The sequence below is a fragment of the Natator depressus genome, chromosome 19, assembly GCF_965152275.1.
Source record: "Natator depressus isolate rNatDep1 chromosome 19, rNatDep2.hap1, whole genome shotgun sequence".
Lineage (NCBI taxonomy): Eukaryota > Metazoa > Chordata > Testudines > Cheloniidae > Natator > Natator depressus.
This window is the reverse complement of record NC_134252.1, coordinates 8,900,084-9,044,262: the sequence shown is the minus strand read 5'-3', so window position 1 is coordinate 9,044,262 and position 144,179 is coordinate 8,900,084. Positions and strand designations below refer to the sequence as shown.

General features: G+C 42.4%; 5 protein-coding genes across 8 annotated transcripts; 2 read left to right on the top strand and 3 right to left on the bottom strand.

Moving 5' to 3' along the window:
- Nucleotides 1-29,822: 29,822 nt before the first annotated feature.
- MACO1 (macoilin 1) lies at nt 29,823-82,282 on the bottom strand. Its single transcript, XM_074934357.1, has 11 exons — nt 82,129-82,282; nt 66,282-66,423; nt 64,086-64,212; nt 61,632-61,755; nt 58,135-58,313; nt 54,537-55,035; nt 39,784-39,942; nt 38,466-38,648; nt 34,986-35,106; nt 32,599-32,773; nt 29,823-31,221 (listed from the first exon to the last, which is right to left on the bottom strand). The coding sequence occupies exons 1-11, from the start codon at nt 82,206-82,208 to the stop codon at nt 31,019-31,021; spliced, it is 1,992 nt and encodes a 663-aa protein (XP_074790458.1). The 5' UTR covers nt 82,209-82,282; the 3' UTR covers nt 29,823-31,018.
- A 126-nt stretch (nt 82,283-82,408) lies between these two features.
- RHCE (Rh blood group CcEe antigens) lies at nt 82,409-104,956 on the top strand. 4 transcript variants are annotated; one of them, XM_074934321.1, is made up of 12 exons: nt 82,409-82,497; nt 84,277-84,379; nt 87,719-87,758; nt 90,336-90,522; nt 94,251-94,401; nt 95,494-95,641; nt 100,372-100,538; nt 100,890-101,027; nt 101,248-101,378; nt 102,241-102,320; nt 104,150-104,223; nt 104,778-104,956. In XM_074934321.1, exons 1-12 carry the CDS (start codon nt 82,424-82,426, stop codon nt 104,802-104,804), a joined length of 1,320 nt encoding a protein of 439 aa, XP_074790422.1. In that variant the 5' UTR covers nt 82,409-82,423; the 3' UTR covers nt 104,805-104,956. The 4 variants fall into 4 exon arrangements, with proteins under 4 accessions (XP_074790422.1, XP_074790421.1, XP_074790423.1 ...); XM_074934320.1 differs by lacking the exon at nt 82,409-82,497 and adding an exon at nt 83,411-83,751; XM_074934322.1 differs by lacking the exon at nt 82,409-82,497 and having other exon boundaries at nt 85,897-87,758.
- A 5,121-nt stretch (nt 104,957-110,077) lies between these two features.
- TMEM50A (transmembrane protein 50A) lies at nt 110,078-118,109 on the bottom strand. Its single transcript, XM_074934324.1, has 7 exons — nt 117,789-118,109; nt 116,390-116,501; nt 115,459-115,571; nt 114,628-114,695; nt 113,514-113,606; nt 111,515-111,575; nt 110,078-110,676 (listed from the first exon to the last, which is right to left on the bottom strand). Exons 2-7 carry the CDS (start codon nt 116,480-116,482, stop codon nt 110,631-110,633), a joined length of 474 nt encoding a protein of 157 aa, XP_074790425.1. The 5' UTR covers nt 116,483-116,501; nt 117,789-118,109; the 3' UTR covers nt 110,078-110,630.
- Nucleotides 118,110-118,262: 153 nt separating this feature from the next.
- Nucleotides 118,263-125,359, top strand: RSRP1 (arginine and serine rich protein 1). Its single transcript, XM_074934319.1, is given in 8 exon segments — nt 118,263-118,595; nt 119,294-119,355; nt 121,005-121,604; nt 121,984-122,138; nt 123,370-123,453; nt 124,044-124,081; nt 124,083-124,110; nt 124,112-125,359. Coding segments are annotated over 8 exon segments (1,158 nt in total). The 5' UTR covers nt 118,263-118,506; the 3' UTR covers nt 124,214-125,359.
- A 2,195-nt stretch (nt 125,360-127,554) lies between these two features.
- SYF2 (SYF2 pre-mRNA splicing factor) lies at nt 127,555-132,217 on the bottom strand. Its single transcript, XM_074934187.1, has 7 exons — nt 132,105-132,217; nt 131,648-131,758; nt 130,527-130,652; nt 129,951-130,068; nt 129,716-129,806; nt 129,254-129,352; nt 127,555-128,017 (listed from the first exon to the last, which is right to left on the bottom strand). The coding sequence occupies exons 1-7, from the start codon at nt 132,138-132,140 to the stop codon at nt 127,852-127,854; spliced, it is 747 nt and encodes a 248-aa protein (XP_074790288.1). The 5' UTR covers nt 132,141-132,217; the 3' UTR covers nt 127,555-127,851.
- Nucleotides 132,218-144,179: the final 11,962 nt, after the last annotated feature.

Here is a 144,179-nt window from a genome sequence, read left to right as displayed (position 1 = left end):
CCTGATGACGATCCAGTGGATTATGACTCAGGAAATCAGGTGACTATTTAAATGCTCAACAAACCAGGCAATGCCCAGAGCCAAATCTGAAATCGACAGGTACAAATTTCACACCATTTCAGCACCAGGATGATTGCCCTGTGCAAAATATCATTTGTGTCTGAAAAGGCAGCAGTTAAACCCCTAAGCACCTGGCTCGGGGGTGCTCACGTACGATGCATACACAAAACCGAATGCTTGTCCAGGGACAGTCTGGCTGGGAGGAATTAAATGCTCAAAAAAAAAAAAAAAAAAAGGCAGTCTGCAAATTTACGCCTTCAGTTTGACAGTCTCCTTGAGAATGTGGCTTTCATGGTTTCTGCGAGGTAAGTTCGGCTCTTTTTACAGTGGCTGATCTATGATTAGGTCCCTACCAAATTCACGGCTGTCAAAAATGCGTCACAGACCGTGAAATCTGGTCTTTTACCCTCTACTTTTACCCTCACTGATTTTACAGATTTCACAGGAGAAACCAGCATTCCTCAAAAGGGGGGTCCTGCCTCAAAAGAAGGTTGTGGGCGGATGGGTCGGAAGATTATCGAAGGAGTCTCGCGGTATTGCCACCCTTACTTGTGCGCTGCCTTCAGAGCTGGGTCAGGACTCCTACAGTTACCACCATGAAATTTCAGAAGTAAATATCTGAAATCATGAAATGTATGATTTTTTTAAATCCTTTGACCATGAAATTGACCAAAATGGACCATGAATTTGGTAGGGCCCTATTAATAATTATTTTTATTACCGTAGCCCCTAACACCCCTCGTCATGGACCAGGACCACACTGCGCTAGGTGCTGTACAAACACAGAACAAAAAGACAGCCCCTGCCCCCAAGAATTTACAGTCAAGCTTGGGGAAAATGCTACAAAACAACAACTTGCCTTGTAACCAACCGGGAAGTCCTTGTTTCTCCTGCATTTAGACGGGGGCGGAGTTTCTGGTGTCCTACTCTGCAGCCTTAAATTGAGGGCTCATGCTGGGAATCATCAATACAACTCTCACTGGGAGGCCATTCACTGTGAAAGAGAAGGCAGCATTTGGCTATTGCGTTCGATTGTTAACTGAGCTAATCACTGGAGCTTTCCTATAAGATCTGCAGCAGAGCCCGGAGCAGAGGTGTATGCTACCTTGTGGGTGGTTTGCTTCATGTCTTACAGCAAAATGGTTCTGAAGAGGGCCCTGCTGTGAGGAAACAGTTTCATTTCAGAAGCTCTTCCAGATCTTGCATCTTTCCAGTACTTTGCTACACTCTCTGTCTGTCACCAGTTCAAATCATAGAATCATAGAATATCAGGGTTGGAAGGGACCTCAGGAGGTCATCTAGTCCAACCCCCTGCTCAAAGCAGGACCAATCCCCAATTAAATCATCCCAGCCAGGCGTTTGTCAAGCCTGACCTTAAAAACTTCTAAGGAAGGAGATTCTACCACCTCCCTAGGTAACGCATTCCAGTGTTTCACCACCCTCCTAGTGAAAAAGTTTTTCCTAATATCCAACCTAAACCTCCCCCACTGCAACTTGAGACCATTACTCCTTGTCCTGTCATCTTCTACCACTGAGAATAGTCTAGAACCATCCTCTTTGGAACCACCTCTCAGGTAGCTGAAAGCAGCTATCAAATCCCCCCTCATTCTTCTCTTCTGCAGACTAAACAATCCCAGTTCCCTCAGCCTCTCCTCATAAGTCATGTGTTCCAGACCCCTAATAATTTTTGTTGCCCTTCGCTGGACTCTCTCCAATTTTTCCACATCCTTCTTGTAGTGTGGGGCCCAAAACTGGACACAGTACTCCAGATGAGGCCTCACCAATGTCGAATAGAGGGGAACGATCACGTCCCTCGATCTGCTGGCTATGCCCCTACTTATACATCCCAAAATGCCACTGGCCTTCTTGGCAACAAGGGCACACTGTTGACTCGTATCCAGCTTCTTGTCCACTGTCACCCCTAGGTCCTTTTCTGCAGAACTGCTGCCGAGCCATTCAGTCCCTAGTCTGTAACGGTGCATTGGATTCTTCCGTCCTAAGTGCAGGACCCTGCACTTATCCTTGTTGAACCTCATCAGATTTCTTTTGGCCCAATCCTCCAATTTGTCTAGGTCCCTCTGTATCCTAACCCTACCTGCCACCGTATCTACCACTCCTCCTAGTTTAGTATCATCCGCAAATTTGCTGAGAGTGCAATCCACACCATCCTCCAGATCATTTATGAAGATATTGAACAAAACCGGCCCCAGGACCGACCCTTGGGGCACTCCACTTGATACCGGCTGCCAACTAGACATGGAGCCATTGATCACTACCTGTTGAGCCCGACAATCTAGCCAACTTTCTACCCACCTTATAGTGCATTCATCCAGCCCATACTTCTTTAACTTGCTGACACGAATACTGTGGGAGACCGTGTCAAAAGCTTTGCTAAAGTCAAGAAACAATACATCCATTGCAAAAAAGCAAATCTGGCCTGGGTCCAAAAGTGACAGTTGTTTGAGGCCTTGGGTCAAGTGAGCGTGGTGGGTCTCACACCACAGCCCAGAAATCACCTCTGTAATGGGGCCTGCCTGTCCCTCTTGTTGGCAGTCCCATCAGAGAGGCCAAGGCCTGAATGGGCCATGAAGGCCAGCCTCCCCTCTCCCTCCAGGGCAGGGCGGAAGGACGTTGGGCCTGGTCTACATTAACCACCGGAGGGGAGCTCTTTCCTTGTGGCAGTTCTGTCAGTGGTAGCAGCCGTGGGTGGCATAGCACAGATAAGGCTCAGGCATTTGCTCAGAATAGGACCAGATGTCACAGTGGTAAATATGCCTGTGCCCCCATCTCCTCTCCCTGCAGTGCTACCAACCGGTGGAGCTGCCCCAGTGATAGCGCTGCATTGGGAGGTTTCCAGCAAAGGCCTGGAGGGAAAACACCTGTGGGCCGCTGCGATGCCTTTTCTGTGCACAGAGTGCTCCGGTCTCCAGAGCTGCCAGTCAGGCACCTTCCCCCAGCACTGAGTTAAAACAAAACCAGGCTCCCTCCTCGTCCCCGCAACTGAGCGGCACTTCCTTTGCCCATGGCCCAACACGCTGGCCCAGCACAGAGTGGGGGCCCAACGTCCTGCATCGGGACAGCAGAGAACGGCAGCGCTAACCATCACTGCAGGCCCAAACCCTCTGTCATTTCCGAAGGTGCCTCTTTGGCTGGACGGGGGTGGGAAATTAGGCAGCTCAGCAATAGCGAGACCTCTGCGTGTCGTCCACCCCCACCCCCAGCCTACCTGCCTTCCTTTGCTCCTGGGCAAATCCATCTTCTGGGGAGAGCGTAGGCCTGGAGAAGGGTCAATTAATCGAGGTGAGTAAAGCAAAAGCTTTGAAATACATTGGCCTGGGTGTTTTAATTTAATGGGCAAGGAAATCCAGCAGCTGGGAAGAGGCCCCGGAAAACCAAGGAGGGACCAAGGCATGACAAAGTTGCAGAGCGCCCTGCTGCTTTCCACGCAGGCCCAGACGGATTAGCCCCAGTCTACAAGCTCTTTACAGTCAGTAAGATCACTGGCATCAATTCCCTAATTGCAGCTTTGCACGTAACCCAGGCTATGGGCAACACGGTGCCCGGTGCTCTCCAGGGGGTGATGGCTCAGACCCAGCCCCAGACGCAAGAGAATACGCGGCTTCTTTCCCCAAATGGTTTATTTCTGACTCTGTGTGTGGTTTGCGTTCACCTGTTGTTCCGGCCAGACCTGGACCAGGCTGAAGATGTTGGGATCTGATCCTGAGTGGTGCTGAGTGCCTCTCTGCCCCAGCGTCAATGGGGACTTGGGGGTGTTCAGCACCCTGCTTAGCAATTTCAGACCAGTTTCTTGTCTAGACGGATTTTCAGGCTTTCCTTTCAAGATGCATTAATAGCGGCAATGCACTTGGCGGGCTCCTTTCGTCAGCAGAAACGGGCGCCAACCACCCCATCTAAACCCAAGCGGCTTGTCCAAGGTCATGCAACATGTCAGCAGCAGATTGGGGAGCAGGACCGAGGTCTCCTGACCACTGTTCTCCTTCTCTAGTCACTGGCCATCTGTTCCTTCCCGTCTGTGGGCCTTTGCACTTGTGTAGCATCCACCCTGGTGCAAACGTCTGTGTAGAGAAATGTCGTGCTCTCTATCAGCACCACAAGAATCTCTCACAAGCAGCCTCCGTCAGCTATAGCGCCGGTCCACTAGGTTGTCATTCTAGTCTTCTTAGAAGACCCGTAGCCGCGTTGGGAGGGACACTGGCTCAGTAAAGTCAGAAGAGGAATCCATGGTTCCAGAGGAAAGACAAGTTATTCCACACCGCCAAAAAAATCGAGGAGAATCTAAAGAATTTCTAGACTTGCAAGGAGGAAAAACAAAAATCCAGGGGAATGAGGGTGAGGTTACAAAGCAATCTCAGAAAAAGGAGATGTTCGAAGGGTCTGAAAATAAGAGATTGCACCATGAGTTAACTCCCTTTTCGTCTTCTAAGTAATGCAGCTCAGATAGCCTAAGAATGGCCTGTGGTGCCTGCAGGCCTAAGCAATCCTCCTTTATTTGGAAACATGACAGCTTGTGACTTTCGCTACAAACAAAAGTATGGCAGCAGTTGATGGAAATCCCAACTGGGGAGAAGATTTTTTTTTTTTCCCACTGAGGCATTTGCTATGTGCTCTCGGCATTAATCTCAGAAGAACTGGCAGTGAGACAAGAGGAGAGGTTATACAGTGGTGCACTGACACATCTACCACTTGCTGCTTCCCATCAGTCCGGCTCCACTTCTCTGCTGTGCAACGTTTCATCTGCAAATCTTCTGAGATCACTGCCAAAAAATGGGTTTCAGAATAGCAGCCGTGTTAGTCTGTATTCGCAAAAAGAAAAGGAGGACGTGTGGCACCTTAGAGACTAACCAATTTATTTGAGCCAAAAAATGGAAACCCAGAATCCATGGCCAAGAGGAAATTGACTGTGTGTGAGAGCATGCTCCATGTCCAACTGCAGACGAGGGCTGCTCTGGGCTGTCAAGGTTTCCTCCCCACTTTGGAAGACACACATTTCTGAGCTTCGTGGAGGAAATGGGGCAAGGGGTGTTGATATCTGCCAGGTGCCAGTCTCCCATTGAGAAGTCCCTTAAACTCCTATCTATGCCTCAGAAAATCTCCCTCTTAATTAATTTTAATTAATATTTCTGGCAGCCCTTTCTCGAAGACGATTGTGAGGTTGCAGCCTTCAGCCCCCGAATGGGAGACGTTGGGTTCTGAGATCCCAGCTGTTCTTCATCAGTTTGGAGCCTCAGGCCCCAGCTTTGCAGTTGCAACCATGGTCTGAGCTACCTTCAGCAGCAAGGCCAGGGAGAAACATGGTTCTCTGGGCCCTACCTTCCTGCAAAGGCGCCGAGTCAATGGGACCTTGAAGTTAATGGGCGTTGAGGGTTTTGACACCTCCCAGGAGGAGGCCCAGAGGGTACATAAACCATCTTCGGGGCTCACTGAATTATCCTCAATAGGCAGGAGGCTGTGAACCCTTGGTGGCCTATCAATCTGGAACCATTTATATTATTATTTGTATTACTTTACAGAGCCCCAGACCATGCCAGGCAATTCACAGAGCAAACAGTGGGATGCGAGCTCTGCCCCAAGAATCTCCCAACCTAATTTTAGAGTTGATATGATGTGTGTGGTTAGCAAACTGTAAAGGAAGGTACAGGTGAAGATGAATGAGGTGATAACAAGTCTGCATGCTTGCTTTGCTGAGGCAAGTGCATGTGCTGATGGTTCAGTTATCCTGTACTGTTAATATTGACTCAATTCTAATGAGCAACGAGGCAGAAGTGAGTTGTAAGGAAGGGATTTGGGTGGGGAAAGGGTGAGGCAAATCGCACATTTCACCCAGAAAGATCCCACAGCACCTCAGGAAATCACTTCACCCCAGCACTGAAATGCAGCTGCCTCTAGGGTGGAACATGGCAGTCATTTGAGAATGAACAGCAACGGCAGATGACAACTCGGGAAGGACGTGAAAGAGACTGCTCTATTCCATTTGAAACGGCAGGGGGAATTTGGGCAAGCAGAATGTAATTAGCTGGGGCTGGAATTTAGTCACAGTTCTGGGATTAACACCACTGCGCCATGGAATCTTTAAGACGGCGACTGGTTGACCTTTCATCCAGCATGCGGCATTTTCAGCCGTACAGGTACTCTAACGGACACCGTGCTGGGGTCAAGAATCAAACCTGGATCTCCTCCTTGGTCATAAAGAACCATGGGACCAGCGGTCCACAGTCGAGTGAAAAGAAATGAAGGGTTAAAGTTTGTTCTGCCATATGTCACACCCCGTGCACTTTGCTCATTGCAATACCTTCAGCGTCTACTTCCCTGCAAACTTAGTCACTAACACATTCAGTTTGTAAAATGTGGCTTCCTGACCGGAGAGATGACATTACCCATAAAACAGCTCAAATTGTCCCTTGGATTTAAATACAGCCTGCTGCATAAACCATCTTTTATGAATTTCACTTAAGGCTGACAAGCGTCCCTCCCCCTGTTCCCCCCACATCCCTTTAATAACATCAACGATCTGCACAAAGCCCTTAACTGCTCTCCTTCGGGAAGCAAATAGCCTTAAGTGCACTTTTGTCATTATTAGTTCTCACCAAGCAGTTTAATAGGGGATTGTACTACCGAGTTCTCAGGCTCTTGATACGTCCTGATCGTTTTTGGAAAGCGTCTCGGGGTTCTGTTTCCAACAGGTTTGGTGGAGGGGCACCAACACAGGAGACTTGTCCTTCAGATAGTGCTTGGGGCATCAGAGAGGACAATGACCTTTTCATTCCACCCCAATGTCAACCTATGGTGAAATCCTTGCAGCAGCTGGGACAGAAATCAGCAAGTCGAGCTTTATCATGGGGAATTGAAGAAGAGCTCAGTGTAAGCTCAAGAGCTTGATTCTCTCACCAACAGAAGTTGGTCCAATAAAAAAATGTTACCTCACCCAGCTTGTCAGGGTGACCATAGACATTTATAACATAGAAGAGTCAGCAGTGGAAGCTTCTCGCCTCCCACACACGGGGACTCAACCTTGGAACTGCCCCTGGAGAATTGAGGGTGGGCAGGGAAGGGGGTTTACAGTCTAGGCAGAAACACCTCCCCCTACACACAGCTGAGCCCAAAACAAACCAGAACCCAGCCATTCGGAGCCATTGGTTACATCAGTGGGTGCCAACCTCTTGCATCGAGTCATCAAAATACCTTGCACTGGTAATTATCCCAGTTCAGCTGGCGTCGTGCTCTTTATGACGGGGCACATTCAGTGACTTCTACCAGGGAAGATGCAGAGTGTAGAAGAGACCCGTGCAAAGTTTTGCAATGTGTTGGGTAATCATTTGTAGAAACTGTAATAACGCTAATGGCGTACAATGCCCGTCTCCAAATGGCGATCATCCCAAAGTGATTTACATTCAGGCGGATGAGCCGTAGAGAAATGGCTTCTCCCTGCCACAGAGATCCAACGACTCTGGTAGCTGTTTAGGACAGGAGGGGAAGAAGCTGACCGGAGCAATTTGAAACGGCAGGAGGAATTAAGGGAGACAAAATACAGTTACCCAAATTGGGGCCTGGACACCTTTAACAGCCAGCTCGTACAGAAAGAGCTTTGGCCTGGGACTCAGGAGACCCGGGTTACTTTTCTGGCTGTGCCTCTGGCCTGCTGGATGACCTTGGGCATGTCATTTCACAGCTCTGTGTCTCAGTTTCCCCGTCTGTAAAATGCAGATAATGCTATTTTGCAGCGCACTCTGAGGTCTACCGATGAAAAGCTTTCTGTAAGGGCTCGGTATTAGTAAGTCATCATACATAACATCGTTTAACTCATCTCCCCCAGAAGACTTTACATTACCTCCAGTTGCACAGCACCATGCCGGGACATCGGTTTGGAACCAACTCAAAGGCAAAATGTGCGGCTAGTGCCTTGAGGGGGGAAGGCGGCTCCTTTGGGAGTCTCCCTTCCAAGTACAGACCCAGCCTCGCCTTGCGAGAGCTGACTTGAGCACAGCCTCAGCCGTACTGCCAGCAACAATAACTGCCGAGTTTATCGGCCAGTCGGGGCCTTGCACCCGCTCACGGCCAGCTCCGCAAACTTTCCCATCACCTGGCCGCTCAGCGGAAGTTGGGTCTCACCAGTTGTTGCCGTGTGACGGGAGGAGATGATGGAAGGGGCAGGGAGCTTTTTTTTTTTTTTAAACACTCAAAACTCTTGGAGTTTTTACAAACCTCATTATTTTAAAATTCCATCAAAAGCCGTAGCAGGCACTGCGTTCCTCCTGCTGCTCAGTTAAAAGGTTCCCAGCTTGGCATTAGCTGCGAGAAGTTGTTTTATCAGAAAAATTTTGCAGCTGTAGAACAAGTGCTTTCCTCTGAATGCCCCTGGGCTCTCAGCCAGACAGCCGGGAGCTTCGTCAGCGGGTGGCCATCTGTGCCCTCCCCCCGCCCCCGAGCATTAATATTTCCGGCAGCCCTTTCTCGAAGACGATCGTGAGGTTGCAGCCTTCAGCCCCCGAATGGGAGAAGTTGGGTTCTGAGATCCCAGCTGTGCTTCACCAGTTTGGAGCCTCAGGCCCCAGCTTTGCAGTTGCAACCACGGTCTGAGCTACCTTCGGCAGCAAGGCCAGGGAGAAACGTGGTTCTCTGGGCCCTACCTTCCTGCAAAGGTGCCGAGTCAATGGGACCTTGAAGTCAATGGGCGCTGAGGGTTTTGACACCTCCCAGGAGGAGGCCCAGAGGATACATACACTGCAGCTGGGTGGTGTGATTCCCAGCACAGGTAGACAGTTTCACCCTAGCTCAGCTGGAGTCAGGGCACTGCAAAGAGCAGTGTGGCTGCTATGGCCTGGGTGATGGCTTGGGCTAGCCAGCCCAATCCAAGCCCCCCTCACCCTCCCGGTTCTGAGCTTGGGTGGCTAGTTGGAGCAGCTGCCAGCATTACAACTTCCATGCTGCTATTTTTAGCATGCTCGTTAGTGTGAGTCTGTCTACCCGACCTGGGAATCCCACCTCCCAGCTGCATTGTAGATGTACCCAGAGTGACAGCCTGATTCGGTTTGATTGTTTTTTGTTCACTGCCAGAAGCCCACCTGGCAACTGTGCAGGGAGGAGGGATCTCTCCCCTGGAGGGAGGGAATTGGCTGGATGCTGGGTGCCAAGTATAGCTGTTAATTGGATACAGAGCATGACCCTACGAAGCTTTGAGGAGGGTAGCGGGTCAAGGTGATTTTGAGGTCTCGAGGGGATGAAAAGAGAGCCGAGCTGCAGGGGGAACGAAGGCAGATCCTTCTGGAATGGGAAAGGACTGGTGGAAGGGAGCCATGCCAGAGTTCAGACAGCTCTTTCCAGAGGGAGGCGACCCTTTTAAACTATGAGACCTCTGGCTATTCTCCCAGAGTCATAGAAGAACGATTCCATCAATATCTCCCGCCTCGTGCTCACTCTCCTCACCAGTGTCCTAGATGAGTGTGTTAGCCTGGCACAGATCGGACAAATCAGGGGTTACTGAACTGCTAGACACAGGCAATGCAGTTTCAACATCCTGCCCACCAGTCACTGCTGGAAATGAAATACATTCACAATGAGAGGCCAGCGTGCTACGTCAGAGCTTTCTGCTTTTCGGATGGGGCTGCAGCTCTGTAGGAGGAGCAGGCCAGCCAATCAGTTGTCTGTTCTCATCCCCTTTTTAGGTAGAATTTTAATCTCTCTGTAGGTCTTCTCTGCTTTAGCCAATGTCAATCGGCGCCTCTCCAGTTTAAATTAGCACCCCCTGTTGATCACTCGGGAGGTGCAGATTCAACACATCAGGAGCAAGAGACAGACAGATGGAGGCTAGCACCAGCTGCAGTGGCAAAATGGACAGACGGATGCTTTTAATAACTGCAAATGCTATTCTCGGTGCTGATGAGGTAGCGGTGAGAATAAGATAGAAAAGGAGTTAAAATGAAGCAGTGAGACCACTTACCTCCCATCTATGCCTGCCTGCTGCCCCCTCGCTCTGATCACACTATTAACGCATAGCCGTATCACTCTAACGGGAAGAATTGCTTGATTTAACAGCTGGACTGTTACAGCACTGCTTGGTGGTTGCTCCCATTACGAGTCAGTTAATTGCCAAGGGTTTAAACCTGGTGAAACAACAGCCAGCTCAGACTCGATGGGCCTGCTAAAAACAGAGTATATTAGTTATGCTATTGGTGACCTCAGTAAAAAAAAAAAAAAAAAAAAAAAACTTAATGGCTCACATGGCATTTTAGAATAGCTCGAATAGAGAGAAGGTGAATTTTGCAAATGCAAAATCTTATTCCTGGGTTGGTATGTTCCTAGTCTTGTAAAAATCTGTATATCAAATTTGTAGCCATTTTGACAGATGGGGAAACTGAGGTATAGAGAGATGATGTAACTTTTTCAAGTTCACCCAGCTTGTGCAGGGCAGAACAGAATCAAGCTGATTGTTAAACATTTATATTACGGTAGCAACTAATCAGGATTAGGGCCCCATTGTGTTGGGTGCTGTACGGACAGAGAGAGACAGTCTCTGCATAGCAGGCTGACTATCTGAAAGCATCTCCAGCCTCTAGCTCCTAGACCATGACCCCGCCAATATATGTAAACCTAGTTGTGTTGTCTATTATTCCTTAAGGTTCCATCCAAAGCCCACTCAAATCAGTGGAAGAGATTGGATGGACAGGGCCTCAGGTCTCAGGAAAGGAGCTCTTCAATTTGCATTGAAAAGAGTAAGTCCAGCGCTCCATTTCCACCACACCCTGCTCACTGCAGAACCAGCCGTAAGGGCTTGTCTTCACAAGGGGAAAAAAGGGATGTTTAACATGCATTAACTAAAGGATGTTAAATCCTGGTGTAGACAGGGCAAGTTGCAGTGGGTTCCCCCTGGGATTTGCCCGGACCAGCTAACGTGTTAAAATGACGAGTTGCCTGTTTGAACGTTAGTTAATGTGTCTGGCCCAGGACTCCCCAAGATGGACTTGGCTGAAAGTCACTGATTTGTGTGATAGCAAGCTCTGTTCTACACTGTGTTCCTGTCAACTAATAAACCTTTGTTCTACATGCTGCCTGAGTCACTGCTGAGTGCAAGAGATGGGGTGCAGGGCCCTCTGACTTTCCCAGGAGCCCCACCTGGGCAGACTCACTGCAGGAAGCACACCCTGTGGAAGGGGATGCTAAATGCTCTGAGGTCAGACCCAGGAAGGTGGAAGCTGTGTAAGCTTCTTGCCCTGGAGACAGTCTGCTCAGAGAGAGGAGGCTCCCCCAGAGTCCTGCCTGGCTTCGTAGGGAGTCGTTCCAGAGCCCGGTAACTCCGTGACAACAAGCTTTTTCATATTTGCATTCACTAGGTCAGCACTGTCTATTCTTAAAACTACCACTTACCTCATTTCCTCTCTCTCACCTGAGCCTTATTATATTCATCCCTCTAGCCAACCTGAGCTGTTGCTTCCTCTCTTCCTACTCTAACCCTTTTCGGGCGGGGACCTGCCCTCCTAGCACACCCGGAGCCCCCAGGGATCAGGAGCTGGGTTATGGGATTTGGGATCTGCTGCCCCACAGATCCAGCAGTTGTAATACCCTGCCCAGAGGCACAGCAGTTGATAGGCTGGAGGGAAGGCTGCATGGTAGCTCTGGTCCCTTTCCCCAGCTTCATGTGTCAGTTTCATCCCCGCCTCACTGGTCTCCCACCCCCTGCCTGGCCCCTTAGTGTGGGTTTCACCCAGGTGGCTGCAGAATGCAGCCCCAGAGGGCAGGGATCATTTGATTGACTTTACAGCGGTAATTTGCACGTGGAACATTTAACGCCTCTTAAAGACGAGGAGACAGTGTCACTGCCTGGGCTTCCATAGCAACCCCCTTTGGGATACGTTTCTCAGGGCTGTTTCATAATAATACAGCACGTCCATTCACAGGACCCACGTTGGGCGTGCGTGGAGCAGCCACGCCGGGGATTTACCTGGGTCACATGAAATAGTCACGCTAATGAATTAGCGAGCAAGAACTTTTGGGTGGGTTCTGGCAGCTGTGACATGGCGGGGACACAGCATGGGACAGGCCCATCCTAGCAGCCCAGCTGTCCCCAGGGTTCGTCACATAGCCATTGACGCAAACTGGGTGCATGGGTGCGACCCTATTTTATAACCGGGATTGGCAGTGGAACCCGGCAAAGCAACAAAAGCCCCACCCATGCAGGTGAGGGAGGGGGGCCGCAGAACCCAGAAATCAATCAATTACAGGGGAACAAAAGATGCAGAAACAGAGATGGGGGTGCAGGTCACAGGGATGAAACAGGGGACGCACAGCCCAGGAGATGGAATGCTGCGTTTTGCTGGTAAGCATTGAAGCGTGAGAAGAAACTGGTGTCTCCACAACCCATTCATTACCGCGCCTCTCAGCTTGGACTGCCTGCAAAGGGGCCAACGAGCATGCAATAGGTATGGATGTCAGTGGGAACAGGCTAGGAACGTGACCGTTTCTAGAGGTGGGAGAATAATATGAAACAGATTTATAAAACAACCTCCCCCCCCCAAAAAAAAAATCACAAAAACAAACCCCCATTTTTTCAATGGCAGATGGTATGTGCCTGGTTCCTGACTGGATGAGTAACTCTTAGAAGCAGGTGTCCCGATTGCAAATTCAAATAATGATTTGTGTGGAATATTCAGCTACTCAGGAACTGTACCCAATGTGCCTCTGGACTGATGCTGCATTATATGAAAAAAATATCCTTATGGACAAACTCTGCCTTCATATAGTCCTATTCAGGCTGGAATTTGGTCTATAATGATTAGGAAGAAGCATCAGAGAGATGACAAACTTCTTGTCAGTACTAGCCCCCTTATCTTAAAATGGGCCATTTGACTTTCAGCCGGGAACTCCTACTCAGAGGTCAGCAAAATTTGAACTTCGCTAGGAGTAGAGGATGTTTGTCGTTCACAGGATTGGGCCCTACAGTAATTGTTTGTAACATCGGCCAGAAAGAAGCTGTCATGTTAGTCTCCAAATGGGGATATGAGAGCATAACCATCACACTCAGGATCAGATTCCGAAACTGTTGTCTAGGGACAACAGATTTATTCTATATCCATTGCTTTGTTTTGGTCTAAGGCAGGACACAGAGAGTAACCTGCAAATCCGACCACCCACAGTCCCTTCCCCACCACCAGAGTCCGTCAGGGCCCAATGTTCAACTTCTCCTGGGCAAAGTGGATCAAAGTACCAGCTGCCTTCTAGCTGCAATTGCAATGATAAAGGCAAAGCTATAAGAAGAGCCTGCAGCCATACCACCTCGGGCTGTGATCCACTCAACTTTCATATGCTAAACAGGTTTCAGAGTAGCAGCCGTGTTAGTCTGTATTTGCAAAAAGAAAAGGAGAACTTGTGACACCTTAGAGACTAACCAATTTATTTGAGCATAAGCTTTCGTGAGCTACAGCTCACTTCTGGTTAGTCTCTAAGGTGCCACAAGGACTCCTTTTCTATATGCTAAACAGGAGCAGGCTTAGTCAATACCTGGATGGGAGACCACAGAGGAAAACCCGGATGCTGCAGGTTGCGGTGTTAAGAGAACGTAGAGGTGGTGCTTTGCCTTCTGAGCCATGGCCCCAGAGTCGGGCAAGGGGCATTGGCCTTTCAGAGGAGACAAAACCCAAGGATTAAACCCATTCCAGTCATTGACAATCCCATGGCACTTCTCACAAGAGAAGTGCGAGCCGCAGTCCCCTAGCCAAATTCCAATGTGGGTAATTATGTTCTGCCAACCTTGATTCCCCTGCTGTGTCAATTGGATACGGCCTTCAGAGGCAATTCTCTGCCTAGACATTTTTCTGGCCTTTTTTTCCCTGCTGACTAAACTCAGAAAAGAAAGCTGGCTATGAAGAATGGCTCAGGATAAGGCTGAAAGGCCCCAGAAAAAGGAACCCTTCAGAAATAAACTCCAGCGGGAGGGAGCGCAGTCTTGCGACTGAAGCACTCCAACGGGAGGCAGGAGTTCTGGGTTCTGTTTTGAGCTGTATCCCAGACTGAGTCACCTTGGGTAAGCCACTGTGGCTCTTTGTGACTCATTTCCCCATGTGTGAAGGATTGTGTGTTTATTTTATATTGTCTTTAGCATCTCCAGGCTGGCTCCCGTTGTGCTAGGCGCTGTATGAACCCATTACAAATGGTAAAGAGCGTATCATCCAAGATATTGACCTACTGCACGGAGTGTTGTAAAGTCCATTGAGATCCACAAAGGACAGGCCTCTCTGCAGCGCAAAGAATTACTGATGTGCAAGCCAAGAGCTCTGCCTCCCCCTTCCTGACCTTGCTGCCTCACGCCGAGTGAAATGGTTGAGTTCAGGCTGCTGCATGATCAATGGCCAACGTAAATTAGATCAGAGAGAGGGGGAGAAAGAGACAAGAACCTGGAGCTGTGCCTCAGTAGTAATTTAAAGAGGGCTGATAGAGGCTAAAATCAAACCTAAGGAATGGAAGGGCCGGGCGTTATACTTGCTCCCAAGCTCATGGTATTTACAGCTATGAAAAAGAAACCCACTCCCCTCCAGCTCATGGAGGCAACTGATTTTCCAGTGCCTGGATAATGCCATTGCAACGGAACCATTCCCACATGCCTATGAATTATAGCAAGAAGAGTGCAGATAAATCTCAACCGGGCTGCTTTAACTGTGTGTATTTTTAATTAAAAACTGCCACGACTTCCATTTATGGTGTGCGCAAGATCTCGCCACGGGGAGCATGCCTTTTGAGCTACTCCACCCCACTGCCATGACCTTGCACACGCAGTGTGTGCAAGGGTCACACTATGGGGGAGGAGGCAGGGCGCACTTTAAAACGGTGTGGTCCCTGTGTAATACCGGGCAACGCCACACGTGATTTTGTCTCAGTACTGGACAGGGGACAAGCCATAGAAAAACAGGACTGTCTGGCTTAAAACCAGATGAGTGGCCTACATCCATTCTAGCTGCCAGAATCCATCTGGAAGTTTCTATTTAACTAAGACAGGGGCCTGTGCACCTTGGATTCTATGTGATTAATTCTTTGCTGGCTAGGTTAAAGTCATGGAATGAGGAGGCCAAGTCAGAAGGAGTTAGAGCTGCCTGGTAGAGCCTTCTTATGAACAGCCAAAAGGTTAAACGAAGAGATCCCCAAAGGTTTTCCAACAATTTCACTTGCAATCCATCAAGGGCAGAAGCGTTCCTCGGCTGAAAGGAGTTTTCATTCTTTCCCTGCTGAATGATCTCTCCCGGATTGATGCAGCTTCTTCTAATGTCACATGTCAAAGGAGATGCATCAGGCAGCTTCATCTGCTGTCTCCTGGGGTGCACCGTTTCCATACTGAGAGCTTGGGAGAACCTTATTGGTTTTGATTGGTGGGATAACAGCATCACCGTGCTTTTAGTGGAAGACTTCCCTCGTTGTCAGCAAAGCTGTCCCTTGTGCCCCTTTCTGATTCAGGCTCATACACAGATTATCCTGCTTAGGGCGAGAAAAGGATCAAAGCACTGAGTTCCTCCATGATGATTATTCATATTGCGATAGTGCCTAGGAGACCCGTTGTGCAAGGCGCTGTACAAAGACAGACAGCTCCTCCCCCAAAAAGCTTCCAATCTTATTTCATAATGATTATTTGCATTCCTCCGGCACCTCTCCTCCTATGCTCTCAATGTGCATTACAAGCGTTGGTGGGTTAAACCTCAAACCACCTGTGTCTCTCACATTTTACATCCGGGGATATTGAGGCAGAGAGAGGCGAAGAGAACTGCCCAAAGTAACAGAAAATCTGTGCTCATGTGGAGACTTCTGGCTCCCAGGACAACAGCACCAGCAACACGGTAGAAAGCAGAGGTCCATAGCGCCGTGACCACACTCTACGGCTTTATTCTGGGCATCAGAGCGCCTTGGATTTATTACTGAGTTGGTGCAGCCAGGTGAATCATGGGTGACTTCCGCCAGTACTTGACTGAGCAGCGTCCTCACCCGGCTTCACAGCTCGATGTGCAGGAGGCAACATAACTCAAAAGGTGCCGGCTGGCAGTGACCAGCGATGACGTCAGTGCTCTCGAGGCCAGATCTCACTAGCCTCCCGGGCTAGCGCGTTAAACCGCAAGACCAACCTTTCCACTGTAGGCAGTCATTCTCCGCAGCGTGGGTCATTCTTGCCCAGGAAAATGGAAACTTCAGTTGCTGAAATTTAGACCCTCTCCTTTGAATTCTTCCAGTGGGAGCAAAGTTTGTCCTTTATGGAAGTGGTTAAGCCTTCCCTACCTCCCCCATAACCCAGATATCCAGGCCTCAATTCGGAGGGCCCTTGCCATGCCACTCCTAGACAACATAGCTCCTCTAGGAGCTGAGCAACCTGTGGCTTCCCTGATCACAACTCTCTAGGGTCAGGTGACGGGTTTTTTGGACGATGGAGAGGGAATTTGTTGATCTGCCTTAAATTTAGGCTGCTGATCCTGGTGCCTTTGCGGCTGGGGAGATGAGCAGAATCTGGTAATGCCCAGCTGGTCCCCTTCTGGAGCTGGAACCCCATTTTCAGGTCCCCTTTTACCCAGAGCTGTGGCAAAGATCAGCATCTGGGCTGGTACATGCCCTTTTCCTTTCAGAAGCAGCTTCTCCCATCCCTTTACTGACAGCTCATTGCCAGCACACTCTCACCTCTTGAAGTCCATTCTATTATTAGACTTCCTCTCGCAAAACACACTAGCTTCATCCCTCAGCTAAAATCAACATAATTTGGGCTTGCAAGAGTTTGTAACATCATTAACACCTAAAACCAAGCAGTGAAATGCAACTCTCTGCTCTACTGTGATGAATCAGGGAGTTAAACAGCTGTTGTTGGGAGCAGGGGACCACCACCAGAACTTGGAAGCTTTAGAATAAAGCCTTTCCTGAAAGGACCTCAGAATGCTTTCCCCGCAGTCCCATATTACCACCCACCGTTTACACAGCAGACCGTTAAAGCAGGGGAAGTTAAGTGACTTGCCGGAAGCCAGGCAGTGAGTGAGTGGCAGAGGCAGGAATAGAACCCAGGTGACCATCCACCTTGCTCTATCTGCTGGGGGCACCAGGTTTTGTCGCAAGAAAATCAAAACCTTGAGCTAGCTTCTTGCTAGGTCTAAAGGCCCTTTCAATTCACCTTCAATAAAAGAAAACAGTCAAAGAAGAGTTTAAGATATTGAAGTACTATCATGAACTGACGGCCATTCTGTATTTGCAACCTGCCCTTCACAGACGGAATCAGACCAGCTTAACTACATGTTATCAGCCCCATAATGTTAACAGAGGAGATTCTCCTTTAGCTGAAGTGACAGGCACCTGGACTTTTGGAGGAGGACTCCTGCTGTTGCCAAGATGTTCTGAGTGGCCACAGCATGCAGCATGGTGACAAACATCAAATTCCTAGGTGGGCAGATGTCGGCGTAGGTTTTTATACCATAAGCATCACCATAGCAGAGGAGGGCCTGGATTTGTTACAACATCTAGAGAAAATTGCAAGGCATTTCGGAGCTTTGGCTGTTTCCGCACAGATCCTGGCTGCGAAACGCGACATCTGCTTGTGTCTTCTTCACTTCTGCAGCGTGTTAAACTGAGGTCTTTGGAAGTTGCCTGCTTCGCAGCCATTCGGGGACACGTCTGCAGCCGCCCTGAGCTTGCAGTTCATGTCCAGGTAGGAGTGCAGAATGAGGCTGCCACTGCTGCAGGAGGTACATAAGCGGATGTAATTGCTCCCACCTAATTAAAAGGGTGACCTTTCTAGTTGCCGCTGGCTTGTGGCAAAACAGCTCTCTTTCGGAGAGATCATTGTTTCGGAAGGTGGACGATACTCAGGAGACCGGGGAACCCTGTGAGAGGAGCCAGCAGTCGGCAGGAGAAGAAGAAGAAGAAGACGACGACTGTGCTCTCACAGAAACAGGTTTTCTACTCAAGCTTGCAAATGGACCTTCTCCAACCAAACATTAACTTTGCAGCAACACAATCCTGAGGGAGCATTTGCAGCCTTTAATAATTGACGCTTTTATTAATCCACAAGCTCCATTTCCAATCACAAGTCTCTCAAATTAATTTCATTGCCATTTCTGCTCCGTCGGGGAGAAGCCATTTCAAGATGGAGAAGGTAAGGGGGGGGCAGCGACAGCCCACTGCGTTTCCTAAAGGGACTGGATTCGCTCCTAGAAGTGTAATTGTGTAGCTCATTAACTGAGCCGCCAAACATAAGGGCAGGGATTTCTGAAGCAGAAACTCTGAGAGAAAGGAGCACTGGTAGCCCTGCCAGTCAAAATCCAGATCAAAACAGGCCACAAACTTTCAGAGATCCGAAGCTTCATCAGTCGCTTATTATCAGCAAAAGAAAGGGAGACAGAGGGGGACATCAGCACCTGGGGGACTAATGAGCTCCTCTAGGAAGAAGGGTAGAGTCTTTTTTTACAGAGCAAACAGAGTGGAGAGAGAAAAACCCAAATGTATTCTGTTCACGTGTGGCACAGGTAATTCCTACCTGCAGGGTGGCAGATAGCCTGAACTAAGCAAGAAAAGGATTTCACTACTTAGATTGCAAGTGTTTCCAAGCAGGGACTTTTTTGTTCTGTGTTCGTGCAGCGCCTGGCACGACGGGGTCCTGGTCCGTGACGAGGGGTTCTAAGGGCAGCTGCAATACAAATGTAAAAGCAGTTTAATGAGCTTGTAGAGAGGGAATCACTTAGCCCTCCCTTCTTGGAGCTGAGATTGGGCAACAAATCTCCACCAGTCATCCCTGCGCTAGACCCCTTCTTCACCTCCCTAGGGTAGCCCATAAAAGGCCCCTTCTTCTCCCACTAAGACAGACCAGCAGCAGGGACAAGTCACCTTCCCCTGGCCCATGGCAACAGGGCCACTAGCAGCTCCTCCAGGATCACAGTCGGGTGCACAACAGTAGTTGCCAGAGGGTGGCCAATAACCGAGGCGAAGGGAGACGCAGCTGGCTGCGGCCCACCCCAGTGACGTCCGCAGAACCTGCCTTCTCTGAACAGCTGCTGCACCTTTCGCAGTGGGCTTGGGAGCAGGCAAGACAAGCAAGGACCACGCAGAACGCAGCGATGCTCATCTTCCCTGCCTACGGTTCTGACCTCACTGCACCACCCTGCTCTTCTTGAACCCCTCCACTGGCTCCCTGTTCTCTACTGCATCAGGCCCAACCTCCTTGACTCCCCCCACGCCCCCCGGAACTTCAAAATTCTGTCCCTCCCCACTTATCTACCCTTGTCTTTTATTATCACCCCCTCTTCCTGTCCAAGGAGCTTGGCTGCCCCATCACCCACTTCCACTTGACTCTTCTATGTTGCCCCCTGCATGTGGAACATGCTGCTTGAACTGATCTGTAAGGCCGCTCGCCCCCGGCTCACCTTTTCCACGATGCCCACAAAAAATTGGGGAGTAGGTGGAGGGGCCTTGTTCTCTGAAGTGGAAACCCATGGAGTGGGGAAGCCATCTGCTGAAAATTCTCCCTCTCATTTCCTGCTGCTGTCAGGCAGAGCTGAGGTGTGTTTAACAACAAATCAAAAAAAAAAAAAAAATAAATGGTGACTATAAAAACCGGGCACTATTCAATGTATCCACTTTCCCCACCTTGTCACCTAAAGATATGTCAACACAGCAGTCAACCAGAGGTCTGACTGCAGCACCTGTAGACACAACAAGCTCAGAGCTAGATTGGCTAATCAAATAACCATAGCAGGGACAGCCCGGGCTAGCCCCTCCAGTGGATACCCAAAGGTCTTCTGCAGCCCTCGCTGCCATGGCTTCACTGCTATTGTTAACAGAGCCAGCTAGATCAAAGGTTTCAGAGTAGCAGCCGTGTTAGTCTGTATTCGCAAAAAGAAAAGGAGTACTTGTGGCACCTTAGAGACTAAAATTTATTTGAGCATAAGCTTTCTGAGCTACAGCTCACTTCATCGGCTATGTAGACTCCCTCCTCAGGCCCTACGCTACCAGCACTCCCAGCTATCTTCAAGACACCCCTGACTTCCTGAGGAAACTACAATCCATGAAGTGAGCTGTAGCTCACGAAAGCTTATGCTCAAATAAATTTGTTAGTCTCTAAGGTGCCACAAGTCCTCCTTTTCATTTTGCGAATACAGACTAACACGGCTGCTACTCTGAAACCTACAGTCAATCGGTGATCTTCCTGAAAACACCATCCTGGCCACTATGGATGTAGAAGCCCTCTACGCCAACATTCCACACAAAGATGGACTACAAGACGTCAGGAACAGTATCCCCGATAATGTCACGGCAAACCTGGTGGCTGAACTTTGTCCTCACCCATAACTATTTCACATTTGGGGACAATGCATACCTTCAAATCAGCGGCACTGCTATGGGTACCCGTATGGCCCCACAGTATGCCAACGTTTTTATGGCTGACTTAGAACAACGCTTCCTCAGCTCTCGTCCCCTAATGCCCCTACTCTACTTGTGCTACATTGATGACATCTTTATCATCTGGACCCATGGAAAAGAAGCCCTTGAGGAATTCCACCATGATTTCAACAATTTCCATCCCACCATCAACCTCAGCCTGGATCAGTCCACACAAGAGATCCACTTCCTGGACACTATGGTGCTAATAAGCGATGGTCACATAAACACCACCCTATACGGGAAACCTACTGACCGCTATTCCTACCTACGTGCCTCCAGCTTTCATCCAGACCACACCACAAGATCCGTTGTCTACAGCCAAGCTCTACGATACAACCGCATTTGCTCCAACCCCTCAGACAGGGGCAAACACCTATAAGATCTCTATCAAACATTCTTACAACTACAATACCCACCTGCTGAAGTGAAGAAACAGATTGAAAGAGCCAGAAGAGTACCCAGAAGTCACCTACTACAGGACAGGCCCAACAAAGAAAACAACAGAACGCCACTAGCCATCACCTTCAGTCCCCAACTAAAACCCCTCCAACGCATCATCAAGGATCTACAACCTATCCTGAAGGACGACCCATCACTCTCACAGACCTTGGGAGACAGGCCAGTCCTTGCTTACAGACAGCCCCCCAACCTGAAGCAAATACTCACCAGCAACCACACACCACACAACAGAACCACTAACCCAGGAACCTTTCCTTGCAACAAAGCCCATTGCCAAATGTGTCCACATATCTATTCAGGGGACACCATCATAGGGCCTAATCACATCAGCCACGCTATCAGAGGCTCGTTCACCTTCACATCTACCAATGTGATATATGCCATCATGTGCCAGCAATGCCCCTCTGCCATGTCCATTGGGCAAACTGGACAGTCTCTACATAAAAGAATAAACGGACACAAATCAGACGTCAAGAATTATAACATTCAAAAACCAGTTGGAAAACACTTCAGTCTCTCTGGTCAGTCGATTACAGACCTAAAAGTTGCAATACTTCAACAAAAAAACCTTCAAAAACAGACTCCAACGAGACTGCTGAATTGGACTTAATTTGCAAAGTGGATACAATTAACTTAGGCTTGAATAGAGACTGGGAGTGGATGGGTCATTACACAAAGTAAAACTATTTCCCCATGTTTATACACCCCACCCCCCACTGTTTCTCAGACGTTCTTGTCAACTGCTGGAAATGGCCCACCTTGATTATCACTACGAAAGGTTCCCCTCCCCCTCCCTCCTGCTGGTAATAACTCACCTTAAGTGATCACTCTGGTTACAGTGTGTATGGTAACACCCATTGTTTCATGTTCTCTGTGTATATAAATCTCCCCACTGTATTTTCCACTGAATGCATCCGATGAAGTGAGCTGTAGCTCACGAAAGCTTATGCTCCCATACATTTGTTAGTCTTTAAGGTGCCAGAAGTAGGAATGGTACCTACATCGCAGGACTTTGCAGACCTATACTTTAGCCCCTAGATAATTCTGCGTTTTTAGTATGAAAGTTGATTGGGAACATGTCCGATAATTATTGAGCAGCGACTAACCTTTGCCTTTGTGTTGAGAAACATTTTGTCTAAGTATTGTTGCCAGTTAGAATCGTAGCATGAGAATCAGGATTGTAATGCATTACTTCAAGTCATAAAACCAGAGTCAAACTCCTGGTTTCAATTTCTCCAACTTCTCCCCTGTCAGTACCTAAGTGGGACTCCCGCTGTTCTCCATCACATTGCAGCATTTCCTTCCCTCCTTCTTTTGAGCTATCGTAAATCAAAAACAAATTAAAATAGAGGCACCAGAAGGCATCAAACTCTTTTGCTAATATATAAATTTAGTTTTTTCTTCTTCTCAGTAAATTTTTTGCTGCTGCCGGGCAAGTCAAGTCACATCACATGGGAAAGCCAAGTAGTCTTCATCTTCAAGGGAGATAAATTCCCTCATGTAGACCAGTATACAATCCCTTGTGCCTGGTTTAGTAGAATACCACCTCATGAATACTTAGCACTTACCCAGGGTTCTGAACTTTTAAAGTGCTGGACAAAAACATTAACTGATCTTCCTAACATCCCCAGCATCACCTCTTCCCTCCCTGCCCCTCCCAAAGGCAGGAAAGTAAATAAGATTCCCTTTTTACAGATGGGGAAACTGATACAGAAAGGTTAAGTGATTTCCCTGAGGTCACCCAGTAGTCGGCGAGGGAGCTGGAATTAGACTTCAGAAGTTCCTGGCTCCTAGATCTTATTAAATGTTGAATTCAACGCTCTGCAGCCCAATATGTAACCAAGGAATTATAACAAATCCAGAACAGATTGGACATCATAAAAATGGATTTTTAATTATAAGTCTATCGGATGAGATGATATAATGCTAAGGACGAGATTCTGGTTAGCTGAACCACTCATTTCAACAATTACAAAGGATTCTTTTAATATATATTTAGAAACAAGGCCCTATTTCAAACACCTGTGTTATGCAGATATGCACAATGCAGGCAGATCTCCTTTATTTATGTATTTGTAGTGCATCTGGATACCATGGTGACTGGCGCTCTAGAAATATATAGGTTTATATATACACAGTCTAATGGCCCTTGACTGCATTCTGCATAGCTGAACACCATGCACTTGAAAAATGTTCTCCCTGAAAACTAACAGAGCTGCTTGTATTTATCACACCAGCTTTGCTCAAATAGAATGAACTTTAAGGCCTCACCTTGCTGGTTCTATACAACACAAGGGTGGGGCTCAGAGATTTTTGCAAATGTAAGTCAGTCAGTTTTTTACATATGCACACACACTGCTACACAGAACACTTCACAGCAGGACACACAGACGAATGGTGAAACATGCTACTAAACTGGGCTGTGAATTTAATTCCCAGCTCTGCCACGGACTTCCTGTGTGAATCTGAGCAAGCCACTTAAGGCCAGATTTTCAGAAGAACATCCAAGCACCCAAATAGATGCTGAAGCTCTTCTGACAATCAGACCACCATGGTAGCAATTTTGTGCGGAGCTCTTTAGAAAGATCTGGCAGTGTCTCAGCACCTCAGTTCCCAATCTGTCAAATGGGAATAACTATTGCTTCTTTTGTGTGTCTTTTCAGACTGCTTTACTTTTCAATGCACTTTCTCTCTCTGTGTACACATACAACACTCAGCACAAAAGAGCCCCAATTTTGGTTGAGTCCGAATCAGACATGCACGGCTGTGTTGGTGTTGCACTGAACAGGTTTTAAAGGCATGAGTTGTGCACGATTGCAGTAGAGAAGCCAGGAGTGAGCAGATGTAGATCACTCCCACAAATGCCAATAAAACCATCATACAAGAACTGTGTGTATTTTTAATGCTTTGGTTGGAGACTATTTTTGAATTGTTTTTTAAAAAAAATCTGTACTTTTTGTCTGCTCCACCTTGAAAGCTGATTATCTTCATTAGCATGAGTCCAACTGTACAGATCTTGAAGGAAGAAAATTAATTAACCATGACAAATGTTTGAAATGGGTCTAAAATAACTTTTCTGTATAAGTAAATACGATTAAACTCAATTATCCCTCAAAGCTAGAGAAAGTGCTGTATCCCATTGCAAATGGAGGAGATTCCCAGCTCCTTTCCTCCTGTTTCTAGCCCTCAAGATGCATGAGCTATTGGGCCTTTAAATTAGTCACTGATGCTGGATTAAATATTGTCCATTTGCACTTCTGAACAGTAACTTCCTTCTGGGGAGGGGGCCACATTTTTATGGAAACAGCATTAAGGCTGGCGGGTTTCCAAATAGCAGCAGCTCCTTGAAAGCTGCCTATGATTAGGGGTTTGTAATGCTACAAGTTGTCCTGAGGACGATAGATAATGGGCAGAATGCAGCTGAAAAGGGCAGAGGTGCAAAATAAATGTAATTTATCATATGGATACTACCACTATATATGGGAGACACATTTGAAATTCGTCATACACATATGCAGCAATATAGTTACCTGCATCGATAGTAAGCTTCAAACCAGAGTCTACATTTGCTTCCGTTGCTTTAAAAGAAAGCTTCTGAATATACCGTGGGAAGCAGTTTTTAAATCAGTATATAGCTGCATTCATAAAGGAAAATGTACTTATAACAAAAATATAATCCATACACAAATCAAGGCACGTGTGCATGCCTGTACTGAATTTGACACTCCATCACATCAAAAGTTTCCGAGAAATAAAATTTTGAGATGCCTGTTTAAAAAAAGAAGGGAGTTTTAAAAATATTTTAGCTATTGAATAAATGTTCATGTTTCACATTTTAATCAGACTGTCTCGTCTACCATAGGTGTCATGGGCCCCCTTGTGGTTATTTCTGCAAAAAGTACATTTTCTTTCTGCAACTTTAAATTTCCAGTAAAATCCCAGGTTGTTTTCAGGATCATGATAATCAGAGATAGATATGAACTGCTAGATTTAGATCCCAGATCCAAATTTACTCCAAGTTCAGAGATGTTCAGATCTGGGGTTTTGGTTCGCGCTAATCTCGGATAGCCAAATACTACTACTGAGCGCTTCTCTAACATTTTTCATCGGAAAAACTCAGTGTTTTACAGGCAACTAAGCCTCACAATATCCCGATAAGGTAGAGCAGTGTTAGACTCATTTTACAGATAGGGAAACTGAAGCAGAGAGTTTAAGTGACCTGACCTAGGACTCACAGGGAGTCAGAAGAGAACACAGGAATCCTGAATCCCCCCAGTTGGCTATAACCACTAGGCAAACAGTCCTTTAGTATCAAGATCAGTTTCAACTTTTCCCAAAAGCAGTGACTCTCTAAAACACAGAGTACAAAACCAAACATTATAAAGACGTCTCCTTTTCCTCCTTCCATCTTCGAAAATGTGTGTGGGTCCAACTGGACAGGAGAGCTCACTGAAGCGAAATCTACAGGTAAATTTATCCTGCTCTTACTTCTGCTTAGTCTTGACCCTTCAAAATTGGATAAGCAATTAGATATTGGTTGGGATTAAGTCCAAGTAGAATTCCCTTCCTTCCCACTGAAATAATCTACCAATTCCCATGGAAGAAACAGTTTGAGTATAAGTATTAGAGTTCCATACTGTAGCTGTGTGCTCTAAATGTTAAATGTTCACTGGATGGATCAACATTTTTTGAAAGCAGAAATCTTTCTTTACTAATGGGAATAAGTCTCTGTAAGGTGTCCTACCTAGTCAATTTGGTAAGCTCTTTGATATCTGCAATTACAAGCAGACTTTAAAAGTCTTTTAATGCTAAAATGGCATGCAACCATTCTATATTGCATTAATTCTTTTGGAGGAGAATCTAAGCAGAAACAAAGCTATTTAGAAGGAATTATAGATCAGCAAATGCTTGGAAAATTAAGATGCACCTGAAGAGTCTAAAAAAAATTAGAAAGACTGCCTGAAAAGAGCATAAAGAGGATTGTTTAATTAAGATTATTGAAAATTAGGACACAGTAGCAAATATGGCAGAAAATAGAGTCCAGTTTAAGCCAGCAATTATAAAAAGAATGGGAGGTTTTGAAAGTGCTAATTAATGTACTTGTAAGAATCCCTTTGCTTCGTTATGGTGTCGAAGGAGATGATCTGGTGAATTTGAAAGACTTCCCAGACATTTGCCATAGGAAACATAACTGGATTTTGTCCCAATGGCCTGCCAGACATTTTCCATAGGAACCACCAGAATTGGACTTTGTCCCAATAGACAGATACTCAGGAGAAAGCACAAGAGAATTAATCTGGATCTTTCTGTGAGACCAAGGCAGTTGATCATGTCAAAGTTGGTTTGTTGGGTAAGAAAGATATGTTTATTAGACAAAAGAGGCTTAGGTTTATACTTCAGGGGTACTACATGAAAACCTGAATTCATGGTAAAAAAAAATTAATATTCTTGGAGCATTTCCAGATACCTAAAGGGAAAAGAAAGCATCTATCTCCCTGAAGCTTTTATTTTGTGTAACAGAGCCATTATTATCCAAACCCACATAAATTCTAAGGGAAACAACTGCATTTTAATTATACAAGGATCGTAGACCCAATTTAAAGAGAAAAGGAATTTTCTGTAAGCAGTAATGAGGATTTACTGAACATGACAACATGCCCCTATAACTGAGTCCAAGTGCCACACACACGGAAAATTATATATAAATGAGCCACTTAACTTCCAATTTGATTGGATAGAGTTCTCTCCTTCCCCCCCTCCTTTATTAGAAATGATTTGCTTGAATGCTTTTGTGGTATTGCTACAGCATATTATAGCAGCTCTGATTCAATTAAGATATAAGACATCTCAGATTCCCTTTTTGTAATCTATTATACATTAATTAGTATTGCAATTTGCTTAAGTTCTCTCTCTTTTTTTTGGCTTTGATTCTAGAAATACTAATAAAAAGCAAGTGCAGTCAAAGGAAAAGAGCCGCTTTCTCTCCCACGCACTAGGCAAGAAGCACTTCTATGTGATAAACTCTGACACCGTTTTGATAATGAACTTCATGACTATGACTAGCAGGTATGAACCTACTGCTGAAGGTATGAAGCTACGTGCTGCCAGACTATGCCACTGGAATGCTGGCAGTATGCAAGCCCCTATGGGCGATGTCAAATGAGGTGGGTTTTTTGGGTGTAAGAACCTCTTCCACCCCATAAAGTGTGGAAGGCTCCCTATAAAGTTTAAGGGTCCTAGTCCTCATCTTGGAAAGTCTCATTCTCCATGGCAATCAAAATAAATAATAAAAGACGCTACAGTATTGGGTACAGGAACCTTGGATTAAACTCTGAGGCCAGTGGAAGGCCTTCTGTGGAACTCCTTACTAATTGAGATCTGAATGAGCCCAACTCTCGTCACCTTGAAGCGAAAAGCCCCAACTCTGCAAACACCTTTCACCAACAGTGGCAAATATAGGACAGCCAGCTGCCAGAGATGGCCAACTACAATCCCATTGAAGAAAGCAGTTTAATGAGGATTGGTTGGAAAGTATGGTCCTTTTGGCTTTAAAAACTATCTTATACCTAGATATTAATGTGATTGGCCCCTTAGAATTGCCCAGATCAAGTGTCCGAGACTAAGCAACTTTCCAACCTGCTCTGACCATCAGAAGAAACATCAGTTTTTTAACATTAAATATTTTCACGAGGCACCGACATTAAGTTGGGTAGAAGTTTGCTTACAGCCACACATGGAGGTTCCATACTGCCGGGTTCACAAATTAAGTCCCATTTTCAGCGGCCCATAAATGGTGGGTCAGCTGAATCAACAGCTTTTATTCCTCAAACTCCTCAAGGTTAGCGGTTTAAGGCAGTAAGCCGGAATTCATTATGTCTGGCTCCAGAAAAAGAGAGTTTTAAAAAAGGGAGCTATAATTTATCCTAATAAAATTAGTGCAATGGCATCTATGAATCAAGGAGGATAATTTCTTTCAATATGCAGTATAAAATTATGTATTTTGTTCAGATTTCATTTAAAAATTCAATCAATGAGGTGCTCATCCAGTCCTGAAGTACTTAATTAAATGTTACAAATAAGGTTGATAGTGATTCTTTCTTCACATGATTTGGTTTCCAAGTACAGGTAAAGTTTTGTTTGGAAGTGGTTAGTGGTTTCGGGAGAAATATTACATTTTACTTTAGCAGATCTCTTTAGATTTATTTACCAAGTGCTATTTCCGACTGATTTGTTAGAATCTAAGCCCCTTCTCTAGTCTTAGTTTCTTAAATCCACTGCACATTAGTCTTACAAATACCATTTATGATCAACCATTAAGATATTCTCCATTTCAAGCAGTTAAATATTTACAGCTCAAAGTTTGGTCAATGTAAGTTTTGACGGTTTAAATGATCTCATTCCACTCATACCACTTATCTTGGTTAAATGATATAGCTGGCAGACTTCCGCAAACAATTTCACCTTTAAGTAATTATTTTAATTGGAACAACGCAAATTATCCTTCCCAACCATCCAGAGGGAGATAGTGGAGAATCCATCTTCCACTGCAGCGCAATGTGATTTTTATCACCACAAATTTACCTAAAGTATATTTATAAACTTTTCTTTGCACACTTTCGCAGAAAAAGCCCTAAAGGAATGAGACATCCCCTGTCATATGAAAAGGAAAATGGATCAGAATCTCCCCCAGGAATAATGGGGGTATATTGGCATTGCAGAATGTAAAGGACCAAGGCAAGTCTCTCTGACGAGACCTAACTGCTGAGAATCAAAATGGGACCAAGAGCGGGAGCTCAAAGTTTGAGGGGCCTAAAAAGAATTTCCAAACTAGGATCACCTACCACAGCAGCCAAAACGAGAAGATGTACTAGACAGACAGTTAGCTTTCCTAAAAGAAACTAACAAAGGCAGATGAAGAGGTCTCAATATAGAAGAAGCGAGCCTATGGGTGAAAGCAACTGAAGATCCAATAGCAAAGGACTCCCCTCAAGCAGATACAGCCAGAAGCTGGGGGGTTGGTTCTCTTTCATATCTTGTCCTAGACAAGGACGATGATTATACTTCAAACTTTTCTCCATGTGTCTGATGTCAGAGAAGGAAAAGGACTATAACAGCAATGGGTTGGATCTGCCACATGTTGTTTTGATTCTAAAGAGATAATGGTAAAAAAGCCTCCACACACAGAAACGATATGCTGGGTTTATACGGCCTATCAGGATATAAGAAACTTATGCTCTTCTTTCTGCTTTATAACAGTGAAGTCATACGGCACAGATGAATTCTTACCTGGAGTAGCAGAGAAATAATGTGCAAAAAGATTAGTTACCAATTTTAGATAACTCTTTAAACAAAATGAACCTGTCATATCCGGCTAATCAGGTCAGTTAAAAAGGCAAAGTTTGTTTGTTTTTTTTATCTGCAAGAAAATGTTTATTCTTTGTAAACCCCACAGAAAAAATAATGCAGCCAAGACCAAGTATTTAACGAAAGTAGTGCCAGAAAGGCAGCAAAATGGGGGAACCTCAACACAAAAAGTCAGTGACAATATTTCATGTTTTGCACAAAGATGAAAAACCTATGACATTTCTGAGTAACACTTTCATGGTGACAATTACACAAGATGATTCAAAAATGCAAATGACAGCAACATGCACACCTGGCTAAAGCTAGAAGTTTTATCCCAAAAGAATAACTGTGATTAAAATGATGAATCTTTAATACTTCTATTTGATTGATTTTCTTGTCCTACTTCATTTTTTAAATGAGGCATACATGCCAATTAACATGAAACCTTTAATTTTTTTTTTTTAAAAGAAGAACTTTGTCCTTCCAGAGTCCACTGCAGGTTTGCAAAATCATAATGTTTGGTTTGTAATTTTGCTAGTTTCCAATACAATTTTGCTTCCCCCCCTCCCCACCCCAATCTTAAACCCTTCAGAAGTTGCCAGTGCAAGCACTTTCTACCAATGTATAATATACATTTTTACTGAAATCTTTGTGCAATTTATGAGTTGCTTTTAAAAACTCTTTAAAACTCCTTGGCACAACAGCTGAGAAATATTCAACTCCATTTAAATTGTCAAATACAAGATGTTGTAAATATAAATCACAGCTGAATAAAATTAAAAAAACCCCAGAACTGCAGATTTATTAGCCAGCTTTGCAGTCTCTTGTATACAATACATTGCACAATTCTGCCTTCACAATAACGCTTCCTGTATTAATATTGTGCCTTCTCGGATGTATTATAATCAAGGCAAGTTACAGAACACTGCTGATTTTGTATCAAAATAAACAGAAGATGTAACCATGGTTTTTAATGAACATCCAAATTACCATGAACAATTTGCAGTAGACTCTGTAATGAGCTTGATATATATATGCTAGATGACAGTGAAGGGGGAAAAAATAGTTTAACTATCAAGTTTCCTCTTGAAATGTCTTCTCCCAAGGCACTGTGAACAAGACTGTTAGCAATTCTCAATGACTAAAAACACCAATGGGAATATTTATATTTCACACAACAACCACCGTCACATCATCTATTCTCATTACTTATTCTTTCCCTTAAATGATGCCCCTTAAATGTGTTTGGTCCTTTGAGGGGTAATCAAATTATTTTCTGCAACATGACATACCTTTATTTAATACATCTATATATCAAAGCTGTGTTAGATTATTTAACCCTTTCACTCTAAAAACTAAAGAATTTTCATCATTATCCCTTATCACTCCGATTTGCAATTTTAGCTTGATTATTAAAAAAAAAGAAAGGGTTCAGAATCAAGCAAAGCCCTGTGTTTTTCAAGAGGAAACCATGCAAGAGTACATAAAAAGGCAAAATCGGCTACTTGAAAACCAAGAGTTGTTTTTAATGCATTGGCCAAGAAAAATAAATTGCAAAGTTCTGTGAGGTTTTCTAAAAATTTACAAGAAAAAACAATGGGCAGTTCTAGTCAAATATTGATGTTCTTTTTTCCCCCTTTCTGTTTTAAATGACAAATACAGTCTCACACAATACAATTTCATCTTGACTGCAAGAGATACTCCTGTGCGATGCCTTCGGTTTGACAAAATTGTTGGGCAAAAAGAAAGTTGGCATTCATTTTTTCAAGGGTTGATAAACGGAGGCATTGGGATCAAGTCCAGAAGGGCTGGTCTCCACAAATTTGGAAGAGTAATGTGGGGAAACAGGACTCAGGGTGCTGGTGGCTGCATTGTATGTTATGCTGGGCATCACTGCCATAACTTCTGCTATCCTCTGTTTTAGGTCCTTGATTTCCTGGTCTTTTTGAATGATTTGCCCTGGAATAGCAAAGAGTGTCACTTAGAACAAGCAGCACATTTTCATCCACCACTGGCAGCCCGCAGACGATAGTTTGAGAAAAGCGGAGAGAGAAACCGACCAAGCAAAACAGCCAAAGGAAATTCAGGGTTCTAACACCATCTTGGCAATCCACACAAAGACTGGTTTATTAAAATTGAACAAAAGTTAATGTCGATTTGTACTCCTCCATAACGACGGTCAGAGTTTAAACTATTAGAATTCAGTAGCAGAAACAATCTTTCAGCACAACGTTATCCTCTGGATGTCCACACTTCCTCAGTTTGCCCTTCACTAGCACCCAGATGGAGCAAGAAACGTGAAGGGACTGGTTTTTCTATTTTACGTGTAGAATATGTTGATGCATCCTTGCAAGACCATTCTGACTATTTATAAGCCCAGGCAAAAAATAACCTACAATGACTGAAACCTAACAAGTATCTACCTTACTAGTATTAAAATATAAAAAATAAAAAAAAAATGCGGCAGGCAAGTAAACTTCCACAAGGCTGCTCTGATGAATATTAAATGGAAAATCCAATTCATTTTTCTTCCTTGTTTGCACAGCAGAGACAAGTAGCTATTAGCACAGGTCTGGGAATGGGCTTGTTAGTTAATGTTTTGCTCCCTCTTCTGGCTGCAGTGGCAGACTACAACAGTGCACACATCCTAAAAACAGTCTCTGTTCTTTCCCACTCCTCGAAGATATCATGGTGGGTTTTTTCTTCTTTTTAAATAACTAGAGAATATTTGCCACACAGTTATTAAAATATTATGGTAATTAAGATGTGAGAACTGGGTATTAAAGTATTTGACAAAATTCCTTTTACACTTTCTAACTTTTTTATGAGAGACAAGGTGGGTGAGCTATCTTTTATTGGACCATCTTCCGTTCTTGAGAGAGACACGCTTTCGAGCCACAACGAGCTCTTCATCAGGTTTGGGTAATGACTTCTTTCCCAGACCTGAAGAAGAGCTCTGTGTGGCTCGAAAGCTCGTCTCTCTCCCCAATGGAAGTTGCTCCAATAAAAGATATGAGCTCACCCACCTTGCCTCTCTGTATCCTGGGACTGACACGACGACCACGACTACAACTACACTGCAAATAACATTTTTTGAAGCTTTTTGTTGCTCTGGTTAGAGAGAGATTTCTGCAGTATGAGGAACGTATGCATTCAGATATAACTAACACACACCAACAGGGGACTTTATTGTCTTTGATTCAACAGTAGGGGGAAATGAGGTGAATCCTCTAGGACATCTAATTCATCCCTACAGATAGGACAGGGTAATCCCTACAGTATATTTTCTACTGTTTCAGTTAATAGTAGTAGGTGAATAAAACTACTGTACTTTACCTTGGGCTATCTCAAGCTGCCGTTTTGCATCTCCTAATGCAGAGAACAGATCCAACTTAATTCTTGTCTCTGCACTCAGGCTGTTCTCTAAGTGCTGTGTTTTATCTTGCATGGCTGAAAGTGCTGACATTAACACCTCAGTATCCTTCTCATTTTCCTTGTATTTCCGCAGTTCCTGAAGAAGTAATTAAGACAAAAACGTAAGTCATGCGGACTTTAAGCATGAGATGTATAGACAGATCTTTCTTTTTTCCCCTTAGCACACCACTGGGCCTAATATGCTGTCAAATGGTAGTTAATTGTTGCATGTGATATTATAGTACCCTTAATTACACGTGGCTTTGTACAAGTGAATAAGAATACTGTACAAACATAATGCAATGATGTGAGAAAAACCCATTTACTCTCCCCACCCAACCCCTCAGCTCTATGTTACTGCAACCTTTGCTCTCTCTGGAGCTCATCACCAGCCTAGGAGTGCCAGCTGGGGAAGTAGGAGTTGCTCACTGTGGAACATGAACTACTGAGGTTTGGGATGAGGAAACAGAACCCCCAAAATTGAATTTTATATAAAGAACTTTAGATTGCTAGCTGAACTGATGTAGATAAATGGACAACAAAAGATCTGCTCCCACTGTATACCGTTTAAAACAGTGCTTCTCAACTAGGGATACATGTACCCCTGGGGGCACACAGAGGTCTTCCAGGGGGTACATCAACTAGCTATTTGCCTAGTTTTAAAACTGACTAGCAAAGTCAGTACAAACTAAAATTGTATACAGACAATAACTTGTTTATACTGCTCTGTATACTATACACTGAAATGTAAGTACAATATTTATATTCCAATTGGTTTATTTTATAATTATATGGTAAAAATAAGAAGGTAAGCAATTTTTCCATAACAGCGTGCTGTGACACTTTTGTATTTTTATGTCTGATTTTGTAAGCAGGTTGTTTTTAAGCGAGGTGAAATTTTGGGGTATAAGACAAATCAGACTCCTGAAAGGGGTATAGTAGTCTGAAAAGGTTGAAACCTATGGTTTAAAGTGACAATGAGCAAATGTGACACACTGAGCTATTACAGTTGCTCAGGAAGAACCAAGAGGTAACCACACTTCTAAATTCACCTGGGGACTGTTCTGGGCTAACTATTTCACAAATCCAGAACTCAATTAAAAGAAAAAAATAATTACTTTGCACAGAGACAACCAACCAATAAGGCTGGAAATACAAATATAAATATTTCACAATTAAAAAAAAAAGAAATATTAAAAACTAGTATTTTTAAACAGAGAAATGTGTAAAACAAAATATGGAGAAAGGCTCTGCAGAAAAGGTATTAATGCGACAACAAAACTTACATAAAAGTAACAGTTTGAAAAACGCAAAAAAAAAACCCCCAGTCATGATTGGTAATGACTGCTTATTTTTCAAAACAAACATTCTTGTAAAACAGACTGTGCTTGGTTTTCAGAATACCTATTTTGGCAATCTGATGGAAAGCTGGGATGTATGTGCTATTTGTAAAAAGCTCACAGTCAGATCATGAAGATTAAAAAACATGTCAGAAGACAGTACACAGTAAAAAAATATCCCCATCTCAAAGTTAATGATCTGACAAACAAATTCTCAGTTCAATATCTGACTGTGCCCTTAGAAGCATGTGTTTTAAAGGGGAAAAAAAAAATCTCACTCATTTGAACTTTTTTACCCACTTTTGTTACAAGCAAGATAAGTGTGTGTAACAAAAATTAAAGAAAACGATATTATTTCAGTTTTACTTCGGCTGTACTGTGTCTAATCAGTGCAGTTTCAGTGCTTCCCCTCTATAATCAGTTTCTGTTTGTGTGGGACTTTCAAGCAGCAACAGGGGAGAGGAAATCATTAAATAATGGGAAACCATTGACTGCAAAACAGAAATACCAGGTAGCTTCAGGGAGAGATGTAGCCTCAGACTCTGCTTTCAAAGTTTTTTAAAACTGAGTTGATTTCAATCTGTTCCTTTCAACTTTTCCACTTTTACCAAACATTATTTAATCGTAGTAAGAACCTTATTCCTTATCAGGGAAGAGGAATCTTACAAGGGCTTCTGGGCTGGCAACGTGTTCCTAGATAGAGGGATGCAGGGTTAGAATTTTGAGTTAACTTATCTGGATCAGCTGGTTTAGGGGAGAAAAAAAACCTACAAGTAAACAACAAGGTGGTGAGGAGGTAAGAAACTTAATCTTCCTCACCCCAAAACCCTAATGTTAGACGTGCACAACACATCTGAAGGGCTCAATTGTGCAAGATGCTGAAAGTCTCCTAGGAAGGTCCACCAATTTAACTGAGGGTTGAAGCACTCAACAGATTGCAGGTCTGAGCCCTGAGTGCCTTCTTATTACCTGAACTTTCATTTCTAGTTCTCGTATCTGGTCTTCTTTCAGCTTTATATCAATTGTTAGCTTCTTGCATTCTGTCTCCAGCTCTCTGATACGATTCCGTAAAGTTTCAGTGCATTCTCCTCTGTGAAGAAAGTGTTATCAGAAAAGAGAGTGAAACAAAAATGACTTCTATTATTGTCCCTGAAAGGTTCAGATCAGCCAAGTTACTATGAATATTCCTGAATAAAATGAGAAAGGAGAATAATATTTTTTTTAAATGAGAATTTCCCTTGTGAAGTTAAGACAAAAGGATGCAAAAACATTACCCAAGGTTATGCCTTAAACATTAGGAAGTTTGGGACATTTGTGAGCCATGTAGAAATGAAAAAGCAGGAATTAGTATTTCAGATATTTGGGGGCTCAATGGATTAAAGCCATCCCATGTTTATGCAGTGCCTTTCATTTTGAAGAATCCCAAAATGCTTTCCAACTATTTATCTATAGCATCACCAAAATGCAGCCACCTCTGGAATGGAGAGTGGTAACCAGCCAGAGCATGGTACCTTGGGTACAACAGTGGAGGTCTGAGATAGAGAAGAAATTTTTGTCAAGGTTGCTGGATCAAACCTTGATTCATATAAAAAGAACGTTAGTGTCTTTAATATCCATGCAGAACAACAGGTAGGGCCTTTGTTTTTTAGGTATGCACATAACGCAAATAGTACAATGACTCTGCATGAACCTGATCAATGTAAAGCATATACATTACCAGGATTCACCATCTCGTGAATTTACTATAGCTGGGTGCTAAGACTCAACACGCAGAACTACATGAGGAAACATTTCCTACTTCCTCCCACTGCTTTTATGCAAAAAAATTACATAAACTAAGATTCGATACTGTGACAGATATTTGATTCCCCTCCCACCAAAAAACCGAAGTCAGCTCCCTGGAAATTCCCCCTTTATGTAGAAAAGAAGAAAGGCACGTCAGTGGCAATAGCTATAACTCAGCTATATTCTACAATGTCATTAACAGGGCTCGTTTTCAAGCCTTAGATATTTTGATTAATTCTCTAGAATCATGAAAAATGTAGACTTTAAAAGTTGTTTCCTAGTATGGGTGAAGAAAAATTACACAGAGGATGCTAATATAACTGCTTTGTCTTCAAATTTTATTTCACCCATTAAAACGTTAGCTTTGTGTTAGGGATGAAAGTCTAAGTTACTGTGAGAAAGATTTTTATTGTACCCATTTTCATATGCTTATTCAGCACACAAAGTAATTTATTTCTAGACACTTGAATTCACTAAGACATGTCTACTGGATAGTTACCGGAATGATAAAAAACACAGTGGCTGAAATTTATGATTCTGTTTTAATAGTACAAACTAATAATTTTGTGCTAATGGCTCATTCAGAACCAGAAATTTAAATTAAAGCAAAACTCCCCTTGTGGAGTTCCCCAGATTTGCCTTTTGCCTCTAAAAAGTCTCTTGTATCAATGATCTTTCAGGTATATCCAGTTGCCCTGAAGCACTTCATTAACTTCAAGACTCTCCTTGCAGGTAGTCTGGTATACCAGGTGGCTGCTCTCAGAGATGCTATCAATACCATTTCATGGCAGCAAATGGTTATATGATACTGTCAGCATCTCCCTTGACAACATAATCCAGTGCTGAGCACATAAATCTTCAGTGGGACCTACAGGATCGGGCCCTTAGAGACTAAGTGCGATATCTCAGTGACTCACTCAATTGTCTCCAACCCAGAGACCAGAAGTCCCAAGTGATCAAAGATTTACTTTTAGCTCATCTCAAAGAATCTGCCAATATACTACCACTTCTTTCCTCCCCCTTATCCATCCCTACATGATAGATAACAACACATTTTCTATATTTTAAGTGAAGATGGAGTAGGCCATGCAATTACAGTCAATTGCTTTGGCAATTACCCTATTCACACCAAACTTTTCTTGGACATTTAGCAAGCTAGAGGCCAGCTTCAATTTAGCAAGATAGTTCTTCAAAAAACGAATGAGAGCACAAGTAGAGCACCACTGAACCTCTGACCAACGGTGCTTTCTTGAATGTGTGCAATGATTCCCTTTGTGGTTTTTTTACCTTCAGAAAAAAAGCAATTTCCCAATTAAATACTCTATTAACATATGCCAAAGGTCAATATGTAAATTACTTTTTACATACAAACCAAGCTCATGTAAGAGTTATAGTAAGATAGTACTTTGCACACCTAACACAAACTAAGATCAAAATAAGTGAAAACATAGTGGGGTTTACGTAAAATATTTTAATTATTTTCAGAATCAATTTACAAAAACAAATATTCTTCCTCTCATAAACTATATAAATCCTAAAACAAAAGAAGTTCTCTTCAAACAAAGAAAATATAGTGATAAGCTAGCAAGTTTGTTATGGTTTGCAACTTAAAGGGGCACCACCAACAAGAAATCTGGTCTATTTAATAATAGCTAAAAAAGTCAGTTTTTACATCCGTCATCACACACCCCATGCCAAGTCCCTTGGCCATTTTCTCTCACATCACATTTTCCTATTTTTAATCATGTATTTCTCTTCCCTTTTGCTTTGTGAAAGGGCCCACAACTGACAGGGCAAACTGTATATTCAGAGGAAACTGTAAAAATGCTCACACGGAAGTGCTGTTTAATGCACCATATAAACAAAATGAATAAATCAGGGAAAATATTTTGCCCTTTCATCTTGCAACTGTAGGAATCTTTGGCCCCAATCTTGCAAGTTGCTCTACATGGGTGGACCCCTGTGCCTACATAGAGCCTCACTGATTTTATGCTCCATGTATTTGCAGGGATCTGCTGTGCAAACCAGTTGCAGGATTGGGGCCTTGGACATTACTTTTAACTTTAGCCACTGCTGGAAAAAAAAGCACACAAAGGGAGATCTTTAAGTTGATGGTGTCCCTTTAATATCTGACTCTCTCTCTCTATCAAAGGACATCTTGCTTTTGTGAGTGGAATAATCTAAAGCCTTTTCAATTTCTTCAATCCCAAAGAAAAGCCTATTAAAGCAAAAGGTAGGGCAGGTCTACACTACGAGGCTAAGTCAACCTAAGTTACACAACTCCAGCTACGTGAATAACGTAGTTGGATTTGATGTACCTTAGGTTGAACTACTGTGGTGTCTACACCGTGCTGGGTCGACGGGAGAAACTCTCCCATTGATAGGCTGACCAGATAGCAAGTGTCAAAAATCGGGACAGGAGGTGGAGGGTAGTAGGTGCCTATGTGAGAAAAAGACCCAAAAATCGGGACATCTGGTCACCCTACCCATTGATTTACCTATGCTTCTCGTTCCGGTGGAGTATCGGAGTCGACGGGAGAGCAATCTGCAGTCGATTCAGCAGGTCTTCACTAGACACACTAAAATTGACCCCCGATGGATCAATCGCTGCAGCGATCCACAGTAAGCGGAGACAAGCCCAGAGAATAAAATAGAGGTAAGTACCTGGTAGCAGCAGCAAATGCAACAGCACGTGCAGCAGTTGCTTCTTCCAACTTCTTTCTTTTCTTTTCCTCCATCAACTGTTTTTCTACAAAGGCTCGTGCCTCTTGCTCTGCTTTCAGTTTTTTCTCCAACTGGCTGATGGTTTGCTTGTCTTTTTGTTTCATTTGTACGGCATTATGTAATCTGAGGAGTAATAGGTATATGCTTTGTTAATAGCTTCTGATACTGAAAATTCACAAGGCAACAGCACAATGCTGAGAACTGTCTCCATGGTCTCTGCAGCAGTATACACTGGGCCCTATCTTAGGAGGTGCTGTGTGTCTATTGGCAATCCTGCGCACCCTAAACTCCTATTGGCAGGAGTGCTGGAATAATTTTAATAGTGGGTGTGCTGAAAGCGGAAACCGTGTACTTGGTTGTTATTACTACTTCAATAAAAGGGGTGCTGCCACCATTCTTGTCAATGACAAAATTCCCATTGGCTTGAATAGATGCATGATTGGCCCCAATGATACCAGTACGAAAAGGTACTGTGTTTGATTTCATCACCACTGGAAAAAAGAGGAGAATTCTTATTTGACAAATAAAGATAATATCTGTATGGAAAAGCTTTCAGACTTCTACGAGGCTACTACAAAAGAGGAAGTAAAATGAGTTGTATGACCTTTAAAGCAATCTCTTAAGACATTTCTGTACATATATTTTCAATGTCACTTCAAAAGTGTAAATGGTGAAGGCAAAATAAAGCTCTTTAATTCTTTGGAAAACTCATGTAACCTATGTTGCTTGCAAAGAGCTTGAAATACCTTTAAGGTGAGGGCAAGAAATGTTTATATGATGGCCAATTTTGAACAGTATAAAACTTAACTTCTTGGTTGAGTGTGTTTGTTTTTTTAAACTTACTTTATGCTGAAAGACTATTCTAACATGAGAGGGCACAGCAGGGAAGACAGGTTACCAATTTCACTGAGGAAAAAGTTTTGATAGAGAGTTTATAGGAGTTTTAGAAATGTGTCATCTTCAACTAGAATTGAAAATGATTAGGCTACATTTGGAAAGCCACATTTCCACTTTCTAATAAAATTGCCCTATGATTAAATAAATCAGACGCCTTGAAGATAAAAGGGACAAATCCTGCTTGCCTTATTCTGATAAGGTTATGCTGACTCATATATGAACCCTGGGACCACCAGTGAGAAAGGAAGGTAAATAGGATTTGCCCCGTATCCAGGTTAGTATGCTGCCAGCCTTTAACAAAGCAGAACATGCTGCATTTGCTTGGTTCATAGTCTGTACGCAGTTCTGTAGCAAAACATACTTGTTCTGAAGCAGCTCATTTTCTTGTCGGAGCTGTCCGATTTCAGATCGAATTCCCCGCTCCGTGCTAGTCAGAGAACTGATCTGACTCCGCAGCTCCTGTTCAGTTTGCCTGCTTGCCTGAAGGTCAGCCTTTAACTTTTTAATATCTTGTTCCAACCTAAGATAAGGAAAAGCATTAAAAAAAAAAAAAAGAGAATTTCAACTGTAACTCCCCAACCTTCCCAAGGCCCAATTTTTTATATTAAGTTTACAATTAAAAAAATAAAATAAACTAAAAAAAAAAACAAACACAGTAAACATCCCTCCTGATATTCCATTGTGTGTAACCCTTGTCCCGCCATACCCTCTCCTCCCTATCCTTTGTCATCCCTTGCTATTTTATGTGCAATTTAGGTTGCAAGCAAAAATCTGTCAATTTTATTTTCCTATAAACCACCATTGCACACCTATGATACCGAACAAAAACATAAGTATCCTTATTAAGTACAGCCCACATACAACATTACAGGGGTACTGTATGACATTTTTACATTGACAGATACAGAGGACCATGCTCAGGAATTACATCTTTAAAATGCACGGTAATAAAGATCCCTATTTTTTTCAACAAACAGATAAATCTCCTTTTCCCTTCTCAAACAGTATAAACATTCATAACTTTTTCAATTTTATATTTATCCTGACAAAAAGTAGCATGTGTATTCTAGTTTCCTCACACAAAGTATTGTGACGCTGTAACACAAATCCTATGGAATTATGATTTCTCACAGCAGAACTGAAACCTACAAGTTTGAAAAGTGTAAACACTGAGCTGTACAAATAAATCTATGTTTAACGTTTTTACCAAGGTAAGAGTTTGCTTTGAAGTGACCAATGGCTCAAACTAGGGCATATTAGTACTTTTCATCTAACAGTTAATTTCTCCTTAAATCACGTAATCTGTAGAACCAAAATACAAGATGTATTTAGTAAAGGCTTTCTACAAAGAATAGGTTTCAGAGTAGCAGCCGTGTTAGTCTGTATTCACAAAAAGAAAAGGAGTACTTGTGGCACCTTAGAGACTAACCAATTTATTTGAGCATAAGCTTTCGTGAGCTACAGCTCACTTCACGAAAGCTTATACAAAGAATAGTTTCACATCCCAACTGTTCCATTAAAAAGCGTGCCTGGAATATCTACTCAAAATCTGGTAAAGGATAAAAATACTAATCTGCATTCCAGATAAAAAAGTAATTTGGCTTTATATTTTTCTGTGCATGTAATCACGGAAAATACACACACAGAGAGATATACAAGGGTTGAGAAAATCGGAAATTTAATTTTAATCCTTCCTGACCAGAGATCTTCTGCTATATGTTTTATGTTTATAAATAATATTTGATAAGGAATTGCCCAAACTGTAATTAAAGCATTTGAAACAAAATAAAAATGGTCTAATAATCACACACATTAGGTTAATATGAATGAAGCATCAGATTATGATTTAAATTTATTCAGATTTTAAATAAATTCTTTGTGCATAAGACAATAGCAGCATATTGCACAGGTAAATAAAAGATCATCTCTTACAAGTATAAGCATTACATACCAGTTAAGATGGAGCCAAATATGATTTTTAGTTACACACATGTAATTCCCATGTGCTCAGTGACAGTCCATGGCTAGTTTAAAAAAAAAAAAAACTTTAAACAAGGCCAATCAAAACAGTGTATTATAGGTGGTTTCAATAAAAGTTGTGTGCAGAATTAATGGAAGTTCAAGTATTTAGAGGTAGAAAAATCAGTAACTGGAAAACGGAAACTGAAGCAAACAGACCCCACTATACAGACTAAAGGTAATAATAGCCATTTGTTTTCATACTGACATACCTAAGCCTTTGGGCCATAAGTGTTCAAAAAATCCAGACTTAAGTGCCCCTGCAAAATTTACTGGTGAGAGGCATAAGGAAAGATTGATTCAAGGTGTTAGGAGGCTAATATGGAATCCTGAAATGCATTCATGGAATGTTATAAAAAATGTTAACAAAGGCTGAAACTGAGCCCAAGTGGTCTGCTGGTAAATTAATAGCAAATCTCATGCTACCAGAAAGTGTGAGATCTATCATACACATGTACTAAATTTCAGAGATAATCCATTCAAAGACTCAAACACCCACTTTTTTTTTTTAAAATAGAAAGAGGTACTGAGCTAAACTCCTGGCTGCATTTGGTATTGTACTAAGACAAACTTACTTGTTGACTAAACCAAGCCAATCATAGTTTAACAACCAAAACCGCCCCCCCAACCCCACCTGCAGATAAACACATGCACACACGCTCCCCTGACCTGCCTGCTTACGACCAGCCTATCACACACCCACACAGTATTCAATGGATAGGATGTTTGCATTGGAGACCACAAATTATTTCAGCATCCTGTACTGGTTTAAAAAAAAAAAACCAACAAAAAAAACCAAACAACCCCAAACATAGAAACTGAAAGATTGGCCAATTAATGGCTTATTCATTGCAGGATTGTTATTTAAAGCACATTTAAAGTCAGACAGGACAAAACACTACAAAATGGCATCGTTACATGTGCATTTTCATTATGTCTAATATAATATTAGCCAGTAGACCTGAACTGCGGCACTGGAATTTCACCCTCCTCCTCTGCTGTCCTAGGATCAGCTCTTTGGTGAGCTGTGGATTTAACTATCAGAGATGAACAATGTGACAAGCAGGAGACAACAGAGATTAACAGCCTATTGTATACCAACAGTTTTATTTTAACCTGAACAGAGGCTGATGGAGTAAGGTGTAGGAAGAGATTGTATATATAATGAATCAAATTCACAGACTTTACATTGATAAGTATCCAAAGTAATTCCATTAGAGCTCTCCAAAAGCAAGCAATAATCATGAAAACAATACTTGGTCAGGGACAGCTTTAATCTGCATACAAGTATTTTCAGAAAGATTTTTTCCATAAATGAAACTCCTCTGCCTAACTTGTTCCAACAAGATAGACTGTACTGTCTCCTCTTTTAGGAGTTTGTAATAAGTAGACAATTCTTTTTGTAAATATCCAAGAAGAGAGGAAGTGAAAATAGAGCACATAAATCCTGAATAAGAACCCCAAATAGCCATTCCAAATATGACAGGTTTCAGAGTAGCAGCCATGTTAGTCTGTATTCGCAAAAAGAAAAGGAGGACTTGTGGCACCTTAGAGACTAACAAACCCATCCGATGAAGTGAGCTGTAGCTCACGAAAGCTTATGCTCAAATAAATTTGTTAGTCTCTAAGGTGCCACTATTCCAATATGGTAACTTTAGAGACATTATGTCATTCCTGTTAGTTTCCTAAAACCCTATGCATTGAGAATGCATGTATTAAGTTTTACTGTGTTTATTATAGTTGCTTAGAAGGTGAAAACATCCAAAAATAAACGTGCTGCACTGATTACTTGATAAAACTGTATTACGAAGTCCCTTCGGTCACTCTCCCGTAATTTGTTAAACTACAAAATGCAAACAAGTTAGTTTTAACCAATGAAAAGAGTAAATTAGAAGTGAAAAGACATTTCAAGACTTCCATCCTATTTTCTCAGCTGATGTTTTGATGCCTATACTAAACTAGATATCTGAATACAGTATATTCAGAATTTTTAACAGAAGATGTGAAATGAATGATGCAGACAAATTAATGGTTGGGTAAATTTGGTAAATCCCATTTGGAAAACACCTTAACGACTGAAGAATTATTTGAGCAGAAAAAAAAAATCAGTAAAAATTCTGATCAGCTACCTTCCTCTTTTACTGCTTTGACGTTATTAGAGGAACAGAATGGTATGCAATACACCAGCCTCTAAAAGCAGCAATTAGGAACCCTGAAAGAATCTCACTCTTTACTTTGTATACATTTGTAAGCAAATTTGTTCATTATACCAGAACAACATTACGAGTTCATCTTAACCACAACTGTATAAAAATCGAGAAATTCATAGCAAATACTGAAATCCCATCTTTAACACCTCTTGGGCTAGTAATAGGGTATACCAGCTCTCCCCAAGAACTGATGATCTAGCACTTTAATTATCTATTCAAAGTACTACCATTAAGGTTCACAATGCCCTTGTAAGGTGAAGCATTAATACACACCATTTTACAGACAGCTTTGTTGTGAAAGGTTAACTGACTCCTCCAATGACACAAATGGAATCAATGTCACAACTGGGATTAGAACTTGGAGTTTTTAACTTCCTGTTTGGTGCTCGGACCATGTCTTAAATCTGGAATGCCTCCTTAACTGTGGAGTTCTTGGTTTTTGTGTGCTTTTTTGGGGGGGTGGGGTGGGGGTACTTCATCCATCAACTGTTCCAAATACCCAAGGAGTGTGTCTTTAACCTTGATTCCCAGGTAGATAGGACTGGTCTGGTTACGTGTGAATGAACAAGAGGTCACAGTACAAGTAGTTTTACAGCAACAGAAGTATTGACATTGACATTAGGCCCAATTCCTAAAGCTGCCTGTATATGGAAAGCCACCTGGCTGCAATGGAAGTTCCACATTTGGAGAGTTGCAGGGCTGGGTCCAAATAGAGCTGAAAAGAAAGCAGTAGGCTGCAAGACCAGTACAGAACATATACAAAGTGGGCCAAAAAGAAAGAAGGGAAGGAATGTAAACAGATCTGAGGACTTCCTGCTCAGGAGATGGTGAGTGTGTTAGTTTTTCAAGCCCCATGACCATTAATATCTAAAGCTATTAACTGGAACCTATTACTGAAGGAGGCTGGAGTGTCCATCCACAGATGGAACCACATTCACGGACTCTCGTGGGAATGTATTTTTTTTAAACTGAGAGTATGAACCAGAGTTCCACCTTTACATACCCGAGTCAAGCTCTCACTTAAAACTGGACACAAGGACATACCCATAAAGCTCTCATCACTACTTTGTGTTTCATGTGGAGGGTGTTTGTAGCATAAGCTTTTTGGAGCCAGGGACTTGGCAGTTAAGTTTACAAGTGGGCTCCAAAGGCTCAAACACAGTTCCTTTTATACTAAAGGAGCTTAAAGGGCTTGGGGTAATTCTTCTTGAGATCTGACAGAAGTCTGCCCTTCATTAAGTTATTCATTACCAGCCAACAAGCTGGTGAGATTAAGCTTCAGAGAAACAAAATTTTGATCCAACTCTGGGAGTCCCTATTGCCTAAGAAAGGTCTGTAAGGCCCACTGAGGTGAAACATAGTCCAATGAACTATGTTCCAGCAGAATATTAGTGTTTAAAAGCTGATGGTGCTTCTTGGATTCACTATACTTAAAACACTGAGTTTCTTACTCTGCAAAATTGTTTCCTCTCTCAGCAATCACAAAACGCAGCCTGCTCGGAAACCTTACTATTAAGCCACTGAGAATCTGAAGGAGCCAAGAACTTTTGACCATGAAACCTTTCCATATGAACACTCAAACCATTAGTGATGTGTCAATGGATGGGATTAAATCTTTCACCAGAAGGGTGCCCAAATAATTAGATTAGATGACTGACCTCCCCCACTCTCATGGACTCAAATTAAAATATTTTTATATTGTCTTGAGTGCCCACCATCTGAGATTCAAACATTTTAACAACTAAGTCCTGTAAATTCCATGTAAGCCAATTAGATTATTAAACCCATTTTACAGTTGGAAAGTTGAAGCACAAAGGGTTCAGTGACTTGCCAGACATAGCACATTGAGCCTATGGTATTGTCAGGAATAGAATCTAGGAGTCCTTAACTCTCAGTTCCTGCTCTAACTGAGAGACTTAAAATGCTTCTGAAAACTTCGTCATTATGTGTTTTTAATGTAATGGATTGCCACGTAATGGAAACCTCCAAGCACAAATTAGGAATTCCAGAAAGTTATGGAGAGTATTCATGCATGAAACAGAATTATCAATATTGAAAACATTACTATGACCAAAACGTCCAAAGGTCATGGCCACAGACTTGAAAGATGGTAGATAAAAATCAGTAGTGCAGGAAACTGGAATGGTTAGAACAAAACAGTATAAAGAGGAACGCAAGCTTCTTTAAAGTCAGTGGCTGATAAAATCCCAGGGGAATGCATCAATTACAAAAGAATTGACTGAAAAACTATTTTAAAAAATAATCTGGGCAACATTTTAAAAAACAGATTACAACTATCCCCTTTCATTATACTGTATTTTATTTTAACCTCAGCTCTAGGTTTAAGCACTATTAATGCAATTTACAGAGAAAATAAAAACTTGCTATAGCAGTCACAATAGCATCTAAAATGTACAATTAAAAATCTCATTATAATGGAAAGTTAATATCTTGTCACAATGTGAGAAAACCACCATACTAAGAAACCTGGATACCACATTTCCTGAAATATTAAACCCAACATCAGCACAAAAGAAAAACGGTTTCATTTCAAACCCTCTCCCCCCCCATTTCTTTTTTTCCCTAGCATCAACTGAGGGCCCATCCATCTTACAAAGTCTAATCAAACAAACATTTCTAGCTTAGACATTTTCTCATGTAGAGAGCCAGTATATAAAGTTCTTCCCTATGTACAGGGGGAATAAATGATTTTCAAGGGGAATACAAGATTTTTAAAATTCTCCCTCTCCCCAAAACAAAACACATTATCAAGGTAAACCAGGGCAATAGCAGAGAGGTATTTTTGCTGTTAGAAGTTAGAGACAGGCTTGTGCTCTGTCTCTATGCCCCACAGTACTTTGTACAATTGTTGCAATGATGAATGACCCAATCAGACAGCATTATTTTTTCCACTACACTAGTTTCTGCTTAGGTCCCCTGCACGTATTTTCCCTACTGCGTTTTCCCAGTAAACCAGGAAACCAACAAGGAAAAAAAATGACTTATAGAGCACAATTCCTTTTGTTGCTGTACAAGCAGCAAATCATCTTGAAACATAATTACTTTTAAAATAAGGGCTTAACTGCAGATTGGTTACCACTCTGGGTTCCTTGTCTGAGGCCTGATCCTGCAAGATACAATTTCTTGATCCCAGATACTAAAAAGTTCATCAGCCCATCACCCCAAGATTGGATGTCTTTCCATACTTATTTCAAATAAAAGAGGATGATCTGAAAAATAACTCTGTTTCAGACAAAGGCTCCTGGATATTTACACCCATTTAGTACATAAAATCCCTTGTTGCTTAGTTTATTTACTCACTTTACACATTACCAAAACCTCTAAGCACCTGGGCATCTTACACTCATTAACACGATGTAAAAATAAAGTCCCCCCCCCCAAAAATAAAAAAAATAAAAAGACTCAGTGACAAACTCTGAAATGCTCTTCTACCTAGTGTTATGAGACTTATTATGTTCCTTTTCTTGCCTAACCTGCCGTCATAAATATTCCCTGCAGTAAAGCTATCACTATAAAACAATCAGTATGATTACACTAAGTTGAAGTTTCCCCACTACAAGTAATATGCTGTCATAAGTGGTTTCCTTGAGCATTTTCTATATACCAAACAAACAGTTACAGACAGAATTGAGACAGAAACTTTAGTTCTGTTTAGAACAAAAGGTAGAGTCAGAATTGCTCTAAGTGATCAGCAATTCAAAAGGTTGTGCTGTTTTTGAATAGTCCATGGTTTGGCAGAAGGAGTGTCAAGGAAGTTATATAAAAGGATCCTAGGAATACCTTTAATTAAAAAAAAAAAACAAAAAAAAACAACACCTCAGCTCGTGAGCCAGGCTAAGGTATTATGCATAAAATGTAACCCAAAACTGAAATTTGTTACCAAACCATCTTTGGACTGTTCAATGGATTTTTTAATTAAATATTTGAATGTAATATTTATGAACAGATACAAACACATTTTTAACTGTGTTGTATGTTATCCAAAAGGTTGAAATTACTGTCAAGAATCTATCAGGTTTCTTGATGTGGAACAGTCTACTAGGATTTGTCTTCCTTTCCCAAGTGGTACATGCTAACCCCCCCCCACCCAAAAAAAAAAAAAAAAGTACAAATATTGTACCTGGGAGAAATATCAGAAAGAAAATCTTAAACTTCATTATGGCTTATCCCCTGCCTAAATCTCTGAGACTGACAAATCCGGAGTAAGTGCAAATGATCAAGTATTCAAAATGTCAGGCAAGAATGACAACACTTCAGCACTAAACTTTGTATTTAATATAAGAAGATGTGGAAAGAAGTTCCCTCATGCCTTCCCATCTACCTACTCCCTCCCACCCCTACTCTTTTCTGCCTCTGTATGAACTCACACAGCTGTCTCCCATTTCCACATTTGTCTTCTCAAAATGTGGAAGAACTCTATTTCTGATCTAACACAGACCATCCCACTAGCACTGAACCCATCTTTTCCCCAAACCTACAAAACCTAAAGTCTTTTTGTAAATCTGTTTGTTAAATTCAGGTTCCTAGTCTGCAACGGAATCCTCTTCAGGATTTGTCACAACTGAGAATCTGTATTATCAGTAAAAGTGCCACTCCAACACTAGTTGGAGTAAAGGAGGTCATGAAAAAAAAAAAAAGAGCAAGAGGCAAAGATAGCCCTCTTCCTTTACCTATGGCAGGAGTTCTCAAACTGTGGGTCGGGACCCCAAAGTGGCCCAGGACCCCATCTTAATGCGGTCACCAAGGCTGGTGTTGGCCCTGGGCCCCAGCAAGTCTGAAGCCCAAGCTCCCGGGGCTGAAGCCAAAACCTGAGTCCCACCACCCAGGGCTAAGGTTCCGTGCCCCTGCCCAGGGCAGAAGCCCTTGGGCTTCAGCTTTGGCCCCCGCCCAGGGTGGTGGGGCTTAGTCTTCAATCCCTCCTACTGGGGTTGTGTTACAAATTTTGTTGTCGGAAGGGGGCCACGGTGCAATGAAGTTTGAGAACTGCGGACCTATGGCATTGTTAGACGTTTTTGACCTATTTTATTTACATGTTAGGACAGTCCACTCCCAAATATAAAAAGACTACAGGACCCAAGTGGGTCAAATCCCATTTTGGGGGGAGAAACTGTGCATATTGCAGTAGCTTGTAAAAATGGAAAGGCAAGAAGGCAATGTTAGGTGGATAAACACAGTTTTAGGCCAATCACAGGATCCAAACCATCCCTCTGGCTACAACATTTGAACATATGGGAGTTGAAAGGAAAAGGTGACACAGCTGTAAACTTGCGTGTCAGCCAGCACCTGGCTCCACAAATGCTGCTACCTAACACTTAGACCCCCTTCTTTATGTTGACCCCAACTCTACTCCCAGCTATGAACTCTTCACTTTATTCCAGATCGAATTACCTCCTTCCATTCCCTGATTTCCAATGTATGTTCCCAGAGCTCCTGAGCCGGTTTATTTTTCTTGCCTGCCTTAGTCCTATTATACCTCAGTAGGCTTTGAGGATGTCCCCTACTGTAACTGACGGGATAAAAGCCTTCTGGGGTATGTTAAAGCTACTTCAGACGGACAGGCAGCAGTGTGGAAAAAATAAGCTCAGAAGCTCTGGGGACATTAGTGTGCTATAGAAAATGGGGAAAAAATCTAGAGCTAAAATACAGGAAAATATATTTACCTTAACACCTTCAAGTTTTGCTCTCAGGGTAACCCCAAGTCTTGTGAGAGCAGAGAGGAAGAAAGGGCATGCCCTGCTCCACAAATATTCACCTATGTACAAATGTAGCCCAATTACCTGAAGAATTCAAAGATACCCACAAGGATAACTAATGCAAGAGTAAGCTGCTTCTCTGGGTTCAATACTTCATAAGTCAGGAGACAGCACTTCAGTGGATGTCAACACTTTTGTCAAGCTGCGCTTTTAGAGGCTCTCTTTTTGCATGCAAATAGCCAGCAGCAAGTTGTGATCATTACAAAGAGGCATCTTGCTGTGGCAAACCCCAGCTTTTCTGGTCCTTTTTGCACTACAGAAGAACGAAAGCTTTAGCTAGGATCATGATTTGTACTTGTAACACAGTCCAAATCCATAAAATGGAGGGAAAACTTGCCTGTCCCCTATAATGGATAGTGAGAGGATACAGGATGCTAAACTAGCTTGCTCTGGTAGCCATCAGGAAATTATCTGAGTCTATGATGTGTAAAGAGGTACCAGATTCTGTCTCTCCATTGGCCTGATTAATAGAACGATGTAAAATGAACAGTTTGGATGAAAGTTGCTACAGAAATACAAAGATTTCAAGTGCTTTTACAAACATAAAACAGGCCTCACAACATCCACAAGAGATTGGGAATATCTCCATTTTACTGATGGAGGCAGAGAGAAGTCGGTGTCGCAGACCTGACAAATGCCACTGCCAGGATTAAACCCCCAGAATCCCTCTGCTGTAGCTAGCTGAACCACAACCATTCCCTTTCATTAGCCAAAGAAATGTTAATTGCAACACCTAATGACACATTTTTAAGAAAAGGGAACTATAACTCCTTATCCAGAAAAGTACTAAAAGTACTAAAATAGTTAACAGTGAAGACCATCTCTGTAGTTTCATACAATAAGTTTCACATACATAAATTAAAATTGAAAACCGTCTTTATAAGAATACAATACAACCCCCATTTTTGAAAGATGGCGATTAGGTTCTACATTTCAGTATCGTATTTGAGCTTTGGTTTGCTTATGTACTAAAGTGAACTATTTGAAATCAAGTGGTTTCTTTGGGAACAAGAACTGAAGCGTTAAATTAGTTAGTTATTTTTTGTCAGTTTTCAGAGAAGTTAGGGCAAACTGTCTTCACATAAACAAGGAAAGTTTCACTTCTCTTAATGTGACACTTTCAGTTCCATGTCAACATTTGACCTACTTAAACATTATTTTAACTAGATAAAATCTTCCGAATTTATTAACTGCTTTCCCTGCTTCTTTTTATTAACTTAATACACCACAGAACAAAAAAAAATGTCCTGCTTTCAGAGAGGGGTAACAATAAGCATAAAAAAATTAAGCTACTAAAAAAAATTACTTGATATTGCCCTTTTAAATATTGTAGCATACCATGCAATATCAACTTAGAGAAAATATTATAGAGCATGTGGCTTTACTCTGAAAAGTAAATCTAAAAATGGCATTTTAGGAATTCATATTTATTGTATCTGAAGAACCAGCAATAATCTTGTTTCAACAGCCACCATAAGGGGAACTTTAACGACATCTAATACGGCTCAGTTAGTTTAGGGCCATATTTGTGAACAAAAAAAGAACAACTTGGCTTGGAGATCCTAGAGTGAGTTTGAATGTTATGAAAAGCATCTTTTTATTTGAAAACAGAACAGATTTGATCAGCAATCACTGAGACAAACATGGAACCTCACACTGCGTTTTTTTATAGTTGCTTTTTAGACTAGAGTCACAATTTAACCACACAAGTTAGAAGTTCAGTAATTAATGCCACTTAAAGTGGAGAAAACAATGAATAAATGCTTTACAATATAGGAACAAGGGCAGTGACAAGTGAAAATAAACAGCTTGAGTTTAATTTAAATTAAACACTATCCCTCCACATGGAAAATTTTTTCAAAAAATTTTTTTTGTATGTATCTAAAGACACACATTAGTCAGAGACCCAATGTAAACTAGGAGTTACACTGATAGTCTAAACAGAAGCAATAACTGATGCATTGTTCCAGTTATTTACATTGGTAATAATAATATCAAGCAGCAGCAAACAGAAAATTAGTATTTTAAAATCTCAATGTAATCACAATGACAACTTGACGCAAACTAACATCTGTGGCCCAGTATATAAGAATCTCAACATATATTTAAACACATTAAAATATTTTGTATCTTAAATCTGGTCCCTCATGGACATACACAGAATAAAAATATTTTCATACACAGGCTCGCAGGCCATACTATAAAGTGGAGAATTGGTACCGCTCTTCTCTTTTCTTGGTCCCTATGATCAGTTCATTGGTAAATAGTGGAATTGTGACTAGAGCCAGGCAACATTTCTTCAGCAAATAATAAATTTGCCCCCCCCCCCCCCAAAAAAAAGGGGGCATTTTTGTGGCACTGAAATTATTTCAAATTTGGGTTGAATTTTTGCCAACCTCTCTCTCCCAGCAAACAACAATTTCAGAAGTGTCAAAGTGAAATGTTTCAGAAGAGTTCAAATCAACATTTGAAATGTTTCATTTGACCCTAGCAAATTTTTTTCAGTGTTTTTGTTTCAGAAAAAAAAAAAAAAAAATGATAAAGAAAATTATTCACTCAGCTCTAACTGTGACATTAGGGACAATGACCAGCTCTTCTTTTCCTCAGCGAGCAGAAGAGTTATCTGATCTTTGTCTGGACTATATAGGCACAACTTCTACTGATGGCATTGCCATCTGCATCCCATTAACACAGGGCTGAATTTGGTTCCCAAGTAAGTTTAAGCAAGCCAGAAGCTAGCTAATTCATGCAGTTATTCTGCAGATACTATAAAAGTGAGAATTGATCTGAATATTTCAAGTAGAGAAATGAGAAGAAGCCATATGAATCGGCAGAAGGTATGCCAATTAGTGGATATAATCATTATCAGAAGTGAAAAGGGTATTTTCGTAGAAGTAATTGTATCCACATACTGTGAACCTTCAGAGACAAACTAGAGTCAAAATTCCAATTACCTAAAGGTTCCTGCAGGGAAAGTGTGAGCCTGACTTGCCAATTAAATTACCCAACAAGGACTTGCTGAAGTTAGACCAATGAGCATGCAACACTACAGAAAAGAAAAAGGAGATGCTAACAGTGAGATGGGGTGGGGGGAGGAAGAGAGAGGCAAGGGAGAAGGCATAAAGGTGTTACAGACTTATTCTAACAGGTCCCTATCCCTGTTCCATCCCAATTACATGCTGTTTTCTTTTCTTCAGATGGATCTGCAGTGGCACACAGAGCTCACACAAAGAACTTTGATTTTCAATTTGCTAACAAGGCAGCAACAATAAGATATTTAGATGGATTTCCCACAGAAGCTACACAGAGGGTCTTCTGGTACTAATCCTTTACCACAGAGCATTCAGTGTCTGAAGAGGAGTCACTTACTACTCTTTTGCCTACTACATGATACCAAATTTGCTGCTCTCTGCTTGTTTTGGCTTAATTACAACTGACAGTTATTCTAGGCCTCAGTGCTTACACATAATATGTAAAGGGCTTGCAGCAGGTGTTATCTTTATGTTAGGTTTTGGTCTTTTTTGATTGTTTATTTTTTTAAGGGGAAGAAGGTCTTTGTTGTTCAATAGCAGGATATCACTTTTTACAGATCAACAGCAAACATGGCCCTCTTGCTGTTTTTTTCCCTAGAAGTGTTCTGATAAACAGTGCAACAGAAGTAATTGATATGTCTGCAAATATAGCAACAACATGACTCAGCTATGGTTGATATCAAATAGGCAGTGTGCGTAGCAATGGGACCCAACTGCAGCAGTTCACATTTTTTAACATTTACTTTTTCCATTATATTTTACAGCAGTGATTCCTGAACTGCGCTCCATGGATTACCAGTGGTTTGCAAGGCACTTGTGGTCTTTCCTTGTTCCAGCTGTTAAATAGCATTAAAAATTAAAAATACATTAAAATGCTCTCCTAATATTACTTTTCCATGTTGACACCTGCCAGAGAGATGTTATCTGACTGCAAATCGGAGGTAAGAAACACAAATGAACAGACTATCCATGAGACAATTACTGTATTAAAATATACTTCATGCTATGAAAGTTGGAGAACCCCTGTAGTATGGTTAGACTTAGTTATTTCCCCAGACTGTTAGTCAGGGGGTGGAAAAAAGAAACATCAGTGAAAACATACACACAGGCAAAATACAACTTCAGTTCTGTTATTAGCTTGTATCACTGTGTAGTAAAATAGAATCTTTGATCAAAGACAGCATTATGCCATTTACCATGCACATTCTTGAAAGGTACACAGAGGTACTCCAGTAGAAAATACCACCACCAGGCTGCACAATGTTCACTGCTGAAGAGCTGTTTTTCCCCTTTGGGGCAGGAATTTGAGAGGTTCACGTTCATTTTCTATGAGAAGTTTGCAACTTCCCATTTCTACCCCAACTAACAGCACTGTACGTACCCAACAGCTTTCCATCTTTATTTAACTCCGATTAGCAACCATAAAGACATGTGACTTTTCAAATCATTATAGTCCATAAGACAGTGAAATTAAATTTCTGTGTACTATATCCAGACCAACAAGGTAAAACAGACTTGCAGGTGGAGTGTGAATATATTCCTTTGATAACGTAGCAGCTCATGACTTGCATTCAGTCCTGTGAACTGAAGATTTTTTATTTTTTTTTTTTTAAAGCAAGCATTTCCAACATTAGACTTTCAGGTACCATGCCACCCTTTCTGCACTGGAGAAGTAAAAGACATATAGGGCAGAACTTGATTAAAAGCGTTCAATAAATTTGTAATGTGACTTTGTACTTCTATAGTGCCTTTAATCAAAGGATTGGTAAAACACTTTATTATGCCTCACAACAACCCTGTGAGGTAGGTGAGTATACCCATTTTACAGATGGATAAACTGAGGCACGGCACGGTAAAGTGATTTGCTTACACTCACATAGGAAATCAATAGCAGAGTTAGCAACAGAAACAAGATACCCACCTCCCAGTCCATTTGTCTAATCACTAGGCCATGCGGCCTTTCTAACAAAGCCATAAATTGATTTGTTAATGGTTTCCTAAAAAAGGGATTTCTAATCTACTGAAAAAGAAGCATGATGAAAGAAAAAGGTTGTTAGGCAATGAACATATCAAACTTACCTTACCAGTGCATCTGGTTTGCTTAGCTGGTTATTAGGAATACAGTTTTCCATTAAGTCCTTGTGTGTGCTTGGGCTCTTGCTAGTGCATTTCTGTTTTTTCTCATTTTTAGTAGATGAGGAAGGGATGCTCCCATTAGTTGCACTATGACTGCGAGGTGAGGAGTTCACAACTCCACTGGCATTTTTGTAATTTTTGGATGAGGCAGTGCATGAGTCCTCTTTTAAGAGATTTTCTGTACTTCCAACAAGATCATTATTTAATCTTTTACTATTGATATGGTTTTCCATATATTCAATTTCTTGTATTTTAGAGTCTACTGGTTGTAAAATATTGTTATTTATTCCAAGGTTGTGTTTCTTGGCATCCTTGTCCTTTTCTTTCCCCTTTTCTCTATATTCTAGCTCTGGCAATGTTGTGGATAATTTTTTATTGGCTGGAATGCCTCCATTGTGTTGCAAAAGTACTGAGGAATCCATATCAGATAATCCTTTGGCTGCTGCAATAGCAAGAAACCGAGATTATTAAATCAATCTGTTCTGTGGCTTTAATAAACTGTGTATCTATTTTTTAAATAAATAAATCATTAAGTAAATGGCAATCCTTTTTAGTGACAACCACCACCAAGGTTATATTTAGGAAAAAACATATCAAATACACGTAGATATTTAAAAAACTAATTTTAACAAACTCGTTAATTTTTGGGTACAGACATAATTCTATAAGAATAAGTTCAGTTGTAGATACTTACTCTAAAGGGTAAAGAATAAATACTACTAACTGACCAAATTACAAAAGTTGCTACTAAATTGATGAAAATTTAGAGACAATTAACTTAAAATATAATCAATTTTAAAAGACCTGTGCTATCTAAAACTACTTTTAATTCCTCTGCCTCAAGTCCCCTCCAACCCCTGCCATTTTGTGTGGTTTTACAAAATTTTTAAAGTATTTCTCTCCTTTTTTACGGAGTGCAAGACCTCAACAGGGGAAACTGTGAAACTGACTACACACAAAGTGCTGTCAAAGGCAGAAAGATCCACCCCCACAATTTTACTTGTTACTAGTAATGATGCCAGGTAAAAAAAGTCAGACAGGAGTCTGAAAGTTCATAGACTTGTTTTTTTAAAAAGAGGACAAGATTTTATCTTTATCTGGAGAAAAGGGGGATTTTACCAACATATCTTAATTAAGAATATGAAATGACTACAGATCTCCAGAGGTTTAAGATTAAGTTCATGTTCATATCCAAGTCTAACATTCCTAGTAAGTATACTGGTCTAATTGATCTCCATTTTATTACAGCAGTTAGACAGCCCAGGAAGTGTATTTCAGCATGATAGTTATTCCTGGTGGGTAGAAACTCTGTTCTGCTTCATACCCAATACCATCAACAGAGTCAGGCAATGGATACTCACGAATGTAATACACCTTTTGTACATGAAGCTTCTAGACCAATATACAAAACAAAAAGGTGAAACTTCATATAAAGGCTTTTCTAAAAAAAGATGTGTTATAAAATTGGTTTTTCCATTTTGTAAAATTAGTTTCACACGGTTTTTGGTAAAGGTTAGGGCCCTACCAAATTCATGGCCATGAAAAGCACATCAGGGACCGTGAAATCTGACCTTTTGTGTACTTTTACACTATACTATACAGATTTACGGGGGACACCAGTGTTTCTTAAAACTGGGGGTTCTGACCCAAAAGGGAATTGCAGGGAGGTTGCAAGGATATATTGGGGGTGGGGGGGGGTCACAATATTGCCACCCTTACTTCTGCACTGCCTTCAGAGCTGGGTGGCTGGAGAGTGCTCCCAGCTCTGAAGGCAGCGCCCCGCTAGCAGCAGTGCAGAAGCAAGGGTGGCAATACCCTACCATGCCACCCTTACTTCTGCGCTGCTGCTGGCGGTGGCTCTGCCTTCAGAGCTGGGATCCCGGCCAGCAGCCGTCACTCTCCAGTTGTCCAGCTCTGAAGGCAGCACCACCGTCAGCAGCAGTGCAGAAGTAAGGGTAGAGGTACCGCAACCCCCCCTACAATAACCTTCTGACCCCTCCACAACTTCTTTTTGGGTCAAGATGCTTACAATTACAACACCGTGAAATTTCAGATTTAAATAGCTGAAATCATAAAAATTTATGATTTTTAAAATCCTATGACCATGAAATTGACCAAAATGGACCATGAATTTGGTACATTTCACCTGCTGTTTTGTCATGAACATTTATATTTAAAAACATAATAAAAAAGTAACTAACTTGCCATTGTAAAGTTATTCTAAGCAAGCTAATCAGAGAGGAAAGGCCAAGTTTTAAACTTCTACTTTTATCAGAACAGAAAAGACCAGATATATGAGAAATATTATTTAACTATTTCTAAAACTGAGACCCCTTTTTTCCTCTACAAGGCAATGATGCAAGTGTTTTCAATAAACACAGAAAGACTTTGCTAGTTCTTATTAATGTCTGAGAGACCTGTTTAAAAAAAAACCAAACAACTCTCTTTGAGGAAATAGCATTAAAAAAGCAAGGATAATTGTCACAAAATGTACTTTATTTCACCTTTTTTCAATTGTAATTAATAGTTCCTCATATTGTACTAGTATTTGTATTATAGTCTCTTTGGTAAAAATAATGAAATCTGAGTAATACACTCACTACAGCATATTGTTATTAAATCTGAAGTGGGAAGAGTCTGGGATTTTTGGTGTTAATTATAGAAACGATGTGGATTAGCGAAGGTCTGCTTTAGCATGCACAATGGAATAGAAAGAAAGCCTTAGACATGAGGGGCCTGGTATAAGGCTTAAGGCCCAAACTAAAATCAGGCCCTGCTCAAACAAAGCAGAGTCAGCAAGAATCAGGCTATGAGCAAAAGTCAGGCCCTGTTACAAAACAAATGCCGGCTTGCAGGTTCACTGTCTGGTATATAAACTTGGCAAGAACATGCTGGTGTTGCAAAAACACAGACACTCATAACAGGTACTAGGCATTATGTATTCATGTAAGCAGATCCAGAAGGGTAATACCAGAACACCCTGATACAAAGTTATGGTATAAACACACTCCCCAAAGATGATACAGGGACACACTGATCCCTCCTAAAGATAAGGTCAGGAAAACAGGGTAATGGATGGAGATGTTTTGATCGAACAAGCAGGTGCAAGCTATAGGGTGGTAACTAACCACGTCAGAGGGGTAATACATAACTTGTTTGTATCAGTGTATAAAAGAGCAGTAAGCAGGACAAATGTCCTTTTCTGGCCCTGGGGTGGGGGGCGGAGGGAAGGAACAGAAAGTCCCACCACTCACTGAGCTGATCCATTGTCACAGGCATACCTGTATTAAGTGTACCTGTAGCACACACAGGGGACTAATACTGTGCATTGTTGGCAATAAACCTGGCCAAGTGCCTTCCCCACTAAACTGAGTCTGTGGTCTTCTTGGGAAGTTTGATCGAAGTCTGCTGTACCAGCTATCTGGCTGAGCCAGTGCAACATACAGAGAGCACACACACGCAGCCAACAACTGACAACACACAGCATTTCTTTTAATTACTGATGGTGGCAGCAAAATACTATGTAGTCAGTATAACCTACCTTCCTCTGCCTCTCTCTCTTGCCTTTGTAGCATCTGTTGCTCTGGGGGGAGAGCTTGCTGGAGAAGCTGCATGTAAAATTCATTCTCTTTCTGCACTTCTTTTTGTTTTCTTAATCGCATTTTGTAGCTGACATAACTTTTGAAGCCAAAGCCCAAAGTCACAACAGGATAGCCAATACTAGAAAGAAGACCATATTACCAAGTTAATAAGACGGACAGCATGCTATAAATATATCTGGTTACAAAAGACATGGTCTACAGTGGTAAAAGGTCTTTTGTCATACTGATATTCATCATTAAAGATGTAGCGACTTATTTATTTTGGTAAGCAAAGGCAGCTTTTAACTGTCAGACTGGGCAACATACATCACTTAAGGAGATAACAGAGACAACATGGTCTATAGAATTGAGCCTGGGGCTATGAGCCAGGAACTTCAGATTTCTAAACCTAGCTCTCCACTTACTTTATATATGGGCTTTGGCAAATTATTTCATGCTTCAGTGCACACATCAGTAAAATGGGGATACTACTACTTACATATCCTTGGGGTAAAGCATGTAAGACCTAAATATTGTTATTAGCTAACAGGAATTTGAGCAATACAGAATGCTAGCAGATCATGACATTAATTGTGCTAACAAGGACACTTAACCAGTGGGAAACTGTCCCTTGATAAGAGTATGTCAAATGTGTTTATTTTAATTTGAGAATGGAAAGAAGTCTCATCCACTAGTAAAAAAAGAAACCTGCTAGCAAATAAAACCATATTAAATTGATTTAGGCTAATAATCTGCCAAACAGAGGTCTTGAAGAACGCGTAGAGGCATGCCCGTATCTATAGCTCTGCTTCCAGAAAGTATAACTCTGCTGATCAAGGCTGATAAACTAGATTCATGCAAGTTTTTATATTTATAGGATTTATAATATTTGTTTTAGGCTTCCCATCAGTTTCTTTATCCCAATATAAGTACTTAACAGACCCTAAAATAGAGCTACCAGCAATGATATGGCACTGATGACTTTCTAGGATTAAACATACATTCACTAGGAACTCAGCTTTTTACATACTTCAGGTGTCCTAGATCAGAAACAAATTCAGTTGCAGCAGGTAACTGTTAACCATTATACAATATTTTTATTTTCTGTTTAGTAATGACACACTATGTAAATAAATTTGAGTTGCAAACATACTGCCAGATGCAAAGATTATTTGCATAAATATCTGATGTTATCTTTGCTAAAGTTTCTTTTGTGACACTGTGTAAAGCTACCTGTAGCTACAGTTCTAAAACTCTGATGACATGCTGGAATGTTTTAATCCAATTTACAAGGCAAAAAAACCTCTCAAGAGCTTCTGTAACCCAGGAGTGGCGGAAGCTCCCTAAAAGTGTGCGCGCATGGGGAGAGGGGGGGCCCCCACCCCCATGCTGCCCCTTCCTCCCGAGGCCCTGCCCCCTGCTCGCTCCTCTCTGCCCCCTAACACCTGTTGCTCGCCCTTATGGCTGGCAAAAAGTGATGGGACCATGGGCCCCTTGTTCCAGCACCCCTGAAATTTATTGCAGAGTGTGGACAATATATAGTTAGGGCTTGTCTTCATGGGGACACTCAGGAAAATTAATCCAAACTAACTAAAGGTGTGAATTTAAAGTAGATTAAACTGCATTAAATCTGTGTGTGGAAACTCATTCTGAATTAAAGGGGCCTTAATTTGGTTTAATTTAAATTTACTTCCTTGTTTCTGGAAGAAGCTGAAGACCTTATTTGTGCACAAAGATACTTCAGGATATTCACAAAGGGAAAAATGTATTAATTAACCAAGTAACACCAATAAACTTTTGCCCACATCAAGCTAAAATTTCTGTACAAATTTTTCCAATATGCTCTTTCTGTAAATATGTATATTGTATGTGTCATAAATATAAAGGGAAGGGTAACCACCTTTCTGTATACAGTGCTATAAAATCCCTCCTGGCCAGAAGCAAAACCATTTCACCTGTAAAGGGTTAAGAAGCTAAGATAACCTTGCTGGCACCTGACCCAAAATGACCAATGAGGGGACAAGATACTTTCAAATCTGAAGCGGGGGAGGGAACAAAGGGTTTGTCTGTCTGTGTGATGCTTTTGCCAGGAACAGATCAGGAATGCAGCCTTACAACTCCTGTTAAGTTAGTAAGTAATCTAGCTAGAAATGCGTTAGATTTCCTTTTGTTTAATGGCTGGTAAAATAAGATGTGCGGGATAGAATGTATATTCCTGTTTTTGTGTCTTTTTGTAACTTAAGGTTTTGCCTAGAGGGATTCTCTGTGTTTTGAATCGGGTTACCCTGTAAAATTTACCATCCTGATTTTACAGAGGTGATTCTTTTACCTTTTCTTTAATTAAAATTCTTCTTTTAAGAACCTGATTGATTTTTCATTGTTCTTAAGATCCAAGGGTTTGGGTCTGTGCTCACCTGTACAAATTGGTGAGGATTCGTATCAAGCCTTCCCCAGGAAAGGGGGTGTAGGGCTTCGGGGGATATTTTCAGGGAAGACATCTCCAAGTGGGCTCTTTCCCAGGTCTTTGTTTAAAACGCTTGGTGGTAGCAGCTTACGGTTCAAGGACAAGGCAAAGTTTGTACATTGGGGAAGTTTTTAACCTGAGCTGGTAAGAATAAGCTTAGGGGGTCTTTCATGTAGGTCCCCACATCTGTAACCTAGAGTTCAGAGTGGGGAAGGAACCTTAACAGTATGTTTATGAAAAAGTTTCAAGAAATGGTATAGATCTCTTTGTAATATTGTAATTCTCTCCATCTCACAAGCAAACTGTCTCCAAATGTGTTTGTTGCATCTGGATAAAGTTTCATCTCACTTTATGTCTAAAATATTTAATGACAGCTAATGGTGATAAATTTTACCATGAATTTGTACGATGGCACCAAGTTTACTACTAAGAGAAGGATCTTCTGGTGCTGTCTCCCCTCCCTTTCTTCTCTCACCTGAGCACACCTACTGGATTGGGACACATCGACAAGTTAGACAGCCAAATGCCTACCTTGCCCTGGTTCAGGCACTACACTGCGGCTTAGGCATCCTGATGCTTGGAGAGGGGCTGCAGTGCACATACTGAGAGAAGGAAACAGTCAGTCACCTAGGGAGCTTTCACTGGAAAAAAATTAGGTGCTGAGCAAGTTTAGGTGCCTACAAGGTTGAGTGGCAGCTGAGCAGGGTCTTTGTGAATCCCAGTGGGACCCGATTCTGAGATTCAGGTGCCGAAAGTGACAGTTAGGTGTTTAAGTCCTAGAGTGAATCCAGTCCTCTGTTTATTTCCTGCATCTGCTTATTCTCTATTTTTATTGCCTTTTATGTCATCTGTACTTCATCTCTGTGTCGTTAATGTGCTTGATAGTTTTTTCCTCTTGATGGTAATTTTGGCTGTAACATTTAGCTAGTTTTATTAATATTGTGCAGTTATATAAAAATTCATTACAAATAAGAGAAGGGAAGGAACACTTACCAGTGTGCAGCAAAAGGACGACAAAGGTCTACATGAAAGTTTTTGAGATCCTTAAATCTAATTGCTGCTTCAATATAAACAAAAAGTATCCACAGCGATACTGTTGGCAAACACACACCCCTCTCTACGGAGAAAAGAGGAATGCAAGCATCAGCAATACATTAAAGACAGCCAGTACTTTTAAGTTATTCCTTTAGAAGATTCAAACAAAAGGAAGTTAGTCAAGCCTGATGTAAATATGGAATTAAATAAAGACTAGCTCTTGCAAAACAAAAAACTAAAAAGATGTTTTAATTAAGATTTTAGCTCTAAAGCTCTGCTTTATCATCTAGACTCAAATGTTAGGTATCTCAGAAAAATAAAACAGAAAGATGTATCTGATGAGATACCTTTGCCCAAACCCCTACAATATGGGTGAGCCCAAATGAGAAACACTGCAGAACTTTGGGGCCATGTTATACTTTATGATCTTCGTATCAAGGTTATTAAATTAGACTGAATACCCATTTAGGTACCTCTTAGCACCTGATGTAAATATGACTAAAATAATACATGTGAACAAATTTGGTCGCTGAGAAGACGTGAGCGGGTAAGCAGAACACTGGTTACTCAATAGACCAAGCTCCTTCCCCAAATGCAGGCAGCAGTCTCCTTGACACACATTTTAGACTGGCTGAGCATTTGGGAGCCCATGATGACTTTTTTCTGCACTACTCTCACATTTTACTCTTTCATTAGTGCAATTAGGAGTCATACAAAGTGAGGGAGATAACTTTCCTTGGCCAGTAGAAAACAGAATTTGCCACTTGTAAATGTTATTAATCTGATATATAGGCCAATTTAAATTGTAATCTGTTACCTTAAATACGCTTTGTTCTTTGTCGACCATCCATATCATCCAGCAGTAGTTTACTACACAGCTTTCCATCTACATGGATGCAACTTTAGAGCATGGATTCTCAACCTGGAGGTCATGAACTTCCAGGGGAGTTGTCACCATCCTCCCTGCCCACAACTGCTAAATGGAAAGGGAGTTCCAGCTAGATTTCAACAGGGAAGAGCCACTACTTTAGGGTTATCCAGACATGCTGGATACAGCCATATTTGATGGACAGTCTGACTCAGCAATCACCAGTAAGAATTTGGATTTAACCACAGAACCGCTATTGACTTTGCAAGTGTTTTATGAATTAATTCCATGCAACTCTTGGAACATTTTAAATGATCTCAATAGGGAAAGCTCACGCTATCCTTTAAGTTACTGCTTTAGGGTTCCCAAGTCTACTGGCAGAGGCAACCATCTTCCTGAAAAGGGACATCATTTGACGAGAAAAATTTTGGGCAATCATTTTAAATATTTTTTAAATCCTAGAGTTATTTTAGGATTGTTTAAAACATTATTAAAAATGGGCAGCAACTGGTTCTCAGTTTCTTCCACGGGGCTCCCACATGCTATTATTACAAATGATTAAAATTGTTGGCAAGATGCTGCCTCCACCGGTGGGCTGAGAAATGATCACTGCGGTGTTGCTAACTCTTGTGATTTTCTGACATCTTGTGCTATTTGGTGTTTTTCTTAAAACAGCTTTTTTTAAGGTACAGCTTTTTGAGGTACTGTATGTAATTAGGTGAGAATCTCCACTTTCATTAAAAAAAGTTTCTAGCCCTCATGGTTGTAGAGAAAATTTTGAAAACTTTAGAGTGCACCCTAAAGGCTTAGAAGCCAAATAAACCCCCCCAAAATGTATTTTTAAAATATTCAGAGGATTTTTAAACCAATCATGATTTTTTGCAGTCTGACTCTTTTTTAAACGCTTGGAGTCAGCAACACTGTCCTTGCAATAAAAATAGTTATTGTGACAAGTGCTTTAACCTGCAAATATCCATGATGCTAGCTAAAGTAATCTTTTAAATAAAAAGGTACATAGCATATTCTGGTAAGCATTTTATTTTTACCAGTGAAGGGGGGGAAAGAAACAACATTTGCTTCATCATTAATCTCTCAGTTAAACAGCTCTAATCCAAATAGCAAAAACAGTGCTAGTATTGTTTCACTAAACTCCAGTTTGTTTGTTTTTTATTAGTGCTCCAAATTTCTTGAGTTACAACAGTTATGCAGCAAGGTCAGGCATTCAGAGCTAGTTTTTGCTGTTCTGGGGACTCCTCTAGATACACTTTTCATGCCACTAGTTAAGGTGTCTTACTATTTACAAAAAAAAGTGCATACAAAGAAATCTCAAACACAAGTCACTGGGTTAAGGTTATTTTGAAACTAAATTAATTCATTCCCATAAAAAAGGGACACAAAACAGATCTGTGAAACAAATGGAAGGCACAACTCTAGCTGAAAAAATAAGTTTAATAAATCACAGAAACTATATTTCTGAATTTTGCAATGCAATGGTAAGATTTATATTTAACTAATAAGTTGTAACTAAAAGAATGTTGACCTACCTGTGTGCCAGACATACTGTACCCATACATACGTGCTGGCAGCAAAAAATAGCCATTGTATTGGTATGAAGAGCAGACATATTATATTTGATGTGAATGCTACACAAACAAAAAATACTGAAAAGGCCTGAGAAAAGGGAAAAAAGAAAGCATCTTAATGGTTCAATTATAATCCAGAGAAAACTACTGCTTTATATGCTAAATATGAAGTACAGCGTAGATGACATCCGGGTTATTTCAACATTAAAAGGTTACTACTATTTATAACGTGGGACAGAGCAATCTGATTGGCTAATGAAGGTTCTAACTGATAAATTTATGTGACAAACAGCACACAACTCAGAACTGTGTACGTCCTATCCACTCTGGCAGCAGATCTTCAAACAAAATCAGTGTGTGTGAACACAGCTGCAAGTAGGACTTCAACTGTGCTGTTGACAGGCCTTGGCATTACTATATTATCCTCTTGATGTCAACAATGCCATTTTGTGATACCACACTTACAAAAAAGGATTAGGTATGTAAACGGATGAGAACATCCAGATTATATTAATGGGATAAAAATATATAAGGATATAAATCCTGATGCTTCAGCACATAAGCCAAATCACTGACAGCAGTTCTGAAAAAACTTTCCTTGTTTCCACTGCGAGATAGGACACTGGCCTAGATGGACCACTAGTCTAATATGGTATGATGCTTCCCCGGTTCTGGAGCTCAGAATTGAGAGATCATTCCTATTCTGAGGTGCTGGAGACACTTGGCTTTTGACTTCATGCCTCATTACAGTTGAGGTGTGCAGTTATTTGACTACAACTGAAAGGCCAGCAAGATTTTGTTTCTCACATGAACCAGCAAAAAGCCTTGTTAGCCTTTGGGAAATAAAAATGTTAAAGCCATTAAGTGATTTATAAATACCAAATTATAATTTAAAGGAATATATTCTCTTCCCATGGGCATAACTGCCCCTTTAACAGGTGCTGTGGGCACTTAAAAAGGTGAAATATACTCCTAAGGTTTTTGAGATAAAGATTAACCAATGTTGAGTAACAATTTGCATTAAAAGAATAGTTTTCAGCTACTTTTAAAATATATAATCCTCAGTAAAAAAACCCACCAACCTTTATAACTTTTGTTCACATAAAAACAAATTATACTTTATAATTATTTCCCTTACTTTCAACTATGAGTTAATATTAGTGGATGGCTATTACTTATTTTTAATAATTGTGATTAAAATCCTACATATTGTTATCCTTTTCCTGTTAGGGAAGGTCAAGTAAAGTAAAATGTGGATTTTGAGCCAATTTAACTTAAAGGGACAGTGTCAAGTTAGGAGCCATGACTGGGATTTCCCAGGAAGTTAGAGCCCAAATTTCATTGGAATTCATTAGAGCTGGGCACTTAACTCCCAAAGGCATCTTGTAAAACCCTAGCCCATATTTTTAAACACCACGTTCCATACACATGTAAGGAACATCACAGATTATTTAAACACAGAATTTAGATTTCACTATTTATCTTCAATTTTTAAAGGGCTGCCAGATTCCTACAACAAAGGAATCAACTTGAGGCAGTTGCAGCACAATTACAAGGCTTGCGACTTTTCAAGTAGTGGATAGGGAGGAGAGAGACAGACAGACAGACACACATAGAAAGTACAAAACAAAAGACTAGCCACGCATTCAATCTAAATATCATTTTAACACAAAGCTAACTTTCAATCTACTACCAGAACCTAAAAGCTATTCCCAATAGACTGAGCTTCTTAAAAGACAAGAGGATAACAACAGTTTATTTTTTTGGTACTTACATGGCCCCATTGCCATGGTACCGAAGGGCCTCACCATCTTTATAATGCATTTATACTCGCAACACCCCTGTGTGGTAGGAAAGCACTATTATTCCCATTGTACCGATGGGAAACTGAGGCACAGAGAGGCTAAATGATTTGCCCAAGGCAAAATACAAAGTCTGTGGCAAAGAAGGAACTTGAACCCAGGTCTCTGAAGTCTTATGCTAGTGCCCTCCCTGCTAGACCACTGTTTCTCTCAAGAGCAATGATCAGTAAACACATGCTGAGTTGGTTGTATGAGGGTTCATGGAACTTTTCCATTGCTATGAGACCTAGAACTCCTCCACTGTTACAGGGTATTTGCTATCAGAACCAGAAAAATCAGTTTCTTTTATACTTACCAAACCCTGGTATCTGAACGAATCGTAAACGCTCCGGATGAAAAGCCAAAAGGGCCACAGATATTCAAATCTGAACTCCAGGACAAAGTCTGCCAGCAATACTAGTGCCCACACCACCAGGAATTTCAGGTACAGAAACGTACTGTAAAGAAAAAAGACAACTGATATTAATTTCAACACTTCTGGTGAAGAGTGGGATGCCAACAAGAGAACATATTGTTCTGATCAAAAGAAATGTACCATATGCTTTTTTCTTATAATGGTTTTCCTGTAATGAGATTGATCACCTATAACACAAAATAGAGGTTTGTTCAAACACAAGCTGGCCTGGGCTAATGGAATCTTTAAAATTACAAAAAATGCTTTTGAATTTTTGTTTTTACAAAGTGGTGGAAAAGGAAATTTTTATTGCTGTTACAAAATGCTTTAGGCCAACCTCTTTCTTTACCACTCTATCATTTTTTTCATAAAAGTGAAGTTCTGTAAGCAGCTGGTTATCATTCAAATGAATGTTGTCATGGCTGAAAGGCTCCACATTTTTTCTATTTCTCTCTCTCATATTTGCTTGCAAAGGACATGTAGTTTTCTGTGTTTTCCCCAAGAAAGTGCTGCAGAAGTTTGGTCCTCTCTTTCTCTCATGTGTGCACACACAGTTACAATGTTAACAACTTAGAACTCACATGGCATCATACAAATTGAAGACAGGCAACCAATAAGGAATTCTGTTGCAATTTCAAACTGCCAAAGTATTGTTTTTCATAATACTCTTTACAGTAAAGATGTCCATTTAAAAAATGGGAATATGGAAGCACAATCACACAGGCTTTGAAAGAGCCAGAAAAAGAAACCATATTTCCTGACTCTCAGTCCAACACTTTAACCACTGGACAATACAGGTCTCAAAATATTGAGACAAACACTGAGTGGCCTCTCAAGTGCTTATTTAGGTCATTCTCACAAGTGTTACCATATTAATTAATATGTTCTGCTACATCAGTGAAGCTGGCAGAAGGAAAGGTGAGGAGTACCAGAGGCAATGAAAATCAGAGCTCCATTATCTTGCTTCATTACCTCAAAATATGACCTCTTACTGCATTATGTTAACTTGTATAATAAGATGTTTGTATAAATATACATAAAATAAATAATTTTTTTAAACAGAGAGCTGCTCTACCATGATATCCTCAAGCAGTCACTTTCTCTGTATCTCACTGTCAGCAAGCTCAATGGGACTTTGCCCTGGGATGTCTACTGAGAAACAGCCAAGAATTAACACACGTGCGATGTTGTGTAGGACTGTCTGTCTCAAGTTTCTGTACTGTGCATAGCCATTCATATTATCTGGGAAGTTACATAAGTCTTGATAAAAGATACAGAGAAGAAAGCTTCTGTGAAGAACAAATTTACACATAAGCAGTGGGTTACAAGCAACTGAATACCGGTTAGCCCTGAAGAGCTAGTGGTGGAAATTACTGAGCTTGTTGCCTATCAGGTAGATCACTTCATTCCATTTCATTAAAATTCAACAATGTTCTTATCTCAGGGTGATGAAGCAAATCATCACAGAAAGAGAAGCCATTATTGCTTACCAAGTCTCTAAGAACTATTCTTTTCTAGAGCAAGGCACCATCTACAGGTTTCAGAGTAGCAGCCATGTTAGTCTGTATCCGCCAAAAAAAAAAAAAAAAAAAAAAAAAAAAAGGAGTACTTGTGGCACCTTAGAGACTAAAATTTATTTGAGCATAAGCTTTTGAGCGCTACAGCTCACTTCATCAGACACATGCATCCGATGAAGTGAGCTGTAGCGCTCAAAAGCTTATGCTCAAATAAATTTGTTAGTCTCTAAGGTGCCACAAGTGCACCACCTACAGTTTTTACTGGGCTAATTACTGAGCAATTGCCCATCTTTTTGCTATGTACATCAAAGATGATGATGCCCTGGAGAGCCTCTATTAGCAACGATTTTAAACAAGACAACCCTCTGTGCATCTCAGAAACCTACAACCTGTAACCATTTCAGTAATTCTTTAAATAGCAACGCTGAAGTTTCAAATGTATGCAGCCATGGAATGACTGTGGTGTGGAGGAAGAGTGGCACTTTCTTTTTAATCTACTAACCACAACAAAAATGCTAAAGGACTTTGGAAGTGATTATAGTGGTGTCAGTAGGAAATGCAAGCTTGCACACAGGTATGCAGTAATCAGATTCCCACATCCATACACGCACACTTGTCTGTAAAGTGCCTAGTAGTCAGCTGGTACTATACAAAGAAATACATTACGTAATTCATCCCCTTTTATATGAATGAAGAGATGGATTCTCTGCACTATGAATGAGCGTGAAGATACTCCAGTAGTAAGTTAGTGCAAGTTAAAAGAGGAATATTCCCTTTGTACACCATGGGGTCCATCTGAGTTAAAGCAGGGGTGGGCAAACTACAGCCCGTGGGCCACATCCAACCCATCAGACCTTTTAATCTGGCCCTCGAGCTCCATTGCCCTGCTCCGGCGCTCTCGCCGGGAAGCAGGGTTGGGGGCTTGCCCCGCTCCACCTGGCGCTCCCGCGTGTTCAGGACCTGCGTGATGGGCATGAGGGCACGCATGTTACTCCAGCTGCATAACCCAAATGCACCTCACACCCTGAAACATCCAAGTGTGGAAAGGGGGCTAATTTGGTTTAATTATTGTAATACATTGTTATGAAGGTATATTTATAATAGTAAGTAAGGGTTTATGTTTATTTCCACTAAAATGTATCTTTATTAAATATGTTTTATTTGAATATCTCTGAATTGTTAATTTTGTGAGCATGTATGGCCTGCCATACAATTTCCATGTCCAGATGTGGCCCTCAGGCCAAAAAGTTTGCCCACTTCTGAGCTAAAGTGAAAGGTGTCAGGCATACATAGGTACATTGTACATTCCTGTGATGCATCATACAATTTACCTCTACAATTAGGTCAGATTCCAAGATTTAAGACTAGGAAAACACCATACTTCCTCCACCTTAATTTCTTGTAATGGTTGGGTTCATATGGTTAAATCAAATTACTCTGTGGGATGCGAAAGTGACATTTTTGAATCCTCATGGTCTTTTCTGTTTCACTCCACTGTCCTTGGAGAGCAGAGGAACTGTGGATATTCCCTTCTCACCTAATATGCTATTGGATTACCTACTAAAGGCCCAGTTCTGCAACTCTTACTCACTGCGACTAGTCCCATTCAAATGAATTAACAAGAGATTTATAAACAAGATATATAGAAATCTAATAGGCAATGAGGTAAGAAGCTTCATGACCCGAAACATTGTCTATCCCAGGACTAAGTCAATTTGCAATGCAACTTTTTACTATAAAAACAATATTTTAAAAGCAATTTCAAAAACATTTTCCTGTATCTATGGTTGAAGTGTTTACACAACAGAATGAAAATATTTCCATACATTTTAAATACAACTTTAAAATGATCCTAATAAAGTAATCAGAAATGCTAGGGCATTAACCTAGGAGATTAACATTTCTTAGGTGACTGCAGCATTGCTAATAGCATTGCACTCAAATAACGCCCTCAGAGGATAGCAGAGCAGCAGCATGACTGTAAAAATCTCATAACTTCAACTTTTTTCTTTTAAAAAAGTATCTGGTAAGGTGGGTTTTGGCTGTACACTATGTTGTATTCTTTTGGGGTTAAATTCAGCCTTTGACACAGGACCTGTACAAAGACCCTCCATGACACAGAACCTCTGCAATACTCAGGTATGAGGGGAGACAGGTGTTGTGGTTTTGTAGTAGAACCTCTAAACTTTATGTGCCAGGGAAGCAGATACCATCCATGGCAGTTCTGAATACATCACTGGATTTGCACTTAAGCAGATCCAACAGCCAGGAACCCTCATGCAGATGTTATTATAGCTACTAGGCTGGAAAAAACAGCTGTGGAGGGCATGCACTGCACTTGGGGTTAGGCTGGGGGTGGGGGCGGGGGGTGACCTCAATGTGCAGGGTGGACACAAGCGTAATTGCTCAGGTTAGGTGTGTTATTTGAGAATTCCATTCCTAGATACTTTAATTTTTCAGTCAAGAAAGAGAATGACATACAAAAATATCCATTGCCAATCCAAATGTACCTGACTGCCCCATCATAGCACTGTTTGGGAAACAAAAGACATTTGAAACAGTGCGCACTTTTCAGCAACTGAAGTCCATAATAATGGACATGTTCTCTAACAAATTAGTTTTGCCAAATGTAATGCAAATCTACTAATTATTTAGTGTCTCTGAGTTAAAACGCTTTCTGATGCAGAGCTTTGGACTACAGCCATTAAAACTCATTTAACTCTTGAAAGTCATGCTGACTTTCCCCATCTTTTTAAGAGGACCTCTTACAATGTAACATATATAATAAGGTTGCTCACACCAATATTAAAAAGTCTATTTTTTCAGATGTATATTGTTGTTCCAAGGGACTCAAGATAATTAAGAGCTTCATCAAATAAGACTGGAATGCAAAGGGGTTATTCTTTTAAAAAGGGGATGCTATACACTTGTATGGGCCTCAAGAAATACCTGCCTTTGAAAGCAGAAGTATCATTGTACAATATATTCTAAATATGCCTGACACACACACAATATACATTAGAGGCATACATGCACATTCTGATGATCCTACCTGGGGGTTAAAAAGAGTGACAGAAAACTAATCCTGTTTTTGACACTGGTGATTTCTTCCAGTTAGTAGGCCAGATGGTAGTGATCCTTAGGAGTAAAAAGAGAGTACCTGAACCCTTGCATGCCCTTGTTCCACCCAGATATGGTGTACCTATGTTTGCTATTCCTGACAAATTGTATTGTCTACTTAACAGTTTTTGTCACCCAAATCAGAGGGGCTAAGTAGACAAACAGTGCTCTCCCCTATATGCTGGTGTGCCCGTACGCTTTAAATGTCTCAAATAGCCATGGATGTACATGTAAAATTAAAAGGAGTACTTGTGGCACCTTAGAGACTAACCAATTTATTTGAGCATGAGCTTTCGTGAGCTACAGCTCACTTCAGCTGTAGCTCACGAAAGCTCATGCTCAAATAAATTGGTTAGTCTCTAAGGTGCCACAAGTACTCCTTTTCTTTTTGCGAATACAGACTAACACGGCTGTTACTCTGAAACATGTAAAATTAAGCTCTATTAGAAAAAAATATGCTATGACCTCTTGTTCTGGTAGGCGAATCACAATTCTGTTAGCTTTATGACAAAAATGCAAAAATACTATTCCATTATGGTGTTATTAACAATATTTCTCAATTGCTCTTTTCCTTTCCTTGGCTTTGTACTATTTCCCTCTACTGCCTTAACGTTTGTACTCTTCAAGCTCTGATATTTTCTGGACACTATTCTTCTTTACATTCTCTCACTGTTTTAGTCACTATCCCTACTGTGCCTCACCTCCAATATGCACATCCTGCAAGTCAGACAGCTGGTATTCCTTTGGTGTCTAGCATCAGCCATTTATTATCTATGACCCTCTCATATTCATTGATCTTTCTAAGCACATCCACACGTCTCTCCAATTTGATAGCTGCTGTGTCAGTATCCTCGCTTACAGATATTTATCACATAGAAAAATGCTCTCTAACCTTAGACTCAAATGCATCACCCCGCACCCATTTTAATTCCCCAAGTTGGTTTTTCTCTTCTATATTAAGAACTCTCATGCTCAAATTGGTTGTAGATAATTACCCTGCATTTTAGATATTCAATTTTCTGGTCTGTTACATCATACAAAAAGCTGAAATCAGCGATCTGCCCAAGAACTGACAAGAGCAGGGCTTTCCCTATAAAAGTGACATACGGTCTAATTATACAGTGGAAGGCCAGAGGGGGTAAAGACAAAAGATGGAAGTGTTGACCATAAAGGACCAGTGACTTGATCCAGTATAGCAAACCCAATAAAAAGGTTGATTACTAGTATACTCATACAATGAACATGTAGTTTTACTCCAAACCCCACATTAATTGTCTCTCTCCCTTTAGATTTTCAAAAGGAAAAAATTCAGAAGAATTAACCTAAGTGCCGGAGCTGCTCCCTTATTTGCTCATTCTTCATTTTCTCCTGACTATTCTACACCACTGCATTGTGTGGGTGCTGCAAGGTAAAAAAATGTCCAAAATAATTGGTGAGAACTATATTACAATCTGCAGTGCACACAAAATCCAAAGCAATAGCAAGCTACACTGGTCCACTCTATTCCTTCATGATCTGTGAGTCCCCAAGGCGGCAAAGTGAATCTTACCAGAATTGATGGCATGTTTCATTTTGCAGTCTGACTCACACATCACAATGGACTGGAAGGCATCTTGAAACTGGCAAAGTGCCAAATGCAGAGGTAGGCTTCAGAGAGGTGAACTGCAGCACCTATGCAGAATTACTACAGAGATCACAGAGTCAGTCAGCAAGATCTCAAGCCTGTCTAGCCGAGTCTAGCCAAAATACTTTGCATAGTTAGAAAATATGAATGGAGATTCTCAGATGAAAAAGACGCTTTATATGTGCAAAGGTGATTTGGGGAGAGAAGGGATACAGAATGGGGAGGGACAAGATGCGTATAAGGAGAACAGCAGGTAAACAAGAGTACAGGACAGAATACATATAAATGGCATGAAGTAAACAGAATGAGGCTAATATGGCAATGTGTAAGGAAAATGTTTTACAATACGGAAGAGATATTTGAAGAATCCAGAGAGGGATCTGCCCTGGTACTAAATCAGTGCATCAGATGGAGAAAATCTGTGTATAAGAAGAAGGAGAGTAAGGGAAGATGAAATGGAAAAGTTACATCTCTTTTACAGAAATTCTGGAAGCAAATGTTATACGATGGCTGAACTGGAGGCATGCATTCAGCAATGAGTATGATATTATTGGAAAAATAGACACACTCAGACCCAGAAAATAACTTAGCTGAAAATATCAAAGTACAGAACAGGTAAAAGTAAAGCAGGTAGAGGAACTGCAATGTGTGCAGAATGAGACACATATGCAGAGGGAAACAATATTACCTGTAATATTGGGGATGACATAGTAGAACATTTAAATTTAAGCCCAATTGTATTTGAGATCTGGATTTAAGTTAAGGTCAAAAAAGGTAGTCCTGTTGGCTTGTTACAGACCTCCAGGGCAGTTTGAGAAGGGTGAGCAGGAAATGTTTTTCCTGTTAAAGGATGATTATTAAAAAGTGCCAGATTAAATCATCATTGGGAAGAATCTTTATGTATTAAAAAAAGCCTAAAATGAGACCATATTCCTTGAGTTAGAACGTACCATTTTTCCTCACAGTTTATTGAGCTGCCAGCATAGTCAAAGGCTTAACACTTGGATATAAGCCAAATTAGAAGTTAGGCAGAACACAGAATATAGTGAATATTTTATCAAAAAGTGATCATACCACCAAGAAAAGCAGCACAAAAGTATTGGACAATCAGAGGCACATATTGTCCCCTCTTCACATGTGGCGCTCTCACTACCCACTTGAAGATTTCAGACATATACACATCCTCCTAAACATTCCTGTGGCTGGCAGCCCAGGGAAATGCCTGTGATTGAGGGCAATATATGGTATTTAAAAAAAGCCAACACTGAATGTATACAAAATGCTTTAGGGAAAGTTGTTTGGAATTCCACGATATATAAGGAAAGTCAGCTGAAGAGGAAGTTAAACCAGTTGTAGAGTACATTTGGAATTCATCTCAAATCTTAACCAGCTATAAAACTGGTATCAAGCATCAACATGATTAAGTAGGGATATAATGAGCAGTATCAGCAATAAAGCTGAAAGATTTTAAACAGATCAAGAAAGAATGAGGCTTGGGAGGACTACTAAAAACCAAGAAACAGCAACCTAACAGAAAAAAAACTTGAGAGGTAAAAAGAGTTAGTGTCAAATTGCAATGAGTACTTTGATTAATAAAGAAGATTTTAATATATGTGCGGTACAAAGGGTAAAAGACCTGATCCATTCAAGAAAGATTGTGAAATAGGGAATAGGTAATTAAAAAAATGGAAATGCAGACTTTTGACTGTATTTCATAGAAAAATAAAAGAGCAAGTGCTTCTCTAGAAAGTTGACCGGAAGATTTAGGGGAACACAGTATGCTTAAATTGTAGTGAAGTTCTTTTCAAATGTACAGTAAATCCTGCAATACAGCACACAACTATCACATTTGCACATAGTACTGATGGAGTTTTAGCCTGTCCAGATTATCACAGTACTTCAGAAGCAATGATCATTTTAAACTGTGAGATTGCACCATTGGCATCTGAAGCTTCCGTTGCAGTACACAAGCACAAAGCTGCCAGCAACTGTGCCAGCATACCATGCTACACAGCACTTAATCATGGCCCGAAGTAGCTTCAAATCGGACATGAAGAACCAGAGTAAATGGGGAAAAAAAGGAAAAGAAAGGACAGTAGAAAGGAAGAAGCAGGAGAGCAACTGCTGAAAATTGCAGAGAGGGAAAAAAACAAGAGGAGACCAGCTCAAAGACTGAGAGTTTAATGGGCCTTTCTTGAAGGCCTGAGGCACAAATAGCTGATTTAATGTATGGAATGAACAATAGAAAAAGCACTGTATGCAGTACAGTTACACATCACTAATTCCATATTTTAAAGGCCTTAAACATTTAAACTAATTAGTTAAGTAAAAGAATATTGCACAAGTGTTAGTGTGCAAACATAGTATTCAGTCAATGAGACAGGAAGTTCACATTTTCACATGTAAATTACTATTAGACAATTCTGAGGGTCTGTTCTACAAGGTATTTATGCAGAAATAAATTCCTTTTCTGTTGCCGAAAACATATTGATCGTGGGGCTCCACAACATCTGTAAAACTGAGAAACAGTCACTGCAGAGAGATGAGAGAATCACCAAATTTTAATTGTTCCAACTGTCTAGCATGTACTCACTAAACTATACAGCTTCCAATGAGTACCTTAAACTTCCTGAAATGTAGGTACGTATAAGTACTAACCACCATGTCCTCTTCAGAAATTTGGAAGGATAAATAGTATAATTTCATGTTAAATTTTTAACAAAAATTCAAATGTATTCCAGATTAAATTTCATATTGAAATCTAATACCTGTCTGAGTGTTATCATAAAGGTTGGGTTTATCGGAATATCTTTATAAAAAACAAACATAGGGACCATTGTACCCATCTCCTCAAAACTAGCTTACAGTCCTTTCCATTTGACCATTACTTAATTTTAGTTTTCTCTTCTCCAATTTCATCCCAGATATTTAACAATTAGATGATATTATTCGTGTTCAGCCACCAAATCCAAGAATAACCATAGGCTATCATTGTTTATTTTTGGTAATGTCTAGCACCAAGGGATCCTGACCCTGGTTGGGAGCCTTCAGATGCCACTGGTATAATAAATTAAAATATTAATAATAGTGTAAGGCACATTCCAAACCACCAAGAAGACAGAGTCCTGTCTCAAAGAACTCAGTCTACCAGATACAGACAGTGGTTAGTGGAAGGGGAAAAACAAATAGAGATTCTTAATAAAAGTCAACTAGATTCTGCATAGGCAGCAGGGCAGAAGTGTGTCTTTGAGGGGAACTTAAGTGTGAACACAGTAAGGGGTCTTGCCAATGAGCTCAGAGAGGTTAAACCATGAACAGGAGCCAAATGGAGAAATATTCATAGTATGCAACAATTACTAAATTCATTAATAATTTTGCAAAATCTTGGGTTGCTGAAATGGTGTAGACATAGTCATACATAGATTAAAAGCAACAATTTGCCTTTTGAACAAGAATGGCCCCTCTTCTTCCTTTGTGTGAGTATGTTCTCTTTGCATACAAGGGTAAACTTCACTTTACCAAAATCGCTGCTTTGAGCACTTAGGTGAGCAGGAGTCTTATAAATGACACTTGGTTGCTGTACAAAATCGAGGAGACAACATTGCGTTATGGAGGTTTTTTGTTTTTAATAGAGTCAGGATGTATTCAATGGTCTGTTTGTTTCACCTATCAGCTTTGGGGGCTCCATTTCACCAAACACAAAACCTATTAAGAAAAGGAGTACTTGTGGCACCTTAGAGACTAACAAATGCATGCATGCATCCGATGAAGTGAGCTGTAGCTCACGAAAGCTTACGCTCAGATAAATTTGTTAGTCTCTAAGGTGCCACAAGTCCCCCTTTTCTTCTTGCGGATACAGACTAACACGGCTGCTACTCTAAAACCTATTAAGTTATCATCCGGATATTATAAAATGATTATTGCCATTTTTTAGGCGGGTCACAGATATTGCTTACCAATCTTGAAAGTTTAAGAACTCTGTCAAGTCACATCAGAGACTACTTACATAATATCAGGATATACTGAACTATGAGTGAAAATGGTAAGAGGGAAGGGAGACAAGAGAAGGGATGAGGAAAAAGGAAAGAACATTCCATATAAAGCACTTCTTGCTGATTAGGTTACCAAAGCAGCAAATCCTCCACACTAGCTTAGCCTACTATTCTTCCTGGAATAGTACTTTGAAGCTGTCTGAATTTTCAGAACAGAAGATATCAATATGAAATGAAAACACTAAGTGTAAAACAAAGAATTCCACGAGAAACAATTATTACAAGAAATGTGATGCTCTGTATTGGAGATACACCTACAGCTAGCATAGTTGTGTATGATTCTTTTAAAAAAGCAACCACCCACCCAATATTCCATCCCATCTCCTTGCCCCCCAAATCTGTTCCGATGTAAGAGAAGGTATATAATGTTGATTCTCTGTTTAAAAGCAACTGATCGTAGGATTCTAGAAGGGTCTGCCTATATATAAGCTATTTTCCAATAGACGGTGCTCCCTAAATATTATCTATAAACAGAAGATGAAATTACTTTGTAACTTCCAAATGGTATTTTGCTCAAGAATAGACACTCTGAAACAATTAATAAAGTATTTTGTTATTCTACTACATTTAACATTGTCCTTAGATTTTCAGTCAATTTGACATGAACAAGAGACTAAACAGAGAATGGATCAAAAGAATCCAATGAAGTAAGCAGTAACAAATCTATATTTTTTCTGAAAAATTTGTTTAAGAAATTCTTAAACTAGCAAACAAGTGCCAGTATACTATTTGTAAATAAGATTTATAGATAAGGGATTTCAGATATCAACCAAATATAGAAATACAAAGGAACCCTTTTATAGTGACGCTATTTCTCACAGAACAACTTTCTTTTAAGCAGAGGGTCACTATAACCAGAATAATCACAATTTGCATATTGAAGTGAAGCAAAACTCTGTGGGAATTTCATGATATCAAAGTTCACTTTGAATTGGTTCCCTTTTGTAAAGCTAATGTTGATATTATGCACATTTGCTCAGATCTTCAACCTACTGCACATACAGACCTCAACTGAACTATAAATAGAAATGATATATTATCACAGCTCATGATTTTCAACAATAAGTGTTTCAAGACGATCATTTTCTCTCTTAGTCAAGAACTGTATAATTGCTGTGTACCTGAATTTGACATCCCTCTCTCACTAGCTCAAAAATGTTGTTTTCTCCTAATTGTTTAGGGCTTTAGTTGACAGTGTCTTGTCCACTTAAGGAAGCTACCAAGTTTAATATGCAAATAAAGTATAACTTAAGAGTATTTTAAAGAGCACAGTTAATTTAAGATTAAAACATGTTTTTACAAAACAGCTGTTCAAAAAGACCTTCTATGGTTTTTTGATGTGTATCATATATGGAACACGTCAGTTCCATGCAGTTATTTCACACCACATAAAAGTCAGGTGCCTTTTGCCATCTAAGTAGTACATATATTCTTGTAATTTCCATCTTTACAAATGAATTATTATTTAAAGTTAAAGTTTAAAATAAAACTAGTGCTATTTATTTAACAAGTTAAGACTCATGCCATTATATGGAATGCAAGCATATTCAGAACTGTTCTTGACCAAATTATCTACCTTTATTTGTCTAGCAAGTCTTGTTTCTTAAAGTTTCTCACTGTTTCAGCTCCACAGCCAGAAGTTCTAACGTGGACAAGGTGCTGGCAGCTGCTGGCATTTTTTTACCACCAAGTCATCTAGATTTACTCTGAGCAGTAATGACACATGACTTCATATGAAAAACGTTCCAATCTTTTCTACTAGTGGTGCAGCTCCACAATTTTAATAAAAATGTTAATAAAAAAGTTCTGTGCAGACACAGCTCTTTAGTATATTAGGGTTATGACAAAGGAGGGCAAATACACCCTTATCAGGGAGGAAGGGGGAAGTATCATGTGCAAAAAATACCTCCTGACAATCCCCTCACCCTCAAAAGAGAGTGTCCATCAGTTACTCCCAAGCACCAAAATATCTAATACTCTAACCAAATTCTATGGTCATTCAGTTTTTGCCCAAATATATTGGTAGTACTTGACTCTACCTCAAGGGGAAACCCATTCTACCTATTCACCTTTCTTTCTGTAAAAATCATATTTCTAGCACACACACACACTAATGAACACAAGCCAAAATATGTTACTGTTTACAGTAAAGCACCGTCAACAGGTCTCTCGATCTGAGATTTTCTTACTCTAGTTTTAATGTATGACTCATGTTTATCACCAAAAAACTCTACGAGTTTAAAAGGGACATATGAACTTGTAATCTAGTAAAAAAATTTTAAAATGAGTTAAGTCAGTTTCATGGACTGCACCTGAGGCTGCTACCATTTTTTTTTTATTTACCCAATCATACCTTCTTATATTTTAAAAATGTCCATCTCCTCTGTTGTTAAAAAATCCCCACACAAACAGGAGAAACAGTGAAACTGATTATAAAAGCTTGTCAAAAGCACAAAATAAATAAACTGAAAAAGAAACAAGTATTCCTCTCATCTTTTTCAGGTACACTAAACTTAGGTGTTTCTTATAAGATTTTATACAGAATTATGTTTTTAAATTGACAGTCCCTTTAAAGAAAACAATTTGCACTAATTCTGATTAAAGTAAGCCAATTTACTCTTCAAAATGCTTCTTTATAAGTCCTATAAAATTCTCTGAGTATAAGATCATCATAGTAAGTGATATGTCAATTTCACTTCTGTCTAGCGGAGGTTTTATACCCTACAGAAAAACAATAACTCCTTAACCTTGCTAACATGTTAGATGCTGCCGTCCGCCAAAACTTTGCATCCACAATGCCACTCATGCAAATTCATGCTGTCAAACCGCTATGGAAAGTTATCTACAACATTACACCTCTTGAAGTCACATTATTCTGCTCTGTTTGAGGTATGTGGACAACTCTACCCAATTGTTAGTTTTGAGCCGGACAGCCCCCCGAACTATGCACATTATACTAAACCCCTCACTACACCATGTAATGCAGGTGTTCTCAAACTGGGGGGCAGGACCCCTCAGGGGGTCATGAGGTTATTACACAGGGGGTTGCGAACTGTCAGCCTCCACTCCAAACCCCGCTTTGCCTCCAGCATTTATAATGGTGTTAAATATATAAAAATGTGTTTAATTTATAAGGGGGAGTCACACTCAGAGGCTTGCTATGTGAAAGGATTCACCAGTACAAAAGTTTGAGAACCACAGATGTAATGGTCCAGAAGGATAAATATGGGGGAAAGGAGTGCAAAAACTCTGAACAAATCCCCTTCCCCCAGTTGCTTCCTTCAATTAGCACCAACAGGACCCTAGGCAGCAGCTCCCACCCACCCCAATCACCCTCACCCCGGTTTATACAAAAAGGATAGGGTGGGGGAAAACCACTACATAGAAACAAAACAGCATCCCAACTAAGTCTGTAAAAAGGACAGGGGGAGGGTAAAGGTCTCGGGCAGTTGTTGAGGAAGGGAAAGGGGGTCAGGCCCTGAGCAGGAAGACGAGGCAATGCGAGGGGAAGGGAACGTCTGAGAGGAGGCACTGGGGGTGCTCTAAGAAGGGTCTATGTGTGGGGGTGGGGGGGAGTTATGAGAGGAAAGGGGACAATTGAGTAGAGAGTGGGGTCCTGAAGGGAGGAGTGTGGCTCTGAGAGGAGACAATGTGTGAAGGAGGTGGGCATGAGGAGACAATGTGCATGTGTGGGAGCTGGGAGGAGGCTAAGTATGGGAACCCCTGCAGGGAGGTGATGGGGGAGGGCTGGGAGAAGGGGGGGGCGCAGCCCTGAAGAGAGGCAATGGGGGAGGGCTAGGAGAAGATGGGGGGAGAGAAGACGTATGGGAGCCCCTGAAAGGAGGCGGGGAGGGGGGCTAAAGGGAGACAATGGGGGAGGGCTGGGAGGAGGCAGTAGGGGGGAGAGGAAGTATGGGAGCTCCTGAAAGGAGGCGAGGGGGGCCTGGAGGGAGACGATAGGGGAGGGCTGGGAGGAGGCGGGGGGGGGGGCTGAAGGGAGACGATGGGGGAGGGCTGGGAGGAGGCGGGGGGGGGGCTGAAGGGAGAGGATGCGGGAGGGCTGGGAGGAGGCAGTGGGGGGGGGGGGGGGAAGAAGTATGGTTGCACCTGAAAGGAGGCGGGTAGGGCCTAAAGGGAGGTGATGTGGGAGGGCTGGGAGAAGACCTGAGGGGGGACCTGAAGGGAGGTGATGGGGGAGGGCTGGGAGGAGGCAGTGGCGGGGCTGAAGGGAGGTGATGGGGGAGGGGTGGGAGGAGGCTGAAGAGAGGCAATGGAGGAGGAGGCAGTTGGGGGAGTGGGGGGGCTGAAGGGAGGCGATGGGGGAGGGCTGGGAGAAGACCGGGGGCTGAAGGGAGGCGATGGGAAAGGGCTGGGAGAAGACCGGGGGCTGAAGGGAGGCGATGGGAAAGGGCTGGGAGGAGGCTGAAGGGAGGTGATGGGGGAGGAGGCTGAAGGGAGGAGGCGATGGCTGGGAGGAGGTGGTGGGGGGGCTGAAGGGAGGTGATGGAGGAGGGCTAGGAGGAGACGGGGGCTGAAGGGAGGAGGCGATGGCTGGGAGGAGGCAGTGGGGGGCTGAAGGGAGGCGGCGATGGGGAGGGCTGGGAGGAGGCTGAAGGGAGGCGATGGCTGGGAGGAGGCAGTGGGGGGGCTGGGAGAAGGCTAAAGGGAGGGGATGCGGGGTTGGAAAGAGGCTGAAGGGAGGAGGCAGTGGGGGATGGAGGGGGACTGAAGGGAGACAGTGGAGGGGGGTTGGGGGGAGGCTGAAGGGCGGCGATGGGGGGCTGGGGGGAGGCTGAAGGCAGCAGGGGGGAGGGGGGCTGAAGGGCGGCGATGGGGGGCTGGGGGGAGGCTGAAGGCAGTAGGGGGGGCTGGGGGGAGGTGGGGGGGAGGGCTAGGAGGAGGCTGAAGGGAGGCGATGGGGGGCTCGCAGAAGACACGGGGCAGGAGGACTCAGCGCTGGGGCGCGAGGCGGCGACGTTCGGGCTCGGCCCCGGGAAGCCGACCCGCCCGGGCCCAGCGTGCGGCCTAGCGGCGGTTGCCGAGCCGGCCGGGACCCCGCTGCCCGCGGTGAGGCCGGGGAGGGGGGCGCGAGGCGCCGCGAGCCGGGCTGCGGGCGGGGGTGCTGCGCCCTGACAGGCCGCGTCCCTCGGCTGGGTGGGTGGGGAGCTAGCTGCCGGGGGGAGGGGCGGCCACTGACAGGCCGGGAATGGGGAGCCCGAGGCGGGGGAGGGGGAGCGAGCGAGCGGCGCTGGGGCCGGAGGCAGCCGGGCCGGGGGAAGGGTCCTGCCGGGGCCAGCGCAGGGGCCAGCCGGAGCGGAGCCCGAGCCGGCGCCCGGCGGGAGGGGGCGGGGAGGGACGGCGGGGTAGGAGGACCCGCGGCAGGGGGAGGGGACGAGGGGCCGGCCGAGGCAGGGCGGCGGGGGCCCGGCCGGTACCTGCCGTAGATGCCCTCGGTGATGCGGTTCCGCTTTAGCGGCCGCCGGAGTTTGCTGCAGTCCGCGCTCCGCCGCTTCATCCTCCCGGCCCCGCGCTGGCTCGGACCCGCCCGGCTCACGGCGCCACCAGTCGAGGCCGGGCAGATTTTTTTTTTTTCCGCTTTTCTCTCCCCCCCCCTTGGAAACAAAGAAATAAAAATAATTTCAGGTCCGTCCCTCCCCGCCGCGTCCCCGCGCGCAGACGCCGCGCCCCCACCCCGCCTCGGCGGACGACACCCAATCCGAGGCTGACAGAATGGGATCGACGGGAGGTCAAACCAATCAACGACAGCGAGGGTCGGACGGACGGGCCACAGAGCCAATCAAAAGGTTTGTCCCGCCCCTTCCATGACGTTCAGGTCACAGGCCCGCCCCACACTCTGAGTGACGTCTCGAAGAGAGAAAGAAAGGTGAATTGACAGCACACCCTCCAATTACTTGAAGGGATTTTGTTCTCACCCCACCCACCCCGGCGTTCGCACTAGGCGCGCGCCCCACATTATGAGGGATAGCAAGGTTGACCAATCAGAGAGAAAAATAAGAGTGGGCGGGACTTTACCATTCAGAAACGGACAAAAAGAGGGCTTATTCTATCTTTGACTGACAGAGTCCCACCCCCTACGTTTTGATTGACAGCCTCACTGACCAATAGGCTATCGGGAACGCGAGAGCGCAATCCCAGTGTCCAAAAGTAAGAGGACACAAGGTCCTTTGTCCCGCTCCGTCTCTCTCATAACGCAGCCGCCCAGGACGCCGCATAGCCCTGCCTCTACAGTGACTGACGGACAGCTTGACCAATCAGCGAGAAGAGAAATCACTGGCGAATGGCAGCTGAGCCGCCCAATCCCTGAACAGGGAAGGGGGCGCATCCCGCCCTGTCCAAGCGTCGGACCAGAGAGGAGACCGTGGCCTATAATAGGCCCATCAAAAAGGGACGGGGACCAGAGCCTGGCCAATCACAGGTTACCTCCCTTGGCTTGTTGGGCTATAGGACGAGCCGTGAAAGGGTGGCAATTGCCTGGCCAATGGGAGGTCGGCAGGAGGGGCCTGGCCCGCCGCCAGGTAGAGGGCAGCGGAGCTCGGTGCGAGCTGCGCCTGCGCCCCTAGGGGGCCCCGCCAGCCGGGCGTTAGCGTCGCTCCGGGGAGCCTGCTGAGGGGAGGGCAGTCACCGCCGTCAGCCCGCCCGCCCTGCAGGACCCCTTCCCCAGGGCCTGGGCGGCAGCCTGCCGCTGCAGCCGGCCGGGGGCGGGCCAGTCCGCTGCGGATGCGGGGGAGCGGGGGACACCCATCGGGAAGCGGGTCGCTCGCGGCGGCTCTGCCTGAAGCCTTGAGATCTGCCCGGGCAGGTGTCCGGGGCAGGCGGCTCTCTGTCCGGCGCCTCTTGCGGGACTGGGGCCGCACGGCGCCTTTGGGGCGACGCTCCGAAATGCCGCCTCTCCGCCGCCGACCTGGGGCTGAGGGAGACGGGTCCCGGAGCGCCCGGGCAGGCCGACTTTCACCTCCTCGCAAGAGAGGGACGCGCAGAGCTTCGCCTTCCCCGGCAGCCTGTCCCAAACTCCGTGACCGCGATCCGCAGCAGGCAGCGTGAGCTCGGTCTGCAGAGAGACTGTAACCTCCTTCTCCTCTGAGCTGGGACCATTGTCTCGGGATAGCCAAATCCGTCTTAAATCACACGTTCAAAGTGCTGCCCTCCCTCCCCCCGGCTCATCTTTCCCTTCCTGTTCCTCGCTTTTACATTCTAGATGCTTTTCTTTCCTGATTTGACCTCGCCCCCCGCCCATCTTTTTCTCTTCACTGTTTGTTTTTGTGTGTGTCTTCTTCGTCCTTTCTTCTCTTGTCTCTCCCTGCTGCCACTTCTGCTCCCGTTCTGTTTTGATGAGTCTAGAGTGAGCATGGATCCTCTGTCCTGCTAAAGGTGGCCGAGGGGAGCGCTTTGGGAGGATTTGTGGATGTCAGTGAATTTGTCTGAATTCATTTGTGGGTCAGGCGGTGCTCTACCCTGCTATTTCTAGAATTTACAAGGTACACATGCCTGCCTGGTATTTTTTTCTTTGCAAGTAGGTGGCTTTCTCGCCATTCATATACACTGTTTCTGTCTCTTGGGCATAGGTATGCATCACCTGCACCAATTTCACCAAAGAAGGACTTTACGCACCTCCGAAATAGCCTCAAGCTGTACACTACCACTGCCCTTTGGAGATGCTATTCAAAGGTGATCTTCTCAGAAACTTTGCAGATGCCATTTTTGTGCTGCTTTTCAGTCTCTTTCAGCACATCATGTGTAGCATAGAGTCTGATCTTGCAAGGTTCTGAGTGCTCTCAGTTCCTGTTAAAGTCTCGTTTCTCTGATAGCTACTTCCCAATGAATTGGGTCAATTATTAATTAAATTGTAAGGTCTTTGTGGCAGGGACCATGTTTTTGTTCTGGGTTTGTACAATAAGGTCCTAGTCTGATAATCTTAATTATGTGGCTAAGATGCATTGTCTGTTTAACTTTGATTGTAAACTCCTTGAGGCAGGGTCCATCTCGTCCACCTCCTTGTACAGTACTGAGCGCACTGGTGGCACTCGGTACATAATGGTGCTACCCTGTTTGACCTGAGCAGTTAGCCAATGTTAGGGGTCTTGCAGGTTGTTTCTGTTGGGAGAAGAAATTGATGACAGAGTTAGCTATTTTTTTGATGCACTTCCTGATTATTTGCAAAGACTGTATACTAAGTCTTATTTTCCTGATCCTGGTAAGAATCAAACAACAGGGGACCATTTCTTTGCTCACAGTTCCAAGCCCCTTTTCAGCAAGCACTTAACCTCAAAGATCTCTCTTAGCTTTATCTCAGGGTCATGCTACAAGTGCGTCCCCTGCTGCTTTCTGTGGTGTTTCAGCTGCCTCTGCCACTCTCACTCTCAAACCTCTCTAGCAAACAATGTCCAGTCCCCAGTGGAAAAACTTCCACTCAGATCATTCACGTTCCTCACTGGCCTTGCAGGTCATCCTGTTGTTTCAACTATTCCACATGGGAGCTTAATTAATTAATTGTTGCTGTCCACCAGCTTCAACATGGTTTTACCCAACCCCCAGCATAATGGGTGTTAGCTCAGCCAAACTCCAACTTGGATAATTATCATCTTAAGTCTCCTTACATTCCCCTGCAGCACCATTGACTACTAGTATCGTTCTTTGCTTCCCACCCTAAGCTCTTGTGTAACATTGCTGTGCTCTGTTCAACAGTTGCCATGTTTCTCCCTAGAAGTGGCTGCATTTTAGTGGTGGGAGGACTGATTTGCGTATGTGTGCCACTAGATTGTTAAGCAGCTTGTAAACCAATGGTGGGATCGTTTAGGATGGATGACAGTCAGTGGACACATCTTCGGAAGTCGTTATTTCACGGTGCATTATTACTATTGGCTCTTGGACTAGTTGTGCATAATAAGGTGCAGGTTACTGAAAGATGAGAAAAGCATGTTCCGATTACAGACTAATCAATTTGTCCTTCCATCACACCCAAACAGTCTTTAAGCAAGCAAGGTACAGTGCTCCTTTGTGAAAAGGAAGATATTTAAAGTCCGTCAAGAGCATATAGAAATTTTATTTCTAAAATCGGCAGTAATGACTCTCATTTCTAAAGTATTCCTCTTTCCAATACTAACAGTGGCTTGTTGATCCAGGGAAGGCAGTAAGCAAGTCCCTGGATGGAATCAGATCACAAAGCATAAGCATTTATTTTACAGTTAGCCAGCTGGTCGTGAAATGTCCTGCCTTTCAGCCAGCTGGGAAACACATCAATCAGGAGTGGTGTTTCGGGAGCAGAGACTGAACATCGACATCTGGAGTCTGGCAATCTTCATCATTCTGCTTATCTGAGCTAAACTGTAGCGGGCAGAGAGAGAGCACAATAGTATGTTGCTTTTGGAATGCTCTAGATTGCATTAAGTGCTGTCTGCTAACCCTGGTGTTCTCCACCTGGGGGCCACTTTTCCTTGATATATTGCTGAAAGTGAAGGGGGTCCCAGCTAGATGGGAATGCAGGGGCTCTGAGGTGGTCCCACTAATGATGGAAAAGCAGTTGCATTATGAAAAATATTACTCGGGTTGTAAGCATTTGGGGGAAGCAACCCTCTTTTTCTTCTGTTTGTACTGTGCCTTGCCCAGTGAGGTCCTGGTCCATGACATGGGCGCCTAGGCACAATGGTAATAAAATAATAATCATAACAAAGGCTGAGAACTGCTGTATTAGGCCATCTTTTTCCCAGGATAGGACTTTATATCCCCTGTGAATGCAGGGTGCATTTCATCCTTTCCTAACTAACTGTATTTTTTAATGGTCTAATTTTTGTAAAGTTTCATTTAAACCTTTGTATGTGTGAATTTAGCAGTCGAGCCCTGAAGTCCTTAATGTATCTGTCCCCAGAGAGGGTACTTCATAAACAACATCAGGGGAATCTTCCCACACACTGCCCTGCCAATATGCCTTTAATGACCACTCTCTGCTTCTAGGGACAAAAAGGGAGCTAGAGGCCTCTTTTCTGAGACTACAACAGGCCCAATCCTGCAGGGCATTAAACACTCCTGCCTCCAGTCATATTTAAGCTAATCCACAACTAGAGATGGAGCCAGACTGAATCTGAATTTCCAAAAGATCCATAGTGTTTGGATCTAGATCTGAGGTCAGATTCTCAGCTGCACCCAAGGAGCCCTAGGCCATGTCAGGGGTAGTTCGGGGCTGGCCCAGTTCCTGGCATAGATTTAGGGCAGCTATGTGTCTCTGTAATGATGCTAGCTCTGCCAAAGGGCTCCCAGCAACTGGGGATCACCAGGGCTTAGAGATGCTCCAGCCATGTCCCCATTTCCACAGCCACACTCTGTACAGGCCAGGAGAGGGGGATGGTATAAGAGCTCTACACCACCAGAGATTCCCATATGCTGGCTAGATCCACCAGCTTTTAAGGAGGCTGTTTGCTGGGATATTGGCACAAAGCAACCCTAACTGACTCACGAATTAGGCCCCTGGATCAGAATACTTTCTTCCTCAATATGGGGAGGGGTTCAGATTCACGGTGACATCGTGGCGCCACTGAAATCAATGGCAAAACTCCCATGTTCCAGTTCATGCCTGTCTTTAATTATAATCCAGCTAACCGATAAGGCCCACCAGCAGTCGGGGTAGCTGGTGAAGAGGGCTCTGACACATCAGAATTTTACCATTTAAATGTACATACTCTTGCACGTCACAGATCTACTTGAGTCAAACGATGTTCGTTGCTGCGGGCTTGCACTCCTGACCTGCCTTAGATAAGGAGCTATTCCTTGCTAAGGCCTCTTGGGCTTTCTTATCACATCAAAGCTTTTATTCCCTCCTCACCTCCCACCTTCTGTTGGCTTGAGGTTGGTGGAACGTTTTTATAGAAGAAAAATATTCATGTGTGTTTTTAACACTAGAGCTAACGTACAATGGGTTCTGACTATCCTCCCAGTCTCCGATGTGGTCTCCCTGGGCTCATACTCTTTTTGGAAACTGCCTTTATCCTCATATTTTGGTTTTGCTTTTCAAAGGAAAGTCAAAGCACATCAGAAGACCTGGAAATCTATCCTGGTAAGTTTGCAAGCCTGTTGTTAAAGGTAGGGTTCAGTGTGTGCTTTTATTTGGTTACATTTGAGCTTGTTTTGAACAGGGCTGTACTTCTGACAGCTGTAACTGCAAATACAGTGTGGGTACTTCCCTTTACATACTCTGTTGCCTTGCACCTTCTGCAGTCATTTACACCAGGCCGAAGTGGGTGTCAAATACTACTAAATTGTGTTCTTGTGCTCCCTCACTGGTCTGTATCCCCCGTTGTCTCTCATTTTATATGTACATTGTAAGCTCTTTGTGGGGGAAAGACCATCTTGTTCTGTGTTAGTACGGTGCCTAGCACAATGGGTTCAGGTCCAAGACTGGGGATCTTGGAACTGTGATAATACAAAATAATCAGGATGGATGAAAGCCTGGTGCAAGTGAATGCACAATGTGCAGGGCCACAAAGAATCAAGCTTAAGGACTGAAAGAGTGTGACAGCTAGTGGGAATGGATAACATTAGGGCGAGTCTGAGCAGTGAAGTTCAGAACCTGGATCCAACCTTCCCCAAGGATCTTGGGCTGTTCTGAGCTGGGTCTTGGTTTCTGCCCCTTCTAGGGTGACCAGATGTCCCGATTTTATAGGGACAATCCTGATTTTGGGGGCTTTTTCTTATATAGGCACCTATTACCCCCCACCCCCATCCCAATTTTTTACACTTGCTATCTGGCCACCCTAGCCCCTTCCTAGGTGAAACTATTAAATAGTGGGCTCTGTATTAGGCCTTATATTTATCATCAAATGTGTACCGGCAGGCAAAAGTAGCCCTTTTTCTTATTTAATAATATGCTGGTGATTGTCTTATGGTACCAAACTTCGCTTTTATGTTGTAAGTATTGAATCTTTTGTACACAATCCTGCATCTGAGAAATGTGTTTTCTACATTTACTGAAGATATATATTAGCACTTATGATAAAACATATACCGCGTGTAACCTGTCTAAAGTGCTATGCAAATATTAACCAATTAATCCTCATGACTTCCTTGTAAGGTAGGTAGGTAAGTCTCTATTACTCCCATTTTACAGATGGGGAAAAACTGAAGTGCAGAAAGGGGATGTGACTTGCCCATGGTCATGCACTGAGTTGGGTTCATTTAATATTTTGTATGTGAATTACTCAAAAGCCACAAACTTGCATTCCCCTTCCCGCCCCCCCCCCCAACAATCATTTGCTTTAATCCTTGCTATGAAGCGTAGAAACCTGCACGTTGACATAAGAATATACCTATTAACACACATGCTGGGGCTACCGGCCTTGGGAAAGAGCAATTTAAGGCCTGATGCAGCAAACATTTATGTGTCTGAATAACTTGATGCATTGGGAGTAGTCCCAGGGGCTTTGATGAAACTACTCATGTGTAACTGTCTGCAGAATCAAGGGTTTCAGATCTTTTTGTGAGGACATTTCACCAGTATATTACAAACTCTATGGCATAATACGTTTGGCCCCTTTTAATAGTCACTTTGAATTTGTACATCATAAAACAGGCTTGAGATGTTTCAGGCAAGACGTAGGAGGCTGGGTGTGTGTAGCTGGTGTGTGAATGTGTAAGGTGGGGTTTAAAATCAACAAGGAGCAGAGACACTGCCTGTGCCTTGATAAGGGGACTCTGTTCCAAAGAAACATTTCTTAGCAGACAGAGTTGCTGTAGAGAGCAGTTCTGCTTAGCTGAATATTATCTCAAATACAGCACTCCTCCTGTAACGGTGAAAATAGGGCTAGTGGCCCACTTTGAAAAGGAGGGTGTCAGTGTTTTCAAAATGAAGCAAGACAAGACTCTCTACAGATCTTGGCCTAAATTGGTTCTCCGTTACTTCTGTGCCAATCCTGCTGATTTTGGTTTGGTGTAACGGAGAACAGAATGGGGTCTTTTGTTTTTACTGACTGACTGCAAGGGATCATTTTAAAGCAATCGTCAGTGCTCTCATAAACATATTACTGCCTCTGTCTTTCATTGTGCTTATAAACATCTTCACATTTTTGTAACACTTTAGTTTGCAATCTAAATAGAGAAGACAGAGAGAAGATGGGAGGGGAAACAGTGGCACAGAGTGGGGAAGTGGAAGCCTAAGGTCACACAGCAGGTCAAAGACAGAGTCAGGAGTAAAACCCAGAACTCCAGAGTCCCAGTCCAGTGCCTCATTGTCTAGACTGTACTACTGCCAAACCTCTGTTCCCAGCTCTTCTGATCTTGGGCTAGACACTAAACCTTCTTGTGCCTCACCTCATCTTGGAAATTAGGATAATAAGTCCTCCCTCACAGAGGGTGGGGGGCAGTATGGATTAATATAAAAGGCTTTGCCCCCTGATAAATAGTGCTCTTGAAATGCACTGTTGTTATATCTCCTTTCCTGTCCCAACTTTATGGTCTCTCCTCCACCCTTCAGTCCAGCATGGTCTTGCACCACCCTCCTTTTCCACCAGAATGCATGAGGATTACTCTGAGACAGTTATTAATTTTCAGCAGGTTTATTGATCACTGCTGTGATGTTAACCTGGAGTCTGGTCTGCACTGATAACTTGACTGATTTCTTGGTTCCTCTGCCATGCAGCATTTCAAGATGTCAACGTCCTGGTGATTTTTGGATTTGGCTTCCTCCTGGCCTCCTTCAAAAGATATAGATTTAGCAGCACTGGATTCAACCTGCTAATTGCCACACTTGGAGTTCAGTGGGCTGTGCTCGTGGAAGGATTTTTGTTTGCTTCCTCAGCAGGAAAAGTGAAAATCGGCCTGCACAGGTAATTCATACATCCTAGAATGGATCATTTACTCTTAATGTAGCATTTCTGAATGCTGGGGCTAAGGTAATTTTTCCTGTTTTTTGGTATATTTACCCAGCAGCGCAGTTGCACTGGCAGGACTTTCTGTTATTGCATTGTTGGCTTTGTAATTTTAACTGAATTTTGCCATCTATTGATCTAATTACTTTCCTTCTATGGCCCCATTACCACAGTACCTGAGTGCCTCAGAGTCTTTACCCTCACACACCCCTGTGAGGTAGAGAGGTGTGGCCGTATCCCCATTTTATGTGTGGGGAACTGAAGCACAGAGTGATTGTATCAAATCCACTGGTCCATCTGGCCTGATATCCTACTTCCTGTCCTACCCATAAGCAATCACACAGCTTGTCCTATACTCCACTGTCTGTCTTCTAGCAGTGGCCAATATCATCATACTGCACATTGTACATTCAAGGGAAATAATCCTTCCAGTTTCTTGAGGAGATCAGCTTCTATCATGAGACATGGTGTTTACTAACTGTATATCACTGTTGTAACTTGTAGCTACATATGTTGTTAATGGTCATAGAATTCATGACCTCTGCTCTTTTCTTGATGGATATCCTCTACTTTTTCCTCACCCTCCCCCAAACAAAAGAAAACCCTTCATCCATTAGCTAGTTATCAAACATTGATTGAATTATGGGATATGTGACGAAGCGGGGATTTTCTCTTGTTATGTTGTATTTGAGTCTTACTGTTTTCAATGAATGCTGTGTGTGCCTCAGTTTCCCTGTGTATTGCACCAATGTCTAGGTAGTGGGAATAAGCATGTGTGACTTTTGTGGGGGCTGCTCCAGCTGCCTCCATGGATGTTATGGTCGCCCCTTCGTAACCTGAGACCCAGGAGGGGGATGTGACCAGGGGACTCTTGGCCCGGGAAGTGAGACAAAGGCTGGAGAAGGAGCAATGGGCAGGGCAGAGGCCAGGCAGCTGGAAGCGAGTCAGTCTCTGCTGGCTTGGGGCTCAGGGGGAGGACCAGAGCCCTGGCTCTGGTCTCCCCTCCCCGCAAGATGGACTTGGCTGAAAGTCACTGATTTCTGTGCTAACAAGTTCTGCCCTATGCTGTGTTCCTGTTGACTAATAAACTTTCTGTCTTACCGGCTGACTGAGAGTCACATCTGACTGGAGTTGGGGGGCAGGGCCCTCTGGCTTCCCTAGGAGCCTCGCCCAGGCGGACTCACTGCAGGAAGCGCATGGTGGGGCAGGGGATGCTGAATTCTCTGAGGTCCAACCCAGGAAGGTCGGAGCTATGTAAGCTTCTTGCCCTGGAGACCATATACTCAGAGAGAGGAGGCTCCCCCAGAGTCCTGGCTGGCTTCATAGGGAATATTCCAGAGCATTGCTCCATGACAGAATACTACTGCTGTTTACACAAAGGCATTTGCAGTTCCAACATCTCATCTACTTTTAAGTGTAAGAAGACTCCATTGGCAGTCAGAACACATGGCCAGGATACAAGCAAAATATCAGTTACTAACTGGTACTGATTGGGTAGTATAACAATGGAACTACAGGTAGCTCCCTCTCTTCCTCCTTCCCTCTTTCCTAGACAGGAAAGGAATGGTTTCATGCCTGAGTCACCCAACTGGGAGTCAGGAGATTTGTGGTTCATCCCCATTTCTGCCCCAACCATTCTGTGTGATCCTGAGCAAGTCATTTACCCCCCTGTGCCTCAGTTTCCCCATCTACTCAGTTGGGAGGTTTAATTCATGAATGTTTGTAAAATGCTTTGAGGTCTTAGGATGGAATGTGCTGTAGAAGAGGCAAGCATAAATGGTTTCCTTCTGCTGCTGCAGTTGTTAGGACATCAGAGGTAAATCACCACCTTCATTCTGCTTTTTAAATGCCTTTAGGCGTTCTTGTCATATATTAATTTCTTGTTCTATCATTTATGGCCCTAATGATTTTGTTATGTGTCTCTAAAAATGTGAAGACCTTGGGAGCAGCGCAACAAACAGCTGAGACCTTTCCTAACTGTTCTCATTTGCTCAATGCCTTCCTCTTGATTTTCGGCTTTGCTGAGTAAATTACTGCCCCATCATTAGATATGTAGCAATAACTACTGTGTGGCAGGTTTCAGAGTAACAGCCGTGTTAGTCTGTATTCGCAAAAAGAAAAGGAGTACTTGTGGCACCTTAGAGACTAACCAATTTATTTGAGCATAAGCTTTCGTGAGCTACAGCTTATGCTTATGCTCAATAAATTGGTTAGTCTCTAAGGTGCCACAAGTACTCCTTTTTCTTTTTACTGTGTGGCAGTACAGCAAGAGTTTCTGACAGACGCTAACTGAAGTGGGATTTTGCGGGCTATGACCTGCTGGAAGATCTTGCAGAAAGTTGGCCAAAAGGTGTCATCACAAGACTCATGTGGATGGCTCAGGGGATTGGCTCACAAGATAAGGAACCCTGAAATGCTAGGCTGGTGGGGAATTTTTCAACAATTTTGGGGGGTTTTGTGTGTGAAAAATGCAGATTTGTCAAAAACAAAGCTCTTTGCAAAATAGGGCTAAGTTGGATGAATTTTCTGACTTAAAAAATGTTGGAATTTTTTTTTCCTAAATCATCAACATTTTAAAATTCCAGGTTTTCGGTCTGAAATTACTTTTTTTTCATTTAGAAATTCAAGCTAATTAGGGTGAAGAAAAGAGAGACCAAGGCCACAGAGACAGAACTCCGCTTTGCCCCTACAGGTGACCTCTTCTGGTCAGGGTTAAGATACATTGGCAGGGCGATGTGAGAGCAACTGGATTGATAGACGGTCTGATCTCCACAGCTCTCAGGCCAGAACCTTTCAGAAGCACTATGTTTCCTTAAATAAAAATCTCCTGTCCCAGCTGTGCATGCTGCACACACAAGAAAACTGTCTGCAGCTGCAGAGTAATATGCTCTTAGATCTATTTCCTATCAGAAGTAAGACAAAATCTTTACCTTCGCAGGGACAATTTTTAGGATTTTCAGCATGTTCTTTCTCATCAAGAGGCAGGAGAAGCAGCTAATTGAAATTCCAGAATATTGTAAAGGTCAAGAACAGCCCAGAACACATCTATAAATTACAGTGTGTCTGAGTCATTAACATCCCTTGTTTCCTTGATTAAAAACTGCAAGGAGGAAAAAATGGTGGACAGCCTTTTGAGAAGTGGGGAAAGGGAAAGGAATCATTGTGTGTGAGGACTGTAGGAACCTCAGAACGCCTTGTGCAGCGAGACCAGTTTGATCTAGTGGTTGGGTCTCAGGATGGGGAGCCAGAAATTCCAGAGCTCCAATCCTAGCTCTGACATTAGCTCCCTCTGTGGCTTTCAACAAGCTACTCAGGCCACATTTTCCAAAAGTGACTTCTAATTTAGGGCATCTCAGTTCAGTTTGAGGCACCTTGGGGTTGGTGGTCAATAGTGCTGAGCACCTGCGACTTCTGTTGACTTCAGTCAGAGTTGTGTGCTTTGTACTTTTGAAAATTGGGGCCCAAAGTATCTCATGTTGGCACCCCAAATGGGAGGCCACTTTTGAAAATGCTGCCCTTAAATCTCTGTGTCTTGGTTCACCCAACTGTGAAATGGGTATCTACCTCACAAGCATGAAAATTCCATAATGAATGTCTGGACCAGTGCTGACTACTAATGACTCTTTTATTTTTTGATTCAATTAGTTTCACAATTAACTTTTCTCCCCCCCCCCTTTTTTTTAAAGTGTATTAAAGGCCACTGTAAGTGTAACTGCTGTTCTAATCTCAGCTGGAGCTCTTCTGGGCAAGGCTAACCCTATTCAGTTGATTTGGATGGCGATGGTGGAGGTGGCAGCTTTCAGTACGAGCAGATGGATCAATGTCAGATTCCTGAAGGTAGGTAACCACATTTCCGTATATGCGGGAAAAGGCTTTAGAGGTTTTAAACAAACCTTTGTTTTCCTTTGGAAACGTTCCCTGTTTGCTGGTCTGATATTGACGATATACTGATAGTCAGATCTAAGCTGGTTCGCTCTGGGCCTGATCTGGCAGTTTATTGCATGCATGTAGCTGCCACTGAAATGAATGGGAGTTTTGCACATGGAAGGGCTACGTGGCTGGGGATTCTACTTGTGTGTCACTCTGTTTACAGCCCCTTCTCTCTGGCCTGCTGCACCTCACCTCTTCTCCTCTCTATCCCAGCCAACATGCTACTGCTTCCTTTCCTGCTGCTCTGATCACATCTTCTTCCAGTCTCTTCAGTGGCTTCTTTCCTTTTGCATTAAGTTAAAACTTAGAATCATAGAATATCAGGGTTGGAAGGGACCTCAGGAGGTCATCTAGTCCAACCCCCTGCTCAAAGCAGGACCAATCCCCAATTTTTGCCCCATATCCCTAAATGGCCCCCTCAAGGATTGAACTCACAACCCTGGGTTTAGCAGGCCAGTGCTCAAACCACTGAGCTATCCCCGCACCTTCTTGTCCTCACCTTCAAGGCTCTGCCCCAACTTACACGTGGCCCCTTCTTACTTCCACTGTAGGTTCCTGCCTAGCCCTCCCTTTGGTTCCTTCACCCATTGAATAAATAATAGCAATCATAATAATGAATTGTCCCCTTTGCTCCCTCATTCATGCTGCCCACCATGCTTGGAGCAGTCTTCTACACCCCATCCACCAGGCCCTTCTTCCTTCAAACCAACTTCTTCTGGGAAGCATTTCTCCAGCCTGAGGGTATCTACACATCTCCTTGCACTAGAACTGGTACCAGTGTACTTTATTTGTCTGAATTAGACTGCAGGTTCCTTGGAGCAGGGACCCTGTCTTTTTTTTCTGAGCCGCAAAAAGTAGCGTGTGCACCGAGTGCTCATGAACATTATATAGGAGAGGGTGCCTAAGAAGGACACTATATAAGTAACTGAGCTACAAGTCTCTGCATACATCAAGGGGACCCTATGACATCCAGGAATGGAATATCTTTGTTGCCTGCAGATTGAGGAACACACAAGCTTGATGCACGTTCACATATTTGGAACCTACTTTGGCTTGGCAGTCTCCTGGTGGCTGTACCATCCTTCACTGAGTAAAAGGATTGAAAAGGAAACATCTAATCCGATATCTGATTTGTTTTCAATGCTGGGTAAGGCATTTACTTCAACATCTCAGTCTATGGTGGGCAGTGGGATGAATGACTTTGGGGATTGGGAATGGGGCATAGAACCTTTTACTGCAAAGCTGAAGGTTCAAATACAGCCCAGTGACTAAAAGTTGTTACCGTCCGATGGTAATGAGTGGGTGAGTCTCAGCTCCTTACATAAACCACCACTGCAGTGTCCCTTCTTGACAGACGCAGCAGGACAGCCAAGGCAGGTAAACTGTTCTCTCACTTCTACACGTGGCCCCTTTGCACTGATTTAACCATATTGGCAGGGGCAGTGTCATTATTAATATTTGTATTGCTGTAGGGCCCAGAGGCCCCAAGCAGGATCAAGGCCGCATTGTCCTAGGTGCTGTATGAACGCTTACAAAGACAAGAATCAAAAGAGAACAAGCAGATAAAGGGTGGGGGAAAAAGATACATATCACATGCAAAACACTCAGGGTAAGGATAGGCTGTGGCATGGACATTCCAAGTCTTTTTTTCTTTTTTTTTAAAAAATATTTGTTTCCATATTATTTTGATTTATATTACAAAGCTGGTACTGCCACGATCTGTGCTAGGCCCTTGTCTCCACAGAGAATGTAAGTTCCCAGGTCTGTCAATTTGGCACTTTGTGCCAGCACTGAATTAATGTAATATTTAAAAGAAATGACATCGAAATAGAGGCATGGATTTCTGTGGCTAAAATCAAGTGAATACTTATCTAACCTATCACTGTGGCATGTGAGCGCTCGAGTCCTTTATTAGGAGCTATGTTTGGCCCGAATGGAGTGAATGATCTATGCCGAATGTCCTCTCTCATCCTAGTAGATGGCATTGGTTATAGCGCTCGCTCGCCTTGCTACTTTTGGCTGTACGTCCCAAGATCTGCTGTCAGTGGGAGGGGCTGATTCTGGGTGTTTGCTGGAACCTCACCAGGGCTCATTGGCACATGTCTAATGAAACCTGGCAGCCTTCACCCAATGTAAAAAAGGAAAAATTAAATGCTCATCTTGCTGAGTTCCCAGAGCTCTTGCTCTGCTGTATAATTCAAAGCAATTGGTATTTTAATCTAACTCATCAAGACACTGTTAAGTCTTCATTATAATTTTAGTGCCAGCTCGCTACCCCCAAGTGCTCGCTATCTAAAGTAATTATGTCTTCATGAATAATTCCTGAAAGCAACACAGAGGCAGTGCAGACGCTCACAAATGAATGACCAAACAAGCAATTTCATAATGTGTCCAAACCTACCCAGAGCCTGGGTCCCCTCAGAAATTCAGGGCCAGATTATGAACACTTTAATTCATAAGAATAGCCTCATTGCAGTTACTGGGATTACTCTCGCAAGTAACTACTTTGCCAGTGGGAATAAGGGATTCGCAATCTGGATCCTTCTTTCCAGCCCCACTTCTACCATAGACCATGAAGTGCCATAGTGGGGAATACTAGTGGGACCTCTAGTCCTGTGTCTTGGCTATGACAGTGACCAGTGCTAGAGCCTTCTGAGGAAGATGTAAAACTTCCTATTGTACAACATTGTGCCGTGCTGGAAAAGGATGTTTGTTTCTTCCTGAGCCCCAGCTGGTGGTTAATTTTTACCCCGAAGCTTGAAGACTGATGATCTTTATCCTTGTCAGTGTATCTGCAGATATGATTCTTATTCATATATGAATGAAATTCAACCCTGTACAAGACCTGTACACCACATAAGTTTCACTTAAGATTTCAAAATAGAGCTTAACTGGGACATAAACATTGTAGGTTGTATGCTGCACCAGGGTGAATTTCACACACATGTGGTTTGCTTCTGTAATAATACAGCACTTTATGTTTTCAAAGCACTGTAGAAATATTAACCAATCTCCTGCAGTTGTGAGTTCCACAGGTAAATTATGAGTATTGCCACCTAGGGTGGCATGGGGAGAACAGAGAGGGCAGTCTTGAGCGCATAAGATCCCTTTAAACATTTACAATATTTACTGTTGCCTGGAGAACAGAAAAGGGGGAAAGATACAAATGGGAGGAGGGAGAGAATGAGAGGAGGAGGAGAGGGGATAAATAGTTGGGACGGGGGAACTTGGCACCTTTTGGACGCAGAATATCCAACAGCAACCTTTGAGCAAGACTCTAGTTATTTCATGGGCATAAGGGTGATACTGTTGCCTAGTCTCTGCTGACTTCACTTCAGAGATAATCTTGCCAGTCTTCTGCATGCAGGCTGCAGCAGATTGTAAGTGCCCCAGCACCTGTCGTCTCAGAGAAATAGAGTACTGGGATGTGAGATAAAATAAGGCATCCACTTGACTCCAAATGTTAGTTACCAGTGGGTGATTGACAGCGTCCCAGATGTGTTTTTAGGGATGTGCTCAAAGCACAGACTGTAACAAACTGCAACCATCATCTGCCTTGCTGCTTGTACAAGGGGAAGGTTCCAGGGCTCAAGATTAAGGGCAAAAAGTCATCCTGCAACCGACAGCCGTGCTAAAGAAAATGAAAGAAATATGTCCTGACTATACAGAGTAGAATAGACAAGGAGGTCTCAGTAGGGATGAACTCAGTGATAAGTGCAGCTTATGTCAGTTTCCGCAGGGATATGCCAAATGGAAATTATACTGCGCTTATGGGAAAAGAATCAGCTTGGAACATGATCTGCCCAGATAATATCACTTTGTTGGGAAGCCTGTTAGTTTTTCAGAGCATATCAAGGTCACTGTGCCTGAAATCCTCTGTGTGCACCAGATTTTCAACAGGCAGGAGGGCCTAAAGTGAGCAGCAGAAGCATCTAGGGACTTGAAAAAGCCTAAGCACTGGAGACCCAAGCTCATGCAAAGGTGACCGCTGTCAGTGTTGCTGGGAGCAGAGACTAACCAGTGTGTTTTTATAGTGACATACTGCACCCTGGAAACCTGCGTGTTTTAGTTATTCATTTTAATGAGAGCACTTGAAGTTTTGCTATGAGGTGAACAGCATGTGGAATTAAGTCTATGCAATTCAAGCACACAGTAGAACATTAATTATCGAGTCTGCCTCGGTGTCCCCTCTGCAGTAGAGGTGGGGGAAGAGAAGATAACTCATAGCTTATCTTTAATACAGCCTATATCCCTAAATAGTCCAGCATAGATACAAAACTCCTGGGAGCAAAGCTGTGCCCTGAAATGATCAGTATATAAACTAGTGTGAATGCACCTGCTGCTCTCTGCTGGATGGATTCAGATTCTCATGTGTATGAGAGAGAGGTTATGTTATCCTCTGGTGGCTGGCCCAAGAGGGTAAGAACCCTGTTTGCTGGTGATTGGGGCCTGTGTTATTTACTCCTGGGGGAATTCTGCACTAAAATTTAAAAATGTTGCACACGATATTTGAAAATTCTGCAACATTCAGCATATTTTGTCAAAATGGCACAATATAATCATGCTCCCGCTGACAGTGGGAGCCCCAGCTGCCCATGCCAGGTGTCGGCAGGAGTGCTGGGGGAAATCAAAAATTCCACAGGGAAAAAAATAAAATTCTGTGGGAAACATTAATTCTGTGCAAATTCTGCATTGCGCACCAGTACAGAATTCCCGCAGGAGTAGTTTATTGGAGCAGAAGGACCCAACGTCTAGCCTCACTATTTACTGAAAAGTCTATGTGGCCCTGGACTTTTTACAGGATATGGCCCAACTGTTTAACAGGAATGTTAATTGCTCTACTAGATCCACTTACTAGAGTGGTGGAATATTTAAAAAAAAAAAAAAAAGTCTTAAGTCTTTTATTTAAAACAAGACAGAAACCCCATTTATCCACCAAGCAGGCAAAGCATGACACCAGAAGTGCAAGCTTCCCTGTGCTACCCTGGAAGAACCACCACTGGGGTGAGAGGGGAGTTCACGCTCCATGGTTCAGGTAGTTCTCAGCATTTCTGCTGAATCTGTCAGGAAAGGAGCCAGCTAGTATCAGTTGTGCTGGTGTTTTGATACCCCTAAATGGAAGACATTCTGAACATAGCCATGTTTTTTATTTTGGTCAGTACCACATCAGCTGTGTGACCAGCACGTGGTACAACAGTAAGAGGACGTGGGAGATTTTGGCCAAGGACATCAGTGCAAATCCCTGCTGTTTCAGCAAAGGCCCTGGACCCTTTCGGGCCTCATGTTCAGAGGTGCTGAATGCTCCCACTGTAGTTGTGGTTACTGTATACTTCAGAAACCAGGCCCCTAATGCCCAGGCAAAGCAGACAGGGTGTTGGTTTTAAAGGTCTCATCTGAAAGGACCACGCACAGTAAATTGCCTGCTGCACAAAAATATTTCTTAGGGATGAAAGGCAGAGTCGTGCCCATTAAGATTTTAATCTGTGTTTCCAGGGAGCACAGGTATTGCAAAGCTGATGCTTAAGGACCTGACCATGAAAGATGATGAGCATCTCCTGCATTGAGGGCCCTCAGCTCTTCTCAGGAGGCTCTTGGCTCTTTGAAGGATCAGGCCCTTCCCAGCTAAGTCACCCTTCTGGGTGCATGTTTATACCATGGTTACTGTTGAGATGTGCAGTGCAGGACTGCTGAGGAGGCTCCAAATGTAGTGACCGTTAGGGGCTGTCAGAACGATGCAGTCCCATCAGCTTGTTCACAATGTGGGCATTGCAATGGATGCACTCTGTGTGATTTAGAACCTGCCAGCAGAAACAGCATGGGATGGACCCAGTGGATTTGCGAGCAGTCTAATGATGACTGCTTCTCTTTGTCTACAAGGCACGCTCTTTCTGTGGATGTTCTGGCCAAGCTTCAACTCTGTGCTAATCGTGGATGTGATGGAAAAGAGGAACGCCATCTGCAACACTTACTATGCCATCACTGTGAGTGCTGTGGCTGCTTTTGCACTGTCATCCTTGAGCAGCAGGAATGGAAAAATCAGGATGGTAAGAGGAGAGCAAAGGTCGCTTTGAAGAGAGACCTAGATTTTCGTGAATCTCTTTAGCAATACATTGAAAGTAAAATGGCTAATAAGCTAAAACAACACTCGCACCTCAACGGGGGGATGATCTCTTGTCCCCGAGCAAATAGTTTTGAGATGTTAACTGGCTATAGTGCTGCAAGGGTGAAATTCACCCCCTATGTAGAGGGCCAGTTATACTCCAATTAGATCCCACTTAAGCTCCCAAAATAGGCTTAAGTGGTACATAGGTGTGGTGCTGCAGCAGGGTGAATTTAATCCAATGGGTGCCCAATCACTGCGTGTGTGAATTGACTTCGGTGATGTTAATCCACAGATCCACATCCACCATGCAGCACTAGCAGGAGGGGTTGCTCTTGGTTTCTCAGCTCCTGTTATTCCACATCCTTGGATTGCCATGATTTTAGGTCTGCTTGCCAGCATGGTCGCTGTACTGGGATCTCACTGTTTACAGGTAATGTCCAAAACCCTGTCATACATATTTGTGAGAGGTTTTAAATACTAAGAAATAGCACATGTAGAGAGTTTACAGCCAAGACTTCTGGGTTCTGTTGCCTGGTATTTGGAACTGAGGGTGAGGAGACTTGCATTCTATTTTGGGATGCATGCCTGAAGAACTCTTCTGCTCAGTAAATATGTTCATCTCTGTATTTATTAAATGTTTCCCTCCCCAGACATATTTGAATTCGGTGCTCAAGATTCATGACACCTGTGGCGTCCATTCCACGTTTGGGTTGCCTGGATTGCTTGGAGCGATAGTCAATGTCATTCTCTTCATAATAATCAAGTGGGCCAGTTTATCAACGTAGGTTGATCCTTTTAAATAAGTATAGTGGTCAGCTAATCATTAATATATTGTGCTAGAACTCAGTTTTAGAACACACATGCAGTACGCAGATAGCTTTGCATGGCCACTGCAGATTAATCCCCTTAATAACAATCAAGAATCAGATCCAAAGCCCTTTAAAGTCAATGGAAAGGCTCTCATTGACTTCAGTGGGCTTTTGATCAGGCCCTCAAAAATTAACTTTTAGTGCTGGATTGCTAGGGGAGTGACGTAGACAGCATTGCGGGAGCAGCCATGTGAGATGGCAGAAATGAGAGCAGAGATTAAGTGGGAGTGAGACTGAACCGGGATCTGAAGGTGAGCCATGAGCAGCTTTGAATTGATGATAAAGACAGGAAGCCATTGAAGAGGTCTGAGGGTTCAGGTGATGTGGATCCTTCCAAATGGTGACTTTTGATTGACACTGCATGTGTCAGGGAATCTTACATATTAAAACTGGCAGTAACAGGCAAACTATTTTTTAAAGAGGTAATACATATATGTGGGTGCTCAACACCTCTCAGGATCAGGCTCTGACTGCAGCGTAGTAGACCCACATCAGAGGAGAGTGTACCAATTCAGGGGTAAAACTAGACAGGACAGAGTCCTGGAGAATGTACTTGATGGACCATTTTGCACTAGCAGGGGGAGTGAGGGAAGGACTAAATGTCCCAGTAGCTCTTTTTTATATCTGATCCACAATTGATCCAGTCAGACAGACCTTTATTCCTTCAGAGTCCACTGACTTCATTAGGACGCTGTGTGGGTAGATCAGATTATAGGATTGGGGCTGTACATGGGTCAAATTCTGCACTCTAATGTATGCATTTTTCATTTTCAGACTGGGTTATCTAGCCTTGATTGAAGTTGGCTCTTTCATGTTGACCACTGCTATAGGTTTGGGAACAGGTTTCATTACAGGTCAGTATGGGAAAGCTCTTTGCAATAGCTTTGTTCTGATCTTTTTAAGAGTAGGTGGGTATGCGATTATATTACATCAGGTGTCACATCAGTGTTCACTGGCTTATTGCATCTCTTGGCACCTAGATACTCTGGTGATTCATGCACTAAAAATATACCTGTAGGTAGATGACTTGCTACTGTTGGAAAAGCTGTAGATAATACTGAGTGATGAGACTTCTTTCAGTTGCAGAACTGGAGAAAAGGGTATGTTCAGCAGGGCCAAAACAATAGCATCATTCCTGTGCTTGACAAAGTTATTTTTAACTGATGCTTCACCAGCAGCCTCCAGGTTTCCAATAGGAGAAAGGACAGGATGGACATCTTTTTAGTGACAGTAAAAATATATTGAGACTGATTTCCACTCACTGGGTAAGATCCTCAGCTGCTGTAAATCAGCATAGCTCCCCTGAAGACAGTGGTAGATTTTACACCAGTTGAGGATCTAGTCATCTGGTTCTAGATCTTGGATTCTCTCTCTCTTTGGTGGGATTATGGCAGTTGCAATATTTTATACGGCTATTTGCTCCTGCTTCAGTTCAGTGAAAGAAACTGCAATACTGTTCTCTAAAATGAATGCTTCAGCCTATAATGAATATGTAACCCCTGTGCTTGCTCAAATGTAATTAAGAGGTTGGGCTCATCAAGCAGACTTTTAAGTATCTACTTCATCTGACTGAAAAAGATGGAAAAAAATAAACAGCAAAAATAAACAAACATTCTGTGTTGATCCAATCATTTAATGAGCTGGGTGTTTACATCTGAAATCTCAAGTTAACAGTGCTCATAAGCCTGTTTGCTTAATGTGTCTGGGTAGCTTTTTCATATGAAAAGTTAATGATCATTTAGTTTATCCGGAAAATCTGGCAGGCTGTTCACTTGGCTTTAAAACATAAGTGTTAATTTTTAATACTTAAGGCCTCACTCCTGCAGGCAGAATCTTTTGCCCCCATGGAGGCCGCCTGAAATTCAAAGGGGCTCAGCATTTATAGGGTTGGCCCAGACTAATCAGCATGCAGGATCGGGACCTAAGATACTTTTTACATGCTTTGCTTTGGATCTCATGCGTTCACTGTTTGAAGATGACTGAAGGCTGGGGAAGGGTCCAGGTAATCCTGGAAGTCCAGAGAGAAAATAATAGCTGGCTTTTCTGGAAACATGGTTTCCTCCCCAAATTGTCAATTCTAAAGCATCTGCTGGCTGAACCACAATGCTGCATGATGGATTTAGAATCAAATATATTGCTTGTGAGGAACATTGCCTCACCTCCATGTGCTAAAGAGCGAAAAATACTTGGGGAACATTTTACAATAATTTTTACAGGATTAGGAAATCTTTTCTAGATTGTTTGGAATTGTGTATCAAATTATTCTAAACCAGGTATGTCATGTATAGAGATGCACATGAACCCCATATTCAAATCCAGACCTGAGTATCTCCAAAGTTTGTGGGTTGGTTTTCAACCCAAGGTTTTGGTTAGGCCCATTATCCATATTAGAGACAGCAGCAAGGCTGGAGGACAATCCAGATCATTCTATTTTGCCAATACATTTCAGAGTCTAGTAATTAGCACCATAAAGGGGTTCAAAAGCGTTTAAAAATAAGACAAGTGGTATTATTTTTATTTGACATTCACCCCTGCAGAAAGATTTCCACACAGGAAAGATTTGTGGGGGGCATGGATATGATTCTCATTTCATATTTAGCTCTGCATTATATTGTGGTATGTGGCTAATAAATATAATATTTACAAACAGCTCCTTCCATCCACATCTCATTTTTAAACACAGGTTTCATTTTAACTTTCAAACTATGGAAGGCACTGCCTGCATCAAAGTACTTTGATGACCAAGCTTATTGGGAGGTAAGTTTCAATTTAAAGGTGTGTGTGTGTGTGTGTAGTCCATGCCACCATGAAGCCCTGATCTTGGTATGGATTTCTAGGTGCTAAAATAATACAAAGATTAACCATATTTCATGATAGTTCTCAAATGTCCTGGTCTAAATAGATTAACCATTTTGAGACTGGACAGTATAAATATATACCGACTTTAGATAGAATTTTGAAGTTCCTGAGGAAACTGGGTGTCCAAATAGCCTAGGTGGCTTTGAAAATCCTAACCTTTGCTTATGTGCAGAACTCCCACAGAGTTCAGTGAGAGCAGGATCAGCTCTTATATGCGTTTGGCATTAAATAAGAAAAGCTCTTAAGCACATGCTTAAATGAATCCCTATTCAGGACAGCACCTAAACATATGACCAACTTTAAGCATGTGCTTAAATGCTGTCTGGAATAAAACTGCTTTCCTGAATCTGGATCCTAAAGACAGCTGGCTAGAATATGGTTTAACATTTATATAGCTTTTGATTTTTTTTTGAGTAAGATGTTATGTTACAGAAATATTTCTGCATTCACAGTTTCCCCATTTGGCTTATGGATTTTGAACAGAGGGACCGGACCGGACCCAAATTACAGAAGATTAGACCAAGATGAAGAAAACATTTCCTATCCTCTGCTATAGAAAATTAATTGGGAGGGAAAGAAAAGGTTAAATATGACTCCTGAATTTCGAAATGAAGAAATATCATTGCAATAAGCTGCTTTCAATTCTTCTTAAATGATACAGTGTGTAAAGTCACAGATAAAATAGTTCATTCAGCTTTTCTGCCTTGATAAAGTCTTGCCTTCAACATCTTCTTTCGTGAATTACATACAATAGATTCATCCAGCTTTGATAGCTTAGCCTTTTAAGATGCTTTCAGATTTTAATGAAGGAAGATATTTGAAACTCTTATTTTGAAAGTCAAAAAATAATCATGAACATTAAGGGCTTGATTCTGAGGTGCTGAGCATGCTGGTTCTGATCCAGCAAAACACTTCAGCATGTGTGTATTTTTAAGCACAAGTAATTCCACTGAGGTTCCTGTTAAGGAGATGCTTGAGTGCTTTACTGGATTGTGGCCAGGGTGCTCAGCACCTTGTAGGATCAAACCCTAAATTAGTTGATTAAAGGAAATTTGTAGCTGTTTTGGTTTAGGCCAGCTGCTCTGAAAGTTCAAAGGGTAAGAAACTAAAGTGTGAAGTGGAATTGAAATAAAAGGCTTAAGCCTGCAACTCTTACTCATGTGAGCAGTCCACCTGAAGTCAATGGCATTACTTGTGCAAGGGTTGCAGTAGCTGACCCAGAGTTCTCAATGCTGAGAAGTGGGGAGTACCTGGGAGTTAAGTATTCAGCTCTTCAAAGGGTCAGGTCCACACTGGATATCTGAGCAGCACTCTTTACTGTTCTGAATTGACTGAAGTGCCTCTTGCTCATGTTAGTGGTACTCACACAAGTAATCCTATTGACCTGAATGGGGCTAATTATGTGACTAAGGGGCTTGAAGCATAGGGCCCATAATGTGTAACACAGACAGTATTGGTCACAGGGTTAATTATAAACCAGTTTCTAAATGGCTTTATCCTGGTTTAATGTTATTTAAATCTTAATATTTAAATAGTTTCACCTTTAAACACTTGTTTAAAGAAACAATGTAAAAAACCTGGTGCTGTGGGAGTGAATATTAATGAACAAACTTTATTTTGTATTTTAAAGGGACACAGTCAATATGAAAAAATCAATTGGTCTGAAAATGTAGTATATACAACAGTTAAAAGTAATGCTTATCTGTATTGCCATCTGATGGCATTTAAAGCCCCAATTCTGCATAGACTTCAAAAGGTCACCACAAGGGCCTGCCTGCATGGAACTCAGGATCAGGGTCTTCGTATATAGTTAGCCCTAATGCTGTAATGGACTCTGAGAGAGAAGATTCCTGTACCCACATGGAGCTCCTTGTAGGATTGAGGCCTTAATCATGGAGTTCCAGATCCTCAAAAGGTGTTTAGGCATGTGCCCACCCTGGATTTCAATGAGTTACGCAACTAGATACCTTTTGAGCATCTGGGTCAGAGTTTCTCCTTCATTTCAGACTGTTTGTTTGTCTCACTCCCAGCTTTTCAATTGCCTACATTAAGAAATTGCAAGTATTGGTTGTCTTTAACCAGTACACTTGCTTGAAAATAAAGCAAACTGGCAATCTGCCATAACAGATGATATTCTTTGATACAACAAGAAACCTATACTGTCCTTGATCCATAGCTCTAAAGGGAAATGGAGTGTTATTTAATGGCTAACTCTTCTCATGACTTCATTGGCAGTAATGAAAGAGTTTCTGGTACAGGAAATGCTATTGTTCTATGTTTCTGAGTCACGAGATGATCACTGACCTGCTTATTTCTAGAGCCTGGCACGGCTACAAAAATTTGGATCTGCATCTGAGCTGCAATCTGCCAAGATGGTAAACAATACAACCACATCTCTCTGCATGTAGACTTGCAGGGCTCTCCTTATTCCATCAAATGTTCACAGAACTCCCATCAAAACAGGTAGTAGCTGAGTCTATGCAATTACTTAAGTCCAGGAAGCTTAGTATAGAACAAAGCGTATGTATAGATTATAACCATTATAGTTGCCTCATCTCAGTTATACTTCTACTTATTTCCCTCCTACTAACAGCATTGCAGGAGTCCAGTTTAAGTGCAGTCTGTTTTTAATTTTCCAGCAGTGTGTTGCACCTGGTGCAGTCAGTATTAATTTTTTTTAAAGGGACACTTTAAAATGTTACTTCACACCTTACCCTAACCCAGATTTTTCAGATGTCTTTCACCATTGCTCAATCAATAGTCCTAACCTTAAACACTGAAGGGAAAAGGGCTGCTCGTATATCCACACGCATTATCACTTGAGCCACGAGTAGTTACGGAATAAAAGTCCTACATGTGGTCCACTGTTCCAGGAGTAGAGAAAGCATCACCAGAGAGCTACGGGCTGCATTCTACTTACAGCTATGCCCCAGTCAGTACTGCTCATCCAGTTTGTATTGACTGTCCCAGGACCACAGAAATGGTTCATCAGTTGGAGGCAGAATTCTCCAGCTCCTTCCCAGGGAATCTGCAGGAGATGCTTGAAAGAAAGAGGAGCCATTTCTTAAGTGGCTTCTGCTATGCAGTAAGTCCTGGGAGGAATCACTTAAGCTAGTTCTGTACCGCACAAGGTAACATATGGGCCACAGCAGTAAGTGGGGGGAAATAGGCAAAATTTGCAGCCTAGCCCTCAAAGGATTTTGCACAACCCCAGCTAAAGGCACATTCAAGCCAAAATTACTTCAGACTGCCCTGTCCTGATTTATGCAGAGGGCTCAGCTAGTTCCCCCATATGTATATGCTTCTGGTGGACAGGAGAGAAAACAGAGCTCACACAACTGGAGGAGAATTTAGGAACTGTGGAAAATACAAAGTGGCCAAATTCATCCTACTACAGCTACATGAATTTTAAAACTTGGCCTGTTGTCTTTAATTGTTCAATAACCAAAGCTTTTAAAGAGCCCTTAGAGTGTAAGATCAAGCAGTTATTTTCTTACAATATATTAGTTCACCATTTCAATGATAATCTTTATTCTTGATTACATTTGGATTATAAACTAAATCCCTTTATAGGTGTTTCTCATCTCTGAGGGAATTAAGGTTAACAGACTTTGACCTCTACAGACAGGGCATTTAATTCTATCAGTGCTTCTAATAGATATTAGGAGCCATAGAAGGTATTGAGGAACTGCCATGAGAAGTTAGCTTAGTGACAAATTAACAGTCTTTGTACAGTAGAGTTAGGGGAGAGAACTATATACACACTTACTCAAGATGCCCTATATGGAATAACTTAACTGAGCACAACTTTGTTAGTGGATGGAGAACTGTTAAGGCTTCCTTTTGCACGATACAGAAAAACGTGGCAGTTTCTTTCCTTGAAAGCCTGTTAGTGTTGCCTATTTCTTCCAGCCTCCCTCCTCTTCAACCTCATACTGCACTAGATCAATATTTCTCAGTTATTCCTTGGGGCATTGATTCTGTTTGGTTTATGGATAGTGGATTAAGAATACGTGAATACTAATAGCCCAAAGCATTTGACGGCCTCCATCCTGATTACACTTCACAATGTTCCAGGGTCAATGGTATGCCAACAAAAATAACATCGTCAAGGTACGGTCTGGCCAGTTGAAGTAAATGCAGACTTGAGTGAATGGTTTAACAAACACTCATGTTAAACAAGAATGCATTCTCTCCCCTTTGTTTGGCATTGTAATTATGAGGAAAAAGTATTATACCACGTGATGCCTGTCTATAGCAGTACACTAGAAGAATTTGATTTTGCTGATACTGCATGTCAGTTGAGCTGCAAAAGACTCCAAACTCAGGCATTACATTAGAAGGCAAAGGAATACAAGAGGTGAGTCAGTTCACATACCTTGAGAGTATCATGCATATATCCAGAAGGAACGAAGACTCAAACTGGCAAGGCAGCATGTACATTTACCAATTTAAACACGATTTGGTCATCAAAAAAATTTATGATTAAAGATCCAACAACGTGAATATTCAACTGAAATGTTATTTTCAACTTCACATATGTATGTGAAAGCTAGAAAACCACCAGAGCTATAGGCAGATGTCTAAATGCCTTTGACTCAGGAAATACTAGGTATTAAATAGAATGAATTTATAACAAATGCTGAGATTCATCACAAAGTTCAACAACCTGTTATCCCAGAATTATATAGAAAGAAAGATGGAAGTATCTGGTATAGGTGGTAAAAATCAAGCCACAGCATTTGCCACTGCAGGCCTGCCCCTGGGCAGCTGGAGGAACATGTCATAGGACCAACCACTAGAATCCCTTGATCAAACAATACTTAAAGGGAGAATTTATGCTACCTAACAGACAAAAAACCCCAAAAGTAGCTGAGGGTAGACAGGGATGGTGGAGCCTTAAACAACATATGAGGGCACCAGAAGGATTCAGAAACACCTCCACAACCTAAGGGGACCATAAAGCAAGAATTGGGTCAGATAATGGGTTCCCTGCTGCTTGACAAACCTCCCCCTGAAGGATGTGCTTGGGCTGTTTGAAGAGCTATTGTGTTTGAGAGTGCTATTAGGCATTTTACTCTACTTCCTTGCATTGTAAATTGCATCTTATATTGTGTTTCATGGACTAGTTATGCATCATTTAATAGTGCTAGGCAAAATTTCAGACAAATAGTTTATTTGCCAAAAAAAAATGCAGTTTGTAGCCCTGAAACTATTTGTGAATTTGGCACAAATTTGCCAAATAAATAGTTTTGGCCAAAAGAAAATTTGAGGAGGTGGTAGCTGCCTCCCCTATAACTTGCCCAAGTATTAGGATACTAACCTGGAATGTCAGAGATGCAGGTTCATTTCCCCCTTAGGTGGAGCAGGGATTTGAACTCGTCTCTCCCACCTATAAGGAGAATACCCTGGCCAAGCCCCTGGATAGCGATATCCTGGGGCAAGTCTCTCCTGTTGGAACTGTTGCACTTTTTATAAATAAATAGTCAGAGGAACAGGGACTTAAACTTAGGTCTCTCCAGTCTGAGGTGCCTGTCCTAACCACCTGGATATGGAGTCACTCACTCACTCTCTTCTTTCCCTATCCCAAAGACATTCTGATTTTTCAGAAATGACCTTGACCCCCACCCCGCCCCCGCACTTATTGGTCCAGCTCCTGTTTAACACGAGGACTTAAAAAGCAAGTATCAATATTAACTATAAGAGCACAGAAAGTACTGCTGCTAGAATAATGTGCATCTCTATGAACTCTTCAGCAATAACTATTTTTATTGTAAATTTTTGAACAGTCTCAGTATGACTAGTCCAGTATTTTCATATAAAAACAACGAGGCAGTGTAATATACATTGTGAAAAAGTGCCACACGGGTTCTGAAATCCAGGATATGTTTATATTGTTCAGTATCAGATACAGGTATACCATATTGTAATAAATAAGTATTAAAATTGTTGAAGAGTACTTTTAATTGCAGTTTTAGACCTCAGATACAGTGCAGAACACTTGGTTAAATACACCCATTATTCCTCTATAGCAAACATACCACAAGAGTGTCTTCCATTGTTACACTTTCCCTATTAGTTTTACATTTCAGTCAAGTACAATAGAACACAAAATCCACATCTAAGAAGACTAAAAAAGTTATTTTAAACAGAACAGAAAATGGAAATTTTATTGCCTCATGATTTTAGTTTTTATCCTCAGAAATAATTCAAGAGCTAGAATTTACAAAATAATTAAAAAAAAACCCAAAACACAGGTGTGTGCAGTAAAAAAATCAGAGCTTGACTCACTTCTGCAGACACATTCACTGCCACAAGTCTTCAGTTCGGCCAAATTTAAAGACCAGCCCTCTGTTTAAAAATAAAACAAACAGGAATAAACACATAAGCTTATTGTAAAGAATACAAGGGCCATCAACTTCAAAGGAAGCAGGCTCAGAATTCCCGGTTTTGGGAGATAAAATGTCAGATAAAAGACTTCTATCGTCAGTAAATTTTGATTCTGATCCTCCAAGCAGATCCATATGGGCAGATCCCTGACTTCACTGGAGGTTTGTCCACATGTGTATCATTAAAAGATTTGAGGGTGGAGGTTGTCTTAGAAATAACAGTAACAGGGAATCATGAATAGATGAATTTTACATCTAATGTTCAATGTCAGCCATTAAAACTAACTAGATTTAGTTTAGAGCAGTGGTTTTCAAACTTTTTAGGCTGCATACCCCTTTCCAAATAATTAGTTTACTGAATACCTCCATGTGAGATAGGCGGCACGTGAGGGATGGGGTGCATATGGGGTCACGTCACTCTCTCCTCCCTGCCCCCGATTTCTGCCCTCCATTTAGCAACAGCTTCTAGATTTTCAAACTGTGGGATGCAGAGGAACTTTCAGGGGGGAGAGTGGCGGCAGGCTCAGGAAGGGAGTGCCACCTCCACTCCCACTGCATGGGGATGGCATCAGCGCTCACCCTCCCAAACGTTCCTGCGCGCCCTGGTTTGAAAACCTCTGATTCTGAGTCACACAACAGAACGGAAATGTATACCAATGTAGCTGCAGTTTTAATTGAAAGATTATAAATCGATTAGGTTGCTAAATAGAATGTGTTGTCCACCATTACAGGATTGTTCTCACGTACCACAGTTTGAAAACCACTCGTTTAGAAGGATAAACAAAGGAAAACAGGCTTACCCAAAAAAGATAAATGCATTCTGGAAAAAAACAGCTATTCCTGGATACACTAGTGGTTTTTCTGACAAAGGAAAAGAGAATTTCCATTACGTTTTCAGAACTCTTATTTTCTCAACAAAATCCTGTTTCTCTCTGATATTTCAGACACACTCAACTCCAGTATCATGTTCACAAAGAGTATCAGTTCAGTGCAGGAAAAGCATGTTTGGAAAGACTTGGATTAGGTTTTGTCAAATAACTTTAAAGAACCAGTGGAGTTTGATAGGAAAGCACTAATCAGAACTGAACACTAATACACACTAGATGATGCAAACTAACAGGAAAAGAAATCTACTTGGGGGAAAATTAATAAGGACTGCAAAATTATAATGCTGCAGTTAACATTGCAAATACCTGGCAAAATAGTTGGAAAAAAAAAAAAAACAGTGTAGAAAATATTGTATAACTTTAATAGCAGTAGGATGAACAGGATTCCATATCCAAGCCAACTGTGCACAGTGTGGTCTTTAGGGCATTGTCATTGCAGTTTCATTTAGGCAGGTTTGCTATTATCTCATGACATTAGATGGAAGTTTGTCTCAGTATATCCATTTCTATCTTTGCTAACATGATGAACCTCCACCCACCATCTGTCAGTTGCGTGCAACAGAAGAGAAAGCATAAGGTCCAACCCACTGGAAACTTCACACAAGATATACAATAGCCTTTTGTTCAGAAAAAACATTTAGTTTACCAGCTCAGATGTACCTCACTTTCTAGACCAAAACATGTATCACAAATGGAATGATCCCATGGGACTATCATCAACTGACTATAACACACCTTAAATGTATACAGTGGCATAAAAAAATGGCACTGTGCTGAACAAATAACACTGTCCCTGCCTCAAGTACCTTAGAGGAATAAGTCAGTACAATATACAGAAATACACAACAGAACCAAAATAGTTAGGAATGGTCTTATAGCTTAAGGCTGAGTTTTCAAACATGCTTAAGGAAGTTGATTAACTAACTCCCCTAGGCTCCTTCGGAAATCCCAGCCTAAATGATTCATGGAGCAGATGGGTGACTAATACCAGAGAAGAGAATGTAAAGGTTCACTTTTAACAGAATATCACTCACCTGTTGTTCCTCTATAACTACTGTGATGGTGAAGTTTGGAATTACCCTCACCTCTGCTATTCCTGCCTGGAACTGGCTCATGGTTTTATCTGTTTATATTTTATATAATGATCTTTTTTCCATATAAGACCCAAACAGTATGATTTTCCAGTTCCCTCAGGTTTCTCCAGGCTTCTCTACATGAGAAGTTATATCAAGTAAAGTGTAAATTTAGAATGACCATAGTTATACCGATATAACTTCATGTGTGGACACACCTATTCTGGCATAAGAGTGCCTTTTTCTAGTTTCATTTATGTCACTCTGGAAGTGGTTTAAGCTATACTTGAAAAAGCAAGTCTTACACCGAAATAAGAGAGTCCACACAGGGAGTTATACCAGCATGATACACCAGTATAACTTCCTTTGTAGACACATCCTCAGTCCTTAATGATGCCAACTGAAGGCTTAATGACACAGAAGACAGATTAACAGTAACATACACTTTAAAAAAAAAATTGGAACTGACTCTTTGAAAAGGTTATCTCCTAAAATATTACCATTGGGAAAAAGTTGAGTGAAAAAGGAAGAGAAATAGAGTTGCTGGAGGAAAAAGGAATTTAGACAAGAGAAAAAACAGAACAGGATAAATACTGAAAGAAAAATGGATGATAAGGAGGAGGACAGGAAAAGAGAAGCCAGAAAGAGGATAAAGTACCGATAGTATGGGATGGGGCCTGTTCCAATTAGTCTGATTAGGGCACCAAAAATATTTAAAAAATAGACCTTCTTGGAGCTGATCCAGAAAGCAGTCACTCACTCAGTCATTCAATATCCATTTAAAACATTATTACAGTAAACCATCAAAACAGGATGATAAGATCTGTATTGTATCTTACCTTTAACAACATAGCCTCCAAAGAGGATCCACATGGAAGCAATCAGAGATCCAAAAGCCATCATAAAACCAATGAACAGCCAGATGCGGGCACCTTAAAAATACACATATATATATTATGTCACTTTCAATCTGCTCTTGTTTCAAAACACTTTATACAATATACCACATCTTTCAAGACTGGGACTAGTATTGTGTACAATATACATCTTAAATCCATATTAAAGGAGAGATTGCAGGCACCAATTTTATCTGCTCTCATGCATGAGATAGCATAAATTATTACCAATGACATTTCAAAGAGCTATTAACATTATCCATAAAAATCTCATCTCTAAACTAAACTCTAATAGCAAGATACTCCCACCAGTGTACAACCTGACCGAACAGGCTTTGTGACAGAGAGATCCTAGTTACCCAGGATTGGCGATGTAATGATATTCTCCCTGCAGACTACCAATGGAATCACACAGAGGCCATATGAGTGCTGTGCTGTGCTCCCTTCCACAGGAAATATTTGGTCAGTGGTGTCAGGGCCTTGTGCTTATCCTCTACAATGGGTGAAATTCACTCACAAAGTATATACAGAATGTTAGAAGAGCTGTTTATGGCATCGAGAGTATTTTAATTTGGATGCCACGTAAACTTGCACTAAAGTCTTAGGTGGCAGGAGTCAGAGTTAGACAGTGACCATTTGGAAAAGAGAACAGCCAATTATTAACTTGTACACAAGAGCCAAAATAATTACTGTTTGGTTATAAATGATTATTGGATTGTATCAGCTGGCAGAAGAATGAAACCAAACACTATTACCATTCTTGCAAATTGTGTGGTAAAGATACAATTATGTGAGTGACAGGCAAAACCAGTTGTGGAAACCAAGAGGTCTGATTTAACAGGATCGTGTAAAAAGGCTAGTTGTTCTCACACATCTGAAAAAATAAGTTCACTGAAGTTTACACCTGGTAAAAATGCTTAGCAGTAGCACAACAGGAAACATACAAATGTCACACTTTTATATTCACATTATAAATTAAACTACATCAATGCATTGTACTGTAGGACAGACTATACAGCTATAGCTCTATTTATAATACAATTTATAACATTTTTACCTGTTTGCCCAAGACAGCCTTCACTGTAACTGTCACCACGGACTTGTCCATTGGATACTGCATTGATCCTGCATGAATAAAACAGAATCCAATTGACAAATACAGGTGAAACTATACAGGAAATTCACATTTCGAGTAATTTCTTCTATTTTCATGTACAAAAATGGTGACATCTTATTACTCTATAAATATTTTCTCCAACTGTTGCTCTGAAAAGGAGGGATAATTAATTTAGCAGCTCAAATTTGAAAAAAAAAATTAAAGCATTTTTCAAAATATGACGAATAATTAAATCTACACAATTAAAAACAGCCATACAATTTAAAAAGAGGTCAACAGGGTCCCATGTGAATATGGGGGTCTTCCTATGTGTAAATTTATATCTGTGTAGTTCTCAATGCTGATTTGTGACCTAACTCTCTTGAAATGGCTATAAAATACCCCACTGTAGTCCATAACAACCTCTCACCCTTCAACATAGCAGAAATAATGTTCATTTAACTGCTGAACATAGCCCTATGACTATAAAATAGGACTGTGGAAGTTTAGAATAAAAGTCTGCACTTAAAAAAAAAAAATTAACTTTCCTTTCAGGGGGGGGGGGGGGGAGGGATAGCTCAGTGGTTTGAGCATTGGCCTGCTAAACCCAGGGTTGTGAGTTCAATCTCTGAGGGGGCTATTTAGGGATCTGGGGAAAAAATTGGGGATTGGTCCTGCTTTGAGCAGGAGGTTGGACTAGATGACCTCTTGAGGTCCCTTCCAACCCTGATATTCTGTGATTCTAAGTTCTATAAAGTATGTTGGTTGTATTGGTAAAGAAATCACACCTACATTAGGAATGCAATAGTGGCTATAACTCCACAAGCATGGTATGAATGGTTGAAGTCTTCCATCTGAGGATATTTAACAGCTGCATCTATGATAATCCACCAGCCTGTAAAAAACTATTTAAAATACAACAACTTAAAATACAGACATGATTAAGTGCAATATCATTACAACGTTGTCTAGCAAAAATTAACATTAGTACTCTATATGAAAACGATATGGGGCCAATTTAGTTTTCATTAAAGTCAGTGGGGATCGTCTTGTTATACATGCAGCACTAAACTGGAAGAAACTAAAAAAACTGAAGTAGCACATGCTTACAATTTCAATAGAAAGATCATTTTACAACAACCTCTTAAAAACGTGGAGTAGTCTGATATATCAGCTAGTCTATACTTTTAAAGAACGTCATTGTAATTCACTTAAAGCCCTGCTGTAAACTAGCTTTGTGGTGCACCAGAAGTTCCTTGCATGGGGTAGAATAAAGGATGAAGTGTGACACGGGAGTGACTGAAGACCAGGCAAATTGTGATATGGCATAAATGTGCTAACTGATCAGCTTTCTACAGTAGGGCTTTCTACAGTACCAAGAACTACCGAAAAATTGTGTTTTATACTGTCTGATGGTGATATAAAATGGTCTTACATATGTAGATTAGACCAAACTGAATTTTAGCATTGATCCTCACAGGACTGTAACATTATTTGGTCCTGCAGACCATTTTCTTAAGTAAACGAATCCTCTTCAGGATAACTTACTTTGAAGACAACCACACAATATCCAATATGAGCTGCCAGTGTGTAATAAAATTCACAATGTGCCCTAAAAGGTTGTTCCTTTTGTGTCCCAAGCAGTGATTTTCAGTGTAGTACTGACTTATTGCGTACAGGCCAACAGCACATATAAAATATAAAAATGGTTAGTTATACACACCAGCACACCAGCAGCAACTGATGCAATTGTATTGCGCTTTTCTCCCCAGTCAACACACTCTGAGCATCTCATGGTCTCAAGAAATCCAGACATTTTTCAGCTCTCTGAAAAACTAGAAGATGAAGCAATTTTTATTTTTCCCCCCACAAAGAGCATCTTCTCATACTTCTATGAAACAAGTGCAAGGTGACATGGAGTTGCTATAAAGATTATGAAGATTGTTAAAAAAAGCTAGAAATCATCAGCATGTCAAAAACTGTCTTCTCACTAACCACGGCAATGGAACTATGCACAGCTGAACAAGGCAGGAGACAAAATGCAACTCTTCAGGGCAAAAGAGCAATTGCCCAAAATTGCTCTCTAGGGTCTTTCTGAGGGATAAGAATGAAACCACTATCAGGCAGACCAGTCTACTCCCTCAAGGGTTTGCGGTCAGGTTAACAAAACCTAACAATCAACAGTATCAGAGACAGCTGACAATATTCAGCATGGATTCCTAGTCCTTATCCATTGACAGAAGATCATCTATTAATACAAACATGCACTGATAGAAGACAGGGGATCTGACACACCAAGATAGTGAGGCATGGCTTGCCACACGTTCTTAGATACTGGATGGGAAGATCATCAGCAATTACTTTAGATTATCAGCGACAAGCAATGTTTTTCCAAGTGATGAGTGGGCTTCAGCTTCCTTTGTTCACTGCCCAGGAAACACATGCCTCCCAAGCATGGGCTGCAGCATGGAGCTTTCTGCATCCTGTGGATGCCCATCGCTTTAGGAACTGCGGCGGGGCTGTGCGTAGGCAATGCTCTCACCATCCTTCTGCAGCTGTGGTAGGGCCTGCTGGCTCTCCTCACCTTCCCCTGCACAGCTGGGGAGAGGTGACAGGGCCTCGGCCCACACGGCCACAAAGCTGTGAGCCACAATGGCAATCCTCCCCCCGCCTCCCCCAGTTAATGTAGAGAATCATGCCAGTGTCAGACAGCTGCCCCAGGGTCCCTCAGCCTAGCTCCTGATGCAGCCAATGGATGACAGTACACTAGGCCAGGGCCTGGGGACATAATATGGCCCCCCGCCCACCTTGGTGTGCCAACCATTAGCTCCATGGGGATGACCAATGGCCAGCGCCCCTCTGGTAGCCAATAGGATGAGAAGGCCAGTGACGCACAACCCCCAGGGAGCCAATGGCCAGCCGCGTGGCCCCTGGGGCAACCAATGGCTACTGACAATGGCCAGTGGCTTCTCCCCCCAAGCGGTCAATGGCCGGCAGCCAATGGAGAGGAAGCAGCCTGTGGGCACCCCCCAATCAGCATCCTGGCTGCCCGCCCAGCCATGGCCCGCAGCCCAGCCCCGGGGGCAGGGGTGTCTCTGGGGCTGCCCGCGGGCCCCACTTACCCCAGCGCGTGGGCAGGAAGAAGGTGCAGCCGTTGGCTGAGCGGCGGGCAGGGCGCGCGCTCTTTCCTCCCTCGGCGGAGACCCGCCGCCGCCCCCCTCAACGCAGCGAACAAACAACCTGAGGCCTAGGGACCCGGATGGAGGAGAGCCTAGAAAGACGTCACGTCTCACGGATCGCCATCACACCGCGCATGCGCACCCGCCAGCCCTTCTCAGGCGTGTGACCATCACAAACTCAGCGGGAGGAGGAACGGGAACTACATATGCTGCGCCGTCCTCCATCCCGCGCATGCGCTGTAAAAACTAGCAACGAGAAGGGAAGATGTTTCTTGCGCATGCGCCCCCAGGATATGGTAGAAGGGTCGAGGGGGGGGGGGGCCGCCCTTCCAAGGGCTCGTCTCGCTCGCGCGTGCGCGCTACTCTCCAGGTTGCATAACCGGGTGGCGGCGGCTCTCGAACGTTCTCGGTGCGGCTTAGTCTGGTAGTTGCGGTTGGAGCTGGCGCGCGCGCTGGCTGGTCCCGAGCGGCTCGCTCGCGCTCTGTCCGAGTTGAGAGGCGGCCGCAAGCGGATCGGGCTTGTGCTCCTGCCCCCTCCCCACTCCCCCCCCGCGAGGGGAGGCCGCGGCGCTAACAGCAGGTCGGGTGCCCAGCTCTCGGTGTGGGGGAGGCGGCTCGGTGGCTGCTGTGCCGGTCCGGCGACCTCTCTCTGCCCCCCGCTATGGCGGTGACCCATGGAGCAGGGCTGTCCCCCCAGGCGCCGCCACAGGCCCAGGGTCCGTGTGCGGGAGACCCGGCCAACTGGAGCCGGTGCGTTGCCGGGGGGGGGGGCTCTAAGGGATTTTCGTGCCGGGGTGTGGTGATGGGGGAAGGAGGGGTCGGCTCGCCCCGGGTCGGGGGGGTGTGTGTGGCGGGGGAAGGAGGGGTCGGCTCGCGCCCGGTCGGGGTGGGGGGGTGTGTGGCGGGGGAAGGAGGGGTCGGCTCGCGCCGGGTCGGGGGGGGGGGTGTGTGGCGGGGGAAGGAGGGGTCGGCTCGCGCCCGGTCGGGGTGGGGGGGTGTGTGGCGGGGGAAGGAGGGGTCGGCTCGCGCCGGGTCGGGGGGGGGGGTGTGTGTGGCGGGGGAAGGAGGGGTCGGCTCGCGCCCGGTCGGGGGGGGGGGTGTGTGTGGCGGGGGAAGGAGGGGTCGGCTCGCGCCGGGTCGGGGGGGGGGGTGTGTGTGGCGGGGGAAGGAGGGGTCGGCTCGCGCCGGGTCGGGGGGGGGGTGTGTGTGGCGGGGGAAGGAGGGGTCGGCTCGCGCCGGGTCGGGGGGGGGTGTGTGTGGCGGGGGAAGGAGGGGTCGGCTCGCGCCCGGTCGGGGGGGTGTGTGTGTGGCGGGGGAAGGAGGGGTCGGCTCGCGCCGGGTCGGGGGGGGGGGGTGTGTGGCGGGGGAAGGAGGGGTCGGCTCGCGTCGGGGGGGGGGGGCGGGGCGGCGATTGTTCGTGTGTTGGCTGACGCTCGCGTCTCTTGCAGGAGCCCCCAGGTGGTGTCCCACAGGAGCCAGGAGCAGCAGGGGAGTCCCGCGGCCCCCAACGGTAAGTGCCTATGGACCACGTCTTCAGGAAATCCTCTCCTTTCATCTCGCAGTTAGCTAGGCTTGTTTCTGGGTCCCTAATGCCTTTGTTCTCTGCGCCCCAGCATCCGTTGTTTCACCGACAGTGACTGTGCCCAGTTAGGGACAGCGCTGGTACCTTGCTCCCTGCCAATGGATGCACTCAAGTCCGGCAGTGGAGTAGGTCAGCTTTCCTGGCAGGTGGACTGAGCCTGTGTTTTGCACAATTCTGAAGATTTGTTGGTACTTGAAGATATGCTGTTCTCTGTAGACAGCACAGTGAGCTTAGCTGTCATTGCTCGGCTTCCTGTTTTAGGTGTGCGCTGTTCTGGGACTTGTGAGCTTGGCATTTAAAGATAAGGTGGGATATGCCAACTGAATTTTTCATCTCTATATTAATAGTAAAGGAAATAAATGTAACTGACATTAAAGGTTTCATGCTTATCAGTAGTGTGTTTGAGAAAGCCTGAAGATTTGTTGGATAACTTATGTATTCAGTGAACACTATATACAAATGCCAGGCTTGAATGGAGTTCCTTTAATCGGAAGACGGTGGCACAGTCATAGCAAAGCCAAGAGGGGATGTGAAAGGTGGAGATAGAGAAGTATTTATTCCCTAGAATACAGTACCATTTTAATAACTCTAGAGATGAATAGAGGCTGGGAGTGGATGGGTCATTACACAAAGTAAATCTATTTCCCCATGTTTATCCCCCCCCCCCCCCCCCCCGAAGTTCTTGTCAACTGCTGGAAATGGCCCACCTTGATTATCACTACAAAAGGTCCCCCCGCTGGTATTAGCTCATCTTAAGTGATCACTCTCCTTACAGTGTGTATGATAACACCCATTGTTTCACATTCTCTGTGTATATAAATCTCCCCACTGTATTTTCCACTAAATGCATCCGATGAAGTGAGCTGTAGCTCACGAAAGCTTATGCTCAAATTTGTTAGTCTCTAAGGTGCCACAAGTACTCCTTTTCTTTTTGCGGATACACACTAACACAGCTGCTACTCTGAAACCTGTAGAACTAAAATGGCTGCTGGTATATAATGGCAGCCATCTTAGCCATTCATATTTAGTATTTTAAAATTACAAATACTATAAAATTTCTGGTATTTGCATACAAATTGATCTGTTCACGGGCATTACATTCATGGCAGTACAATTCACTGTAGTCAACTTTCTTTGAGAGGAAATGGCTATTTTGCAACAGAAATGCTTTTCTTTAATTTAAAATGGTCCCCTGTAAACTGAAAATAGTTTGTTGGAACATCTGTACAAGTCATACAATGAAAATCTGCACTTCATTAACCTTAATGCCATGTAATTGTCTGCATATGCAAATATATCTGCATATTAGCAGTATGCTTTTGAGAGAGACTTTGGCCGCATTCTGAAACTATTAATTTATGAGAAGTATGTGTGATAAAGCCAGGGAGAAATTAACTAAAGGGAGAAAGCTGAAGCAGTAGATTAAACTGTCTAGGGCAGAAGGTAAAACTGCAAAATAGCCTTGAACTTTTCACTTGTAGTTATTCTAAGTTTTGTGAATATAGTGGACACAAGTTTCAAGTTGGCCTTGGTTTGTGTTGGCAAAGAAATCTTAAATCAGTTTTTTTTCTGAACAGGAACCGAGACTGGATGTTCTAGAACATCAGTCAAAACAGATACAATCTCCAAAGGCACTCTCACAGAAAAACGGCAGGCAAACAAAAAGACAGAGGATATGACAAATTACATGGATGATTTAACTCTAAGCTCACCAAAAGAGAGAGATGCTCGCTCCAAGTCCAAAACTAGTCAGGGCAGATCATCTTGTAGTTCACAATCTTGTTCAAGCACTTCAGCTTCCTCAAGGAGTTGGAGCAGGTCTCGAAGCAGATCAAGATCACGAGCTAGAAGAAATGTTTCCAGAAGGTGTAGAAGATACTCAAGATCGTATTCCAGAAGTCGATCAAGATCACGCAGCCTTCAGTACAGAGGAAGGTACCATCCTAGAACCTATAGGAGATACTACCGTTCTCCTCCAAGGTATAGATCACGCAGCAGGTCCCGGTCTCATGGAAGACCATATTATAGAAGAGCTTTTTCAAGAAGCAGATCACGATCAAGAGGACGAAGATACTATGGATTTGGGAGAACCATATATCCTGAGGCTTACAGAAGTTGGAGAAGCAGATCACGAACAAGATCTCGAAGCGGAACACCTCTGCGCTTAAGTGAAAAAGGTATTTGCATTCTGCGAGTAGCAGCATATCTGCTTTGGAACATGGGTGGGAAGGAATAGAACTCAAGACTGACTTATTTGTAGACTTTTCCTATTGCTAGATTTATAGAGAATTTTAAAACTTGGGGGTGTAGTTCTGTCCTAGAACTTCAACTGAAATCTGATTTGGATTGCTTACCCCTGTTTTATGTTCATTTTGGGATTGCCATTTTTATAAACTACAATTTAAAGTGGGTGGTATCTCCATAAATTTAAACTAGTTTGGGAACATAGTTTTTCCAAGGTATACTCACTTTGCACTGGACTCAGTGTTTATATTTTTGGGTTAGTCAGTATGCCATGATTACCCATACAGAAGATGTTTCTTCTTTTTTATGTAGAGAAGAGGGAACTCTTAGAAATCGCAAAGGCTAATGCTGCAAAAGCCCTGGGAACAGATAACATAGTCTTGCCAGCTAGCTTGAGAGTCTACAGCCTATCCAAAGAGACAAATGGTGGAAAATGCAGAAGTGAAGATTCTGCTGAGTCCACTGAGGTAATTATGAACGGGAGTAATCTTGATTTTAAAGGTAAACTTTTTTCAGAACTACACTACTGATGCATGAAAAGCTGTGCTAGCCTTAATTTCTCATTGCGAAGTACCTTTAAACTTTTGTATACTAATTTTATTATGAAACACAACATCCAAGTTTTTAAACTTATCAAAATGCCAAAAACCTTTGTCGATCTGCTAAAGCTGGAAGAGTACCTTGGAATCTTAGTTGGTTGCTCTCCTGATTTGCCTACAGACTTTTCACTAGTGGTATTAGGAAGGAGAGAGAATTTCCAAGCCTAATAGGGAAGTGCCAGTTATGTTGGCTGATGTGTTTTTTGCCCGAAAACAATTAGGCTCTTATTTGCCATAGCCTATTTAATAGGCTTTTGTAAAGATTAAACTCTGTGCTTGATAACTGTCATATAGTCTTTTCATATGCATCAAATTGTTCCCAGAAATTCCATGCCCGGACCCCAAATGCATTTTACATGCTGTATTTCTGTCTTATAGAAATCATGAATATGGTCTCCAGACATTGATGAAGAAAATCTGGTGGTAATTAAGGAACTTGTGGGCTCTAGCTTCTGTGAATTAGGGGAGGGAAAAGAGAGAACTTAATCAGGTTATCAAATTAGTTTTGCACTAGAAAGCTGTTTAATGTTTGTTACATCTGGTCAGATGGACACCTACAATAGTAACTACATAGCAATAGCTTATACCAAACTTGTATTTCAAAATTAAAGAAAGTAAACTTAGTAAGGGTTTCTTGGACAACTAAATAAATGGCACAGGTGTCCCTTTCATAATGTATGTAATATATTCCAGATGTTGAGAGATTACAGAAGAAGAGGCCTGCATCATTTGCAGATAAGTTTATTGTCCTTCTCCAAAGCTCTGCAGGGTGGATATGCAGAGTTTATATACAACTTGCTATAACGTTCCATTTCACTTTATGAAGTCCATGCTTACAATAAATTCCCTAGTTAAAGCTAAAACATGGGCATGGATATAAGGTTGTAAGTTGGGAAATGTTTAGTATTTCTGTCAATATAATTGTCAATTTGAGTTTAACACTGATCTGTATGTGCATTCTATGCTTTACAGTTTAAAGCCACTATTGATCTAAATAGTTGAGACAAAACTTACACTAGAATATTCACATACTCTAGTGAGTTTCCTTAATTCACATAGAATGTGAGAACCTGTTTAAACTGTGCGCCTTCTCCTGTAGCAATCCAGAAGACTAACAGAAGACTTAACCAAAAGTGGAACTGAGAGATCTCCTGCAGTGAAAGGCTTATCTTTCAGCCCTAATGTAAGTGTACATTTCTAAGATAGGAAATATTGATTTCCAACTTATTCTTTCACATTTGTAGTATATTCTTCCTAACTTTGGAATTAAATTGGGTTCAATTTACTGCTCTCTTTAATAGCCCTCCATGTATAATATAGTTAGTTGATTCAAGAGAAATGTGCAGTGTAGGGATATATAGTAACTGAGTTTAGGCTCTCTGGAGGCAAGAGCACTTAGAAGTAAGCAATAGATTTGTGAGCTGTAGTGTTGTGGATCTTCCAATGTGTACAGCTGGTCACTCAAGTAATCAGAAGTTAATGAAAAGCAAGTTTGGCTTCTTTAAATCTGGATTATGTAGCAAGCACCATTCTCATCTTCATAAATACCAAATTGTGCTATGGCAATTTAAAATTAAAAATGCAAGCTTTCAGTGAAGCTTTTTATTTCTAATTTCTTTACCTGTGTGTACTGATTCCAGTATTCCTGGATTCATTCTAAAAAATCTGGCTTTCATAAACTACAGATAGTGGTTTTTTTTTTTTAAGCTGTAGGTAAAAATTGTGGACACTTCTCATATTTCATTCTTTAAAAAAAGTAAATTCTTTTTCCAGGACACAATGGCAAAGCCAGTACTCCAGAAACCAGCAAGTCTCTGTTAAAGAGACAGCAGTATCCTTGGGGAAAAGAAGATACAAAGAGAAATCCTTATGGGCAATGGGCTCCTATGAAGGAGGAAAACAGCTTATTTTTTAACTTTTCACCTAAAAGTGCACTCTTCTGAGCATGTTAGCACCTTTCACTTACTGTCCTGTGAACTATTGGCATTATGCATTACTTACTTATCAGGTTGAGTATTTTTGTAAATAAGTATTTAAAGATGTTAATTCTGACCTGTTAGATTTCTTTTCCAGATATGAAAACACAGCACAATGGCCCAGAAACTACAAGTGGGAATCTTAGGTATATATTTGTAAATACTTTTGTGTGTCACTATAATGGAGTAGAAATTACAGGTGGGTAACTTTTTCTCAGTGTTACTTTAACAGCCACTGGTCTGAACATTTGTAATGCATTGATTTGTTTAAAACCTGTTTTGTACTTGTTTCAAATGGTTGAACTATGGTAGCAAGTTCTTTAAGGCCCTATGTAATAATTCAGTTGAACTGTGAAGTTGTCCTCTTGGCTTCTAGTCTGAGCCTGTAGGTGTAAATTGGCACATTTAGCTGTAAGTGAATGGTGAAGTACTAAAGAGCAAATATGAAACAATCGGATGCTAACAATAGACTTCAGATGTTGGAGCAACTTGATTTCAAGTTGAAAATGTTAAATGCCTATCCTAATCTGAGTGATTCTCTGAAATAGGCTTTCTTAAACCTCTGTGCAGATGTTTGCATTAGGATTGTATGATTGCCATGCAGGAATCCTTGCTCAATTATGGCTCAGTCATGCATGCTAATCTTAAGGAAACAGAGTTCTACTATATGTTGCTTTCTATTTGGTCTTCTTAAATTCTGACACTTAAATTCAGCTCAGTTCTTCTTGTTGGTGATGTATTTAAAACAAGCCTTAAACTAAATCACCACCACTAAAATCTAAAATGGTAATCATAAAACTTGCTCAGATCCCCTGGACTTCAAAGCAGTGAGGATAGTTGAGAGGAAGTTTACATTATCCTAATTTGTTTCCAGTCCTGGTCCTATACCAGTGATCTACACATGCCAGCTTGACACTTGAAGCATTGATGTATAAAGTGTACAGTAACTTCACCTTATGCCCTCAGCAGTTCTCAGTTTCCACTGCTTGAAGATAAGTGCGTGATTAAGTAATATTTCCTAGAGCTTATGGGTATTTCATAACATTTACTGGGATTGTTTTGGTGGGGGAGACTTACTAAACTGGAATTCATGTAAATGGTTTGCACAATAAAACTTGTACTGAATAACTTCGGTGTAGAATTTTTTTTTTTTACGGTTTAACATGTACTCTTTCCCTACCCTAATAGTAGCTGTTGCTTTATCTAGGCAGTGCAAACAAGCTGTAGTCTGTTGCTTTTCCCTTGGCTGACCAATGCTTAGGCTATGGAAAGACTAGTGTTCTACAAGGAGAAATATCCCACTGCTGTTGTCTTGGTTGGGGGAAGAAATATCTTGGAACAAAACAAGATGCCTTCACTCACATTCTACAATGAGTAGCCAGAAGAAAGAATACTTAACTTCTGCATACGGTGTAGGAGGAGCAGCTCTATTGTACCTCCCACCAGTGGAAGCCACAGAAATAAAAACAATTCATAATGTAGAACAATGGCAAAATCAGTCATTGCTTTAAAGTATTGCAACTTAATACAGGCTGTTATATTTTCTAGGTTAGACTAGGTGATGATGCCTTTTGGCCTCCAGTCTGGCTTTTTAAAACAAGTGAAGTAGTAAGGTGAATGGCAAAAAGCAGGTTCATTTGGTGTTCAGCTTACCTACTGCTCTGAAGGCAAAACTAGTCATTTCATTTAATAATAATAAAAAAGCTTGTTTAGGCCACACTGTAGCACTAGCTAAAGGGGTGTGAATAGTAGTGCTCCCCAAAGTGCTGCACTGTAACCATGTCTGTATTGTTTGCACAGGGGCAACTTTTAAAGTTCATATCTTTAGTGTCCACAGGGGGATTTCAGCATAGTACTGGTGAGCAGTGTTCTTCATACAGCTGTTAAGCCACACTCTAGTGCTCACTAAAGTGCTGAACTGTAATTCCCCCTGTGAGCACTCAAGATGTGAACTTAAAGGGACCTTTAAATTCATACCTCCATTGTTTGTGCAGAGTGATTTAGTGCAGCAGTTTGGGGAACACTGCTAGTCACACCCCTTAGACCAGGGGTAGTCTGTTTTTTGTCAAGGTCCAAACACGAGAGAAACACAAAATCCAGCAATAAGTAAACCTTTTGGAGTGCAATCAAAAGCAACTGGCTTTCTGAATTTGGCTCATGGCCATGCTGCAGCATGGTGTAGATGTACCCAGGGCCTGCTCTCGCTGCCAAAAGAAGCGATGAGACCTCAAGAGCAACACTTAGACAGCAGGAGCCTCTGTTTAGGTGTACATTCTGTCACCATCAAGTTTTAAGGGTTCTTCCTTATGTGGAAACTTACTGGTCAGCAGCTTTTGACAACCACTCTAGAATAGTGAAAAGAAACAAAAGGCAGAAAAAAGGGTTGTCAGGGTGGGCTGATTGTTATAAACATGCTACTATGCAGCAGTGGAGCAATGATGCAGTTTGTGGAAACAAAGTCCAGTTCCACACAACAGTGAGTGTAAATCAGCAGCATCTCAGTTTAACCATCTGAGACAGGCCTGAACTAATGGTTAAACCTGCAGCATGGTTGAAACAAAAGTATTACTGTACAATTGCTTTCATACAATACAAACTTAAAAATGAGTTTTCTGTCTGAAACAGCCACTATGTCAAGTAGCATAGATTTCCAATATCTTGTTGCAGAGCACACATGGTCTTACCTCCAGAGCCACCCTCCCCTCCTGTCATCAAACCCTTTCCAAGGGGAATTGGACAAGTTCTGCTTCTGTTGAGCCAACAAGTCAAAAGAAACAGCCACCTCCCCCATGAGGATGTGAAGTCTTGCTGCTTTGGCAGCCTGCAGAGCTGGTATAGGTTTATGCCTAGCCAAAGAGCTTTTTTTTAATATACACAGCACCTGCTCATTTTAATCCTAGCATGGTAGGGGAGAAGATACAATTCTAATGAGCTTAAGGGAGGCAGTATTCTTTTTGCCCTTATACAAAGGGAAATTTGCAACAGAAGAAACTTGCCCAATGTGACATAAGAAAACTGGGAACATCTCAATTTTAATTATTGCATAAAAGACTAGCAAAATCCAAGGTTACATATTTGCTATACACTAAGGATATCTCAATCTGATTTTTACTCTCTCCTGCCCTCCCCCCCCAAAAAAGAGAAACGGTAGGCTAAGTTTGACCTTGAAGGATCCCACACACTAGCATAGAGGAAACACCAAAAATGTCAGGCATGGAGTTCTGTTTAGTTCACTTTTTTTAATGGTCACAACCACTTACAAAATCAATCAAAACAAAAACTGCATTTCTGTAACTGCAGGGTATGATCTGAGTAACAACCCCTTTGACATTTGCTAAATTGACACAAACCAGCCACCTTTGGAAGGGCAAGCTATGTATAGCTATGATAGCTACTATCATTCAAGCATTTATGCAATACCCACTATTGGATTTTTAAAAAAAAAGTCTCTTCCACAAGTTGTCATTTTAATATTAAAAGTCTCTGGCAAAGTTTATATTTGCACAATTAGCATGTTGATACAGTTCTTAGGCCTTTCTGCAAAATATGCCAAGCTTATACTGAACAATTTCTTTGTAGAACTGTGCCTCTTGGGATGTGAAAGTTTAGACAGCTGTTCCTCTCTCCAAGTTCTGTTTAATTTCTGCTGTATATTTCCCATAGAACCTTTCTGCCTTCTTATTGAATTTGGCATTTCTCTCATTAATGTAATCAATATCCGCATCATCATTATAAGCACGTCGCCGACTGTATTTTTCACGTTTTTCAATTCTGTAAGAGAATTACATTAACATTTTCAGACCCCTAAAATATAAACAACTTTTAGTTCTTAGAATGAATACACTCCTATATCTACAGTAAAAGTCATCGATATTAAAACTAAGTGGAAATTACATACACCGCTGGATGTATTTCCTCTGTGAAAATGATTGGTATTTGTATTACTTGCCTGTTTTGCTCCCACTGGAAACTGCCAGTTAATAGCAGAACAGGGGTTAGATGTTGCTTACGCCTGTAAATGTAATTTTTCCCCTTTGGGTCTTAATCCTGCAGGATGCTGAACACCCTCAACTCCTATTGTTGATGGCATTAAAGCACCTAACAGAATTGGGCCATGAATATCCTATCCTTGAATTTTTACACTTGGAAAGCTATATACCCACACAAAAATGTGAAATCAAAGCATAAGTACTCAGAAAAAATTTAAGGCTTAAATTGTAGTTCTTAAAGTGAAATGAAGAGGAGAGTGCCTACACTTCAGTCAATCTCACAAGAAAATGGATAATTAAGTGAAAAAACAAATTTTTCCTGTTTTAGAGGGTATCTTCAGATGAATTTTAGATACTTTGTCAGAGAATATTAAAGTTGCTGTAGTTTTAAAGGAAATAAGTGGGGATACTGCTTTTTTCTATGCTTAAGAGATGACAGGAGAAGACAAGTTGATGGGGAATAGCACTAATTTTTGTTCCCATTATGATGAGAAAACACATTTTCATTACATTTTATTGGAATCTGATGTCCAGTGACCATGCCCATCATATTCATCATGAACAGTTAAAGCAAGACTACTAATTATGATTGAACAAATGTATGTTAGGATAAATATACCAAGGCATTCCATTATCTTTTTAGTCTTCTAAAACACGATCGTTGGACATCACTGATATTTTCTAAATCGCTACGGACTGTTGCCAGGATTTTGCTTCAAAATACTTTCTGATGTGCCTAATGAAAATCAACATGTAAAATAAAATAGGCATGGAAGAATGTGTTGCTGCACAATAGATGCCCAATACATACAGAAGTGCATAAAAATCCTGGAGAGAGACTAGTGTACAGATTCATAAATAGGGCAGGCTATACTGACTGTATACTTAAATACACGTCTTTATGCAGAAGTTACCGGACACCACAAGTTATGCTCACACAACAGCAAACAAAATAGTAAAAGCACCACGTGTTATGAATGCAATGGTCTGAGATAATTAGGACCATTTTATTACTTACTGTTTTTCAAGATCTGTAACCATTCTATCAACCCCTTCTTTACATGGTACATGAGTTCCATGAAGAAGACTGTTTGCTGTTGGATACAATTCTTCTCCGCTGAATGAGAAAGAGGTAAACAGTAGAAAAACAAACTTTGATTTGTCAAATTACTAATTTTTTGTACGTAACAACTGTTTTATCAAAATAGAACTGGGACATGATAGAGAACATGAACTAGCATATTACAAGTTACACATCTACAGCATCACCCAGGATATGACTGTTATGGGACCTTGACAGAAAATCATTTGTATTGCAATGCACATAAAAGAACAGATAAGATGAAATATGTTTGAATTACATGAATTGAAAAGAATTTTCAGCCATTTTAGACACTAGTTCATCAAAACAATTCATATTTACAGGTAATGTCATTAAAAAAAAAAGAACATGGGTCTGCCAAAAAGAGAAAAAACTTACTTTTCTTCTCTTAGCTTTTCATATTTTTCCATGTCAGGTTTGATCTGCTTGGTTAACCTCTGATACTGCCGCAACTGAGCAGCTGCATAATCTTTAGAATAAAATGGACTGCAATTAACAGAAGACCTTTTCTGTGTGGCTCAAGTTTTAGTGAAAACATATGAAAAAGAAAAAGATTAAAAATTTGTATCCCGCTACCCAAGCCCTGAAAAAATAATAAAATTAAGTTGCTTACCTGAAAATCCTAGATCCGGATTTTTTCTCTTCTTTTTCCTTTCCCATCTTTCTGCATCCTCAGCACTGATTTCTAACAACTTCACCCGGTCATAATCTTCTCCTTTAGCAGCACATTCCTATACAAATACAAGCAATTCTTAAGATTTTAAAACATAACAAAAAAGCAGCAGACAATTAAACAAGTTTAGTAGATTACAGATATTTTTCTAATTTTATTTACACTGTAAATTTGATATCAGACAATCTCACCAAGGATCCCAGTCTGATGCTTGATGATTTAAAAAATTTTTTATATACACCTATATCAATATCAGTAGCTCTCAAAAACCCTGATTTCGGATCAGAGTCCTATTGTGGTAGGCACTGTACACACATCCAAGAAGACACAGTCCCTACCCAGAGGAACTAAACTCTGGATCCTGCAGAGATTTATGCTCATGCTTAATATAATGCACTACTCGTAGTTGTACTGAAGTCAATGCGACTATTCACAACACATAGTGTTAAAATCTTTGCAGGATAGTGTCCTAAAATGGAAGGTTACGATTGCAATCAACATTTACACGTATTATACCTTCTTCTTTTCCTCAACCTTCAGTTCCCATTCCAGTCGAGCCTTTTTTGCTTCCCAGTTTGCCGGCAACTTAAGTCTTTTATCTTCTTCCACAACTTCCTGGTGATTTAGCTTGCGAGCTTCATTCTAGGAAGAAAAGTTTGTCACTGAACTCACAGAAAATGGCAATATACAATCATAAAAGTTAGAAAGCAGAAGAAGCCTATTAAATAATTGAGTCCACCCACTTGCAGCAGCAGGTTCTCATATTCCCCTGCCCCCCACAAAAGCATCAGTTATTAAAAACAGATTAATTTTTTTAAATAAAGTTAATGTTTAAAATCAAATTTACACAAGTTAAGAGGGAAGGTACTGTACATCTGGGGTCAGGCTTGGGTTATGGGGCATTGCAAGTATCAGTTACAAGGTATTTAAAAAGAAAAGGAGTACTTGTGGCACCTTAGAGACTAACCAATTTATTTGAGCATAAGCTTTCGTGAGCTACAGCTCACTTCATCAGATGCATCCGCTGAAGTGAGCTGTAGCTCACGAAAGTTTATGCTCAAATAAATTGGTTAGTCTCTAAGGTGCCACAAGTACTCCTTTTCTTTTTGCGAATACAGACTAACACGGCTGCTACTCTGAAACAAGGTATTTAAAGATATTTAAATTAATGCAATTACTTTAGAGGAGTTTGACATTACTTTCATCCCCCCCCATGAATTTTGTGTAACAGAGAGTGACAAGATAAGTGTCCCATTGACCTTCTTGGCACACAGAAAAGGAACGTTCAGAACATTTTGTAAAACTGTTTTAGTTTCTCCGATAAAAGCATTTTTGTCTACCCTGAGAAAAACCTTATTGTCTCCCCCAGTATATGATTTTCCAGGTGAGAATTCAGAGGAATTAAATGTTAGAATTTATTCTTGTTTGCGGAATTTTGCATGGGGATGATTAGGATCCCACCCCCGGTTTTAATTTAGAACTTTAAGGACCTGTTACATTTTTGGTTTTAAAGGTACCTTCAGATAATTGCTGCAAAAAGAAGCCTGTGGCTCAGTTACCCCAAACTGCAAACAAAACCCGGCTATGAGCACGACTGGTCTACCGTCATGGCCATTTGGCAGCCCAGGCTGTATTACCCTTTTCATATGGAGCTCTCTGAACTTCCTCAACCTCTCCTCCCTCTTCTGGGCAGCCAGCTCCTCAGCTGCAGTGGGCGCCGATTCTTCGTCGGAGCTGGCAGAAGAGGCCTAGAACGTCAAACGCGAATTACTTGATTTTATTTTAAAAAGGGAGGCTTGACTCCATGGCTGGAGGGCACAATGTTTTGAACCAGGGTATTAGAGAGACAGTTCCACCGTCTCCCTCCACACCCCCCCCCACCCATGCCCTCCAACCTACCCCCATACTCCATCCCATACCTACCCTACCCTACCCTCTCACCATCCCACTCATTCCCCTGACACAGCCCCTGACCCACAGCAGCCTCCATCCCCAGCGATATCCGCCCTCTCCAGGCGCGATGCCTCCCCTCGGCCCCCCCGCCAGCGGCCTTCTCGATCTCTCGCCCCTAGGAAGCGCTGTCCGGCCCCTCACCCCTCCGCGCGGGGCTCCAACCCCCTCCGCCGCCATCCGCTCTACGCAGTCAATACAAGCGGCCAGCCCCTGCTTGACTTCCGGCTTTCTCAAGTCGCATCCGGCCCACGGAGGAAGTGACGTTGCTGCCCCGGCCGAGGGCTGCGTGAGACTCTAGAGCCCCCTGTCCTCGGTCAGAGCGCCCTCTGCAGCCAGGAGGAAGCAGGGGCAGGGGCTAGAAGGGCAGGCACTGAAGCCAGGGATGGGAGAAGGGGATGGGGTGGGAAGGGAGGACAACACACACAAAAGGGGAGGGGGCAGAGCAGGAAAGAGCCTAGGGACAGGGGGGCCGGGGAGAATCCCTCCCATTGTGTTCATAGTGGCTGGAAGAGCCGTCCCCTGTTGGAGGGGGTGACCCTGGAACTCCCAGACCAACCAGGGAGAGCCCCCCACAGGTACGGGGGAAACCCACGGCCATCCAATCCCATGGTGCCCTGCGCTGCCCTTTGAAGCTGGGCGCACCTCAACGGCGGCCGTCAGAACCGCAGGCCACGCTTGGAAGTTTGGGCCTGGGAGACTTGTCCAAGGCCGCACAGCAAGTGAATGGGAGAGTCAGGGTCAGAACGTGGCAATTCCTGCTTCAGCCCATTAGAGATGGAGTCTTGCTCGCATGGGCAGCTGATTGCGCCTAGACACGTCACACCTGTGGTCCTGCTTCCCTCTTGGGGAGCAGTGACTTCTGCATCTCATCAGTGGGTTTCTTCTTGCGGACAGGTCCCTGTAGGAGATGGCAAATGGGATGTAGGGCTGCACATACCTATCAGACAGCCTGCTTTGAATATGCAGAACAAGCACAGTTGGGTAACACTTTACAAACAAACAAGGTGACCAGCCTTCTCTTCTGTGCACGCTTTATCCAGGACAAATGACTTGAAACAACCTAAGTGACCTAATGAAAAAGTACTATTAAAATAGAATTGAATTCCACTTTGAACCATAAAAATGTCATTTCCAATAGTACCAGGAAAGCATCCATCTTTATAACTGCCTGCCTGATATTTTGAAGAGACTTTAAGTCCTGTAGCTTTTAAGGCGGTGAGGGAATCCATCTGCAAGCTTCCCCTTGACAGTACTCTACCAGGTATTAGTGACTAATTGATGTATTACAACTATCAACTTGCCCCCAGGGGACAGCTAAGCAGACTGGTTGCATGGGATGAATTCTCTGCACATCTCTGGAAACTTATGCATTTAGAGAAGGAGAATCAAGAGCCAGTTTATGGAAATGACATGTTTATTCAGGTTGATGAACATACAGACGTGCGTAATATTATGGAGAAACCAGTGGTGTTGGTTTTCCAACTTAAGGATTTTGCTGGAGACTGAAATCAATTATTAAACATTTTTTTCCATGTGAATTTTAATGCTCCTAATGGTGCTGGCTGAAAGTCTTGGAGAATGCTTACCCAGGGAACAGATACAGCAGTAATGCAAGTTTTCCCTGTCCTGCCTTTGTGCCTTAGCCTAACTATAGAAGTATCACATCTAAAGGTAAGAGCTTCGTTCAGTCTTCGCAGCACATTCACTCATTGGCCTTTCCCCTAAGAGTGCTAACAAGGGCACTAATCAATACCAGTAGCAGAGGTGGATTTTGTGGCATAGACACTTGTCTGCCTGAGACTAGGCTGAAGCTCATCAACTCATTAGACCCACAAAATAGCCACCACATAGTACCTACTTTTGTACCCGCAGCCTCCAGATGAAAGCATCTGTATCTCATTACAAACACTGCCTGACCCATGCAGTCTGTAAACATAAGAAACACTTGATATAGTTACTTTGGCTTGTTCAGCTTGCAACTCCTCTAAAATATAAACACCCTTAAAAAACATAGGGCCAGATCCTCAACTGGTGGAGATCAAGGTAGCTTCATTCATTTATAGCTGCTGAGACTCTGGTCCATAAATGCAAGACACTTTATGATACGTAGTCAATAACTTAGAGAACTGTGCAAGTTTGTAGAAAACAGAGAATAACCAGCACAAAGTTAGGGAGGAGAGAATGGTAGCCTAGATATGACAGTGATCAGCACAGTGATAAGAACCTAGACAGATAAATGGCCCATGTGAAAAACTGTAATATTCATAGTAATTGTTCCAGATTCTTATAGTTGCTATAACAATACTTAGTTCTTACAAAGAACTTATACACTACTGTGAACTGTAGTGTTTATTGCAATCTGTAGATTAGCTTTATCAGGGAGGGGAGAAATGGAACCTAAAGGCAATGTACAGGGTGAAGGAGGGAGAAGATGGGGTATGGCAGTAGAAAGATGACAAAGCTGGGTCCTGGAAAGCAAAGAGAAATCCTTCAATTTCCCACTGGTTTCAACAGAATTATATTACTATTTAACAGCTGTTTTAGGTCCCTGTAGTGGTGCTTAGGGGAAAGAGCCACTTTCCAAGTCCCTAGTGGGGGAAAGTGACAAAAACTCCCAACAGCTTTTAATGCTATTTTTTATACAATGGCCTGACCTCCGCTATTCTGGAAGTGTTTGCTATTTGTTAGTCTCCAGGTGCTGGCAATATTTTAACTCTGAAAATACAGCCCCAAAGAGATCTATTAACTCCTCTAGGGAAAGGTTCTGCCCCAAAGAAACCTGTACGAAAAGCTTTTCAAAATCAGATGGCTCGTGCAAACAGCTCCACCTTCCTAAGGACTAGCAGCAACCTGGTGCTGTATCAGCAGGATCCATGCCCATGATATGCTCAGCAGACAATCGCATGGACTTCAAACCAGCGGAACCAGTTAATACCTAGCTACTCTTTATCTTTAGATAAGCATTCATGGTCAGCAGCCTAGGCAACCCCTTAACAAGCCAGCATGCCAACTCCAGCACCTGCAAACAGCAATCCGATAAATCAGCATGTGCTGTCCAGCATACTAAAGAGTCACCAGTCAATGAGTGCATGCAGCTCACAAAGAACTCTACAAAAGCCCAACATGTACAGCCCAGCGTTCAGGAGTAACCCTACAAAAACAAACGAGTATTACCCAACCAAAGGAGGGAAATGCTCAGCAAAGAAATAAGTTTCTGTTTAAAAATTCCCAAGGCAACACATAAAGCTATCTAAAAAAGCCACCTCTCCCTGGGGAGTGATCAGTCACTGGGATTTTGTTAAAAGTTGTGTCACAGGGAAGACTCTTCTCTCCATCATGTACAGCTCAGCTAAGCTCTTAGGAAAATAACTGAGTTTTAATAACTCACCTCAGCTGGTGTAGTTACTATTCCAGTCACAGCAAGGAAGGCTTAAAAATACATTTCAATACTACTTTGCTTAGGTATAGTGCTTTACAACCACTCCATTAAACCCCTACTGCACTTGCTGGTGTGGGAAGCAAGCAATAGTATTTATCTCCACTTTACAGGTGGGAAAGTCCAGGTACAGGTAGGTGAAAGGCCAGTTTTTCAAAGGTATTTAGACACCTAAAGATGCAGAGTGATACCTAGTGGGATTTACAAAACTGTTTGAGCACCTAAATCCCATTGGTTCTAATGGGAATTAGGCATCTACCCTCCTTAGGTGGATTTGAAAATCCAGCTAGGCACCTGAATACCTTTGAACATCTGGCCCAAAGTGCCCAGCCCAAGGCCACACACCAAGTTAGCTCCAGAGCTAGTCCTTCACAAATCCTGTTAAATGAGCTGTGTGATGAGCTCTCCCATGCAGTAAATCACACAAGACCTGCACGGTGCCAGAAAACCAGTACAGCAGCTGCATTTCTTCCTGGAACAATCCCCAAAGCCCCCTTGGAAAGTAAGTGATTGCAGCATGACATAGGCCTGAGGAGAGAGAAAATGAGGGATTTGCTCCAGGTGATTCCTGTTTGAGATGGATTGCTTTGGTCATGCTGCATTCAGAGAGCCACGCATCTCCTGGAAGATGACCACCAAGAATCAGTCTCATGGAGGTGAGTAGCATAAAACAAGGGCTGGGTAGAGAGGCTGGGCCTTACTGGTTAGAAATACTAGTCTGCTTAATTGTGGTGATAGACTTGTTAGGAATGCATAGCTAGACTGGGGGTAGATCTTCAGCTAGTGTACATCTTCAGCAGAACCCTGGTTATCCAAAAGTCTCAATTGTTATTGCTTTATTGTCTTCAGTGGGTCTGAACAGCTCCACAGTGCCAGGGGAAGGTGGTCCCATGTGTGGGTCCAGTTTAGCCTGTTATAGAGACCAGCCTGAGAAGAGAAGTTTAGACTGATCTGAACATTGGTCAGGTTTGGGCCCCTTTCTGTTCAAACCAGGACAATGCTGTCTGCCCCCGCCCCTAGATATGGTGAAGCTTACTTAACGCTTGTCAAGTGCTTTGTGATCCTTTGATGAAAAGTGCCAGTTAATTTGTGAAAAACAGGGCATGTTTTCACTGCAGAGTGTATGTGGGTGTGAGTTCCTGGGTTAGCCTAGCCTGCATGTGAGTGTCCCCATTGCAAAGCCCTACCTGCATTATTGTGACCTCACAATTTCTGTATGCCCCTGTGCATGTCTGGGAGTATATCCCATGGTTCTTTGGGCTGAGAGGCACTAGGATTCTTTCTCAGTCAGTTGTGGGAAAAACTCACTGGTCTTTGGGGGAGTGGGAAGGTATTGGAGGTCTGAGTCCTCCCTCACTGCAAAGGGGGTGGGTCCCAGCCCAAGTTAAAGCAGACCCTGGGTTCTAACCCAGATTCCCAGCTGGGTAAACTAGCCTAGGCTTAAAGCACTTCCCACTGAGGTTAAAGGTTTTTGTGTGTGGACAGAAGAGGGTGTGGGTAAGAGCCCAGCTTAACTTTTGCAGTGAAGACATGCCCTAATTATATACACATTTAATTAAGCCTCACAACACCCCAGTGTTCAGAGTGGCAGCCGTGTTAGTCTGTATCAGCAAAAAGAACAAGGAGTACTTGTAGCACCTTAGAGACTAACAAATATATTTGGGCATAAGCTTTTGTGGGCTAAAACCCACTTCATCGGATGCATGCAGTGGAAAATACAGTGGGAAGATATATATATATATACACACACACACACACACAGAGAACATGAAAAAATGGGTGTTGCCATGCACACTATAATGAGAGTGATCAATTAAGGTGAGCTATTATCAGCAGGAGAAAAAAACCTTTTGTAGTGATGATCAGGATGGCCCATTTCCAATAGTTGACAAGAAAGTGAGAGTAACAGTGGGGGGGGGGGAAAATAAGCTCGGGGAAATAGTTTTACTTTGTGTAATGACCCATCCACTCCCAGTCTTTATTCAAACCTAATTTAATGGTGTCCAGTTTGCAAATTAATTCCAATTCAGCAGTCTCTCATTGGAGTCTGTTTCTGAAGTTTTTTTTTGTTGTAATATTGCAACTTTTAGGTCTGTAATTGAGTGACCAGGGAGATTGAAGTGTTCTCCGAGTGGTTTTTGAATGTTATAATTCTTGACATCTAATTTGTGTCCATTTATTCTTTTATGTAGAGACTGTCCGGTTTGGCCAATGTACATGGCAGAGGGGCATTGCTGTCACATGATGGCATATATCACATTGGTAGATGTGCAGGTGAACAAGCCTCTGATAGTGTGGCTGATGTGATTAGGTCCTATGATGGTGTCCCCTGAATAGATATGTGGACACAGTTGGCAACGGGCTTTGTTGCAAGGAAAGGTTCCTGGGTTAGTGGTTCTGTTGTGTGGTGTGTCGTTGCTGGTGAGTATGTGCTTCAGGTTGGGAGGCTGTCTGTAAGCAAGGACTGGCCTGTCTCCCAAGGTCTGTGAGAATGATGGGTCGTCCTTCAGGATAGGTTGTAGATCCTTGATGATGCGCTGGAGAGGTTTTAGTTGGGGGCTGAAGGTGATGGCTAGTGGCGTTCTGTTACTTTCTTTGTTGGGCCTGTCCTGTAGTAGGTGACTTCTGGGTACTCTTCTGCTCTGACAATCTGTTTCTTCACTTCAGCAGGTCGGTACTGTAGTTGTAAGAACGCTTGGTAGAGATCTTGTAGGTGTTTGTCTCTGAGGGGTTGGAGCAAATGCGGTTGTATCTCAGAACTTGGCTGTAGACAATGGATCATGTGGTGTGGTCTGGATGAAAGCTGGAGGCATGTAGGTAAGTATAGCAGTGGTGACTCTCCCTTAGCAGGCTAAGCGGAGCAGTTCTGAGTCTGTCCAATAGTGGGCAGTGTAACACATCCACAGTGGCCAGTCCTGAACAGAAAACGGTGTATATAATATGGGGATTCTGGACGTTTGGATGCAAACTCCTAGCTTATTGGGAGCTAGAAATTTATGCCACATGGTATGTCACTGTTTGGCTTGCTGGCTGGGGAGCCCCCTCTCCTCTGAGCATGCTACAAAGGGTGACCACATTTCTAAATACCTCGCCTCTTTTTGGCATAGTTCTTGTGTACGTACTTGGTGTGAAAGCTTTTCCATTACAAGGACAGTCCATATTTTACTGTACCACAATTCCAGAGGAGTCACTGTCACATGTTTCCAGTAACGTGCAAAGCGAAGTCTAGCTGCTGACAATACAAAGTAAATTAATTTGTTGCTCCATTTAAAATGTAGATCATTTGCTGAAGCATTAAATCAGCGGGTCAGGGAGATCTCTAGGAAGCTGGCATTTTGTCATCAAATGAATGTCTTAAATGATTTCCTCTCAAAACCATCTAATTCCTGGACACAACCACCCCATGTACAAGTATGTCTCCTCTTCCCTTCGTCTCCTCTTCCCTTCAACTCCTCCAGCAGAGCACCTCCCTAGCAGCAAAAATACGATGGATCTTAACTGGAGTCAAAAGCCATCTATCCAGTAATTTATAAAAAATGTCTTTGATCTACACAAACTGAAGATGTATAGTCCCTTTCCTGTATAGAGACCCACTCATCCAGTTCAATTCATTTGTCCAAATCCCTCTCCCGTCTTTTAATCTGGGTTGTTTTCTGGTCAACATCTTTTTCAGTCACAATTGTACATATCGGAGAAATCTTTTGTTCGAACTTGCTCCTGGGTCAACTCCTCAAATGTGGTTAAATGTCTAGCTAGAGCTGCCTTGTATCCAGCTTTCACAATCAAATGTGTGACTTGTAAATACGGAAAGTATGAGAGCATGATGTTGTTTACATCAGTGGCTCTCAACCAGGGGTACACGTAGGTCTTCCAGGGGGTACATCAACTCATCTAGATATTTGCCTAGTTTTATAACAAGCTACATAAAAAGCACTAGCAAAGTCAGTACAAGCTACAAGTTCATACAGACAATGACTTGTTTATACTGCTCTGTATACTGTACACTGAAATGTAAGTACAATATTTATATTCCAATTTCATTATTTTATGATTATATGGTAAAAATGAGAAAGTCAGCAATGCGGTAATAGTGTGCTGTGACATGTGTGTTTTATGTCTGATTTTGTAAGCAAGTAGTTTTTAAGTGAGGTGAAACTTGGGAGTACGGAAGACAAATCAGACTCCTGAAAGGGGTACAGTAGTTTGGAAAGTTGAGAGCCACAGATTTATATTGTTTCATAGCTCTTGGCACAAATTCAAATCAAGATCCAGGAACGACTGTCTAAACTGAGTAATCACAGCTCTCACCCACAACAAATAGCCACTTTGATATTTCCTAGGGATAAGCTCCTGATTATTAATGGAAGTAGCTAAGGGAGAGGGCCTAGGTGTGAGGAATTTACAAAACATGCCCAAAGCTGCTAAGTTGACCATTCATCCAGACCAATTTTTATTTTTGGTGACCTAAATTTCTCTCGTTTACCCTGAATAGCTATGGTTGGGCTCCAGGCTTGCTGGCGTTTTACCCAGTGTTTGGATGATCTATTGTTAATCCAGTTGATCACATCTTTTAATTGTGATGCATAATAATAGGAAGTCAAATTAGGGAAAGCTAGGCCACCCCATGTTGCAGCCTTGCACAGAACTTTAGAACTCGCCCTTTGTCGCAAAGGAGATTCTGCAGCAGAACCCTGGTTATCCAAAAGTCTCAGGGGGAGACTTGAAACCTTCATTAATCAGGAGCAGCCAGCCTGCAGCCTCTCTCCACCCCTTCCCTGCTGGTGGCTGGACACGGGGACACCAGGGTGTGGTGAAGCCTTGGGGAATATAACCAGGGTTTGGTTCGAGAGGTTGCACCATCTACTTGTCTTCAAAAAAGCACTGCTCCCAACGAGCAGGCCCAGTTTACTGGTGTCTGAGTAGCTGAATAATTCTATGCTGACCATTTTATTATCAGCTCTTGTTAGTATTTGGTCTCTTACTGGAACACATAGTTGGATTGACGTGGGAGAGGAGTTGTGTTTGAGGGACACCCATGCAGCCTGGCGTGAGGGAACTTCTGTGTGTGTGTGTGTGTGCGGGGGGGGGGGGGGAATGTGTTGACTTGGCGGTTCTTGTGGGCATATCCAGCTCCATCGGTGCCGTTGCCAATACCCCTAATGCGCTGCATACGTTCCAGATGTTCCAGATGTGCTGGGAGCCAAGAGAGGCAGATCCCAGTGTGGAGATTGGATTACTGCACACAAATCACATTTTCTAAAGTCTGCTGCTTGCATGGAAAATAAATAGGGCACATGAACCGTGGATGCTGTGCCCAGGGGCAACGTCATGGGGAGAATGGGGATGGGATTGTTCGCCTCCGACACTGTTCAAGGTTTTTGAACCAGTCCAGTGTGTTCTACCCTGGGATCAAATGGATTAAAGGAGGATTGAGGGGGGATCTACCCCACAAAAAATGGTGCAGATTGGAAGGGCATCAGCATATCCGTCATCCCCTCCCTTTGACACCCCATCAATGACTAGCACGCCAGGATCAGTGGCCTACTGCACTATAACTGCATCTGCAGTACCAGTCTCAGAATTCATGGTCTGTACAGTGTCTAAGCATGAAGTTCTAAAGCTGATCAGAGTCTTGTGCACAGCAAAGAAAAAGAGAGAAATCCAGATGGCTCCCCTTTAATTATTAGACACTAGTGTGGGGTTCACTGATTTTAGTAAGAGACAGTATTTCACAAGCCAGTTAAAGAATATTCGGTCATTTCAGCAGGGCCACATGTTGGTTGATTAGGGGAGATTCCCTGGCTGGGGACTAAAGAGATGCATTTTTGAACCACAGCATAGACTATCAGAGGAGAAAAAAGACAGACTAATTAGCTCTCAGCTGCATCGCATCTGGAGATCAAATGTAAAATGCTAGTTTATAAAATAATTCCATTTCCTTAATTACGATGCCTGTCACTCCCATTTTCCAGTCACAAAGTCGTTAATGATAATAACTTGCACTTATAGGGCACCTTTGATTCCAAAGGACCCTCAAGTACTTTACAATCTGTGTGTGGCTAGGATCTTTTCGCCCCACTACAGCAGTGCAGCCACCTCTGGGGTTAAGCACAGTAGATGTTGAATGTAGTATATTGGAAGAATCACACACTAAATCCCTGCATCCCCAGGGCTTGTGAATCTGTTCAGGGAATCTAGGCAGAAAGGGGATGTCCTTTTAAGGAGAACACATCTTAGTCTTTAAATAATGACCACGCAGCAATATTTGCTCATTATTATGTTTCAAGTAATAAGAATTAAGGACCAGGTGGGCAGTTATAAAAAAAAACAAACCCTGCTACTAGATTAAAATCAATTCAACTACACAAGTAGACAGGGAACAGATTGGAAACATCATCTACTCAAACTCCAACGTGGCTATTAGGTCATAAAGCATTACATCATCAGAACTGATTCTGATTGGCTAATTATGCTTCCAGGGCAGGGCCCTGTAACTAGAACAGGGGTTCTCAAACTGACTCGGGACCCCTTGGGGGTCATGAGGTTATTACATGGGGGGTCATGAGCTGTCATTTTCCACCCCAAACTGTGCTTTGCATCCAGCATTTATAATGATATTAAATATATAAAAAAGAATTTTTAATTTATGGGGGGTTCGCACTCAGAGGCCTGCTGCGTGAAAGGGGACACCAGTACAAAAGTTTGAGAACCACTGAACTAGAAGCTTCTGGGGGGTTGATTCACCCTTTTATGTTACTTAAATTGTGCCAGTTTCACATTTCTGATGTGAATTACACACGGGAAAAAAAGGTGAGACACCATGGCAGATCTGTGTGAGATGGAGGAGGGGTGATCTCGTGGTTCAAGTGCAGGACTGGGAACCAGAGAAACTAAATAATATTCCTGGCTTTTGCTGTGTAATTTTGGATAAGATACTGACTCTCTGTATGCCTCAGTCTTCCCAGTTGTAAAATGGGGTTAATTATTGCCACTTTACAGCCATGGTATGAAGTGAGTTCCTTTTTTGTCATGTATTGTGAGATCCAGGGATGAAACATGCTATGGTACTTTGGTGTCAGTTTGGGGCTCGTTTTTTGATGCACCTCTTAATCAGAGCCAGTTGGGAGCAGAGATTTTGCTATCAATTTAAAACATATTGCACTTGCAATCTGTTTCCTTTTGAAGTAGGAGCATTTCCCAGGTCATGTTTTAAAAAGATAATGGGATCCACATTACTGAAATTCACAAAAACATCAACGCTAGTTTAGGGGTATAAATGGGATTAGTGAATTTACAGTGGGGATTCTTGCTTACTTTCACTAAGATGAACCAATTTCCAGATCTGGTATCAGGGAGGAATTTTTCCCCAGGCCATGTTAGCAGGAACCTTGGGTGTCTTCTTCCCTTTCTAGTCCTTCTGCAGCATCCAAAAATGATCAGGGTGGTGGACGTTTCCCAGGCACTCAGTTGCCTGTGGTTGCTGGGGAGGAGACACTGGAGAGTTTTACTATTTGTGTGCCTCATATTTGAGGTTTTTCTTACCAAAATGCAATGGAATTAAATGCAGTTTCTCGGTGAATCAAAATGGGAATGAACTGGATAACTTGAGATTTCTAAAATTTGCGAGAAAATGGGACTGTCAGCTCATTGCATGTGTTTGATTTAGCCAGAAGATGGCAGTATATATCCAGATTATTTTTTCCCCCATTTCTACTTACTCAAGTGCATGCAACTGAGTATAAAGATTGAACCCCAGTGAGCAGGTTTCCTCCTCGTTAGAAAGTTAAAGTTCGACTTGAATACAGACCTAAATTTACACTGATGCGCCACCACCGAGGAACCTGTCAATATTAAAGAAAGTGCCTGGGTCTCTCGGGAGCCTCGACCCACTGGGATTTGGGTGCGGTGCTTAGATTCCAGTAAAGGAGGGCGCTTCTAAGGCCCATTCCATTTGGGCCAAGTTCCTTGAGATTTGTAAGGCCACAAAGGGGACTCTTGCTCACCCTGTCTCTGACACACTCCTGGGCTGCATGTGTCTTACCTACCGGTCTACTTTGCTCGTGTAACTCAAGCTGACGTCGTGCAGCTCACTGTCGTCCTCTAGTGGCAAGGCCACATATAGAGGTTTGGGTCTGACAGTGGGTGAGCTCTGGAACCTGGGTTCGTTAGCTCAGGCAATAGAGGCTGGTGCTTTTATATCCAGAGGTCCTGGGTTCAGTCGGTGCATGGATTGATTCATCTCATCATTGCATTATTTTCGTCCTCGTCAGTCTTTCCCATGATACTGCCGTTCATTTTAATACTACCCCTTTTGCATTTTTCATCTAAGGAACTTAAAGTCCTGTCTGGCTGCCTCTCAATGGCCTTGCGAATTAGGGGCGTATCATCATCCCCATCTTACACAGTGGGAACTGATGCACAGAGAAAGGCAAGTGGCTTGACTGAGGTCAGAAGCAGTGTGTGGAGCAGAATCTAGGAGTCGCTGCTTTACCCATTCATCTCAACGCCGTTGGCTTTGTGTGAGCATGATGTCGCTCTCATGGCTGGTCCACTGAGGGGATAAGGGATCTACTATAATTGTCACAAGCTAAGCAGGATCTCCTTTAGCTCAAGTGAGAGTGGCCTGAGTTTTCTGGAGCTGAAGGTGTGTGTGTGTGTGGGGTTCCTCTAGTAATTGTGGGTTTTGTCTGCAGCGCCTGGGTTTGGCACAGTGGCCTCTTGTCTTCTCCTCCCCTTTTTGTGTTTTCCGATTTTAAAAAGCACTCTGGATCACAATAGGC

Excerpts from the sequence above, each read along its gene's own strand:
- MACO1 (XM_074934357.1), bottom strand. The coding sequence starts at position 82,208 with ATGAAGCGGCGGAGCGCGGACTGCAGCAAACTCCGGCGGCCGCTAAAG. Across the intron at positions 61,756-64,085 it reads ACAGTATGTCTGGCACACAG|AGAGGGGTGTGTGTTTGCCA; the intron begins GTAGGTCAACAT and ends TTTTCTCCGTAG. Across the intron at positions 31,222-32,598 it reads GCAGCTTGAGATAGCCCAAG|GGCAAATCATTCAAAAAGAC; the intron begins GTAAAGTACAGT and ends TTGCTATTCCAG.
- RHCE (XM_074934320.1), top strand. The coding sequence starts at position 83,432 with ATGCGGGGGAGCGGGGGACACCCATCGGGAAGCGGGTCGCTCGCGGCG. Across the intron at positions 83,752-84,276 it reads CGCGATCCGCAGCAGGCAGC|GTATGCATCACCTGCACCAA; the intron begins GTGAGCTCGGTC and ends TCTTGGGCATAG. Across the intron at positions 101,028-101,247 it reads TGGGATCTCACTGTTTACAG|ACATATTTGAATTCGGTGCT; the intron begins GTAATGTCCAAA and ends TTCCCTCCCCAG.
- TMEM50A (XM_074934324.1), bottom strand. The coding sequence starts at position 116,482 with ATGTCTGGATTTCTTGAGACCATGAGATGCTCAGAGTGTGTTGACTGG. Across the intron at positions 114,696-115,458 it reads GCCACTATTGCATTCCTAAT|GATCAATGCAGTATCCAATG; the intron begins GTAGGTGTGATT and ends TTATTCATGCAG. Across the intron at positions 111,576-113,513 it reads TGGAGGCTATGTTGTTAAAG|AAAAACCACTAGTGTATCCA; the intron begins GTAAGATACAAT and ends TTCCTTTGTCAG.
- SYF2 (XM_074934187.1), bottom strand. The coding sequence starts at position 132,140 with ATGGCGGCGGAGGGGGTTGGAGCCCCGCGCGGAGGG. Across the intron at positions 130,653-131,647 it reads GAGAGCTCCATATGAAAAGG|AATGAAGCTCGCAAGCTAAA; the intron begins GTAATACAGCCT and ends TTTTCTTCCTAG. Across the intron at positions 129,353-129,715 it reads GAAAAGCTAAGAGAAGAAAA|CGGAGAAGAATTGTATCCAA; the intron begins GTAAGTTTTTTC and ends TTTCTCATTCAG.